This window comes from Phaseolus vulgaris, chromosome 4 (genome assembly GCF_000499845.2).
Source record: "Phaseolus vulgaris cultivar G19833 chromosome 4, P. vulgaris v2.0, whole genome shotgun sequence".
Lineage (NCBI taxonomy): Eukaryota > Viridiplantae > Streptophyta > Magnoliopsida > Fabales > Fabaceae > Phaseolus > Phaseolus vulgaris.
In genome coordinates this window covers 1404009-1530134 of record NC_023756.2, presented here as the reverse complement: position 1 = coordinate 1530134, position 126126 = coordinate 1404009, and the positions used below count along the sequence as shown (strand labels likewise).

Genomic DNA, 126126 nt, shown 5'->3' with positions numbered 1-126126 from the left:
AAATGTAATTTTAGTCCCTAGAACTAAATATTAAATTTAAAAAATTAAAATGATTTTTAAAACACTTTTTATTCCTTTAAATTTAGTGTTGAGAGATTAAAACTTTTTTTTTTCAAATTGGATGGATTAAAATGAACTTTTTGTATTTGGAGAGACAAATTTTGAATTCATGATAAATTTCAGGATTAAAAATATAATTTATTTGTAAAAAATAAAATTCATATTGGGAAAACTTAATGTTAGGTACGATATGCATTCCCTTATCCAAACTTTGTAATCATCATAAATGTTTGACATGAACACTTAAATAGGCCAAACATGGGTTAGTTGAATTCAATTTCGGAGAAAACAATGACCCAATAAAAAACTTGTTAGTTCTATTAATTATCTCACATTTTTTTCAACTGACACAAACTAAATTTTGTGTCATGTTTTAAATTTTTTTAATAATTATATAATTAATATTTTGTGATTAATTTTCGTAAAAAAATGAGGTTATTATTCTTTAACGGAAAATTTATTTTTAATATATTTTTCTATTGATGATTAACCATAAGATCTTACATAGATGATCTAAATAAATTTTTACTCCGATTAACATGTTGCATCAAATTAATAATTTATATATAATTTTAAATTTTAATTTAATAAATATTAAAATAGAAATATTTATAAAGAAAGAGACATTATTTTCACATTTCGTAAACATGTCATCATCATGATGTGTGTAATGTAATCGTTTGTAGTTGGAGACTGTGTCACCGCTGGGTGATTATAGTTCCCTGGTATAGTTTATTTGGGCCTTGTAGCAATATATTAAGCAATTGGCCCAAACACTTTTTACAACATAAATTAGAAACTTTTCTTTTTGCACCCAATGTTTTTCTTGTGCACCCTTAAATATTAAAATCTCTATTTATTTTTCGGTTTAATTGTTTTTATTGTACAATTTGTTAATTTTTTAATTGTGTAATTTGAAACTTAAAAACATATATCAGGTTTTATAACCTGAAACATTATTTGAAGTTAATTTTAACTTTTGGATTGTGTAATCTAAAATTAATATTATATAATATGTTAGAGAATTTGAAAATTATTTTTTCATTAAATTTTTTTAAAATTATGTAATACGAAATTTATTTTTTTTATAAAAAATAAATGTTGAATTTCATAATCCAAGTAGTATAATCTCAACTTTCTTCTAGGAGTTCATAACATAAAACGTAATTAAAGGAGTGATGACAACAACAAGAAAATAACTCACATAAAAAAAAAGTGACAAAAGGACAATAACCAAAATTATTTTTTACACACCATTTTTTCAATTTCTACAAAAATATTTAATTTGATACTATGTTAAATATGAATATTTTTGTATTTTTTTTATCGGTATAATTTTGTTACCATGATGAATATCTTTTATTGTTAAATATTTTTAAATATAATTTTTAAAATAATTATCGTAGAGGTATAAAAACTTTTAATTATGTCATAATTCATGATTAGATAATAATGTAAAAACTTTTTACATTATTAATGTATTCAAAATTGAGTAAATAGTGCATGTACTAATAGTATACTATTTATAGGCTATTATTTAATCACAAATTATTATATAAATTAAAAAAGCTTTTTCACTTTTATATTATGGGGTGAATAATTATTTTTTTTCTTTTTGGAGAAGATATAAAGTGAATCCCTCATAAAGGAATAAAGAAAGATGACCTCCTAAGAAGGTAGCATAGAAGGCTATTTATCACCTATTCATTTATGTTCCTTTATGATCTTAGTCAACATTTTCATCATTGCATTAATTTGGTCTTTTTCTGCTTCATTCAAATTTCCTTTAATTCCTAATTTACATTTCACTCTCAATCTTTTCTCTTTTCTCTTATCTTCATTTCTTATATCTAGTAAAAGAAAATAGAAACTAATTTTAAAGATTAAAATAATTAGTTGTTATAGTGAATAATTTAAAGACTATTTTATATATAAAATAATTTTTGATTTATAAATTAATTTTTATTATTGTTAAATAATTTTTAAATTAGTATCTAATTAGCTACCAAGGTTTTAACTGTCAATTATTTAGATCTAAATTTGGTACCAAAAATTTGATAGTTAATTAGATATTAATTTAAAAACTATTTAACAATAATATAAACTAATTTAGAAACTAAATTTTTTTTTTCTATCTGATATAGTTAATATAATAACTAATTATTTTTTTCTTTAAAATTAGTTTTTATGTAATGATTTTTAAACATATGGTTCTTAGCCACCACAATTTAAGATTTTGTGTTCAGTTAATTTTTTTAATATAGATATGAAGTATCCATCCACTTTATTAATAATTAAAACATTTTATTAATTATATTTTCTGGTACATAGTTTTAACTGATTTCTTATTTAAAGGATATCAGATTTATGTAATAATTGAACTAACTATTCTTTTTATTCTTGGATTATATTTTTGGTTAATGAAACAATAATCAATTAAAATTAAAGTTTTTAAGACGGATTCTAATGCGTTGAAGTGAAATAAATAGTATGTTTATGAAATATAAATATTACTACTAGATAAAGAATTTAATACATTACATTATATTTTAATTAAAATTTAATCTCTTTATAAATTAAGGTATTTTCAATTAAGTTTTATTGAATTATTTTGTTTATTGAATATTTAAAATCTTATCTTTTCTAATAGAGTTTTTTACGGTTTAATTTTTTTATAAAAATAATAAAAGGTCACTTATCATTTTATACTAATCGTAATATTTTATATTAATTAAAAAATATCACATTTATTAAATAGTAACTAAGATCATAAAACAAAATAACATTGTAACAAAACAAAAAAATTTCTATTAAGAACTCAATTAATTTATGAGAAATTTACATTACAATAAAATTATTAAATAAATATTAATTTTAGAGACTAAAATAATTAGTTGCTATATTAACTAAATTAGAGAGTATCTTATAAACTAAAAAAAATATTCATATCTAAAGTAATTTCTATTATTAATAAAAATTTATAAAAAAGTTTTTAACTACTAACTACTTTATATTCTAAATTAGTTTTTATTGGTCTTTTAGAGATTAATTTAGAATCTAAAATATTAGTAGTTAAAATTTTGTTAACTAATTTAAATACCAATTTAGAAATCATCTTAATTTTTTTTATTAATAATAAAAAACACTTTAGATACCAATATATTTTTAGTCTTTAAAATAATATCTAATTTAATAAATACAATGACTAATTATATTTTATTTATAAATTTGATTATTATTTAATGATTTACCTGTAGTTGTAGTGTTAATACTTAATTAAACCCACTTCATATATTTCATAATCAATTGTTTTTTCTTGTTTTTTCAATATTTTTTACCATGATTTCAACAAAATCACTTGTGGATGCATCGAATTAAGAAAATAAGTCTATACCGTCTCAATTCTTGTGATTTTTCATTTTTAGTATAAGAGCAATAAATGTTAGAATCCCCTCCTTAGAAGATACATGGTGGTAAAAATCTAGGAGAAGTCTATTAACTCCTCTTTTACCAAACATTAATGATCTTTAATAAACATAGAGTTCAAGCCATTAGGTCCAGAAGTTTTTGTACCCTTATTCTTTAAAACAACATTTTTTTTTCTTTCTTTTGAAAGGAAAAAAAAATAAAATAAAAATCATTTCTTCCTCCCTAATTTCCTAAAAAACAAGCATAATATTGCAGAAATTTTGTACAAATCAAGGCTATCCTCTACCAAAACATGTAAAATTTTGCCCTACTTTCTGTGATTTTATTCTGGGTCCGTATTGCACTGAAAAAAATCATACAAGTACCCTCAAATGTTGTTTGCACCCAGGTAAGGAAGCATGTCCATAAACAAATCACAAAAGAAGATACGGCGAAGAAAAACCAGGACGTTTTGTTTTCGAAAAACTAGTTTTGTTCACTCTCAGTCTGGGACCTACTACACCTTACTCCTTGGATATTTTGGTCTGAAATTTTTACCAGACATTTGTCATTGTGTCTACTGAGTTTGAGCTGAGATTTGAGCCCCAAATTCATCCCACAAGATTTGCAATAATTTTTTTATTCATCACTGCCAGAGCTGAAAGGAAGGTTCAGTTGTGTGTGAAACTGTTTGATTTTTTTCCTTCGTGAATACTCATCCGTTTGACCTGAAATCTGTCGCGTTTTGTTCCAAATTCAGTCGATATTCTTACGTGAAATTCCAGGAAAAAACTATTTTGGGATAATTTTTCAGAAATTTTGTGCAAACCAAGGTTATCCTCTACCAAAACATGTGAAATTTTGCCCTAGTTTCTGTGATTTTATTCTGGGTCCATATTGTGCTGAAAAAATTCACACAAGTACCCTCATATGTTGTTTGCACTCAAGTAAAGAGGCACGTCCATAAACAAATCACAAAAAGAAGATACGGGGAAGAAAAATTAGGACGTTTTGTTTTTGGAAAACCAGTTTTGTTCGCTCTCAGTCTGTTACCGACTACGCCTTACTTATTGGGTATTTTGGTCTGAAATTTTTACTAGACATTCGTCATTGTATCTACTAAAATTTGGATGAGATTTGAGTCCCAAATTCGTCCTACAAGATTTGCAATAATTTTTTTATTCATCACACTACCAGGGCTGCAAGGAAGTTTCGTTTGTGTGTGAAACTATTTGATTTTTTTTCCTAGGTGAATACTAGTCCATCTGACCTGAAAGCTATCGCATTTTGTCCCAAATTCAGTCGAGATTCTTAAGTGGAATTTCAAGAAAAAAATATTTCAGGAGAATTTTTCAGAAATTTTGTGCAAACCAAGGTTATCCTCTACCAAAACTTGAGAAATTTCGCGCTAATTTTTGAGATTTTATTCTGGGTCCGTATTGCGCTGAAAATATTCACACAAGTACCCTCATATGTTGTTTGCACCCAGGTATGGAGACATGTCCATAAATAAATCACAAAAAGAAGATACGGGGAAGAAAATCCTGAACGTTTTGTTTTCGGAAAACCAGTTTTGTTCACTCTCGGTCTGGGAGCTACTACACCTTACTCCTTGGGTACTTTGGTCTGAAATTTTTACTAGACATTCGTCATTGTGTCTACTAATTTTGGGCTGAGATTTGAGCCTCAAATTTGTCCCACAAGATTTGCAATAAAGTTTTTATTCATCACTGCCAGGGCTGAAAGGAAGGTTCGTTTGTATGTGAAATTGTTTGATTTTTTTACTAGGTGAACACTCATCTGTTTGACTTGAAATCTGTCGCGTTTTTTCCTAAATTTAGTCGAGATTCTTACATGGAAATTCAGGAAAAAACTATTTTGGGAGAATTTTTCAGAAATTTTGTGCAAACTAAGGCTATCCTCTACCAAAACTTGTGAAATTTCGCCCTACTTTCTGCAATTTTATTCTGGGTCCGTATTGCGCTGAAAAAATTCACACAAGTACCCTCATATGTTGTTTCCACCTAGTTAAGGAGGCACGTCCATAAACAAATCACAAAAAGAAGATACAGGGAAGAAAAACCAGGACGTTTTATTTTCGGAAAACCAATTTTGTTCAGTCTGGGACCTACTACGCCTTACTCCTTGGGTATTTTGGTCTGAAATTTTTACCAGACATTCGTCATTGTGTCTACTGAGTTTTGGCTGAGATTTGAGCCCCAAATTCGTCCCACAAGATTTGCAATAAATTTTTTATTCATCATTGCCAGGGCTGAAAGGAAGGTTCGTTTGTGTGTGAAACTGTTTGATTTTTTTCTCAAGTGAATATTCATCTGTTTGACCTAAAATCTATCGTGTGTTGTCCCGAATTCAGTCGAGATTCTTACGTGTAATTTTAGGAAAATTATTTCGAAAGAATTTTTTAGAAATTTTGTGCAAACCAAGGCTCCTGTACCAAAATTTGTGAAATTTCGCCCTACTTTCTGCGATTTTATTCTTGGTCCATATTGCGTTGAAAAAATTCACACAAGTACCCTCATATGTTTTTTGCATCTAGGTAAGGAGACACGTCCATAAAACAATCACAAAAAGAAGATACGGGGAAGAAAAATCAGGACGTTTTGTTTTTGGAATACCAGTTTTGGTCACTCTCGGTCTGGGACCTACTATGCCTTACTCCTTGGGTATTTTGGTATGAAATTTTTACCTGACATTCGTCATTGTGTGTACTGAGTTTTGACTGAGATTTCAGCTCCAAATTCGTTCCACAAGATTTGCAATAAATTTTTTATTCATCACTGCCAGGGCTGAAAGGAAGGTTCGTTTGTGTGTGAAACTGTTTGATTTTTTTCCTAGGTGAATACTCATCCGTTTGACCTGAAATTTATCGCGTTTTATCCCAAATTCAGTCGACAGTCTTACGTGAAATTTCAAGAAAAAATTATTTCGAGAAAATTTTTCAGAAATTTTGTATATGATAAAAACCATCATTTGTGTAAAAACACAACGACTAGGAATTTAGTTAATCTCCTTTTTTTTTTCCCACTGTTTGGCCTATATCAAGTAAATTTCTCCCAATCATAGATCTATTTTCCAATTTCATGTTATAAGAATTTATTAAATTTTCTTCTTCCCCTTTTTTAATAGTCTCTTACTTTTTCATCACTTATTTCACTCCCAAACCTAGTATTATTAAAATCTTTTATAAAATGCTATATTCCAATATTTGTATTACTTTTAGCCCTCTTCAACTCCTCCCATAATATCTTTTTTTTTTCATACTCACAGGTGAGGAGACATTGACAATCACCATTTCGATCAATTTCTCTTTCTAAAATCCTACTAGACTTATATACCTTTGACTTGAGAAAGAACTTTTTAACTCATAAATCTCTATTGTCAATTTAACAACAATGTTTACTCTCCATTATACATACTAATCTTCCCATAATATTTTGCACAATTTTACATCAAGTTCACCCATCTTTGTTTCTTGTATGCACATCACCTAAACCTCCTTCAATATTAATGGTTTGATCCATTTCTTTTCACTTTTTCCCCAATCTCCTAACATTTATATGACATGATTCTCATTTCTCAACTCTTTCTTGTCTATTCTCTTTATTAAACTTAGACGCTCTACCATTTGTTGTTCCTTCCCACTAATACCCTACTTATTTCCAATTTCCCATAATTTCCTCACTTCAATAAATTCTTTATTTGTTCAAATTTTTTTATTACAATTAATCATATTCTCATCCAACAAAATATTGCTAAGAGAAAAGAAAAATCTTAAATATCTCCTTCTAAATAAAATACATTGTTACCTAAAATTATTTAAATCCACTTTTGAAATGAAACGAAGTTTAAAATACTCTCTAATCAATATTATTTATAGTTATATGTTATAACCATAAACTAAATCAATCCTTTAAAAGTAAATTCCTTAAACAAAAGGTTTTACTTAGCAAATTTACTTTGAACCAAGTAGAAAAATCTTGATAATCAAGTGTAAATTCACTACTCGAAATTATGCAAATGTGAATCTTGTTTAAAAAAAAATATATATATAAATAAGTTTCCTTTTGAAATCTAAAAGTAAGTCAATGGGAGATTGAGTGAAAGCATGATAGGATTGAGAGCTTGAAAATGAAGCAATTCTTGGTTGAACGTCTTTTTTCTTCCCTCTTTCCCTAATGTATAATCTTGATTGGTTATAAAATTGAGTAATTAAATTTTTCTTCGTTGAGTTCAAATGTAGTCAAACTACAACTCCTATTCGTTGTGTTCCAAAACCTATAACCGTTTTTAGATTTCAAAGTTTGATTAAAAAATAATCACTAATTATAACGAGCTACGTAACACCGACACTAATACGACGGACACGAATATACGTATATTTTCTAAAATGTAGGACACGGGGGCACAAATCTATATATTATATAATTATGAATTATATAAATTGACAATAAAGATTTATGTCCAGAAATATGTTCCAGATTACTTTTTGGAGCAGAAAGATGGTTTTCATAACTGGTTCAAAAGAATTTGTTTTTTATTTTTATAATCATAATAAAAAATTATACAATAAGTTTGAGTTTTTAAAAAATTAATATATTTTTCCTTTTTAAAAGTGTGTTAGATTTATCAGAAATCCAACAAATACTTTTTGAATTGGATACTTCACGAATACGCGTCCTACAAGTGTCATACGAATGTCGGTATCTAATATGAGTATTCAACACCGACACGTCATTTAAGAGAAATGTCTGAACTTCATAGATAAAGAGTAAACAAACAATCTAATGAATCAAATTGTTAAAAAAAAAAATTGCGTCTTGGTGTCTTTCCCTTATACTCTAATTATAATTAGTGATGAACGAATAGTTATAAAAAGAAAATTAGAATCTACTAATGAAAAGATTAACGATTAGTAATATTAAACAATTACAATGTGTTATTACATAAATCTAAAGTTGAAGAAGAAAGATTTTATGATCTATACTAATTTTACTAATTTAGAAGATACTTATAACTAATTCTATTACTAACTGACAAATTCTCTATTATACCTGAAATCATACCTAAAAACTTCTGCTTAACATCGTCTCTGAGAGGTATCTTACACATCTCAAACATTTTCTTCATAACAGTCTCTGATAAGTGACGTCTTCATAACTATGATTTGAAAGGTGGTGTCTCCACAAATTTCGACTCTGCAACTGTTACACTATCATATCGTATTTTAATTTAATAGTTTTTACCCTAAGATATTTCACTCTATTTAATTTCGCTTAATTTTGTTATGGAAAAAAAAAAATTCAAGAAAACAGAGGAAAGGCCTTGCCCATGGCGTTGAGATTGACACAGAACCCAACCAAATCCTGTCGATACGGCAAATACGACCTTCTCTTATCCTCTCTCCGCATCTCTCTGTTCCTCACGTAAAGCGCTTCGTGCGCCGACGCCGCCGCAATCGCCGGAAACCTCTTACCGCCGCCGGCGATCGCCGGAAACCTCCTAGCGTCTCCGACATTCGCGGCAATTTTCTTTGCGTTCTCCGATTTCACTCCCTTCTTCTTCGCGGAATTCACCGACGGCGTCAGGAACAGCACCGACTCCTTCCCCTCGCTGTTGCTCCGCCGCAGCAAATCCAGAAGCTTCCACCGCTTCGACGACGACGATCCCGTCGATTTGCTCTTCCGGCACGGCGTCGACGGCGGCGATGGTTTCGGCTTCCACACGCAGTACGTCCCCGGCGGAACATTCTCCAGCTCGTCCTCCACCTCCGACGACGAGCACGACGGCGAATCGTCGAGCAGAAGCTTCCCTAGCGTATTCTGAATCGACACCTCAACGGAATCTCGACCTTCAGCAACGAGATCGCGGTCGAAGATCGGAAACGTCGGAATTTCGGCCTCCGCCACTGCTTCGAGGAAAACACCGTCGGCGACGGTGTGAAACGCGACGAACTCAAAGTCGGTGTCGTTCTGGTCGAAGCGGTCATCGTTTCGAGTGACCTGATCGGCGATATCGTCGAGCTTGTTGGAGGAATACGCGCTGAAGCTTGGACACACCAACCACTCCTCCACTCTCTCGTGTTCTTCTTCTCTCTGCATGTTCTTCTCTTCTCTTTTTTTTTCCTTTGTTCAATTTTATTATTTTGTTCTCTTCTAAGAAGCATGAAACTGGTTCGCTGCTATTTATACACCCCAAAAGAAGATACAAAGAGCCACCAACAATTTGGGTTTTGTTTTCTTTTTAAATAATCTCTTTGGATTCTAATTTCCCAAACAAAAAAAGAAATGATTAATAAATGCTATTAGTGATGAACTTTATAATAATAATAATAATAATAATTTATTTTTTTTGATGAATTTTGATTATTTATAAGTTACTTTCTTGGGGTGGTTCACACCTCTATTGACCAATAACCATATGGAACATGTTTACACTTTACACACATCATCACTTCATGCACAAACACAATGACAAAACTAAACCCTTTTTTTTATTTTATTTTGTCTTCAAACAACTGTCTTCTAATTTTGTATCTATTTATATTTTTAGAAAGGAAGAAAGAAAGTGTTTCTCTCCGAATCAAAAAGTTGTCTTATTTAAATTTATATTTAATTTGCAAGTTGATTATAGTTTAAATATTCAGACCAACCAAAGTTAATATAAGTAAAAATATAATAATCTTTATTGTTTTTTATGTGAAATATGCCGAGCAAAAAGGATTAATTTAAAAATATAAATCGATTCAAAACACTGCTCTAATATAATAAATACTGCTATTTTTTTTCAAATTTTATTGGTTAAAGTTTGAAGTTAGATTTAGTAACGTAAGGAGAAAGTAATATATGCACGCACTTGTGTTTGTTTCACATAGCAACAAACCTTGTTTTGTCTTGTAATGTTTTTCATAGTTGTGCCGATTTGTTGATTTGGTGCTAAGTGTTTTCCACTAGAAAGGCATTAACTATGATAATTACGTATGATTTTTGTGTTGGCTTACGTATGACACATGAAAATGGCAAAAAGTGAATGACTTCCTATTTTGTTACTAGATTTGATTTTTAAGGCAAAGAACAAAATTAAGGGGTTGGTTGAGGAGGAAACTTCCAATAAACACCTGCATGAGAAATCATAAAAACCAAACCAATAAAACAAAAATATTATTTTATTAGTGTTGTGGTTGTAATTATATTTTAAGTATATTGTCTTAAAATAAGAGAATTCAAAGTGTTTTTTTTTCAGATGTGTTATGTTTATAGATATTTTTTCTTTTTTAATGTTCGTTTTTTTTTAATGTTCGTTCGATAAGTTTTACTAAAAACTGATTTGAGAGGTAGGAAATGTGGGATGTTATAAAAACGAGTTTTAGAATTTAAGGATGTAGTTCTTCAAGCTCCCAAAATTTTTGTAACAGAATTGTTGTTTTTGTCAATTTCGTTAGGCTTAGTCGAAGTGATACCATATGACTGACATACTAATTTACTAAATGATGACTCATAACCAACAAACATATCGTCAATAGAGTGACATGCTTTTACCTCTTACGCTTAGTACTTAGATTATTCAACATTATCATGAAATATCCATTCTCATCACATGTTTGATCAATTATGTGTGGATGATATTATAATTGCAAAACATATTTATGGATATTTGTAGATATTAAATAAATCACAATTTAATTATTTTGTTGTTAAGTTATACATTAAGAATCATCCTTATTTTGAAAGTGAGATTTATCTAAAATTTAATTATTTTCTTATTAAATTAACATGGAGAATCATTATTTTGAAGGTGAGATTTACCTAAATATGCAAATATATATATTATGCGTGGATGATATTGCAAAGGCTATTTATAGATACTTGTAGGAGAATATTTGTAGGAGAATATTTAAGAGAAATTGTAAGAGTAAGTAATTAAAATAGGACAATATTGATGATCAATTACATTTAAAATTTACAAGGGTAATCACATAAGACTATAAAACGTTTTTACTAACTTATAACTAATAAACTACATGTTATTTTTCCTAGCTTTATAACTGCAACTTTTTTTTTCTTTTATTTGATCTTACTAATTGAACACGTTAACTATTTATTTATTTTAAATAACTTGAAATTAATAAAAATTAAAGCTACAATCACTTAATATATTTGTTCACAAAAACAAAATCAATATATTGTTGGAGATCCCTCGACTAGAGATAAACAAATATTTCATTATATATAAGTGAGTGCAATCTTCACTCCATGAGTCAGTTTTATGGAAGTTGAGTTAAACTTAAAGTTCACTTTGTAATATGTATCAGAGTCATTTAAAGTTTATCGGACCGTTGAGATCACTCATAATATATTGTTTCACGCACGAACCACTTCGAAATATATATATATATATATATATATATATATATTATCCATATAATTTTACACTAAACACTTATAATTCAATCGATTAACTTGATAATTATGAATTTAAAATTAATTTATAAATTATAACATGTAAACTAATTATAAGTTGGTTTTGATAAATATAACCTAAAAAGTTAGCAGCCATTTCATTTCTAGAAAAGTTGCTTCAGTTCTGCGCACACAATTTGACTGATATAATGAATCTGCCTTTATCCTCTTTTTTTTGTAAGAGAAAAAAGTGCTTTTGTTTTTTCTACAAAGTTGATATGTGTTGTAAATATCTTAATATTTAATTTTAAAATTTATTGTTTCTAACTTTTTTGAGTAGAATATTAACATTCTCTCACGTTCTTTAGAAGAAAAGCACGTGATTAATATAAAAATCTATACATATAAAATATTTTTCTGAATAATACAGAGATCTGTACTTTTGATATAAAATAATGAAAGAGAAACTATTTGAGTAGATATTTCATATTTTTTTATCAATAAAATATTGTTTTTATGTGTTGTATGTGATTTTAGAATATTGTTTAAAATTAGAAGTTGTTGAGAGGGGAATATGAAATGTTGAAGAAAGAAAGAACCATTTTTTAAGTTAAGAAACTTATTAATAAAAACTTGTATTAATTAAAATTAATTGAATTGATTAAAGTTAAATGATTTCTAATATGAAAACGATGAACATGGTTCATGTGCTTCACATTCCATGATTCACGAACACACTTAAGTTAGTTTAATAATTTTTTTTCGTGTAAAATGCCATCTCTTTTTCCATTTTATTTGATTAATTAATGTTTTATTTATTATTTATTCGTGTTTAACGATAGAAAAAAGATAATTTATCATACGCGAAGAAATTAGTGGAAAGCACACAAAACGAAACCCAATTTACGAAAAACAAAACAAAATATTGATTTAGACTTTGAATGTTAGAGAAAATTTGAATGAAAAGTATTATATAATTAATTATGAGAAAAAATTATAATATATAAGTTATCATTTTATTCACAATTACTTTTTTAGGTTAATAATTAAAAGAAATATATTAAAATTAAAAAATTAAAATAAAATAATTTAGTTTTTAATATATATTTTTATTTTTGAAATATAATTTTTTATTTAATTTAAAATTTATTTTAATTCTAATTCCTCCTTTTAAAAAAATTATTTTACAAACTCTTTACTAAATATAATATAAATAATTATATTACATTAAATCATTTACAACCTTTCTCTTCACTTTCCACTCTCTTTCCCTCGATCTAAATAATCTCTTTTTTTTTTATTCTCTCAAATTCACAACCAAATCTAAATACACGTGAGATTAATTAATTTGTTAGTGAATATTGCACACAATTAACCTAAAAAAATTCCCAAGAATATTGGGTAAGTGGGAAAGTTAGTCTAAAGAATTGGGTGGATGCAATGATGACAAACAATGGATGAAGATTGCACTTTCCACCATTTTTCCAAAAGCTTAATGGAGTTTGAAAGTGTTTGATTTTAAGTCTTCATTGAGTTATTCTAGAATTTATGAATGTGCCCATAAGCTGGACTTTGTCTAGAAGAAGTTATATATATCTATAGTCCAACAATCTATGTATATCTTTATTTTTACATTAAAAAAAGTATAGTGCCATCACCTTGATGAATGAGAAAGAGTAATGGATTATTTTATTATTAAGCACACACATGTTGCCATTTTGATCCATATATTATATAGATTAAGTTCACACAAATTAAAAAACCTCATTAATTAGGAAGAAAACCTCATTAATAATGCAGCAACTAGCTATCACTTGGCCAATAAACTTCAAGGGGGATATTTTCATATTTTGAATGTGTCTCACCATATGTTTATTTATTTATATGAACTAGAGATTAAATTCACTTAATTAACTTATAAAACATACTTTTTTTTTATTTAACACTATCATTAAATAGAGATAAATTTTAAAGACAAAAAATAATTAGTTGTTATATTAATAAAATTAGATATTATTTTAGAGACTACAAAAATTATTAGTATTAATTTAATTTTTATTATTAATAAATAATTTTTAAATTGATATTTATTTAATGATTTTTTGGTAGTATAAATTATTTATAATTTTGAGTATTTTTTTTTAATTTATTAATTTAGTATCTCAAACATATTTGAATGTGAAACCATGCAAAAACAAATATTCAATGTAACCTATATATATATATATATTTTATTTTATTTTTAAAAAAAAAAATTAAATTTAACCTTGATTAAGTGAAAAAATTAATTGAGAATTACAATAAATCAAATTTAAATAGTTAATTTATAAAAAGCTAAATTGTTTTACATCTTCAATAAAAAAACTATTTTCTAATAATTTAATTTCGTTCTAATTAGAAAATTGACATTTTTTTCTCGGTTTAATCTTAGTACAAGAGATTTCTTCAAACAAATGTTCAGCATAACTTATCACAATCTTATTATTTTATCAAAAAAAATTATTTACAAAATTTGATCCCAGATTTTTTTTCTGAATTGAGTTCTTTTCCAACTAAAATAATGTTAGAAATACCCAAAATATTATAGAATGTGAAAATATAAATAATATATAGGGCGTTTTCAGGTTTTGGTAAAGCTTGATTTCCTTGTACACATATCTTTGAAATACTGTTACAATTAATTATTAAGCACAGGACCTGGTGTTCTTCAAAGTCAGAAACAATTAAAAAAAAACAAATTTTACATTTCCATGCACAAAAGAAAAAAAAAACTAGAGGTAGATGCATGATAAGGACATTACAAGATTTCATAAGAGATGATTTATTAATTAACTTTATGATTTGACATAATGCCATAATATTGTAGATAACATAAGTACCCACCTAACCTATAAGTTTTAAGCAAGAAAATAAAATAAAATTACAGACCAAGAAAATTTAGCTTTCACATTAATGTTTAAGACTTGGAATGAAACTACTACATTATACAGAACTTTTTTTATATGATTAAGAAAAAGTCACTGAAATCAAGTATAAACTATAGATTGAGATTCTACTGAATATATATATTTTTCAATTAAGAGTTTGACCAACTTGTAAACAATTTTTTAATATAGGTTAGAATGCATATCGACTACAAATTAGAACATTTCATAATATATAAATGGATGTAAATATCATTTTATAAGTCGGCTTTATGAGTGAGTGTAAACTTCACCTTATAATGTTCTTAGTTTTTTTTTTCATCTAAAGGAGAATTTGGTGTCTTTTTGGTCAGTAATGGAAGTCACGACGGGACCTCATCGAATGTTAATCGTCAATTTTAAGATCATTTCCAAAATAAACAAAATGAGAGACAATTTTATGAAATTGAGTTAGATTTAAAGTCTACTTTTCAATAATATAATTTTTATTTTGTACTAATATTGGATTTAAGACACAAGAGAAACGAACTTTTTCTATAAAATACATTTTTTATAAACTAAAAGTAAAAATTTGAAGAAGTAATTTTAGTGAAAAGTTACAAATTAGTTTTAACTTAAAAAAGCTACTTTGTTTCTAAAAGTCCTTATAGAAAAAATTATAAATAAACTTTATACAACAAATTTTGGGTTAACCTCCACTTTGTATTACTTTTTGTTTTCCCATTCAAAAGACTCTACACATCCCTATCAAGAATGAATAGTAAAATAGTAATCCACATTGATACATTCTTGTTATTAATTTGGCAACTATAAAGTTACATTTATTTAATAAGAAAAATCTTGAATGGGGTCTAAAGATTTTCTTCTAGAAAGCACTTAATCATACACTAATTTACCAAAAGAAAAAGTGATAAATACATTCAATAATAAGATACATATCCATAGTCTATGATGGAGAATCCCCACGTGCATGCAGCCATTCCCTCCTCACTCACTAATTAGATCACAAAACAATGAACAATGATTATCACTTTGCAAATTCAACTCCCAAATCTTAAACTTAATCTTTCTTTTTTGGTTTCAAAGCATAAGTGCTTATTGAAGTCAAGCCGGTTTGCTTGATTAAAGCATCACCTTTCTAGAACTACTATGACCTCACTTCAAAATCTATTTCAACTTCTACTTTATAGTAGGATCTATTAAATAGTATTACAACCATATTTCTAATTAACAATTCACACTAAACTTTTAGATAAACAAATAAATAGTTTAATCTATTGATTTTTAAAGTTTATAAAGAATCTCAAATTTGTTGAGAAAACATTATTAGGTGAATCATCATATTTAAAATATTATACACTTGTAAATTTTTTTATTTTTAAAAGATATCTCGATAAATTAAAGAAAAAAAAATATAACCTATCCTTAATCTCTATTTCTTACTTAGTTATGTAAGACTATATTTCACTTATCTAAATATTTTCTTAACCATCCTATCTAGAAAATAGATGATAAGTTTGGAATGAGCAGCCTCTAAATTTTGGTGAGGATATGAAATTAGTGGGTTGTGTGGATAGCTATAAATGATATAAAATGATTATTTACATTGGCCACCATAATGCTTTTCTTACCTTTAACATGAATCATGGCTGCATGAGACACCACATTCATAGGAATTAATGATGACACAACTTTCCCATGCAGCCTTCCTCTTCTTCTTTGTCCTACTAACCCACTCTTGGAACTCTCTTTTGTGTACCATTGTAAGAAGAATCATCACTCACATGGCCACTTATATATATATACACTACAAGAAAATCATGAAATAAAAACCAATTTTTAGAGACCAAAATAATTAGTTACAATAGGAACTAAAATAGAGACCATTTTAGAAACTAAAAAAAAAATTGGTTTCTAAATTAGTTTATATTATTTTCTATTATTGTTAAATAGTTTCTAAATTGGTATCTAATTAGCAACTAAGGTTTTAGATACCAATTATTTAGTTTTTAAATTTGGTCTCTAAAACCTTGGTTGCTAATTAGATATCAATTTAAAAACCATACAATAATAGAAAATAATAGAAATTAATTTAGAAACCAAATTTCTTTTTAGTTTTTAAAATAGTCTCTAACTTAGTTACTATTACAACTAATTATTTTGGTTTCTAGAAATTGATTTCTATTTCATGATTTGCTTGTAGTGATATATATATATATATATATATATATATATATATATATATATATATATATATAATCTTCAGCAGATGTTTGCTACTGATATACTCCTACCACCACTCATTTTATAAACAAACTAGTACATCAGTCTTTATATATATTATATATATAGAGAGAAACTAAATTGATATATACCTGTTTCATCCACATGGTTCATGACTGTTAAATTAAAAAGATGAATGAATGACTTCTTTTGTATGGCTTCCATTAGAGAGAAGAAATTGAACACATTAACCGTTGGATCCATACTTTACATAAAACCATCAACGACAAAGGTGAGAAAGAAAATAGTTGGGAAAATTTGTTAATGACAGGGAGCTAGAAGCATGTAGGTAATAGTGAAGTACAGGAAAAATCAAGTCCTACATCAAACAGAGATAATATCAACATAATAATGTGTGAAGGAAATCTTCATCATGTAAACCAGTTTTTGTAGAATTTAGTTATACATTCTGAGATAAAGGATAGTGAAGGCCTCTCAAAAACCAATGATTCAATTTATGTACTTTCAATAAATAGTTCTTCTTTCATCATTTTCTGATTCAATTATTATCCTGAAGTAATATAGTTCACCACTTTCTTTCTGTATTTTGGTATGGACGGCACAGAAGTTTAGAAAGAAAGATGATAGATATGCATGTTCATATCCAAGCATATGAGATAAATGAAAGAAAATTTGGTTCAACCGTTGACATCAGTTCTAACCAGAACTTTTTTTTTCATATACAGAGTGACTAGATGGAAACAAAAGCAATAAAAAATACAAGTTACATGCCATGCTCACAAACAACTTGAATGCTATTTCCTACCTCAGTAAGAAAAGCATGTACAATTTCAAATTCTAAGAATGGATGCTTAGAAGCATTTACATTTCACAACTCCCATTGCTTCAATCGCTCTATCAGATGTAGTAGTTTTCCCTGGACTTGTTTAGGTACTCATCCTCTGATCATCTAATTTCAAACCCTTCTACTTGTTTTCTCTTCATCATATCTTGACACATTGGTAGAAACAACTTTGGAAAGACTTACAATATCACAGTCCACACTACACACTGTGACCATAAGTATTTCAAAAACAACCACCTTAGAAGCATAGTGGTGAAGAGTAAGATCTCTAAAGAGGGTCTCTTCTACTTCCTCCAGATATAGAAAAGGATACTGTAAAAAAAGATAGTATGAATGATTGATTAGTAAAGCTTCTTGTCTTCCAATAAAATCATTAATTTAAAATCAAAACCTTACAAAAGACAAGTCAACACATCATCGATACATTAGCATTGGATTGGAGATTGGGTAAGCATATTATGGACCTTGTTGCTGTTGAGAGTCTTTAAACTTTTATTAAAGAAAAGAAGAAAATAAAAGAGAAATGGTTGATGTTGTGGAGTAGCACAGCCACTTCTAACAGTTAGATTATGTACTGATAACTTTACCAATACCCTACTGTGCAAATGTAGGCGTTTCACATCTTGGTTGATTATCTACAATTCAATTTCTTCATAATTTAACATAATACACCAAATCCTGTTCACATTTTAGGACCACATGTTAAATAACACAAAAAAATACACATGTGAGTGTGGAAAAGGTAGCTTAAGTATGTGTTCATGAAAAGAAAACAACTTAAGTTATTATTGTTGTCTAAATTTGAGCATTGAACATAATGGAATAAGCTAAAAGGAGTTCTTTTGAAAAAGGTTATCTAAGAAGCTTATTGAAATAATAGAGATTATACGAGTCATAAGCTCAAATAAACTTCCAATAAACTCTTCAAAATACTTCCATAGATAGAATTAAAATCCTCAATTTCTTCGTTTGTTATGAATTCACAGAATGTTAATCTTTTAAAGGCAGGTAAAGACCTCTCCAAAATCATGTTCAGAGAATAATTGAAGGACTTCCTTTATTTATAGTAGAACTCTGTTTCGAAAATTTTATTTGCCAAATCCCTTAATGATTTCAAGAGAGGCCTGAGAAATCATTGTGTAAACATATAAATCAGAGAGAGAAAAATTATTTGGAAATAACTTCCAAGTTTACCTATGCTGGACACTCCTTCTCCCTTGTTTTTCCAATGGCAGGATATCTCAAGAATGAAGAGTGATCATTATTTGTTTAATGTCTTATCTAAAAGTAAACCAAAAGCATACCTGTAAAAGGAAAAGGAAAATAAAACTAGTTTATATTTAATACAAGTTCCTTGGAAACAGAATTCAGAACAAGCCATTCTTAATGTACCCAATGTAGCTGTTTCTTTTCATCTTGTCTCCGGTCAATACCCCTAGCTTCATTTTATCATGGACAGCCTTTTCAATATATCATCAACCTGTATTTTCATTCAAAAATAATCAAGAACATGAGAACTGGTGTGAATAACTTCATTCTGTTAAGTTTGTTTTGTTTGTCAGAAACTTTATTAAATTAACGCACCGAGCATGGATTAAGAAGAAAGATGGATGGAACTATACCTTCCAACTACAGAGTAATCTTTGGAGAATAAACACCACATGCTACAACATCTGCACTTCACAAGTTTTAGTGTCCACATCCATTTTCTGAATATTCAAGTCACAACCATCGATCGATATTTGTTGAAGGAAGTCGTAATGGATGATGGGAATTTTCACAACTGGGTAAGTCCAAAAGCTGAAGGCTTTTCTTTACATATATCAGAATCTTTCCCTTTACATATTATTCTGCAAGAGGAAAATATCCCCATAAATACAATTCGTATCATCCAAGAAACTACAACAAAGCCGTAATTTAACTGTTTTCTTTTATGGGTCTTACATAAGATAAAATTAGTTGAATGGATAGATAGAGAGGTGAAAGGAAGGAGAAACCAAAACTTTGAAACTCCTATTGTAATTTTGTTTGAGTGAGAAGCCAGATCAAACTTTGTTGAACATAGAAGCTGAATTACTCTATTAAACAATATCTCATCATCTGTTATTCAAGAGAGAATGAGGGGTCATGAAGAATATCACTAAAGAATTAAGGACTCTGTTCAGAATGCCGAGAAGTCAGCTAAAGAAGTGAGGATCTTGGCTTACAATTATATTATTAATTTAAAAATCAAGTTTAAGTATACCATGTGCTGCTATTGTTTGGAAAATGGCAATCATAGGATTACTGTTTGCAACTAAGAAGATTGTAAGTGAAAAGGTAAAGAGATATTGTGGAGAATTAGCACCTGTTGAAGTGGCAAACAAATGGAAATAGCTGCAAGTCTAATTTTGAACTTGTGCCTCATCTTATTACTCAACATACAGTTCTTGGATGTGAGCAATCTTTTCCCAGTCTTCGCCATCTGGATTCTGACAACGCTCCTTCAGCAATGGACAACCAATGATTGAAAGAGAAGAGATGGATTTGGGCAGACCCTCCTCTGGTAAGCATTGAAGGCTGGGACAGTCACCAAGTCTAAGAGAAGAGAGGTGGCAGAGACCCTTGTAGTGCATGTTTTTAAGATTTGGGCATTCAGAGATTACTAGACAGGAGAGAGATCGTGGCAACAAAACTTCATCGGGAAAACACTCCACGTCCAAATTTTTAATATACAAGCTCTGAAGACATGTGTTGGGATTCAATATCTCTTTGAGGGAGGCGATAAGTTTTAAACTTGAAAGATTCATTTGTTTTACATTTAATGACAAACCTCCATCTGGGAACATCTCCACTTCTGGACAATCAATTATCTCCAGCCAAGTAAGGGAAGGAATCAGTATTTGCACGGGTTTCTCAGATAATCCTTCACTAAGGAATGATTCAAATTGAGGGCAATCACTAATTGCTAGAAACTGGAGATGACTATGAGCGTGCTCCTGTGAAATTCTTCTTAGATTTTGGCATCTTGTCAATCGAAGTGTACGGAGCTTTGGAAATAAATCTAGCATAAAGATTGTAAGAGAGTCCCAGCCACCATTAATCATCATAGCTTCAAGGAAATCGTAATTGGTCATGGGAATATTCACAAGTGGACATGACAAAATGCTCAAGACTTTCTTTAAATGAAGATCATGTTGCTCTGACAGACCTTTCAGTTTGGGACATTTATCCACATAAAGCCCTTCAAGACGTGGAAAAGAAGTATTTTTACACTCCCATTCTTCCCATTCCTTCATGTTGTGGAATTCCAACCTCTCCAAGGATGCAAATGAAGAGTTGCTCCCATAAAATTCAGCACCAATGTTCACTATTCCATCAAGCCCTACAATTTTGAGGGTCTTCAGTGATGACAAAAGTCCAAGGGGAGGCAAATGTAGGCAGTATTTACAGTCCTTCAACTTTAAGAACACCAGATTTGATAAAGAATTATCGAATACCCAACTTGGGAATTTTGTACCATTGTAGTTACATATTGACAAACTCTCCAGGTGTTTGGAGGGTTGTAGATTCTGAAGTACTTCCTTTTCTTTCCTTGGATCATCAGGGATGTGGTCCGACTTCCATTCTAATTCTAGCTTCACAAGGTGTTTATTTTTCAAATTCGCTTCTAATGCATCCAAAGGATTCGAAATATTCTGCACCTCGTTAATTGATAGTCTCCCATGAAGATTGAGTCCTCCCAGCTGCTTAGTACTAAGTTCACTATTTCTATCGATGAAAAACATGTTCAGTACTTGAAGATTCTTCAGTTCTCCAAAATGCATTGGCATCTTCTTCACTTTTGTCTTTTTAAATTCCAGGCAATGCAATTTGCTGAGTTTATGCATATTTAAGGGCAACTCCTCCAACTTTGAACAATGATTCAACTTCAGTATTAGCAAGTTATAGAGCAAACATATTGACTCAGGTAGTTTTTGTATCATAGTATTCGAAAGATCTAACAAATGGAGATGTTTAAGATTACCTACAGAATCTGGGACCTCTCTAAGGTCTGAACAACAACAGAAAGATAAGACACGTAAAAACTTAAATTTTGAGAACATATCATGTATCGAAATCTTGAAATGCCATTGAGAGTGCAAAAATTCTGAGATAGGAAGAAATGAACGAAGTCTTTTAGCATCAGTTAAACTCTCGAAACCATAAAAACTTTTGACATCATGGAATTCAAATGAAAAATTACGGGTTTCTTTCGATATATATTGGGTTTTGTCAAATTTCAACCTGAAACAGAAATCCGCACAGACATATTTGGCCAAATCATTCAAAAGGTCATGCATGATGAAACACCTCCCGACAACTGATTGTTGAAAAAAAGACATTGACAATAGATTATTGAAGTACTCTTCGCCAATTTCAATGGGATCTCTAACTTGCTGTGGGCACTGTAGAAAATTTTGGGCCATCCACAATAAAATTAACTTCTCCTTAACAAACTCATAATCTTTGGGGAATAAGGCACAATAAGCAAAACACTTTTTAAGATGAGAAGGAAGGTAGTGATAACTCATAACTAGTGCAGGAATAATTTTACTATCTTGTGGTAAGTGCCATATCTCACTCATCAATATGCTTTTCCATTCTGAGGATGACTTTGTGCGTAAAAGACATCCAATTGTTTTCAAAGCTAGAGGCAATCCATCACACTTCTCAACTATCCTTCTACCAATCTCCTTTAGCTCATCATTCAATTCAAGATCACCATCTTTTAATGCGTTATTTTCAAAAACATTCCAGCATTCATCCTCTCGTAATCGCTTTAGAAGATGCACTTTAGATCCCATCTTAGAAGCAACATTGTCATCACGAGTTGTGACAAGAATTTTACTTCCTGGAGCCCCATAACTAAGAGGAGCTCGCACAACTTCCCATTCTACAGGTCTTTTGTTCCAAACATCATCCAAAACAAGAAAAAATTTCCTTCCTGACAATTTTTCTTTCAGCTTTTTGTGAACCATTTCTAAGTTCCCACTATCATCTTTTTCTTTTGTGATTGCCTCAAGAATTGTTCTTATTACGGTAAAAACATGAAAATGATTAGAAACACAAACCCAAGCTTTGATATCAAATTTTGCATCCACGGTCTTTGGATCATTGTACACATGCTGGGCGAGTGTGGTCTTACCAAACCCACCTATGCCCACAATGGAAAGTATTGATGGCTGGTTAGGATTGTCGGTTTCAGATGTGAGCCAATTAATGATTCTATCTTTGTCAGCATTTCTGCCGTAAATAACACTTTTAACCACCAAAGAAGTTGATGACAATTTATGTGACACTTTAAAACCTGATCCATCACCAGAATAAGTACACTGCCTCAAACCAAGAGCATCCTTTTGGTTTGCAAAATATTCTAGTTTCTCCAGGACTTCTTTCATCCCTGATTCAATTTTCTTGTTAAATGGAGTGAAAGTAGAGTTTTTGAAGAAATTTGATACCTTGTAAGTAAAGGTTTGAGGTTGGGATTGAGCTTGGACTTGGCATCTGGTGAGTTCATAGTCTATTTCACCCAACAAATCCTCTGCATCAAAGACAACGTCTTTGACATCAAAAAGCCATGCTTTGACGTCTGGATCTGCGAACTGCTTTAGTTCAGCATCAACAGCGAGAGCATTGATGGAGTGCAGCATGATTTTCAAATTTCTGAGGAGCTTCTCATCAAGTTTTCTTCCACGAAAGAAGTCCAGAAGTTGAGGAGAAGCGAGCTTGTCGAATGCAACCTGAAGAAAGGCCGAAAGAAGAGCACCACCAACAAGTTCTGCTGCCATGGTAGGAAGGAGTTGGAAATGAAGTGAAATGGATTGAGTGGAGGAATGAATGGTATAGTGATGAATGAAAAGAATAGTTAGAAAAGATGACTTGACTTTAAGAACATGTTTTTCTTTAATGGCAACTCAACCAATATAAAATGTGAGCTGTTGGATATTCCTTGAACGGTTGTGATGAATGAACGAATGGGAAGAGGGTTGTGGGCCCAGTGAAGCAGTAATAAAGTAGTAAAATATAATGAACTGTTATTTTTGAAGGATGTGAAATAAAACAGGAGAAGAGAGCACACTCAGAAACCCCCCACACAGATTAGATTAACGTTGCACTTTCTCAAACAATCTTGGCACAAGTTTGCTCTTGATCCTCTATAACTCATATCTATATCTAAGCTTGAGTAGGGGAATGGATGGTGTTCTTGAATTCTTTGATTGTTAGTTTTCCTGATTTGAAAGTGACATAACTAATTGAAACAGTAGCATGCAAATAAGAAAAGTGAGTTCTATTTTATTCCTTCAAAGACAAATTTAGAATCAAATAGACACACGAAGAGGTTCAACAAAACAGTTTGGTTCAGAAATCCACTTTCCAATCTACAATAGTAGCAGGTATAGAATCTTACACCATGTCAGATTTCAGCTTAAAAGCATTTGACATTAAGTGAAGTTGCCCCACAGATATATAAGTCAGAATCCAAGACTTGAGACAAGTGATATGCAACTTTTCTCAACATCCCATCAAAGCCTGATTAGCACGAGAACCAAACTCACTCTATATCTATAAAAGAAAAGGCTGAATTTCAAAAAACAGATATTTAATCACACTCATAGATGTGTAGTGAATTTGGTTAAATTTATACGAACCTGATTTGGTGTAAGTGTTGCACAGGTTTCATTACTTTAACAATGGGCTTATATTTATTTAGTTAGTCATTCCAACCTAATTATAGTAGCATGCATTTTGGTGTGAGAGAAGAAAATATTCATTTGTTCATCAAATATGTTGATTGGTTATAACATCATATTCAATGTTGGAATATTTGTTAATTATCTGAGAAAGACTACAATCATATTGCCAAAGTATCGTATAAAAGATGCTTTAAATTAGTAATTAAAATTAAGATATTTCTAATCCCAGGTATTTATATTATTTAGTTGAACTCATGCATTAAATGAACTAACTTGCAGTGTATGAATCAAATAATTAAAAAAATATCAAGTAGTGTTTTATCTTATTGAGGGCTAAATATGATTTTTTTTTTCTAATGGTGGGAATTGAGCACAAGTAGCAGAAGGTTTTCAATAACTCACAGTACTGAACCAATTGAGTATAAAGTTGTTTTTCTAATGGGCAGTAGTGTTACATTTATTTGCTTCTCTTTTTTCAAGATATTGAATCTTAGTAATCTTAGAATACAAACAGAAAATTATGAGATCAGTCTCAACATGAAAAGGTTGAAAATATGAATTTGAGTCTCAAGATCAGAATATTAAGGAAACTAAAATTGGACCATGACAACGTTGTGTGGGTGAACACTAAAATGGATGGATGCATGGTCTAATCCTTACACATTAGACCCTGTTTTAAAAATATTACTGAAATTAGACCACCTTCACTTCACGATTGTCGTAGTATTCTATGCCATCAAGCTGCTATATGGATGCTGATGTGGCAGGAAAAGGGGTAGATCAAACCAAATATAGAGGATTATTTGGTTCCTTACTCTATCTCACAACAAGTAGACCGAATATCATGTTTGTCGTGTGTCTTTGTGCAAGATTCCAAGCAAATCCAAAAGAATCTCATCTCAAGATTGCAAAAAGAATTCTCAAATATCTCTAAGGAACAATCAATGTTGGTCTATGGTATCCTTCTCACTCTCATATACACTTAATTGGATATTCTGATTATGATTTTGCAGGGTGTAAGCTGGATCAAAAAAGCACAAGTGGCACTTGTCATCTTCTTGGATGAAGTCTCATCTCTTGGCATAGCAAGAAACAAGCTTGTATGACTCTTTCCACTGTAGAAGCTGAATACACTGCTGCTGGAAGTTGTTGTGCACAAATTCTTTGGCTCAAACAACAACTAGAAGATTTTGGCTTAAAGATTAGCAAGGTTCCTCTGCTTTGTGACAATACAAGTGCTATAAATCTCACCAAAAATTAGATTTAGCACTCAAGAACAAAGCACATTGAGATTTGTCATCACTTCATAAGTGATCATGTGAACAATGGAGATTGTGAGATGAAATTCATTGAAACAAGACTGCAACTTGCTGACATATTCACAAAACCTTTGCCAAAAGACAAATTTTTCTTTTTAAGAAATGAGTTAGGCATTCTTGATTCTCAAACTCTTTCTTAAATATGTTTTTATCTCTTCCTAATTCTATTTCTGAAGACAAATAGGGGGAGAATATGGTTTATGTGTTGTCTTAAAACTGCTATAACTTGCTATAACTCTGATTTAAGTTTCTGCTGCATATGATGTTTGATTTGGTGTTGCAGTTTGGTGTGTTTTGGCATAGTTTGTGGGTGGTTTTTCTACTCTTGTGGTTATGTAGAAAACAAGTTGATGTGTAACCATAACTTGCTATAATAGATGTTTTGGATTGCATAGTTTCTGTTTTGCAGGTGCTGTTTCAGATTTAAACAACACCAACACAAGCAACCAGGATTTGTCTTCATCAAATAGAGGGAGATTGTTGATCAAAAGTGATCAAGAGCTTTGAAGAATCCAAATCCAAGGTGTTTGATGAAAGGCTGGTGTTGCTGCTGTGTGTGGGTGAGATTTGGGTAGATGAAAGTGTTGAATCTAAAACTGATGTGAATTAAAACCTTTTTGAAATTAAATGTTTTTCCAACTAAGTGAAAAATAACCTGTTGTTTTGTCGAATCAACCGGTTGTTTTGTTCTTAGATGTTTTGAAAAAGGTTGAAAGCTGTTTGACTTGGTTGACTTAACTGTAAAACCAAAATCAATCGGTTGTTTCGTGGTTTCAACCGATTGTTTCTTTGAAAATCCTAACAAAATTCAGTTTTGAATGGTGAATCTGTTTTAAATGATTTCTAACTGAATACGCTCCTTCATTAAATGTTTTGACCAATCTTTGGAAAATATAAATAGTTTGTTATATGTTTCAAAAGAGTAAGAAACAGTTTTGAGAAATTCAGTTTGACATATTTGATCTCAAGTTTTCAAAGATTCACATCAAGCTTTGGATTTTCAAGAGAGAGTGGAATAGGATTGCAATTGTATTCTTTTAGATTGTACTTTGATAAGGTGTAATCCTTTCTTAATCTTCTGTATTTCTATTGTTGTATTGCCAAGGAGTATTGTGTGTTCTTGAGGTGTTCAAGATCAATACTCTTGGTGTGGTTTGCCAAAGGTAGTGTGTTTCTTGAAGGGTTCAAGGTCACTACTTTGGTGTGTGGTGTTTTGTAATCTGGTTTGATTGCTTAGTGGTTTACCTAGTGGTTCAGGGAACTGCATGTAGCTCTTGTTATAGTAGTGAACCAGTATAAACTGTTTGTGTGCATCTCTCTTTCTCTGAACTCCTTTAAATTCTGTTTTTAAGCTATTTAAGTTTTAACTGGTATAAACAACCGATTGATTTGAAGAAAATACCGATTGTTTTTCTGTGTTTTACTTTAAAACAGTTTGTGTTCTTGGCTAACTTGATTCCTTTTCTAGATTTCATCACAGAGTTTCATTAAACCTTCAAAAGTTTTCAAAAATCTCTTATAAAAAATTCACCCCCCTCTTGTTCAAGGCCATATATTCTAACAGTTTGCACCCAGGTAAGCAGGCACGTCCATAAACAAATCACAAAAAGAACATACGGGAAAAAAAGCCAAGACGTTTTGTTTTCGGAAAACTAGTTTTGTTCACTCTCGGTCTGGGACTTACTACGCCTTACTCCTTGGGTATTATGGTCTGAAACTTTCACCAAACATTCGTCATTGTGTCTATTGAGTTTTAAGCCCCATATTCGTCCCACAAGATTGGCAATAAATTTTTTATTCATCACTGCCAGGGCTGAAAGGAAGGTTTGTTTGTGTGTTAAACTGTTTAATTTTTTTCGTGGGTGAACAATCATCCGTTTGACCTGAAATTTGTCACATTTTGTCCCGAATTCAGTAGATATTCTTACGTGGAATTTCAGGAAAAAACTATTTTTTTCTGATTTTTTTCAGAAATTTTGTGCAAACCACCAATGCTATCCTCTACCGAAACTTGCAAAATTCCGCCCTAATTTCTGCAATTTCATTTAGGTTCCGTATTGCGCTGAAAAAATTCACGCTAGTACTTTCATATTTTGTTTGCACCCAGGTAAGGAGTCACGTCCATAAACAAATCACAAAAAATAGATACGGGAAAGAAAAGTCAGGACGTTTCGTTTTCGAAAAACCAGTTTTGTTCACTCTCGGTCTGGGACTTACTACGCCTTACTACTTGGGTATTTTTGTCTGAAATTTTTACCAGACATTCGTCATTGTGTTTATTGAGTTTTGGCTGAGATTTGAGCCCCATATTCGTGCCACAAGATTGGAAATAAATTTTTTATTCATCACTGCCAGGGCTGAAAGGAAGGTTCGTTTGTGTGTGAAACTGTTTGATTTTTTTCGTGGGTGAATACTCATCCGTTTGACCTGAAATTGGTGGTGTTTTGTCCCAAATTCAGTGGAGATTCTTATGTGGAATTTCAGAAAAAAACTATTTTGGGAGAATTTTTCAGAAATTTTGTGCAAACCACCAAGACTATCCTCTACCGAAATTTGCAAAATTCTGCCTTACTTTTTGCAATTTTATTTTAGGTCCGTATTGTGCTGAAAAAATTCACACTAGTACACTTATATGTTGTTTGCACCTAGGTAAGAAGGCACGTCCATAAAAAATCACAAAAAAAGATATGGGGAAGAAAAGTCAGGACGTAGGAAAACCAATTTTGCTCAATCTCGGTTTGAGACTTACTACGCCTTACTCCTTTTGTATTTTGGTCTAAAGATTTTACCACACATTCGTCATTGTGTCTAATGAATTTTGGATGATATTTGAGTCCCAAATTCTTCTCACAAGATTTGCAATAAATTTTTTAGTCATCACTGCCAGGGCTGAAAGGAAGGTTCGTTTGTGTGTGAAACTGTTTGATTTTTTTCGTGGCTAAATACTCATCCATTTGACCTGAAATTTGTCGCGTTTTGTCCCAAATTCAGTGGAGATTCTTACGTGGAATTTCAGAAAAAAACTATTTCGGGAGAATTTTTCAGAAATTTTGTGCAAACCAAGACTATCCTCTACCGAAACTTGCAAAATTATGACCTAATTTCTACAATTTCATTCCGGGTTCGAATTGCGCTGAAAAATTCTCGCGAGTACTTTCATATGTTGTTTGCACCTAGGTAAGATGACACGTCCATAAACAAATCACAAAAAGAAGATACAGGGAAGGATTAAATGTAGGGATTGTTTAGTGATGAAATAAGAGTTTGGTATTTTACCAAGAAGGATGACTTACTTTAAGGACAGTGGAACATCGTTGTCTTTGATGGCTACTCAACGAATGACTTTTAAGTCTTTCGGACATTGGATGAGTTTGATTCAACAATTGTGGTGAAAGTATGAGATCCTGATAAGGAGAGAGGGCTATGGGCCAAGTGAAGCAATAATTATTGAGTCTTTCTGACAAGAAAAGTGTTCACAGTTGTAATCCATGAATGGATGTGTGGCAATAAATAATATTCTCTGACTTGAAAATATAAAAGGCAATATCTTTTCTACAACCTTTCTTTATTCACTTAATTTGGTTTAATAGTGATTTTTATTTCTTTATTCACATGAAGGAATGGAATGTAAAAGTGCTGCTTTTCTTCACTATCTTTCTATAGAGATATGTCCCATGTTAAAAGGTTTTCCAAAGCAACTTCTTCATTTAAAGGAACTATATATTTGTTGAAGGAATTCAAGTCTAAAGATTTTACCTATGTGGTCTATGATTTTACCTGCCTTTAAAATGCTTAACATTATTCATAACAAATGAAGAAATTGAGGATTTTAATTCTAACTAAGGAAGTATTTTGAAGAGCTTATTGGAAGTTTATTTTAAGCTATGACTCGTATAATCTCTCTATTATTTCAATATGCTTAGATAACCTTTTTTAAAAAAAAAAACTCCTTTTAGCTTATTTCCCTTAAGTTTAATGATCGAATTTAGAGAAGAAGCTATAATGTTTCTCTTATTTTCTTCTTTTCTTTGATAGAACCTTGGTCTGGAATAAAAGTTTCTCAAAAGAAACAAGGTCCATAATATGCTTATCCAATGAATTTCTTCTTTCTCTCGCATCATGCAGCTCTGAAATTTCTGATGCTAATGTATAGATGATGTGTTGACTTATCTTTTGTTAGGTTTCGATTTTAAATGAATTATTTAATTGGAAGGAAGAACCAAAGCTAGGTAAATAATAACCAAACTCAAGTAATATGGTTAACACCGATTTTGTGTAGATGAAAGCTAAATGTAGTAGGATTAGGCTATTTGCAATGTTATTTCCAATGATATCTCTAATATTATTTTTAAACTTTTCTTCCAAAAAAATTCTTCAAATAACTGCATGGTCCGATGAATCTTTCTCACTCATGAATAGTAAAATTTATTATTAGAAGCTTACTCTATCAATAGTATAGGTGGAAATAAGTAGTAAGGACATAAAGTTGTAATATGTATACTTTTATGTAGAACTAGTTTGATATATGCATGGATCTGTAAATATGTGTGAACTTAAATGGATATATATATCACTACAAGAAAAATTGGAATTACATACAGTCAAAATCCGTATGTAAGATCCAAAATCCGTATATAAAACAGGTTTACATACGGATTTGAATCCGTATGTAATTACATACGGATTTGAATCCGTATGTAAGATATCCGTATGTAATGTAAAAAAAAAAAATTAATTTTTTCATTATTACAAATTATTATTTATCACTATCTATATTTTTTATTAATCCTAGAGGCATTTTGCACTGGCTGGGACTCGAACCCAAGCCCATAGACTCAAAACCAAGCCCCAAATAATGATACAAGCAAACTACAGCAACCAGGATTCGAACCCAAATCTTTCCAGTGACCCGGGCAAGCATTGACCACTAGACCAGACAAGTTCTTTGGTCATATTATCATTTTTACTATACTTATACATATTAATATAATTTATACATATTAATATAATTTATACATATTAATATAATTTATACATATTAATATAATTTATACATATTAATATAATTTATACATATTAATATAATTTATACATATAATATAATTTATACATATTAATATAATTTATACATATTAATATAATTTATACATATAATATAATTTATACATATAATATAATTTATACATATTAATATAATTTATACATATTAATATAATTTATACATATAATATAATTTATACATATAATATAATTTATACATATAATATAATTTATACATATTAATATAATTTATACATATTAATATAATTATTATTAATAATAATAATAAAATAAATTATATTTATATTATTATTATTATTAATATTATTATTAATATTATTCATATTATTAATATTTATTAATGTTATAATTAATATTATTATTAACATTATATTCATATTATTAATATTTATTAATATTATTATTAATATTACTATTAATATTATTAATATTTATTAATGTTATAATTAATATTATTATTAACATTATATTCATATTATTAATATTTATTAATATTATTATTAATATTATTATTAACATTATTATTACTATTAATATTATTATTATTAGTATTAATATTCATATTATTATTAATATTTATTAATATTATTATTAATATTATTATTATTAGTATTAATATTCATATTATTATTAATATTTATTAATATTATTATTAATATTATTAGTATTAATATTATTAGTATTAATATTCATATTATTAATATTATATTCATATTATCAATATTATATTCATATTATTAATATTAATTTTGATATAAATATACATTTAGATATTTATTGTGTGTATATAGTAGTTTTATTTGACTTGAGTAATATTACTTTTATCCGGATATAGATAGATAGAGAGAAAAAGGAAGAAATTATATAATATTAATATAACTTTAATACTATAAATACATATATATATATTGATTAATATATTTTTTTATTTAATAATTAATTTTTTAAAACTCGTGGTTAAATTTAAATTTACTTTCATATTATATATATATATATATTAATATAAAATTATTTGATATCTTATTTTCAAATATAGGTTATTATAGGTAGTTGTGAAGTTTTTGTTAGATGACTATATAGGTGCTTGTATCTTACACTTCTTTTCTGATTTGAGATTCTTGTATAAGGATTGAAATATCCTTAAAATGTTTTGTTTAATTTTTTTTATTCTTTGTCGATAAAAAAAATCTTATTTTCAAATATTTACTTACATAGATTAAAATTGATATAATGTATAATTTTTAAAATATTTTAAATTATAAATTATTTAATCACTTTGTCATTATGATTTATATATTAGTAGAAAGGGTTATTTAGTAACAACTTTTTATATAGATTTATGGAATAATTAATATAGTTTAAACTATAATGATATGCTAACTAGTAATCTGTATTAGAGATTTAATTAATAGTTAATGTAAAAGTCATCATTTTATGTTAAAAGATAATATTGTTTGTTGACAATATTCTTTACTATATATAACACACAAGTAAAACCAACTACCTATAATGAACTTAAGTCAATATGATCGTAAAATAATAATTAATATGATAGTTGATTTTAATGTAATAGGTAATATGATGACTATGAGTATGACATATATTAAATTTGATTCATACTAATAGATAATATAATAAATTATGTTTAGATTCAAGTAGATTATAGATAAATTAAATGTGATTCATATGTTAATATTGTTAGTATCATTAATATTGTTAGTATTATTATTATTGTTAGTATTATTAATATTTTTAGTATTATTAATATTATTAGTATTATTAATATTGTTAATATTGTTAGTATTATTAATATTGTTAGTATTGTTAGTATTATTAATATTGTTAGTATTATTAATATTGTTAGTATTGTTAGTATTATTAATATTGTTAGTATTATTAATATTGTTAGTATTGTTAGTATTATTAATATTATTAATATTGTTAGTATTATTAATATTGTTAGTATTATTAATATTGTTAGTATTATTAATATTATTAATATTGTTAGTATTATTAATATTGTTAGTATTGTTAGTATTGTTAGTATTGTTAGTATTGTTAGTATTATTAATAATAATAAGTATAATAAAAATCATAATAAAACTAAAGAATTTGCTTAGTGTAGTGGTTAAATTTTACGTGATTGCTGAAAGATTGCTGAAGGAACCTGGCTTCGAATCCCATTCACTGCTAATTTTATTTTAGGTGCTAATATTTACATACGGATATAATCCGTATGTAATGTTGATTTTGATCCGTATGTAATAATCTGTATGTAATTCGCGTTTTTCTTGTAATATATATATATATAAGATGAACTATTGAATCTGAGAATTCTTTTGTATGATGGAATATTTCTTCAACTGCTCCGTGTAATCTTGGCACCAGTTTCCTCTTTATCCTGTGTGAGGAAGGAACTGATATCTGAGCTTAAGAAGTGGAATGGATGGTGATCTTCAATTTCTTTCATTCACATTTTATATATGCCTTCAAATCTTTAATCTTTAATTTCATCTACCTTTTCTTTCGGTTAGAGGCTTAATGGCATATAAAGTGCTCGGGAAAAAGTTTATTTATCTTACTTTGATGGTTAGTTTCCAAAACTGAAAGTAGCATAATTAATTGAAACAGTGGCGTGCATTGCAGAAAAGTGCGTTTCACGTGACATTTGTCGCTTTTCCTCCCAAATTTAGTGGAGATTCTTACGTGTAATTTCAGGAAAAATGAATTTCGGGAAAAATTTTCAGAAATTTTGTACAAACCAAGGCTATGTTCTACCAAAACTTGTGAAATTTCGCCTTACTCTCTGTAATTTTAATCTTGGCCCGTATAGCGCTGGAAAAAATTCACACAAGTAATTTCATATGTTGTTTGCAGCCAGGTAAGGAGGCACGTCCATAAAAAAATCACAAAAAGAGGATACAGGGAAGAGAAGCCAAGACAATTCATTTTCGGAAACCAGTTTTGTTCACTCTCTGTCTGCGACTTACTACGCCCTACTCCTTGTGTATTTCTGTCTGAAATTTTTACTAGACATTCGTCACTGTGTCTATTGGGTTTTGGCTGAGATTTGAGCCCTAGATTCGTGCCACAAGATTGGCTATAAATTTTTTATTCATCACTGCCAAGGCTTAAAGGAAGGTTCGTTTGTGTGTGAAATTGTTTGATTTTTTTTGTGGGTGAGTACTCATTTGTTTGACCTGAAATTTGTCGCGTTTTCTCCCAAATTCAGTGGAGATTTGAATTTGGAATTTCAGGAAAAAACAATTTCGGAGGAATTTTTCAGAAATTTTGTGCAAACCAAGGCTATCCTCTACGAAAACTTGTGAAATATCGCCCTACTCTCTGCAATTTTATTCTGGGCCCGTATAGCGCTGAAAAAATTCACACAACTACTTTCATGTGTTGTTTCAACCCAGGAAAGGAGGTACGTCCATAAACAAATCACAAAAAGTATATACGGGGAAGAGAAGCCAGGACGTTTCGTTTTCGGAAAACCAGTTTTGTTGACTCTCAGTCTAGGACTTACTACGCCTTACTCCTAGGTTATTTTTGCCTAAAATTTTTACTAGATATTGGTCACTGTGTCTATTGAGTTTTGGCTTATATTTGAGCCCCAGATTCTTGCTACAAGATTGGAAATAACTTTTTTACTCATCACTGTCAGGGCTGAAAGGAAGGTTCGTTTGTGTGTGAAACCGTTTGATTTTTTCGTGGTGTAGTACTCATCCTTTTGACCTGAAATTTGTCGCGTTTTGTCCTAAATTCAGTGGAGATTCTTACGTGGAATTTCAAGAAAAAACTATTTTGGGAGAATTTTTCAGAAATTTTGTGCAAACCAAGGCTATCCTCTACCAAAATTCTTGAAATTTCGCTCTACTCTTTGCAATTTTATTCTGGGCCCGTATAGCGCTGAAAAAAATTCACACAAGTACTTTCATATGTTGTTTGCACCTAGGTAAGGAGGCACGTCTATAAACAAACCACAAAAAGAAGATACGGGGAAGAGAAGCAGGACGTTTCGTTTTCGGAAAACCAATTTTGTTCACTCTCGGTCTAGGGCTTACTACGCCTTACTCCTTTGGAATTTTTTTCTGAAATTTTTACCAGACATTCGTCACTATGTTTATTGAGTTTTGACTGAGATTTGAGCCCCAGATTCGTGCTACAAGAGTGACAATAAATTTTTTATTCATCACTGCCAGGGCTGAAAGGAAGGTACGTTTATGTGTGAAACTGTTTTATTTTTTTGTGTGGGTGAGTACTCATTCGTTTGACCTGAAATTTGTCGCGTTTTTTCCCAAATTCAGTGGAGATTCTTACATGGAATTTAAGGAAAAAAACTATTTTGGGAGAATTTATCAGAAATTTTGTGCAAACAAAGGCTATCATCTACCAAAACTTGTTAAATTTCACATTACTCTCTGCAATTTTATTCTGGGTTCGTATAGAGCTGAAAAAATTCACACAAGTACTTTCATATGTTTTTTGCACCCAGGTAAGGAGGAACGTCCATAAACAATTCACAAAACGAAGATACGGGAAAGAAAAGCCAGGACGTTTCGTTTTCAGAAAACCAATTTTGTTCACTCTCGGTCTGTGACTTACTACGCCTTACTCCTTGGGTATTTTTGTCTAAAAATTTTACCAGACATTCGTCACTGTGTCTATTGAGTTTTGGCTGAGATTTGAGCCCCAGATTCGTGCCACAAGATTGGCAATAATTTTTTTATTCATCACTGCCAGGGCTGAAAGGAAGGTTCGTTTGTGTGTGAAACTGTTTGATTTTTTTCGTGGGTGAGTACTCATCCGTTTGACCTGAAATTTGTCTCGTTTTGTCCCAAATTCAGTGAAGATTATTGGAAGAAATAAGGTAGAAACAAAAGCATAAGCACAATGTTCCATTCAAATCATTAACTTAAAAATCAAGAAAGAATGAGTGTATCCATCATAAATACTAGCAGGTGATTAGCAAATGAGGTATAGAATCTTACACCATGTTAGATTTCAGCTTAAAAGCATTTGACATTAAGTGAAGTTTCCCAACAGATATATAAGTTAGAATCCAAGACTTGAGAGAAGCGATTTGCAACTTTTCCCAACATCCCATGAAAGCCTGATTAGCACGAGAACCAAACTCACTATACGTATATCTATAAAAGAAAAAGCTGAATTTCAAAACACAGATATTTAATCACACTCATAGATGTTTGTGCACAGTTAAGAGTAAGCAAGTAGTGAATTTGGTTAAATTTATACGAACTTGATTTGGTATAAGTGTTGCAAAGGTTTCATTACTTTAACAGTGGGCTTATATTTATTTAGTTAGTCATTCCAACCTAATTATAGTAGCGTGCATTTTGGTGTGATAGAAGAAAATATTCAATATGTTGATTGGTTATAACATGATATTCAATGTTGGAGTATTTGTTAATTGTCTGAGAAAGACTACAATCATATTGCCAAAATATCGTTTAAAAGATGCTTTAAAATAGTAATTAAAATTAAGATATTTCTAACCCCAGGTATTTATATTATTTAGTTGAACTCATGCTAACTAGCAGTGTATGAATCAAATAAGTTATGAAATATCAAGTTGTGTTTTATCTTATGGAGGGCTAAATATGATTTATTTTCCTTATGGTAGGAATTGAACACAAATATAGCAGAAGGTTTTCAATAACTCACAGTACTAAACCAATTGAGTATAAAGTTGTTTTCTAATAGGCAGTAGTGTTACATTTATTTGCTTCTCTTTTTTCAAGATATTGAATCTTAGTACTCTTATAATACAAACAGAAAACTATGACATCAGTCTCAAGATCAGAATTTTAAGGAAACTAAATTTGGACCATGACAATGTTCTGTGGGTGAACACTAAAATGGATGGATGCATTTTAGTGTTCATTATGCATAGCAGTTTGGTTGTCACCAAAGAACTTCATGAGGGTTTGGCAGCTTAACACTCATATTCTGAACATTGCTGATAGATAATGTTGTCTTCGCTCAGCCTGTTGCACACCTGCATATGTACTTCTTTTAATGTTTAAGAATGTCCCTTAACATTCGCTGCTCTTGTTTGGAAAATGGAAATTATAGAGTGCAGACAAATTGAAATAGGTGCACGTCTAATTTTGAACTTGTGACTCATCTTATGAACCAACAATCAATGTTTGGATGTGAGCAATCTTTCTCCAGTCTTCGCCATCTGGATTCTGACAGCGCTCCTTCAGCAATGGACAACCCCAGATTGAAAGAAAAGAGATGGATTTGGGGAGACCCTCCGCTGGTAAGCATTGAAGGATGGGACAATCATGAAGTGTGAGAGAGGAGAGGTGGCAGATACCCTTCAAGTGCATCTTTTTAAGATTTGGGCAATAAGAGATTCGTAGAGAGGTGATAGAGGGTGGTAGCAAAACTTCATCGGGAAAACACTCCACATCCAAGTTTCCAATACTCAAGGTTTCAAGACATGTGTTGGGATCCAAAGTCTCTCTCAAGGAGGCGATAAGTTTTAAACATGAAAGAGACATTTCTTTCATATTTAATGGCAAACTTCCATCTGGGAACTCAACTTGTGGACACTTAGTTATACGCAGTGTGATAAGGGACGGAAACAGGATTTGCATGGGTTTGGGAAACAAGAATGATTTAAATTGAGGGCAATCATAAATATTTAGATTCATGAGATGATTATGAGCGTACTCCTGTGAAATTCTTCTTATGTTTTTGCAACTTTTCAGTGTAAGAGAACAAAGCTTTGGAAAGAAATCTAGTCGAAAGATTGTAAGAGTTTCTGAGTCCATACTGTTTCCCCTAATTCTGAGCTCTTCACTAACAACTACTTTCTTTAAATGAGTTCTTTTCAGTTTGGGACATTCAACCACATCAAGCTCTTGAAGACGTGGAAAAGAAGTAGTTTTACACTCCCATTCTTCCCATTCCTTCATATTGTAGAATAACAGCCTCTCCAAGCATGCAAATGAAGAGTTGCTCCCATAAAATTCAGCACCAATGCTCACTATTCCATCAAGCCCTACAATTACGAGGGTTTTCAGTGATGACAAAAGTCCAAGGGGAGGCAAACATAGGCAGTATTTACAGTCCTGCAACCTTAAGCACACCAGATTTGATAAAGAATTATCGAATACCCAACTTGGGAATTCTATACCACTGTAGTTCCAGATGAACAAATGCTCCAAGTGTTTGTGAGGTTGTAGATTCTCAAGTACTTTCTTTTCTTTCCTTGGATCATAAGGGATGTGGTCCGACTTCCATTTTAGTTCTAGCTTCACAAGGTGTTTACCTTTCACATTTGCTTCTAATGCATCCAAAGGATTCAAAATATTCTGCACATCATAGATTGATAGCCTTCCACGAAGATTGAGTCCTCCCAATCCTCCCAATTGCTTAATACTTAGCTCACTATTTCTATCCACGAAAAATGTACTCAGTACTTGAAGATTCTTCAATTCTCCAAAATGCATTGGCATCTTTGACACTCTTGTACCTTCAAATTCCAGGCAACGCATTTTGGTAAGTTTATGCAAATTTATGGGCAATTCCTCCAACTTGAAACAATGGTTCAACTTCAGTATTAGTAAGTTATAAAGCAAACATATTGAGTCAGGTAGCTTTTTTATCGCAGTACACGATGAAAGATCTAACGAACGGAGATGTTTAAGATCACCTACAGAATCTGGGACCTCTCTGAGGAATGAACAATAACGGAAAGATAACATGCGTATAAACTTAATCTTGGAAAACAAATCATGTATGGAAATCTTGAAATTCCAATCATGAGTCAAATATTGTGAGATAGGAAGAAATGAATGAAGTCTTTTTGCATCAGTTAAACTCCCAAAACCCTCAAAACTTTTGACATCATCGAATTCAAATGAAAAATGACAAGTTGTTTTTGGCATACATTTGCCTTTATCAAATTTCAACCTGAAACAGAAATCCCCAGAGACATATTTCGCCAAATCATTCAGAAGGTCATGCATGATGAAACGTCCTACAACACTTGATTGTTGAAAAAAAGTCCGTGACAGTAGATCATTAAAGTACTGTTCACCAACTTCTTCTGGATGTCTAATCTGTTTTGGAATCTGTAGAAAATTTTGGGCCATCCACATCAAAATTAACTCCTCCTTCACAAACTCATAATCTTTGGGGAATAAGGCACAATAAGCAAAGCACCTTTTAAGATGAGAAGGAAGATAGTGATAGCTCAGAAATAGTGCAGGGATAATTTCACTGTCTTCTTTTGGTAACTCCCATATCTCACTTTCCAATATGCTTTTCCAATAAGAAATGGATGACTTTGTGCTTAAAAGACATCCAATTGTTTTCAAAGCTAAAGGTAATCCTTTGCACCTCTCAACTATCCTTCTACCAATCTCCTTTAGCTCATCATTCAATTCAAGATCACCATCTTTTAATGCGTGATTTTCAAAAACATTCCAGCATTCATCCTTTCCTAATTGCTTTAGGCGATGCACTTTAGACCTTATGATAGAAGCAACTTTCTTAACACGAGTTGTGACAAGAATTCTACTTCCTCGAACCCCATAGCTAAGAGGAGTTCGCACAGCTTCCCATTCTTCTCGTCTTTCGTTCCAAACATCATCCAAAACAAGAAAAAATTTCCTTCCTAACAATTTTTCTTTCAGCTTTTTGTGAACCATTTCTAGGTTCCCACTATCATCTTTTTTATTTGTGATTGCCTCAAGAATTGTTCTTGCCACGGTCAAAACATGAAAATGATCAGAAACATAGACCCAGGCTTTGATATCAAATTTTACATCTTCGATCTTTGGGTCATTGTACACATGCTGGGCGAGTGTGGTCTTACCCAACCCACCCATGCCCACAATGGAAAGTATTGATGGGTGGTTAGGATTGTCGGTTTCAGATGTGAGCCAATTAATGATTATATCTTTATCAACATCTCTACCATAAATAACACTTTCAACCATCAAAGAAGATGATGGCAATTTCTGTGGAACTTTACTACTTGATCCATCTCCAGAATAAATACCCTCCTTCAAACCAAGAGCACCCTTTTGCTTTGCAAGATATTCTAGTTTCTCCAAGACTTCTTTCATCTCTAATTCAATTTTCTTGTTAAATGAAGTGAAAGTAGAGTTGAAGAAATTTGATACCTTGTAAGTAAAGGTTTGAGGTTGGGATTGAGCTTGGACTTGGCATCTGGTGAGTTCATAGTCTATTTCACCCAAAAGATCCTCTGCATCAAAGACAGCCTCTTTGACAGCAAGAAGCCATACTTTGACGTGTGGATTTGTGAACTGCTTTAGTTCAGCATCATCAGCGAGAGCATTGATGGAGTGCAGCATGATGTTCAAATTGCCAAGGAGCTTCTCATCAAGTTTTCTTCCACGAAAGAAGTCCAGAAGTTGAGGAGAGGCGAGCTTGTTGAATGCAACCTGAAGAAAGGCGGAAAGAAGAGCACCACCAACAAGTTCTGCTGCCATGGTAAGAAGGAGTTGGAAATGAAATGAAATGAAATGGATTGAGTGGAGGAATGAATGGTATAGTGATGAATGAATAGAGAAGTTAGAAAGGATGACTTGACTTTAAGAACAATATTTTTCTTTAATGGCAACTCAACCAATATAAAATGTGAGCTGTTGGATATTCATTCAACGGTTGTGATGAATGAACGAATGGGAAGAGGGTTGTGGGCCCAGTGAAGCAATAATTGTTGACTGTTACGTATAAGAAAAGTCCATGAATGATTGTAATCCATGAATAAGATGAAACAAATCATCAGTGAAATCTGACAGTAGTTCAAATAATATCTTTTATGTAACAATTATATTATATTCATGCAAATTTAGTTGATGTACTTAATTTGGTTTATCGTCTTTCTTTGTCTCTTTATTTATCATTTTTTTAATTTGGTTCAATAGTAATTTTTATGCTATTTTAATGTACTTGTTCAGTCAAGATTAAGCTGGCTAATTGAATGTCATCTTAGTTCCTGAGATTGTTAAGCAATCCATTTAAATAAGTGGTATTGATGATTTTCATGATATTTTGATTTAAAATATGACAAGTTATATTAGAGTGAAGACAGAAAACAATTATTTCTTTAAGCATCATCAACTTTAAGTCCTTTTGAATAACATGCTTTCTTGTAGTTGCAACCATGTCCTTTCTTTGTAGAAATTTTTATTCTCTGTTTTAAGAGTGTCAGTTATCTACTTTTAGTTCAATCTTTGCAGATGGTCAAAATGGAGAAAATTAGTAACTGGATTCAATTTGGATTAATGCATGTTTATGTACCTTAGCTTTTTGTTTATGACACTCTTATTTAAGTGTTCATTATATTGTTGAGTTTTTTATTCATACTTCTTAGATTTCCTTTCATCTTAATTATAAAATCAACACAAGCATGGTGCTATCTCATCTAACCAAAATACTAAACTTTCTTTCTTCCAATATGTATTTACTACACACCAGTTTGAAAATCAAATCCTCTTAATCTTAGAACATGAAAGAAAAAAGGCCATAATACTAATATTGAACTATTATTATAGTCTTGTAGTTGACATTAATATAATGTTTGTAGTTGTTTTTGGAACTTCCATCAGATAATAAAGTATATTTTCCATTAACAAATATTCAAGCTTTACACAGCTAATCTACATCAGGTGACTGCTACACATATTCTCCTCTCCTAATTTTATAAACAAATGGAAAGACAAGGAGGAAAAGAAATAAAAAAACTAAAAGCTATTTGCAATGCTCACTACTTGAATGCCACTTCCCAACTCAGCAAGAAATCAAATACAATTCCAAGGTCTAAGAATGTATGTTTAGAAGCATTTACATTTCACAACTCCCTTTGCTTCAATCTTTCTCTGAGGTGTATTAGTTTTCCCTGGACCTGTTTAGGTAACTCATCATCTGATAACCCAATTTCAATCCCTTCTACTTGTTCTCTCTGTATAATATCATGCTACATTGGTAAAAACCGACTTTGGAAAGACCTATAGGAGAAATAGGGTACATCGATCACGTAAATAAATTTTAGGAGTTTTTTTAGTACTTTTAATTTTAATATATTATTTAAATAAAAATAATAATTTTCTTATCATTTAGATATAAAATATTTCTTTTAAAATGAAAATAATGTTAACATTTGAAACTCATGATAGAAATTTTGTACTTGGTTTATATATTTAGAAAGTTATGCTACATATAAAGTGTATGAATAAAAACTTAATAAAACTCTTTCCAATATAAAACTCCTCTTCTTATATTTTGTACTGTACATGCACAATCACTTGCATTTAGCAAAATGAGAGGGAGTGGAAGAAATCATAGGGAAAAGACTCTAAATCCACTCTTTGAATATAGAAGATTTGTAGAGAGGTGTTAGCTCCTAATAATGACTTTTTATCTCCAACTATACAAGACAATACTTGGTAAACAAGAAACTTTACACTTTTGTAAGTTTATTGTTGCTGTTCAGAGTCCTTACACTTTTAGTGCAGAGCAAGAGTTTTTCTGTTGCAGCAGGATTTCGAGATTGTAGAGGAGAGGTAATAAAATAGTAAAATATAATTAAGTTTTATTTTTGAATGGGAAGAGATATTAGAAGGATGTGAAATAAAACAGGAGAGAAACGATATTTTATTGGAAAAATCAGAATTGTTTGAGAATTTAATGAGGTTTTAAAACAGTTAAATGTGTTTGAATGTGTGTGTTGTGAAATCTGGATCCAATCAATGCTGAGTCTTTCGGAGAACACAATCATTCAGTCTTAAACCACTCACAGCACACTGAGAATCCACATAGATTCACAGTGTGTGTTCTTGAATTTTTTTGATTCACAGCTTATACACATGGCTTGCAATCTTTTATCTTTAATTTCCAACAAGCTTTTTTCACTGAGTTTTTTTTAAAAAGGTTATCTAAGAAGCTTATTGAAATAATAAAGAGGTTATATGAGTCATGAGCTCAAATAAACTTCCAACAAGCTCTTCAAAATACTTCCTTAGTTAGAATTAAAGTCCTCAATTTCTTCATTTTCTTAAGAATTCAGATAATGTTAGTCTTTTTAAAGGAAGATAAAAGCACAGACCACATAGGTATAGTGATCACTATTTGTTTAATGTCTTGTCTAAAAGTAAACCAAAAGCATAGCAGTAAAAGGAAAAGGAAAATAAAACTAGTTTATATTTAATACAAGTTCCTTGGAAACAGAATTCAGAAGAAGCCATTCTTAATGTACCCAATTTTCTCAGCTGTTTCCTTTCATCTTGTCTCCAGTCAATACCCCTAGCTACATTTTATCATGGACAGCCTTTTCAATATATCATGAATCTGTATTTTCGTTCAAAAATAATCAAGAACATGAGAACAGAACTGCATTCTATTAAGTTTATTTTCTTTCTCAGAAACTTTATTAATTTAACGCTCCACACATACATTAAGAAGAAAGATGGATAAGTGTGGACAAGAAAATAAATTTTCTGGAATACCAAGCTAAAGGGTGGTGATGGATGGAACTATACCTTCCAACTACAGAGTAATCTTTGGAGAATAAACGCCACATGCTAGAACTTCTGCACTTCACAATTTTTAGTGTCTACATCCACTTTCTGAATATTCAAGTCACAACCATCGATCACTATTTCTTGAAGGAAGTGGTAATGGATCATGGGAATTTTCACAACTGGGTATGTCCAAAAGCTGAAGGCATGTCACCAGAACCAAACTCACTCTATATCTATAAAAGAAAAGGCTGAATTTCAATGTTGGAATATTTGTTAATTATCTGAGAAAGACTACAATCATATTGCCAAAGTATCGTATAAAAGATGCTTTAAAATAGTAATTAAAATTAAGATATTTCTAATCCCAGGTATTTTATATTATTTAGTTGAAGTCATGCATTAAATGAACTAACTAGCAGGGTATGAATCAAATAATTTATAAAACATCAAGTTGAGTTTTATCTTACTGAGGGCATGAGGGTTTGACATCTTAACACTCATATTCTGAACAATATTCAAGCTATTTCTATTACTACTTTTTCTCTAAACCTCAGTCTTGATTGAACACCATAAGACTTCTTTTAATGTTTAAATATCTTGATGGAATATCACAAGAACTTTTTAATAAAGTAAAAAGTAGTTTAAAAATACTTTTTAAATTACAATTACAAGTTCCTTAGATACAAAATGTCCCTTATGTCCACAACAGTTTCCATTCATCTTTCCTCCACTCAAAACCCATAACTTAACTTTTGGGATCATTTAATTTCAGTGATCTATTATTAAGTTTTAAGTTCATTTTTTAAGGCTATGAAAACAAATATACTTAGATAAATGAAGATGATGCCGCCATAACTTCCAATCCAACTACAGAATACTCTGTTCGGAATGGATGCCAAATGCCAGACCACCTTCACGATTTTCGTAGTATTCTAAAACTAGGAAACACATTTGGTTGGAATTTAATTTCAACAGAACAATTGAAATAATTTTGAACGAAAATAAGAATAAAATAAAAGTAATTGAATAATGAAAAACGTAGCTGAGCCATCCTCCTTTAATAAATATCATGAGTTTAAGTATAAGATGTGCTGCTCTTGTTTGGAAAATGGCAATTATAGGGTTAGCGTTTGCAACTAAGAAAATTGTAATCCAAAAGGTACAAAGATATTGTGGAGAGTTTGAACCTCTTGTAGTGGTAGACAAATTGAAAATAGGGAAACGTCTAACTTTGATTTTGTGACATGATCGAACATCCAGTTTTTGGATGTGAGCAATCTTTGTCCAGTCTCTGCCATCTGGATTCCGGCAACGCTCCTTCAGCAATGGACAATTCACGATTGTAAGAGAAGAGATGGATTTGGGGAGACCCTCCGATGGTAAGCATTCAAGGCTGAGACAACCATCAAGTGTGAGAGAGGAGAGGTGGCAGAGACCTTTGTAGTGCATCTTTTTAAGATTTGGACACCAACGGATTTCTAGAGAGGTGAGAGAGCGTGGCAGCAAAACTTCATCGGGAAAACACTCCACCTCCAAATGTTCAATAAACAAGTGTTGAAGACATGTGTTGGGATCCAAGTTCTCTCTCAAGGAGGCGATAAGTTTTAAACATGAAAGAGACATTTTTTTTTATATTTAATGGCAAACCTCCATCTAGGAACAACTCAACTTGTGGACAATTAGTTATATGCAGCATGGTAAGGGAGGGAAACATGATTTGCATGGGTTTGGGAAACAGGAATGATTTAAATTCAGGGAAATCATGAATACGTAGATACATGAGATGATTATGAGCGTACTCCTGTGAAATTCTTCTTATGCTTTTGCAACCATTCAGTAAAAGAGAACAGAGCATTGGAAAGAAATCTAGTCGAAAGATTGTAAGAGTTTCTGAGTCCATACTGTTTCCACTAATTCTGAGCTCTTCACTAACAACTACTTTCTTTAAATGAGTATCTTTCAGTTTGGGACATCTATTCACACTAAGCTCTTGAAGACGTGGAAAAGAAGTAGTTTTACACTCCCATTCTTCCCATTCCTTCATATCGTAGAATGACAGACGCTCCAAGCATGCAAATGAAGAGTTGCTCCCATAAAATTCAGCACCAATTCTCACTATTCCATCAAGCCCTCTAATAATGAGGGTTTTCAGTGATGACAAAAGTCCAATGGGAGGCAAACATAGGCAATGTTTACAGTTCTCCAACTTTAAGAACACCAGATTTGATAACGAATTATCGAATACCCAACTTGGGAATTCTATACCACTGTAGTTCCAAATGAACAAACGCTCCAAGTGTTTGTGAGGTTGTAGATTCTCAAGTACTTTCTTTTCTTTCCTTGGATCATAAGGGATGTGGTTCGACTTCCATTTTAATTCTAGCTTCACAAGGTGTTTATCTTTCACATTTGCTTCTAATGCATCCAAAGGATTCAAAATATTTTGCACGTCATTGATTGATAGCCTTCCATGAAGATTTAGTCCTCCCAACTGCTTAGTACTGACCTCACTATTTCTATCCACGAAAAACGGATTTAGTACTTGAAGATTCTTCAATTCTCCAAAATGCACTGGCATCTTTGTAACTTTTGTATATCCAAATTCCAGGCAACGCAATTTGGTAAGTTTATGCAAATTTAAGGGCAACTCCTCCAAATTTAGACAAAAGTTCAACTTCAGTATTAGTAAGTTATAGAGTAAACATATTGAGTCAGGTAGCTTTTGTATGCCAGTACCCGAAAGATCTAACGAATGAAGATGTTTAAGATCACATATAGAATCTGAGACCTCTATAAGGTCTAAACAACCATAGAAAGATAACATGCGTATAAACTTAATCTTAGAAAACAAATCATGTATCGAATTCTTGATATGCCATTCAGATACCCGATTTTCTAAGATAGGAAGAAATGAACGAAGTCTCTTAGCATCACTTAAAATCCCAAAACCATCAAAACCTTCAACATCACGAACTTCAAATGAAAAATGACGGGTTTTATTCGGTATACATCCGCCTTTATGTAATTTCAACATGAAACAAAAATCCACAGAGACAAGTTTTGCCAAATCATTCAGAAGGTCATGCATGACGAAACATCTCCCAAAACTTGAATGTTGAAAAAAAGACATTGACAGTAGATCATTGAAGTACTCTTCACCAACTTCTTCTGGATGTCTAATCTGTTGTGGACTCTGGAGAAAATTTTGGGCCATCCACATCAAAATTAACTCCTCCTTCACAAACTCATAATCTTTAGGGAATAAGGCACAATAAGCAAAGCACCTTTTAAGATGAGAAGGAAGATAACGATAGCTCAAAAATAGTGCTGGGATAATTTCACTATCTTCTTTTGTTAACTCCCATATCTCACTTTCCATTATGTTTTTCCAATCTGAAATGGATGACTTTGTACGTAAAAGGCATCCAATTGATTTCAAAGCTAGAGGCAATCCGTCGCACTTCTCAACTATCCTTCTACCAATCACCTTTAGCTCATCATTGAATTCATGATCACCATCTTTAAATGCATGATTTGCAAAAACTTTCCAGCATTCATCTTCTTCTAATTGCTTTAGAAGATGCACTTTAGACCTCATGTTAGAAGCAACTTTCTCACCACGAGTTGTGACAAGAATTCTACTTCCTGGAGCCCCATAGCTAAGAGGAGTTCGCACAGCTTCCCATTCTTCTCTTCTTTCGTTCCAAACATCATCCAAAACAAGAAGAAATTTCTTTCCAGACAATTTTCCTTTTAGTTTTTTGTGAACCATTTCTAGGTTCCCACTATCATCTGTTTTATCAGTGACTGCCTCAAGAATTGTTCTTGTCACGGTCAAAACATGAAAATGATCAGAAACACAGACCCAAGCTTTGATATCAAATTTTGCATCTTCGATCTTTGGGTCATTATACACATGTTGAGCGAGTGTGGTCTTACCCAACCCACCCATGCCCACAATGGAAAGTATTGATGGGTGGTTAGGATTGTCGGTTTCAGATGTGAGCCAATTAATGATTATATCTTTGTCAGAATCTCTGCCATAAATAACACTTTCAACCACCAAGGAAGATGATGGCACTTTACTACCTGATCCATCACCAGAATAAGTACGCTTTTTCAAACCAAGAGCACCCTTTTGGTTTGCAAGATATTCTAGTCTCTCCAGGACTTCTTTCATCTCAGATTCAATTTTCCTTTTAAATGAAGTGAAAGTAGAGTTGAAGAAATTTGATACCTTGGAAGTAAAGGTTTGAGGTTCGAATTGAGCTTCCACTTGACATCTGGTGAGTTCATAGTCTATTTCACCCAAAAGATCCTCTGCATCAAAGACAGCCTCTTTGACATCACAAAGCCATGCTTTGACTTGTGGATCTGTCAACTGCTTTAGTTCAGCATCATCGGCGAGAGCGTTGATGGAGTGGAGCATGCTGTTCAAATTGCTGAGAAGCTTCTCATCAAGTTTTCTTCCACGAAAGAAGTGTAGAAATTGAGGAGAAGCGAGTCTGTCGAATGAAACCTGAAGAAAGGCCGAAAGAAGAGCACCACCAACAAGTTCTGCTGCCATGGAAGGAATTGGAAAATGATTGGAAGAATGGAAATGAGTAAGTTGAAATGCAGTTTGTGAGAACTATTCAGCCGATGGATACAATATGTATTGATAGGGATAGTAGGAAAGTATTTTAGAAAGGATGAGTTGACTTTAAGGATGGTGGAACATCCTTTTCTCACAACATGTATGACTTTATATTATATTATTAATATTAATATAGTTTACAACATGCTCAGAAAGGACCTCTCCAAAATCATGTTCAGAGAATAATAATGTTTCGAGAATAATTTTGCTTTTATATTTATATGTATATTTAGGAAACAATGTATGAAGAAGGAAAGGGTCTTATTTCTTTAATATCTAATATGCTGAATTTCAAACAATCACATCTGAACTGATACTCTCTGTTTTCTTAATTGCTAGATTTTTTAAATATTTATAATTTCACTTATATATTGTTTTCAAAATTCAAAGAAATGTTTAATTACTTTTTATAGCTTGTATCTTTACTTTTCATCTAATCATAATTAATTTATATAAATGTATTTATCATATTGACTTAAATTTTTTAGTTACAGTAAGCCAGATCATTTGTCTATTAGGTATAATAGCAATACAATTTTTTTAACAATGTATACAGACTCTTAACATAAATCAATGTTTAGTTGTACATCAATCATAATAAAATACTCATTCCATCTACCAGAGTTATTGGAAATTTGAGGATCCATGGTGGAAGAGAATAACGCCACAAAGTATCATCTGACAGTTCAACAAATGAGTTGAAATTGTGAATTGCATGAGTTGATTTCTCTAATGTAAGAGTCCAAGAGGTGACAGTTTCAATATACAAGATTTCTAGAAAGGTGTTGGCTCCCAAGAATACCTTTTAATCTCCTTCTATACAGAGCCAAACATGGTTAACAAGAAACTTCACACTTTTGTTAGTTGCTGTTCAGAGTCTTTACACTTGTATGCACAATTTTTCTGCTGCAGGAGAATCTTCAGATTGTGGACTAAGGAGAGGTAATAAAACAGCAAAACATACTTAATTATCACTTTAGATTTGAAATAAAACAGGAGAGACATGATTTTTTCCAAAGAATCAGAATTGATTGAGAATGGATACTTAATGAGACACAATCTATTCAAATTTTGTTGAAGATTGAAGAGTGATTTCTTAAATACCTGTCATGCAGATTTTCAAAAAAACATGAGAGAAGGCAGCCTATCAAGTGCAATGAAATCTTGAACAGTTAAATGTGTAAATGTGTGAATGCTGACAACACAACCATTCAGTCTCAAACCAGACGTAGCACTCAAAACCACCCATAGATTCATTTAACAGTTGCACTTTGTCCCACCATCTTGGCACCACTTTCCTCTTTATCCATCAAAACTTTTGACATCATCGAATTCAAATGAAAAATGACGGGTTGTTTTCGGTATACATTGGCCTTTATCAAATTTCAACCTAAAACAGAAATCCGCACAAACATATTTTGCCAAATCATTCAGAAAGTCATGCATGACGAAACCCCTCCCAACACCTGATTGTTCAAGGAAAGACCTTGACAATAGATCATTGAAGTACTGTTCACCAACTTCTTCTGGATGTCTAATTTGTTGTGAACTTAAAAGTCAGGACGTTTTGTTTTCGGAAAACAAGTTTTGTTCACTCTCGGTCTGGGACCTACTACGGCTTGCTCTTTGGGTTTTTTGGTCTAAAATTTTTACCAGACATTCGTCACTAGGTCTATATTGTATTGGCTGAGATTTGAGCCCCAGATTCGTCCCACAAGACTAACAATAAATTTTTTATTCATCACTGCCAGGGCTGAAAGGAAGGTTCGTTTGTGTGCGAAACTGTTTGATGTTTTTCATGGGTGAATACTCATCCGTTTGACCTGAAATTTGTCGTGTTTTGTCCCAAATTCAGTGGAGATTCTTACGTGGAATTTCAGGAAAAAACTATTTGGGGAGAATTTCTGTGCCTAATTTCTGCAATTTCATTCCAGGTCCGTATTTTGGTCTGAATGTTTTACCAGACATTCGTCACTGTGTCTATTGAGTTTTGGCTGAGATTTGAGCCCTAGATTCGTCCCACAAGACTGGCAATAAAGTTTTTATTCATCATTGCCAGGGCTGAAAAGAAGGTTCCTTTGTGTAAGAGGCTGTTTGATTTTTTCATTGGTGAGTACTCATCCGTTTCACCTGTAATTTGTCGCGTTTTGTCCCAAAATCAGTGGAGATTCTTACGTAGAATTTTAGGAAAAAACTATTTCGGGAGAATTTTTCAGAAATTTCAAGGCTATCCTCTACTGAATCTTGTGAAATTCCGCCCTAATTTCTGCAATTTCATTCCGGGTCCGTATTGCGCTAAAAAAATTGACACAAGTACTTTCATATGCTGTTTGCACCCAGGTAAGGAGGCACGTCCATAAACAGATCACAAAAAGAAGATACGGGGAAGAAAAGTCAGGACGTTTTGTTTTCGGAAAACCAGTTTTATTTACTCTTGGTCTGGGACTTACTAAGGCTTGCTCCGTGGGTATTTTGGTCTGAAATTTTTATCAGACATTCGTCACTGTGTCTATTAGGTTTTGGCTGAGATTTGATCCCCAGATTCGTCCCACAACATTGGCAATAAATTTTTTATTCACCACTGCCAGGGCTGAAAGGAATGTTCGTTTCGGTGCGAAACTGTTTGATTTTTTTCGTGGGTGAATACTCATCCGTTTGGCCTGAAATTTATCGCGTTTTGTCCCAAATTCAGTGGAGATTCATACGTGGAATTTTAGGAAAAAAATATTTTGGGAGAATTTTTCAGAAATTTCAAGTCTATCCTCTACCGAAACATGTGAAATTCCACCCTAATTTCTGCAATTTCAATCCGGGTCCGTATTGCGCTGAAAAAATTCACACAAGTACTTTCATATGTTGTTTGCACCCAAGTAAGGAGGCACGTCCATAAACAGATCACAAAAAGAAGATACGGGAAAGAAAAGCCAGGACGTTTTGTTTTCGGAAAACTAGTTTTCTTCACTCTCGGCCTGCGACCTACTACGGCTTGCTCTTAGGGTATTTTGGTCTGAAATTTTTACCAGACATTCGTCAGTGTGTCTATTGAGTTTTGGCTAAGATTTGAGCCCCAGATTCGTCTCACAGGACTGGGAATAAATTTTTTATTCATCACTGCAAGGGCTGAAAAGAAGGTTCGTTTGTGTGCAAAACTGTGTGATTTTTTTCGTGGGTGAATACTCATCTGTTTTACCTGATATTTGTCGCGTTTTTTCCCAAAATCAGTGGAGATTCTTACGTGGAATTTTAGGAAAAAAACTATTTGGGGAGAATTTTTCAGAAATTTCAAGGCTATCCTCTACCGAAACTTGTGAAATTCCGCCTTTATTTCTGCAATTTCATTCTGGGTCGGTATTGCGCTGAAAAAATTCACACAAGTACTTTCATATGATTTTTGCACCCAGGTACGGAGGCACGTCCATAAACAGATCACAAAAAGAAGATACGAGGAAGAAAAGCCAGGACGTTTTGGTTTCGGAAAACCAGTTTTGTGCACTCTCAGTCTCGGACCTAAGACAGCTTCCTCCTTGGGTATTTTGGTCTGAAAGTTTTACCAGACCTTCGTCACTGTGTCTATTGAGTTTTGGCTGAGATTTGAGCCCTAGATTCGTCCCACAAGACTGGCAATAAAGTTTTTATTCATCACTGCCAGGACCGAAAGGAAGGTTCGTTTGTGTGCGAAACTGTTTGAGTTTTTTGGTGGGTGAAAACTCATACGTTTCACCTGTAATTTGTCGCGTTTTGTCCCAAATTTAGTGGAGATTCTCACGTAGAATTTCAGGAAAAAACTATTTCAGGAGAATTTTTCTGAAATTTCAAGGCTATCCTCTACCAAATCTTGTGAAATTCTGCCCTAATTTCTACAATTTCATTCGGGGTCCGTATTGCGCTGAAAAAATTCACACAAGTACTTTCATATGTTGCTTTCACCCAGGTAAGGAGGGACGTCCATAAACAGATCACAAAAAGAAGATACGGGGAAGAAAAGCCAGAACGTTTTGTTTTCGGAAAACCAGTTTTGTGCACTCTCAGTCTCGGATCTACTACGGCTTGTTCCTTGGGTATTTTGATATAAAATTTTTACCAGACATTCGTCACTGTGTCTATTGAGTTTTGGCTGAGATTCGAGCCCTAGATTCGTCCCACAAGACTGGCAATAAAGTTTTTATTCATCACTGCCATGGCCGAAAGGAAGGTTTGTTTGTGTGCGAAACTGTGTGATTTTTTTCGTGGGTGAATATTCATTCGTTTGACCTGTAATTTGTCGTGTTTTGTCCCAAATTTAGTGGAGATTCTTACGTAAAATTGCAGGAAAAACCTATTTGGGGAGAATTTTTCAGAAATTTCAAGACTATATCCTCTACCGAATCTTGTGAAATTCCGCCCTAATTTCTGCAATTTCATTCCGGGTGTGTATTGTGCTGAAAAAATTCACACAAATACTTTCATATGTTGTTTGCACCCAGGTAAGGAGGCACGCCCATAAACACATCGCAAAAAGAAGATACGGGGAAGAAAACCGACGACGTTTTGTTTTCGGAAGACCAGTTTTGTTCACTCTCGGTCTGGGACCTACTTCGCCTTGCTCCTTGGGTATTTTGGTCTGAAATTTTTACCAGACATTCATCACTGTGTCTATTGAGTTTTGGCTGAGATTTGAGCCTCAGATTCGTCCCACAAGTCTGGCAATAAATTTTTTATTCATCACTGTCAGGGCTGAAAGGAAGGTTCATTTGTGTGCGAAACTGTTTGATTTTTTTCGTGGGTGAATACTCATCTGTTTGACCTGAAATTTGTCGCGTTTTGTGCCAAATTTAGTGGAGATTCTTACGTGGAATTTCGGGAGAATTTTTCCAAAATTTCAAGGCTATCCTTTACCGAAACTTGTGAAATTCCGCCCTAATTTTAGTAATTTCATTCCGGGTCCGTATTGCGCTGAAAAAATTCACACAAGTACTTTCATATGTTGTTTGCACCCAGGTAAGGAGGCACGTCCATAAAAAGATCACAAAAAGATGATACGGGGAAGAAAAGCCAGGAAGTTTTGTTTTCGGAAAACAAGTTTTGTGCACTCTCAGTCTCGGACCTACTACGGCTTGCTCCTTGGGTATTTTGATCTAAAATTTTTACCACACATTTGTCATTGTTTCTATTTAGTTTTGGCTGAGATTTGAGCCCCAGATTCGTCCCACAAGTCTGGCAATAAATTTTTTATTCATCACTGCCAAGGCTGAAAGGAAAGTTCGTTTGTGTGCGAAACTGTTTGATTTTTTTCGTGGGTGAATACTCATCTGTTTGACCTGAAATTTGTCGCAATTTGTCCCAAATTTCAAAGCTATCCTCTACCGAAACTTGTGAAATTTCGCCCTTATTTCTGCAATTTCATTCCGGGTCCGTATTGCACTGAAAAAATTTACACAAGTACTTTCATATGTTGTTTGCACATAGGTAAGGAGGCACATCCATAAAAAGATCACAAAAAGAAGATACGGGGAAGAAAAGCCAGGACATTTTGTTTTCGGAAAAGAAGATACGGGAAAGAAAACGCAGGACGTTTTGTTTTCGGAAAACCTGTTTTGTTCACTCTCGGTCTGGGACCTACTACGGCTTGCTCCTAGGGTATTTTGGTCTGAAATTTTTACCAGAAATTCGTCACTGTGTCTAATGAGTTTTGGCTGAGATTTGAGCCCCATATTCCTTCCACAACACTGGCAATAAATTTTTTATTCATCACTGCCAGGGCTGAAAGGAAGGTTCGTTTGTGTGCGAAACTGTCTGATTTTTTTCGTGGGTGAATACTCATCTGTTTGACCTGATTTTTGTCGCGTTTTGTCGCAAATTCAGTGGAGATTCTTACGTGGAATTTCAGGAAATAACTATTTTGGGAGAATTTTTCAGAAATTTCAAGACTATCCTCTACCGAAACTTGTGAAATTCCGCCCAAATTGCTGCAATTTCATATGTTGTTTGCACTAAGGTAAGGAGGCACGTCCATAAAGAAATCACAAAAAGAAGATACGGGGAAGAAAAGCCATGACGTATTGTTTTCGGAACACCAGTTTTGTTCACTCTCGGTCTGGGACCTACTACGGCTTGGTGCTTGGGTATTTTGCTTTGACATTTTTACCAGACATTCGTCACTGTGTCTATTGAGTTTTGGCTGAGATTTGAGCCCCAGATTCGTCCCACAAGACTGGCAATAAATTTTTTATTCATCACTGCCAGGGAAAAAAGGAAGGTTCGTTTGTGTGCAAAACTGTGTGATTTTTGTCGTGGGTGAATACTCATCAGTTTGACCTGATATTTGTCTCGTTTTGTCCAAAATTCAGTGGAGATTCTTTCGTGGAATTTCAGGAAAAATCTATTTCGGGAGAATTTTTCAGAAATTTCAAGGCTATCATCCTATACCGAAACATGTGAAATTCCGCCCTAATTTCTGCAATATCATTCCGGGTCCGTACTGCGCTGAAAAAATTCACACATGTACTTTCATATGTTGTCTGCACCCAGGTAAGGAGGCACGTCTATAAACAAATCACAAAAAGAAGATACGGGGAAGAAAAGCCAGGACGTTTTGTTTTCAGAAAACCAGTTTTGTTCACTCTCGGTCTGGGACCTACTACGGCTTACTCCTTGGGTAGTTTGGTCTGAAATTTTCACCAGACATTCGTCACTGTGTCTATTGAGTTTTGGCTGAGATTTGAGCCCCAGATTCGTTCCACAAGACTGGCAATAAATTTTTTATTCATCACTGCCAGGGCTGAAAGGAAGGTTCGTTTGTGTGCGAAATTGTTTGATTTTTTTCGTGGGTGAATACTCATCCGGTTGAGTAGAAATTTGTCGCGTTTTGTCCCAAATTCAGTGGAGATTCTTATGTGGAATTTCACGAAAAAACTTTTTTGGGAGAATTTTTTAGAAGTTTCAAGGCTATCCTCTACCGAAACTTGTGAAATTCCGCCCTGATTTCTGCTATTTCATTCCGGGTTCGTATTGCGCTGAAAAAATTCACACAAGTACTTTCATATGTTGTCTGCACCCAGGTAAGGAGGCACGTCCATAAACAAATCACAAAAAGAAGATATGGGAAAGAAAAGCCAAGACGTTTTGTTTTCGGAAAACCAGTTTTGTTCAGTCTTGGTCTGGGACCTATTACGGCTTGTTCCTTAGGTATTTTGGTCTGAAAGTTTTACCAGATATTCGTCACTGTGTCTAATGAGTGCTGGCAGATATTTGAGCCCCAGATTCGTCCCACAAGATTGGCACTAAATTTTTTATTCATCACTGCCAATGCTGAAAGGAAGGTTCCACTAGTACAATGGCATACTATGGGTTTATAGAAGAGATATGGGAGATTGACTACACTAAGTTTTCCGTTCCAGTTTTCAAGTGTAAATGGGTTGATAATAAAAGTGGGGTTAAAATTGATGAATCAGGATTCACACTAGTGGACTTTCGAAAGATAGGGTATCGAGATGAGCCATTTATAATGGTTCAACAAGCATCTCAGGTTTTCTATGTGAAAGATCCTACGTCAGAACATTGGTATGTCGTTTTACACGGGAAAAAACAAGGGGAAGCCATAGATGATATTGAATATGGCGAAACTCGTTCATTCACACCAATGATAACTAATAAAGATGACGATGTACTTGATGATGTACATGCAACCCGTAAAGACCACAGTGAAGGAATTTACATATAAACATTCAACCCACATGCAACATGTAAATAAACATTTATAATTTTATGTATTATTTTTATATGATTTTAATTCGATGCACATTAACTAATGTTTGTTACCTAATTTTTTTAACAGAGACATGGATGACGACCAGACTCCAGTCAGACCTCGATCTGGGCGAGGTAGTAGAGGACCTACTAGATTGAAGCGTCTTGCATTGAGACGTGCTGCTGGTGAGAAGACACATGTTGACATTGACGTCAACACTGGAGTGGCTTTTGGTCCTAAGGCAGATGAGTTTATGAGCTATCTTGGAGTTGTTTCTCGTGAGAGGCTCTCCATTTTGATTAATTCATGGGATGAGGTTTCAGAGGTTGATCGGAACATGCTATGGGAGGATGTTCTGGTAAGCTTTACATTATTATTGTTATCATATAATGCTTTTTAATATTGATTAATTAATTTTAATTTCATGATGTTATTTTGCAGGCAAACTTTGACATTCCTGATGTGGAACCGCTTCGATCAAAGATATTATCCAATATCGCACTTAAATTTCGTACCTTTAAGTCAAGACTGACATCGAGATACATTTTTGGCGACCTTAAAGACGAAAATCCATGTTTAAAGTACCAACATATTGATGAAGAGACATGGCGTCTTTTTAGAGAAAGCCGTGAAAATGAGGCTTGGATGGTAAGTGAAGTAACTTTTTTGTTTATATAACATTAATAAGTTTATCTTATTTACTTCAGTTTGTTTATTTCAATTATGACAGGATCGTCGGAAGAAAGCTCAAGAGATAGCTTTGAAGAATCTTACCCCGCACGTTATGTCTCGTTCGGGGTATAGAAAACTTGAGCAAACACTGATGGTGGAAAAGGAGAAATCTCAACAGGGGACGTATTCTGAGAATGTGGAAACAGGGGTCACTTCTCCTCCACCACCTTTTCGCCATCAAAAATGGAAGAGGGCCCGAATTAAAAAGTCCGGTGCACCAAGTTCCGAGCAATCCGGGGTTATAATCGAAAAAATTGTAAGTTATTTTTGTTATTTTCAATTTTTTTAAAGCATTAATTATATTAATGATTGAAAATATGATTTTTGTGTACTCTTGCAGGATTCCTTGGAATCCGACGGTACATTTGTTGCTGAAGGTCGTCACGATATCCTGGTTGAAGCAATTGGACGACCTGAACACTCTGGTCGTGTTCGTGCCGCTGGACAAGGGGTCGGAATTAAACTTTTTTTTGGAGTTTCAGAACGACAGCCATCCTCCTCCTCCAAGAAGGAAACTCAAATGAAGACTAAGTTACGTGAAGAAATAATGGAGGAGATGAGAAAGGAGACTGATTTGATGTGGCTGGAGATGAAAAAGGAGAATGATCGAATGCGACAAGAGTTTCTATCGCAACAAGTTTGTGCTGAGCCGATTGAACCCCTTGTTAGTCCCACTCCCAAGAGCACAAAGGGGAGTTGTGTGGCTCCTCCAACATCAGGGGATGATATCAATGGGCAGACAGAGGATTGTGAGCTACTGGTAGTGGGCGGCAAACTTCCTCGGGTGGTGGCACTTGGAAAAGTCTATAAAAACGCCACCACCTTACATAGCGTTCCTCTCTCCCCTGATGTGGCGAAGGTAACTGTTGAAAAAGTACGATTTCCTGATGCTCGTGTTCCACTACCTTCAGATGAGGTAACCACTGTGGCCGATGCATTTCAGACATTCGTTGCCTGGCCCAGAGAGCTCATTCGATCTATGCCCGAACCTCATGTAATAATTTCGTTTCATTATATTATTTTTATTTATATTTATATATTACATATAATTTAATACAAATGTTGTTTATCTTGTAGGAACCTTTTCAGCCACCAACTCCGAAAAAGAAGCGTGAGGTTCCAGTTGACGATCCTATGGCTTCCCTACGTCTCATTGCTAGTCAGATTGGCAATGATCCTTTTCCAGTTCCGTGGGATAATACATTTTTTCAAATCAACACTGAACTGCCACTGATGATTTACAACACAGATTTATCAGAATTTATATCTGGGAACCAGGAGCTCAATATAAGTATAATTCAATTTTTTATGATGTAAGTATCTTTACCTATTATTCAATTTACTTTATGTTAAATTATTATTGATTATGCTTTAACTAAAAACTTGTAGGTTTTTGCATAGAGTCTGTATCACTGAGGGGAAGGAAAATATGTATGGATTCGTAGATCCTGCATATACTAATCCCGTTGGACCAAACTCAACTGAGACTCAAGCATACATCACTAACATCCTGGAAAAAGAGGGAAAACAAATTTATTTATGCCCTTACATTAATGAGTAAGTTTAATTATATGTCATCAATTATTATTATTTCATGTTTTAAATATTTACTAACTCTTTTCAATGATCATATAGGCATCATTGGCAGTTACTTGTCTTATCAATGGTTGATAAGACTGCTGTGTGGTTCTGTTCCCTACACAAGAAGATGCCCACAAAATTTAAGGATATCATTGATACGTAAGTATAGTATAAACTTAACTTTGTATATGTTACTAATTAACCATCTACTAACGAGGTTTTTTGTATTAACCAGTTCATGGCGTGGATATAACATCCTAAAAGGTCGATCCAGTTCAAATAATTTGAACTACATAAGAGTAAAGGTTTGTAATTTTTTTCTTTCTCTATTATCATTGTTTATCAATATACTAACATATTACTTTTTATTGAATTATATAGTGTAATAAACAACCAGGAAGCTATGAGTGTGGCTATTACATTATGCAATGGATGATTACCATTATAAGACTAGGTGTTAAAACTGGTTGGAAGGAGGTATATGTTAAATCATTTTTATAATTCTTGAACATATATATATCTAGAAACTAATTTATGTCAACTTTGCAATGCAGTTATTCACAGAAGAAACACCAATGAGTGAGGAAGGCATTTCATATGTTAGAGATTCTTGGTCCACATACTTCATTAATTTTTATAACTCTAGCATACGTAAACAACATTAGTGGTTTTATTATATGTAATTTGATCACTTGTAAATGTACATTTTGATGATTTCAATTGGTTACTACATTTTTGTATTTGTCTGGCTGGGTTTAATCATTATGCAGGTTATTTAAATATATGGTTTCTGCACAAAACAGGATGTACAAAAAAAAAAAAAACACTATTTACAAATGCGGTCATTTACCAAGACCGCATTTGTAAATAGTGAATTCGCATTTACAAATGCGGTCTTAGTAAATGACCGCATTTGTAAATAGTGATTTATGAATGCGGTTTTTACCAAGACCGCATTCATAAATCCTAAACCCCAAACCCACTCCCTAATTCAGAATAATATACAAATGCGGTTACCTAAAATGACCGCATTTGTAAATGTGATTTATGAATGCGGTCATAGGACCGCATTTGTAAATTCCAGATTTACAAATGCGTGTTGATCAAATGCGGTTCTATGACCGCATTTGTAAATTTAAAATAGCCGCATTTGTTTAACTTATCTGCACTAGTGTTCGTTTGTGTGCGAAACTGTTTGATTTTTTTCGTGGGTGAATACTCATCCGTTTGACCTGAAATTTGTCGCGTTTTGTTCCAAATTCAGAAGAGATTCTTAGGTGGAATTTCAGGAAATAACTATTTCGGGAGAATTTTTTTGAAATTTCAAGGCTATCCTCTACCGAAACTTGTGAAATTTCGCCCTTATTTCTGCAATTTCATTCCGGGTGCATATTGCGCTGAAAAAATTCACACAAGTACTTTCATATGTTGTTTTCACCCGGGTAAGGAGGCGCGTCCAAAATCAGATCACAAAAAGAAGATACGGGAAAGAAAAGCCAGGACGTTTTGTTTTCGAAAAAGAAGTTTTGTTAACTCTCGGTCTGGGACCTACTACCGCTTGCTCCTTGGGTATTTTCGTATGAAATTTTGACCAGACATTCGTCACTGTGTCTATTTAATTTTAGCTGAGATTTGAGCCCCAGATTCGTCCCACAAGACTGGCAATAAATTTTTTATTTATCACTGCCAGGGCTGAAAGGAAGGTTCGTTAGTGTGCGAAATTGTTTGATTTTTTTCGTGGGTAAATACTCATTTGTTTGTCCTGAAATTTGCCGAGTTTTGTCCCAAATTTAGTAGAGATTCTTATGTGGAATTTCGGGAAACAACTATTTCGGGATAAAATTTCAGAAATTTCAAGGCTATCCTCTACCGCAAGTTGTGAAATTCCCCTATAATTTCTGCAATTTCATCCCGGGTCCGTATTGCGCTGAAAAAATTCACACAAGTACTTTCATATGTTGGTTGCACCCAGGTAAGCAAGCACGTCCAAAAACAGATCACAAAAAGATGATACGATGAAGAAAAGTCAGGACGTTTTGTTTTCGGAAAACCAGTTTTGTTCACTCTCGGTCTAAGACCTACTACAGCTTGCTCATTGTGTATTTTGGTCTGAAATTTTCACCAGACATTCGTCACTGTGTCTATTGAGTTACGGCTGAGATTTGAGCGCCAGATTCGTTCCACAAGACTGGCAATAAATTTTTTATTCATCACTGCCAGGGCTGAAAGGAAGGTTCGTTTGTGTGCGAAACTGTTTGATTTTTTTCGTGGGTGAATACTCATCCGTTTGAGCATAAATTTCTCGTGTTTTGTCCCAAATTCAGTGGAGATTCTTACGTGGAATTTCAAGAAATAACTATTTCCGGAGAATTTTTCATAAATTTCAACGCTATCCTCTACCGAAACTTGTGAAATTCCGCCCTAATTTCTGCAATTTCATATGTTGTTTGCACTAAGGTAAGGAGGCACGTCCATAAAGAAATCACAAAAAGAAGATACGGGGAAGAAAAGCCATGACGTATTGTTTTCGGAACACCAGTTTTGTTCACTCTCGGTCTGGGACCTACTACGGCTTGGTGCTTGGGTATTTTGCTTTGACATTTTTACCAGACATTCGTCACTGTGTCTATTGAGTTTTGGCTGAGATTTGAGCCCCAGATTCGTTCCACAAGACTGGCAATAAATTTTTTATTCATCACTGCCAGGGCAGAAAGGAAGGTTCGTTTGTGAGCGAAACTGTGTGAATTTTGTCGTGGGTGAATACTCATCAGTTTGACCTGATATTTGTCGCGTTTTGTCCCAAATTCAGTGGAGATTCTTATGTGGAATTTCAGGAAAAAACTATTTCGGAAAAAATTTTCAGAAATTTCAAGGCTATCATCCTATACCGAAACATCTGAAATTCCGCCCTAATTTATGCAATTTCATTCCGGGTCCGTATTGCACTGAAAAAATTCACAGATGTACTTTCGTATGTTGTCTGCACACAGGTAAGGAGACACGTCTATAAACAAATCACAAAAAGAAGATACGGGGAAGAAAAGCCAGGACGTTTTGTTTTCAGAAAACAAGTTTTGTTCACGCTCGGTCTGGGACCTACTACGGCTTGCTCCTTGGGTATTTTGGTCTGAAATTTTTACCAGACATTCGTCACTGTGTCTATTGAGTTATGGCTGAGATTTGAGCCCCAGATTCGTTCCATAAGACTGGCAATAAATTTTTATTCATCATTGCCAAGGCTGAAAGGAAGGTTCGTTTGTGTGCGAAACTGTTTGATTTTTTTCGTGGGTGAATACTCATCCGTTTGACCTGAAATTTGTTGCGTTTTGTCCCAAATTCAGCGGAGATTCTTACGTGAAATTTCACGAAAAACTATTTTGGGAAAATTTTTTAGAAATTTCAAGGCTATGCTCTACCGAAACTTGTGAAATTCCGCCCTAATTTCTCTAATTTCATTCCGGGTTCGTATTGCGCTGAAAAAATTCACACAAGTACTTTCATATGTTGGCTGCACCCAGGTAAGGAGGCACGTCCATAAACAAATCACAAAAAGAAGATACGGGGCAGAAAATCCAGGACGTTTTGTTTTCGAAAAACCAGTTTTGTTCACTCTCGGTCTGGGACCTACTACGGCTTGCTCCTTGGGTATTTTGGTCTGAAATTTTTACCAGACATTTGTCACTGTGTCTAATGACTTTTGGCTAAGATTTGATCCCCAGATTCGTCCCACAAGACTGGCAATAAATTTTTTATTTATCACTGCCAATATTGAAAGGAAGGTGCGTTTGTGTGCGAAACTCTTTGATTATTTTCGTGGGTAAATACTCATCCTTTTGACCTGAAATTTTTCGTGTTTTGTCCCAAATTCAATGGAGATTCTTACGTTGAATTTTAGGAAAAAACTATTTTGGGAGAATTTTTCAGAAATTTCAAGGCTATCCTCTACTGAAACTTGTGAAATTCCGCCCTAATTTCTGCAATTTCATTCCAGGTCCGTATTACGCTGACGAAATTCACACGTACTTTCATATGTTGTTTGCACCCAGGTAAGGAAGCACGTCCATAAACAGATCACAAAATGAAGATACGGTGAAGAAAAGCCAGGACGTTTTGTTTTCGGAAAACCAGTTTTGTTCACTCTCGGTCTGGGACCTACTACGGCTTGCTCCTCGTGTATTTTGGTCTGAAATTTTGACCAAACATTCGTCACTGTGTCTATTAAGTTTTGTGTCTATTAAGTTTTGGCTGAGATTTGAGCCCTAGATTCGTACCACAAAGTTGGCAATAAATTTTTTATTCAAAACTGCCAGGGCTGAAAGGAAGGTTCGTTTGTGTGCGAAACTGTTTGATTTTTTCGTGGGTGAATACTCATCCGTTTGACCTGAAATTTGCCGCGTTTTGTCCGAAATTCAGTGGAGATTCTTACGTAGAATTTCAGGAAAAAACTATTTCGGGAGAATTTTTCAGAAATTTCAAGTCTATCATCTACCGAAACTTGTGAAATTCCACCTTAATTTCTGCAATTTCATTCCGGGTCCGTATTGCACTAAAATATTCGCACAAATACTTTCATATGTTGTTTGCATGCAGGTAAGGAGGCACGTCCATAAAAAGATTACTGAAATTTTCTCAGTTTAGGTTGTTACCAAAGAACTTCATCAGGGTTTGGCACTTAACACTCATATACTGAACAATATTCAAGCTATTTATTCTGAAAAATATTCAAGCTATTTCTATCACTATTTTTTCTGTAAAGCTCAGTCTTGATTGAACACCATAAGACTTCTTTTAATGTTTAAATATCTTGATGGAATATCACAAGAGCTTTTTAATAAAGTAAAAAGTAGTTTAAAAATACTTTTTAAATTCCAATTACAAGTTCCTTAGATACAAAATGTCCCTTATGTCCACTACAGTTTCCATTCATCTTTCCTCCACTCAAAACCCATAACTTAATTTTTGGGATAATTTAGTTTCAGTGATCTATTATTAAGTTTAAGTTCATTTTTTTTTTGTCAGAAACTGTATTAGCATGAAATAAGAAGATAAAAGGAAAAAATGTGGCTATGAAAACAAATATACTTAGATAAATGAAGATGATGCCGCCATAACTTCCAACTACATAATACTCTGTTCGGAATGGATGCCAAATGCCAGACCACCTTAATGTAAGAAATAAATTTTGAACAGTTAAATGTTTGAATGTGTGTGTTGTGAAATCTGGATCCAATCAATGCTGAGTATTTCTGAGAACACAACCATTCAGTCTTTTATCTTTACTTTCATCCAGTTTTGTTAATGGCGTTATGAGTGCTCAGGGAAAAGTCCATTTTTCTTAGTTTATATAAGTATAGAACGATTGTTAGTTTTCCTGATTTGAAAGTGACATATTTAATTGAAACACTAGCATGCAAATAAGAAAAGTGAGTTCTATTTTATTCTTTCAAAGACAAGTTTAGAATCAAATAAACCCACCAAGAGGTTCGACAACTCAACACAACTACAATGTTCTATTCTAAGAATTAAAGTATTTTCATTTAAAACTCCATTGTTTCAATTTGCCTCTCAGATGTTGGAGTTTGCTCGGGAATTGTATAGGAACTCCTCATCAGAACCCAATTTCAAGCCCTTCTATTTATTTCCTCTGTATAATATCATGGTACAGTGCTACAAACCAACTTTTGGAAGACCTGTGGAAGAAATAAGGTAGAAACAAAAGCATAAGCACTTTGTTCCATTGAAATCATTAACTTAAAAATCAAGCTTCACAATGTTAAAGAGCTATCCATCATAAATACATTAGCATACAAATTTTATAGAGCTGAATGTTTAGATTTTTCCAATTAAAGTGCAGTGCTAAAGCTTCACAATGTTAATTGCATTGACAGCTAGCTGCATATTTAGATAAAAAATGTGTTAAATTAAACAAATTTAAGATAAATTATTGTGCAGCCTTATTGATTAAAGAACATTCTGCAATGGAGTTGGAGTAGCTACAGCTTGAATTGAGTATGGTGAGTGAGTGATGTATACAGTTGATGAATGATAAAGCACATGTCTCTGCCATTAATGTATATTCTAATTGCTACTTTCAGAAGCTCTGCCATCACATGGAAAATGTTGGACACAGGCTAAACAAAAATTCAAGGCTCGTCAGTTTATTGTAATTAAACACATGCCTGCTCAGCTATACAATATTTTCGTAGTATTCTAAAAATAGGAAACACATTTGGTTGGAATTTAATTTCAACAGAACAACTGAAATAATTTTGCACGAATATAAGAGTAAAATAAAAGTAATTGATTCATGAAAAACGTAGCTGAGTCATCCTACTTTCATAAATATCATCACATCAGTTTAAGTATAACATGTGCTGTTCTTGTTTGGAAAATGGCAATTATAGGGTTACGGTTTGCAACTAAGAAAATTGTAATAAAAAAGGTAGAAAGATAGAACCTGTTGAAGTGGGAGACAAATTGAAATAGGTGGACGTCTAATTTTGAACTTGTGACTCATCTTATGATCAGACATCCAGTTCCAGATTTTGGATGTGAGCAATCTTTTCCCAGTCTTCTCCATCTGGATTCCGACAACGCTCCTTCAGCAATGGACAATCCCATATTGTAAGAGAAGAGATGGATTTGGGGAGACCCTCCGCAGGTAAGCATTGAAGGTTGGGACATTCAACGAGTGTGAGTGAGGAGAGGTGACAGAGACCCTTGTAGTGCATCTTTTTAAGATTTGGGCAATTCCAGATTATTAGAGAGGTGAGAGAGCGAGGTAGCAAAACTTCATCGGGAAAACACTCCACCTCCAAATCTTTAATAGACAAGTGTTCAAGACGTGGGTTGGGATCCAAGGTCTCTCTCAAGGAGGCGATAAGTTTAAAACATGAAAGAGACATATGTTTTATATTTAATGGCAAACCTCCATCTGGGAACAACTCAACTTCTGGACAATTAACTATATGCAGCCTGGTAAGGGACGGAAACAAAATTTGCATGGATTTGGGAAATAGGAATGATTTAAATTTAGGGCAATCATCAATAGATAGATACATGAGATGATTATGAGCGTACTCCTGCTCCTGCGAAATTCTTCTTATGTTTTGACACCTTGTAAGTTGAAGAGAAAAGAGCTTTGGAAAGAAATCTAGTCGAAAGATTGTAAGAGAGTCGCAAACTCCATAAGTATGCCGGGTTTCAAACGGCAATGTGTTCATACTGTTTCCGCTAATTGTGAGCTCATCACTAACAACTACTTTCTTTAAATGAGTACCTTTCAATTTGGGACATTCATCCACACGAAGCCATTCAAGACGTGGAAAAGAAATAGTTTTACACTCCCATTCTTCCCATTCCTTCATATTGGAGAATGTCAGACTCTCCAAGGATGCAAATGAAGAGTTGCTCCCATAAAATTCAGCATCAATGCTCACTATTCCATCAAGCCCTTTAATTTTGAGGGTTTTCAGTGATGACAAAAGTCCAAGGGGAGGCAAACATAGGCAGTATTTACAGCCCTCCAACTTTAAGAACACCAGATTTGATAACGAATTATCGAATACCCAACTTGGGAATTCTGTACCATTGTAATTCGTAATTAACAAATCCTCCAAGTGTTTAGAAGGTTCTAGATTCTGAAGTACTTCTTTTTCTTTCCTTGGATCATCCGGGATGTGGTCTGACTTCCATTGTAATTCTAGCTCCACAAGGTGTTTATCTTTCACATTTGCTTTTAATGCATCCAAAGGATTGAAAATATTCTGCAAGTCATTGATTGATAGCCTTTCATGAAGATTGAGTCCTCCCAATCTGCCCAGTTGCTTAGGAATTAGCTCACTATTTCTATCCACGAAAAATGGATTTAGTACTTGAAGATTCTTCAATTCTCCAAAATGCATGGGCATCTTTGACACTCTTGTACCTTCAAATTGCAGGCAACTCAATTTAGTAAGTTTATGCAAATTTAAGGGCAATTCCTGCAACTTTGAACAATAGATCAACTCCAGGCAACGCAATTTCGTAAGTTTGTGCAAATTTAAGGGCAACTCCTCCAACTCTGAACAACCGTTCAACTTCAGTATTAGTAAGTTATAGAGCAAACATATTGACTCAGGTAGTTTTTGTATCATAGTATTCGAAAGATCTAACGAATGAAGATGTTTAAGATCACCTACAGTATCTGGGACCTCTCTAAGGTCAGAACAACCACGGAAAGATAACATGCGTATAAACTTAATCTTCGAAAACAAATCACGTATTAAAATCATGAAATTCCATTGACAATTGAAATCTCGTGAGAAAGGAAGAAATGAACGAAGTCTTTTAGCATCAGTTAAACTCCCAAAACCATCAAAACTTTTAACGTCACGGAATTTAAATGAAAAATGACGGGTTGTTTTCGGTATACATTCGCCTTTATCAAATTTCAACCTGAAACAAAAATCCACACAGACATATTTTGCCAAATCATTCAGAAGGTCATGCATGACGAAATATCTCCTGCGACCTGATTGTTGAAAAAAAGACCTTGACACTAGATCATTGAATCTCCCGTCACCTGATTGTTGAAAGAAAGACCTTGACAACAGATCATTGAAGTACTCTTCACCAACTTCTTCTGGATGTCTAATTTGTTGCGGACACTGTAGAAAATTTTGAGCCATCCACAACAAAATTAACTCCTCCTTCACAAACCCACAATCTTTGGGTAATAAGGCACAATAAGCAAAGCATCTTTTAAGATGAGACGGAAGATACCGATAGCTCAAAAATAATGCAGGGATAATTTCACTGTGTTCTTTTGGTAACTCCCATATGTCACTTTCCAATATGTTCTTCCAATCTGAAATGGATGACTTTGTATGTAAAAGGCATCCAATTGTTTTCAGAGCTAGAGGCAATCCCTTGCACTTCTCAACTATCCTTCTACCAACCTTCATGAACTCATCATTCAATTCAAGATCATCTTTTAATGCATGATTTTCAAAAACTTTCCAGCATTCATCCTCTCGTAATGTCTTTAGAAAATGCACTTCAGACCTCATGCTAGAAGCAACTTTCTCACCACGAGTTGTGACAAGAATTCTACTTCCTGGAGCCCCATAGCTAAGAGGAGTTCGCACAACTTCCCATTCTGCTGGTCTTTCGTTCCAAACATCATCCAACACAAGAAGAAATTTCCTTCCTGACAATTTTTCTTTCAGCTTTTTGTGAACCATCTCTAGGTTCCCACTATCATGTGTGTTATCAGTGACTGCCTCAAGAATTGTTCTTGTCACAGTCAAAACATTAAAATGATCTGAAACACATACCCAAGCTTTGATATCAAATTTTGCATCGTGGATCTTTGGGTCATTGTACACATGCTGGGTGAGTGTGGTCTTACCCAACCCACCCATGCCCACAATGGAAAGTATTGATGGGTGGTTAGGATTGTGGGTTTCAGATGTGAGCCAATTAATGATTATATCTTTGTCAGCATCTCTGCCATAAATAATAACACTTTCAGCCATCAAAGAAGATGATGGCAATTTCTGTGGAACTTTACTGCCTGATCCATCGCCAGAATAAGTACCCTCCTTCAAACCAAGAGCACCCTTTTGGTTTGCAAGATATTGTAGTTTCTCCAAGACTTCTTTCATCTCTGATTCAATTTTCTTGTTAAATGAAGTGAAAGTAGGGTTGAAGAAATTTGATACCTTGTAAGTAAAGGTTTGAGGTTGGGATTGAGCTTCGACTTGGCATCTGGTGAGTTCATAGTCTATTTCACCCAACAGATCCTCTGCATCAAAGACAGCCTCTTTGACATCAAAAAGCCATGCTTTGATGTGTGGATCTGTGAACTGCCTTAGTTCAGCATCATCAGCGAGGGCATCGATGGAGCGCAGCATGATTTTCAAATTGCTGAGGAGCTTCTCATCAAGTTTTCTTCCACGAAAGAAGTCTAGAACTTGAGGAGAAGCGAGCCTATCGAATGCAACCTGAAGAAATGCTGAAAGAAGAGCACCACCAACAAGTTCTGCAGCCATGATAGGAAGGAGTTGGAAATGAAGTGAAATGGATTGAGTGCAGGAATGATTGGTATAGAGATGAAAGGATGACTTGACTTTAAGAACATCTTATCTATAAAATGTAAGCTGTTGGATATTCATTCAAGGGTTGTGATGAATGAAAGTACATATGAATGCAATAATTGTTGACAACTGCAATCCATGAATGCATGTCTGATCATTAGGTGAAATAATAAAGGATCAGTGAAATCTGACAAAATTTAGTTGATGTAATTGCTTGGATAATATCTGACTTATCTTTTATGCAACAATTATATTATATTCATGCAAATTTAGTTGATGTAGTAATTCGTATCCTTTCGTTATTCACTTAATTTGGTTTATCTGTCTTTCTTTGTCTCTTTATTTATCATTTTTTTTTTAATTTGGTTCTAGAGTAATTTTTATCTCTTTATTTATAATTTTATTATTTTTGAAAGGTCTCAAATTAGTTTTACTTTTATTTAAATTTATTCAGAAAAGAAATTTTAATATTGTTTCATTGACTAACTTTAGAGTGGGACTTAACATTGATTTGGTATTATTGTAGTTAGGTATTAAATTTGGACGATATTTTGATATGTGATTTTAGAAGAATACAGTGACGTTGTTATATTTATGAGTCATCGTGAATTGATGTACTTTGTTATAAAAATGTTCAAATTCTTATATTAGATGTTGAATTATAACTAGTTTAAATTAAAATTTATAAGTGTTATCTTTTTATATAAAATATTATGATATTTATTAACAACTTCCCTTAAATCTAAATATTATGATATTTATTAACAACTTCCCTTAAATCTAAATATTATGATATTTATTAATAACTTCCCTTAAATCTAATCCCATAAATTTGCATTCTTACAATTCATAGATAATAACTTAGTGAAATAACAACTTGTGAGAAACTTCCTTTTCTTTCTATTCTACAGATCCCATTAGAACGATGGTTCCTCATACCACTTTTGGGATTTTGGTTTTCGAAATATAGTTTGAAAATATAAAAGATATATGATATGGAGGAGTTTGATTTATTTATTCGTATACTCTATATATAGAGTATAATATTACAAAATATCAAATATTTAACAATCTCTCATTCTGAATTTCCTAAATCTAAATAATAAATGAATATATTTTTATCTTTATTAAGCAAATATTTTCAATGTTGTTTTTCTGAAATGGTGCCTGATGTAAAGACATTATAAGTGTATAAAATTTGGAGAGTTGAAGTCACATTACAAAAGCATTTCCTAATAATTGTTTTAATTGTTCAGTATATCAAGATTAAGCTGGCTAATTGAATGTCATCTTAATTCATGATTTTCTTGACAAGTTATAGAATTTTATAGCCTCATAGCCTGCAGTTATATTACAGTGAAGACAGAAAACAATTATCTCTTTAAGCATCATGAACTTTAAGTCCTTTTGAATAACAAGCTTTCTTGTAGTTGCAACAATGTCCTTTCTTTGTAGAAATTCATATTCTCTTTTTTAAGAGTGTCAGTTATCTACTCAGTTCAATCTTTGCAGATGGCCAAAAGTGGAGAAAATTAATAACTGGATTCGATTTGGATTAATGCATGTTTATGTACCTTAGCTTTTTGTTTATGTCACTCTTATTTAAGTTTTCATTATATTGTTGAGTTTTTCATTTATACTTCTTAGATTTCCTTTCATCTTAATTATAAAATCAACACAGGTATGGTCCTATCTCATCTAACCAAAATACTAAACTTTCTTTCTTCCAATATGTAAAACATACAATATATAATTTTTAGTTTAATAGTTTTTTTCTATTTTCTTTCTTTCTATTTGTAAAAGTAGTATATTAAGTGTTCTCGTGGTAACTATGAGACTTTGTTGTTACATAATTATATTGATCTAAAATTATAAACAGAAGTATGGGAAATTATATTCAAAATGAGGTTTTGATTAAAATCATTTCATTATATTACATTGTTAGGAATATATTTTACCATATTGATAGTAGAGATATTCTGCAGAATTAGCAGGTGTTGAAGTGGCAGACACTGTCTAAATTTTAACTTGTGCCTCATCTCTTATTACCAAACACTCAGATATTGGATGTCAGCAATCTTTCCCCAGTCTTCAAACCTTTGTAGTGCATCTTTTTAAGATTTGGACAATCATAAATTCGTAGATAGGTGAGAGACTCAGATATTGCAGATAATCATTCACTCATGAATGATTCAAATTGCTGGCAATCATCAATTGTTTAAGTAATTGTTTGAGTTAATTAAGGTCACAAGACAGAAGTCATTTCTTTCTACTAAGCTTCTGCACTACATCTTCTCACCATGTTCTGCTTTTTTTTTTCCTTTTATAAGCATAGACTATTATCTTATCTTATTAATATTAATATAGTTTACATCATACACATTGTCATGTTTTTCATTATCATTGTTTATTCTTTGGTGTTCTTTCATGTATTATGTCATATGACAATTTTCTTCTTCTTCTAATACAAGAATCAGTATATCTTAAGGTCTTCAATGTGAGCACCTTTCACCATATTTCAGGAGTTGAAATGGATCTAGTTATACCCTATGGTAAGCATTGGAGGCATCTATTTCTGGAGAATTATTCCTGGATCTTGGGACTTCGAAAGAATATGATACAGAGGCACGATGCTTCCATGTTATCACAAGTACATATTTCCTTTAAATGAAGAAGTTTCTTTGAAAAACCTTTTAACTTGGGACATATCTATGTAGAAAGCTATTGAAGACTCGGAAAAGTAGCGGTTTTACATTCTATTCATTCATTCATTCATGTTGTAGAATTCCAATCTTTCCAAAGACAGAAATGAAGAAGAGCTGCTTCCATAAAATTCAGCACCAATGCTCACTATTACTACTGTACTCGCAATTTTTATCCACAAAAAATGTACTTAGTACTTTAAGATTCTTCAACTTTCCAAATACATTGGCATCTTTGTCACTTTTGTAAGTGTAAATTCAAGTTGGCATATTTGGTACATGGCTTAGTACTTTGCATTATATTTTAGTCTATTTATTTGTCTTGGTTTTATATTCATGACTTTGCATATAGTATTTGATTATTAGTTTCCAAAATTGAAAGGGGAAAAATTAATTGAAAGGGGAAAAGTGCACTTTATTTTGTTCTTTTTTTTTTATCAGCAAAGAATAAATATAATTAAAATTGGACATTTCAGGGATGTCCCAACCCGTATAAATCAAATAGGTGCTCCTAATTTAGATAAAGTTTTGGTACCAACCTTCACATTCCGGGCACCCAAAAATCTACTGAAAAAAGCATAAATATAATCTAAAGAGCTACTATGAGCAAAAGTGCACTTTCCACCACAGTGCTATTTAACTAAATAAGTGACCACAAATGGATGGAGGTACCGCAGGTCACCAAAAGCAGTTCCAAGATTCCAAAAGCAGAATGTGTTGATATTATGGCAGTAACATACCAACCCATAATTTAAACATCCAATCTTTACATTTAGGCATATGAAATATATTCTCATTTAGGCATGATAGGCACTTCATCTATGTTTCAATTTTGCATCAGGTCCTTCCAAAGAACCATAGGAGTTTAAATCAGCCCAAAGAATTTTCAATCTAAGTGAAATCATAGCACCTAAACTTGCACCTGCATAATCATAGCCCCTGCACCTGCATAAAATACATAAAACCAGCACCTACTGTCAGCCTATCACCACGAGCACACTGCTGAGAGAAATGTGACCTTTAGTTCAGCCCATGCTATATTGCAAATCTTTGGATCTGCTATGATCACCACACAGGAAACATGACAGACAACCAAGTATTGGACCCTCCAGCAACAGTTCACACCACGTTTGACATAAGCCTCAAACATTGCAGATATCATCCAAATAGTTGAGTTCACGATGACCTTTCAGGATTCCCTCTTCTTATAGCTTGCTACCCCATCTCCATCTAAACCAGCGGCACACATTCAGACCTGCAGTTCTTTAATCAGCAGCCACCACTCATGCATGTTTGTTTACTTATTTCCTGTTCCAGCACCTCCCCTGAAGCACACCTTTGAGAGGTTCCAAATGCGATTGTTTGTATTTGAAATGTTGGTCCAGAAAAATAAACTCAGTACCACAACCCTCAACTAACTACATTTTGGGTGATCCTGACTAAGGATATCCTATATAAGTGTTGCCACTGCTGACTAACCACACTTCAACATTTACCAGCAAAAGCACCTATCAGCGCCAAACAGAGAAATTCTCCACCCATCCCTCTGCCCTGCTTTGCCAGCCTTATTACTGCACCTCAGAATTTCCTCTGTCATTCGTTCCAGCTTATTTCAAGCTCTCTATACAGATGCCTGGATTCAAAGTCCAGTCTACAAAAGAGTAATTAAAAGATTTAGTCCTATGTTTAAGCCAAGACCACGATTTAAGTTGAGTCATCTGCAGTATCTCTTCTACATCCACAACTCCCTGTTTGAACAGAATTGTGTTCCTTTGGTCCCATATACACCTCACAACAGCTGCCCAAATACCTTTCCAAACTTGATTCTGCTTAACACTTTCCTGACTACAGTGAAAACTTTCAAAATGGATCTTAATCTCATTATGTTGCACTAACGTAATTCCCAACCACCTTTGGCATATGGACCATACACGTTGTGCATAAACGCATTCTATGAATAAATGCTTAGAAGATTCCTCCTTACTCCGACACAGTCCGCATTCAGTAGAAGTGACCTGCACTCTTCTTCTATATAGGCCTTCCCTTGTTGGAATTCTATCCAAAAGAGCTCTCCACGTTGTTGTCAACACGCTTGGAAAAACTGTAGCTTTCCAAAGAATTTCAAAAACCTCCTGTTGTGTCCCATTCGCTTTCCTTTCTAGACATTTGTATGCTGAGTTCACTGTATATTTCTCTAGTTCCTCCTCCCCCCACACTTGGACGTCAGATATGTATCTCTTCACAGATGCCCTTGTAATACATTGGTGGAGATTTATTACCAATTCTGATTCCCACTCAAATCTATTCCTCCGCCACTGTAACCTCCACTGCCACTCGGAACCCTTCCACCTTTTGCTCCTGGTTAGCCGATAGAGAAAACAGCCTTTGGAAGGATGTTTTTAGACGTGCTTTATTTTGTTCCTTGAAAAGAAAATTTAGAAGCAATAGACCCATGAAGAGGTTCAGAAGTCTCCAACAGTTCAATTCATTTTTTTAGTACATAACTAGTTTGCTGAAGTAATCAATAATAGTTCAGTTCACTGTTGACGAGGATAAATTGGTTTTGTTTTGTGCTGTCACAGGTAAAATATATTTTAAAATATCTAAAGCTTCTTCCATTAACAAATACATGTGCCTTTTTTTAGGAGAATTTCAAGTTAAAGTTGTTAGGTGTGCTTTCGTAGCTAATGTCTCCAAACATTTGTTCAACATTGTAAAATATCTAATGTTGCTTCCAATAACAAACACGTATACCTTTTACAGTTCAATAATTACACAAGCTTTACATACCTAATCTACAATTTCAGGTGACAGGCTACACAATCCTGCTTCTGCAAATTTTATAAATAAATGGAAATCTGAGGAGGAAAATGTAATGTCAGAAGTAAAAGCTATTTGCAATGCTCACTGCTTCAATGCCACTCCCAACACAGCATGAGCACAAATACAACTTCAACTTTTATGAAAGGAAGTTTAAAAGTATTTACATTTCACAACTCCCTCTGCTTCAATTTCCCTCTCTCATGTAGGAATCACAATTGCAAACCCTTTTACTTGTTTTCTCCGAATTTCATCGTACAATGATACAAATAGACTTTGAAAGACCTGTGGAAGAAATAGGGTTGAAACACATTCATAACAGGTTACCATCAAGGTAGAATGAGGGGTCAAGAAGAATGAAAGACCTTGTAGTTCATCTTTTCAAGATTTGTGCAATCAACTATTGTAGAGAATTAACATGGTGTGTGTGGCAGCAAAACTTCATCGGGAAAAGACTGCACATCAACCTTTTCAATACACAAGCTTTCAAGAGTGTGTTTACATCCAAGGTCTCTCTCATGTAGGCTATATGTTTGAAACTTGAAATAGACATGTGAAAATTCCACGTCAACTTTCCCTGTATAAACGAGAGAAACCTCACCTTTATAAACCAGTTTTGAGAGGACGAGTTAAACTTAACCTCATTTCCTAATAACATTATAACCAAAATATCAACGTTTTGCTGTGCTCGAATGTATTTGATGACGTTGGAAATAGGATAGCATGGTAACTGAGTCTAAGATTTTATGAAGATGAAATATTCTTCAATACATACAGAAGCAATTGAATAATTAATGTCAGTTAGTACCTTAAAGCAAAGTTTGACAAAATGAGTCTGATCGAAAAATAACATGCAAAAATCATTGGAAGAGATTTAAGCAGAGAAAGAAGCACATCCCAAACTTTAGTACTCATAGAATACAAACAGAAAACTATGCGATCAGTTTCAGCAGGAAAAAAAAATTGAAAATATGAATTTCAGTCTCAAGATCAGAATGCTAAGGAAACTAAAATTGGACCATGACAACATTGTGTAGATGAACACTAAAATGGATGGATGCATGACCTTACACATTAGACCCTGTTTTAAAAAGATTACTGAAATTTTCTGAGTGTAGGTTCGTTATGCATAGCAGTTTGGTTCTCACCTAAGAACTTCATGAGGGTTTTGCAGCTTAACACTCATATTGTGAACATTGCTTCTGAAACGTATATTTTTATCCAACAAATATCAGCCCGATAATATCTGAAAACATATTAAGGTTTTATCCGTGAAAAGAAGAAGAAAAAAGAGTATGAAAAAGATGGAGTAGCATAGTCATTTCTATCATTACTAATAAACAACATTGGTTTCATAAGTTGGTTGATAAAGGCTCAGACAGGTAATTTCTTCATTTATTACGAATTCTGAGAATATAATTTTGTTGAAAGACAGGTAAAAACGCAGACCAGATATATGTGTAATCATATCTATTATTAAGTTTAAGTTCATTTATTTTTTTGGTCAGAAACTGTAGTAGCATGAAATAAGAAGATAGAAGGAAAAATGTGGCTATGAAAACAAATATACTTACATAGCTACCATCTACAACAGAATACTCTAAAAATGCCAAATGCCAGACCACCTTCACGATTTTCGTAATATTCTAAAAATAGGAAACACATTTGGTTGGAATTTAATTTCAACAGAACAATTGAAATAATTTTGCACGAAAATAAGAATAAAATAAATTTAATTGATTCATGAAAAACATAGCTGAGCCATCCTCCTCTAATAAACATCATCGGTTTAAGTATAACATGTTCTTATTTGAAAAATGGCAATTATAGAATTACCGTTTGCAACTAAGAAAATTGTAATTGAAAAGGTAGAAAAATATTGTGGAGAATTAGAACCTGTTGAAGTGGCAGACAAATTGAAACAGGTGCACGTCTAATTTTGAACTTGTGACTCATCTTATGATAAAATATGCCGGTCTTGGATGTGGGCAATCTTTTCCCAGTCTTCGCCATCTGGATTCTGACAACGCTCCTTCAGCAATGGACAACTACTGATTGACAGAAAAGAGATGGATTTGGGGAGACCCTCCACTGGTAAGCATTCAAGGCTGGGACAATCACGAAGTGTGAGCAAGGAGAGGTGGCAGAGACCCTTGTAGTGCATCTTTTTAAGATTTGGGCAATCCCAGATTTGTAGAGAGGTGAGAGAGCATGGCAGCAAAACTTCATCGGGAAAACACTCCACGTCCAAATTGTTAATAGACAAGCTTTTCAGACATGTGTTGGGATCCAAGGTCTCTCTCAAGGAGGCGATAAGTTCTAAGCATGAAAGAGACATTTGTTTTATATTTAATGGCAAACCTCCATCTGGGAACAACTCAACTTCTGAACACTTAGCTATGTGCAGACTGGTAAGGGACGGAAACAAGATTTGCATGGGTTTGGGAAGCAGGAATGATTTAAATTGAGGGCAATCATAAATATTTAGTTGCTTGAGATGATTATGAGCGTACTCCTGTGAAATTCTTCTTAGGTTTTGGCACTTTCTCAGATGAAGAAACCGGAGCTTTGGAAAGAAATCTAACCGAAAGATTGTACCAGAGTCGCAGCCTCCATCAATATGCCCGGTTTCAAGCGGCGATGTGTTCATACTGTTAATTCTGAGCTCATCACTAACAACTACTTTCTTTAAATGAACACCTTTCAGTTTGGGACATTCATTCACATAAAGCTCTTGAAGACGTGGAAAAGAAGTAGTTTTACACTCCCATTCTTCCCATTCCTTCATATCGTCGAATTTCAGACTCTCCAAGGATGCAAACGAAGAGTTGCTCCCATAAAATTCAGCACCAATGCTCACTATTCCATCAAGCCCTACAATTCTGAGGGTCTTCAGTGATGATAAAAGTCCGAGGGGAGGAAAACATAGACAGTATTTACAGTTCTTCAACTCTAAGAACACCAGATTTGATAATGAATTATCAAATACCCAACTTGGGAATTCTGTACCACTGTAGTTCCGGATTGACAAACTCTCCAAGTGTTTGGAGGGTTGTAGATTCTGAAGTACTTCCTTTTCTTTCCTTGGATCATCAGTGACATGGTTCGATGTCCATTCTAGTTCCAGCTCCACAAGATGTTTATTTTTCAAATTTACTTCTAATGCATCCAAGGGATTCGAAATATTCTGCATATTGTTAATTGATAGTCTCCCATGAAGATTGAGTCCTCCTAGCTGCTTAGTACTGAGTTCACTATTTCTATCGATGAAAAACATATTCAGTACTTGAAGATTCTTCAGTTCTCCAAAATGCATTGGCATCTTTCTCACTCTCGTAGATTTAAATTCCAGACAACGCAATTTGGTAAGTTTATGCAAATTTAATGGCAACTCCTTCAACATGAAACAACCGTTCAACTTCAATATTAGCAAGTTATAGAGCAAACATATGGAGTCAGGTAGTTTTTGAATATCAGTAGATGAAAGATCTAATGAATTGAGATGTTTAAGATCACATATTGAATCTGGGACCTCTTTCATTTCTGAACAACCATACAAAGATAACACGCGTATAAACTTAATCTTGGAAAACAAATCATGTATGGAAATCTTGAAATACCAATAAGATCTCCAACCTTGTGAAATAGGAAGAAATGAACGAAGTCTTTTAGCATCAGTTAAACTCCCAAATCCATTAAAACTTTTCACATCATAGAATTCAAATGAAAAATGACGGGTTGTTTTCTGTATACATCCGCCTTTATCAAATTTCAACCTGAAACAGAAATCCGCACAAACATATTTTGCCAAGTCATTCAAAAGGTCATGCATGACAAAACGTCTCTTGACACCTGATTGTTGAAAAAAAGACCTTGAGAGTAGATCATTGAAGTACTGTTCACCAACTTCTTCTGGATGTCTAATTTGTTGTGGACTCTGTAGAAAATTTTGGGCCATCCACAACAAAATTAACTCCTCCTTCACAAACTTATAATCTTTGGGGAATAAGGCACAATAAGCAAAGCACCTTTTAAGATGAGAAGGAAGATAGCGATAGCTCAAAAATAACGCAGGGATAATTTCACTGTGTTCTTTTGGTAACTCCCATATCTCACTTTCCAATATGTTCTTCCAATCTGAAATGGACGACTTTGTGCGTAAAAGACATCCAATTGTTTTCAAAGCTAGAGGCAATCCGTTGCACTTCTCAACTATCCTTCTACCAATGTCCTTTAGCTCATCATTCAATTCAAGATCATCATCTTTTAATGCGTGATTTTCAAAAACATTCCAGCATTCATCCTCTCCTAATTGCTTTAGGCGATGAACTTTAGACTTCATGTTAGAAGCAACGTTCTCACCACGAGTTGTGACAAGAATTCTACTTCCTGGAGTCCCATAGCTAAGAGGAGTTCGCACAACTTCCCATTCTGCTGGTCTTTCGTTCCAAACATCATCCAAAACAAGAAGAAATTTCCTTCCTGACAATTTTTCTTTCAGTTTTTTGTGAACCATTTCTAGGTTCCCACTATCATCTTTTTGATTTGTGATTGCCTCAAGAATTGTTCTTGTCACAGTCAAAACATGAAAATGATCAGAAACACAGACCCAAGCTTTGATATCAAATTTTGCACCGTCGATCTTTGGGTCATTGTACACATGCTGGGCGAGTGTGGTCTTACCCAAGCCACCCATGCCCACAATGGAAAGTATTGATGGCTGGTTAGGATTATTGGTTTCAGATGTGAGCCAATTAATGATTATATCTTTGTCAACATCTCTGCCATAAATAACACTTTCAACCACCAAAGAAGATGATGGCAATTTCTGTGGCAGTTTACCACCTGATATATCATCAAAATAAGTACCCTCTTTCAAACCAAGAGCACCCTTTTGCTTTGCAAGATATTCTAGTCTCTCCAGGACTTCTTTCATCGCTGATTCAATTTTCTTGTTAAATGAAGTGAAAGCAGAGTTGAAGAAATTTGATACCTTGTAAGTAAAGGTTTGAGGTTCAGATTGAGCTTCGACTTGGCATCTGGTGAGTTCATAGTCTATTTCACCCAAAAGATCCTCTGCATCAAAGACAGCCTCTTTGACAGCAAAAAGCCATGCTTTGACGTGTGGATCTGTGAACTGCCTTAGTTCAGCATCATCAGCGAGAGCATTTATGGAATGCAGCATGATGTTCAAATTGGCGAGCAGTTTCTCATCAAGTTTTCTTCCACGAAAGAAGTCTAGAACTTGAGGAGAAGCGAGCCTGTCGAATGAAACCTGAAGAAAGGCGGAAAGAAGAGCACCACCAACAAGTTCTGCTGCCATGGTAGGAATTGGAAAATGATTGAGTGCAGGAATGCAGTTTGTGAGAACTATTCAGCCGATGGATGCAATATGTATTGATAGGATGAGTAGTAAAGTATTTTAGAAAGGATGACTTGACTTAAAGGATTGATAGGTGGAACCTACTTTTCTTTGAGTCTTTCTTAAAAGCTTAATTCCACAATTATTCGTTGCATTCACAGATTCAGCCAATCATAAAGAGTTATTGATGGTTGGGTTTAAACATTGGATACATATTTTATGTTTGATTAGTTTTATATTCAATGGTTTTGGTGAGTTGAATAAGGTCGATAGAACCAAAGTCAAGAAATAATTGTTTATTTTGTGATATGATATCACAAACGTATTTAATGAATAAAAGTCTGACAATAATGGTTTGTTATATGTCGTTATTTTATTATTCTATCTGTAGCTTCAATTAGTGGAAAAAAGATACCCTTAAATAGCGATCACTTAAATAATTTTTTTACTGTTTTTTTATGTATTTCAAGTTAAAAGGAAAAACATTCTTATGATTTGGATATAAAATCTTCATTTTAAAATTAAAATAATGCAGATGTATGACTTTATATTATATTATTATGCTATGTTTAGAGTGTATGAATAAAAAACTAATGAAATTCTTCCGTGATAGGTCTCAGCTTCTCTGTGATATACTGAGGAAATATAAATTAAGAGCAATTTGGTTATCACAAGCAAGAGTGATCTCTGTAACTTTCCCAAATCTCAATTCTTTAAGTAATTGTTTGTGTTAATTAAGGTCACAAGACAGAAGTCATTTCTTTCTGCTAAGCTTCTGCACTACATCTTCTCACCATGTTCTGCTTCTTCTTTTTTATTCCTTTTATAAGCATAGACTATTATCCTATATTATTAATATTAATATAGTTTACAACATGCTCAGAAAGAACCTCTCCAAAATCATGTTCAGACAATAATCATGTTTCGAGAATAATTTTGCTTTTATATTCATATATACATATATTGGAAACAATGTATGAAGAAGGAAGGAAAGTGTCTTATTTCTTTAATATCTACTGTGCTGGATTTCAAACAATCACCTCTGAACTGATACTCTCTGTTTTGTTAATTGCTAGATATTTTAAATATTTATAATTTCACTTATATATTGTTTTCAAAATTCAAAAAAAATGTTTAATTACTTTTTATAGCCTGTATCTTTACTTTTCATCTAATCTTTACTTAAGTTATATAAATGTATTTATAATATTGACTTAATTTTTTAATTCCATTAAGCCAGGTCATTTGTCTAATAATTAGGTATAGTAGCAATACAATTCTTTTAAGAATGTATACAGACTTTTAACAGAAATCAATGTTTAGTTGTAGATCAATCATAATAAAAGACTCATTGGTGAAAGAGTCATTGGAAATTTGAGGATCCATGGTGGAAGAGAATAGCGCCACAAAGTATCATCTGACAGTTCAACAATGAGTTGAAATTGTGAATTGAATGAGTTGATTTTTCTAAGGTAAAAGTCCAAGAGGTGACAGTTTGAATATACAAGATTTCTGTTGAATTGCATGAGTTGAAATTGTGAATTGCATGAGTGAGCAAAACAGTTTAGTTAGAAAAATGAAGTTTAGAAGTCTCTAATAGTTCAATTCAATTTTTTAGTACATAACTAGTTGGCTGAACTAATCAATAATAGTTCACTGTTGACGAGGATAAATTGGTTCTGTTTTATGCTGCCACATGTAAAATATATTGTAAAATAACTAAAGCTTCTTCCATTAAATTGGTTCTGGATTCTGACAACTCTGTTTGAGCAATGAACATTCCCAAGTTAATCCTTCACCGGGAAATAATTCAAATTGAGGGCAATCATCAATTGCTAGCGAAACTATTCAAATGGGATTTAGTTTTATTTTTTTATATTAAATTTGGATGACATTTTGATATGCGATCTTGGAAGAATAGTGGTGGTTGTTAGCTACAATTTAAGATTATCTTTATTGAATAATGTGATCTTTTAACATTATTTGAATAATGTTGTGGTGTTTTCAATGTGTAATAGTGTGATTAAAATACTATATATAGTGTAATAGTTTCTTCATTTGTTATGAATTCAGAGAACGCTAATCTTTTTAAAGGCAGGTAAAAGCATAGACCACATAAGTATAATCAAATGATGCCAACATAATTTGCCCCATCACTGATAGAGAATGTTGTCTCCCCTGATCCTGTACCTACATATTTTGTTTTTGGCTGATGTGATTATAATTTTTTGATACCTCAAGCATTGACTACGTTTCCTTTCTGGAATATCAAGCTAAAGGACGGTGATGGATGGAACTATACCTTCCAACTACAGAGTAATCTTTGGAGAATAAACACCACATGCTAGAACATCTGCACTTCACAAGTTTTAGTGTACACATCCATTTTCTGAATATTCAACTCACAACCATCGATCGATATTTGTTGAAGGAAGTCGTAATGGATGATGGGAATTTTCACAACGTGCCACAATCGTGCCACAAGATTGGCAATAAAAGGAAGGTTCGTTTGTGTGTGAAACTGTTTGATTTTTTTTGTGGGTGAATACTCATCCGTTTGACCTGAAATTTGTGGTGTTTTGTTCCAAATTATGTGGAGATTCATACGTGAAATTTCAGGAAAAAACTATTTCAAGAGAATTTTTCATAAATTTTATGCAAACCAAGGCTATGCTCTACCAAAACTTGTGAAATTTCGTCCTACTCTCTCCAATTTTATTCTGGGTCCGTATAGCGCTGAAAAATTCACACAAGTACTTTCATATGTTATTAACACCCAGGTACGGAGGCACGTCCATAAATAAATCACAAAAAGAACATACGGGGAAGAAAAGTCAAGACGTTTCGTTTTCGGAAAACTAGTTTTGTTCACTCTCAGTGTGGAACTTACTAAGCCTTACTCCTTCGATATTTTTGATTAAAATTTTTACCAGACATTCGTCACTGTGTCTATTGAGTTTTGGCTGAGATTTGAGCCCCAGATTCGCGGCACAAGATTGGAAATAAATTTTTTATTCATCACTGCCAGGGCTGAAAAGAAGGTTCGTTTGTGTGTGAAATTGTTTGATTTTTCTCATCGGTGAAAACTCATCCGTTTAACCTGAAATTTGTTGCGTTTTAACCAAATTCAATGGAGATTCCTGTGTGGAATTTTAGGAAAAAACTATTTCAGGAGAATTTTTCAGAAATTTTGTGCAAACTAAGGCTATCCTCTACCAAAACTTGTGAAATTTCGTAGTACTCTCTGCAAATTTATTTTGGATCCGTATAGCGCTGAAAAATTTCACACAAGTGCTTTCATTTGTTGTTTGCACCCAGGTAAGGAGGCTCGTCCATAAACAAATCACAAAAAGAACATACAGGGAAGAAAAACAAGGACGTTTCGTTTTCGGAAAATCAGTTTTGTTCATTCTCGGTCTGGGACTAACTACGCCTTACTCCTTAGGTATTTTTTTCTGAAATTTTTACCAGACATTGGTCACCGTGTCTATTGAGTTTAGACGGAGATTTGAGCCCCAGATTCGTGCCACAAGATTTGGTAATAAATTTTTTATTCATCACTGCCAGGGCTTAAAGGAAGCTTCGTTTGTGTGTGAAACTGTTTTATTTTTTTCGTGGATGAGTACTCATCCGTATGACCTAAAATTTGTCGTGTTTTGTCCCAAATTTAGTGGAGATTCTTATGTGGAATTTCAGGAAAAAACTATTTCGGAAGATTTTTTCAGAAATTTTGTGGAAACCAAGGCTATCATCTACCAAAACTTGTGAAATTTCGCCGTACTCTCTGCAATTTTATTCTGGGCCCATATAGCACTGAAAAAATTCACACAAGGACTTTCATATGTTGTTTGCACCCAGGTAAGGAGGCACGTCCATAACCAAATCACAAATAGAAGATACGGGGAAGATAGGCCAGGACGTTTCGTGTTCGGAAAACTAGTTTTGTTCACTCTCGGTCAGGGACTTACTACGACTTACTCCTTGGGTATTTTTGTCTGAAATTTTTACCTGACATTCGTCACCGTGTCTATTGAGTTTTGGAAGAGATTTGAGCCCCAGATTCGTGTCACAAGATTGGCAATAAATTTTTTATTCATCACTGTCACTGCCATGGCTGAAAGGAAGGTTCGTTTTTGTGTGAAACTGTTTGATTTTTGTCGTGGGTGAGTAGTCATCCGTTTAACCTGAAATTTATCGCGTTTTGTCCCAAATTCAGTATAGATTCTTACGTGGAATTCTAGGAAAAACTATTTCGGGAGAATTTTTCTGAAATTTTTTGCAAACCAAAGCTATCATCTACCAAAACTTGTGAAATTTCGCTCTACTCTCTACAACTTTATTTTGGGCCCGTATAATGCTGAAAAAAATTCACACAAGTACTTTCATTTGTTTTTTGCACCCAGGTAAGGAGGCACGTCCATAAACAAATCACAAAAAGAAGATACGAGAAAGAGAAGACAGGACGTTTTGTTTTTGCGAAACGAGTTTTGTTCACTCTCGGTCTGGGACTTACTACGCCTTATTCCTTGGGTATTTTTGTCTGAAATTTTTTCCAGACATTCGTCACCGTGTCTATTCAGTTTTGGATGAGATTTGAGCCCCAGATTCCTGCCACAAGATTGGCAATAAATTTTATATTCATCATTGCCATGGCTGAAAGGAAGGGTCGTTTGTCTGTGAAACTGTTTGATTTTTGTCGTGGGTGAGTACTCACCCGTTTGACCTGAAATTTATCGCGTTTTGTCCCAAATTCAGTGGATAATCTTACGTGCAATTCCAGGAAAAAAACTATTTCGGGAGAATTTTTCAGAAATTTTGTGGAAACCCAGGCTATCCTCTACCAAACTTGTGAAATTTCGCCGTACTCTCTGCAATTTTATTATGGGCCCGTATAGCACTGAAAAAATTCACACAAGTACTTTCATATGTTGTTTGCACCCAGGTAAGGAGGCACGTCCATAACCAAATTGCAAATAGAAGTTACGGGGAAGATAGGCCAGGACGTTTCGTGTTCGGAAAACCAGTTTTGTTCACTCTCGGTCTGGGACTTACTACGCCTTACTCCTTAGGTATTTTTGTCTGAAATTTTTACCAGACATTCATCACCGTGTCTATTGAGTTTTGGATGAGATTTGAGCCCCAGATTCGTGTCACAAGATTGGCAATAAATTTTTTATTTATCACTGCCATGGCTGAAACGGAAGGTTCGTTTTTGTGTGAAACTGTTTGATTTTTGTCGTGGGTGAGTAGTCATCCGTTTAAACTGAAATTTATCGCGTTTTGTCCCAAATTCAATATAGATTCTTTCGTGGAATTCTAGGAAAAAACTATTTCGGGAGAATTTTTCTGAAATTTTGTGCAAACCAAAGCTATCCTCTACCAAAACTTGTGAAATTTCGGTCTACTCTCTACAACTTTATTTTGGGCTCGTATAGTGTTGAAAAAAATTCACACAAGTACTTTCATTTGTTGTTTGCACCCAGGTAAGGTGGCACGTCCATAAACAAATCACAAAAAGAAGATACGAGAAAGAGAAGACAAGACGTTTTGTTTTCGGAAAACGAGTTTTGTTCACTGTCGGTCTGGGACTTACTACGCCTTACGCCTTGGGTATTTTTGTCTGAAATTTTTTCCAGACATTCGTCACTGTGTCTATTCAGTTTTGGATGAGATTTGAGCCCCAGATTCATGCCACAAGATTGGCAATAAATTTTATATTCATCACTGCCAGGGCCTAAAGGACGGGTCGTTTGTCTGTGAAACGGTTTGATTTTTGTCGTGGGTGAGTACTCACCCGTTTGACCTGAAATTTATCGCGTTTTGTCCAAAATTCAGTAGATAATCTTACATGCAATTCCAGGAGAAAAACTATTTCGGTAGAATTTTTCAGAAATTTTGTGCAAACCATGGCTATCCCCTACCAAGACTTGTGAAATTTGGCACTATTCTCTGTAATTTATTTTGGGCCCGTATAGCGCTGAAAAAATTCACACAAGTATTTTCATATGTTGTTTGCACCCAGGTAAGGAGGCACGTCCATAACAAAATCACAAAAAGAAGATACGGGAAAGAGAGATCAGGACGTTTTGTTTTCGGAAAACGAGTTTTGTTCACTCTCGGTCTGCGACTTACTACGCCTTACTCCTTGGGTATTTTCGTCTAAAATTTTATCCAGACATTCCTCACCGTGTCTATTCAGTTTTGGATGAGATTTGAGCCCCAGATTCATGCCACAAGATTGACAATAAATTTTATATTCATCACTGCCATGGCTGAAAGGAAGGGTCGTTTGTCTGTGAAACCGTTTGATTTTTGTCGTGGGTGAGTACTCATCCGTTTGACCTGAAATTTATCGCGTTTTGTCCCAAATTCAGTGGATAATCTTACATGGAATTCTAAGAAAAAACTATTTCGGGAGAATTTTTCAGAAATTTTGTGCAAACCAAGGCTATCCTCTACCAAAACTTGTGAAATTTTGCGCTACTCTCTGCAATTTTATTTTGGGCCCGTATAGCGCTGAAAAAATTCACACAAGTATTTTCATATGTTGTTTGCACCCAGGTAAGGAGGCACGTCCTTAACAAAATCACAAAAAGAAGATACGGGAAGAGAGATCAGGACGTTTCGTTTTTGGAAAACCAGTTTTCTCACTCTCGGTCTGGGACTTACTAGCCCTTTCTCCTTGGGTATTTTTGTCTGAAATTTTTACCAGACATTCGTCACCGTGTCTATTGAGTTTTTGAATAGATTTGAGCCCCAGATTCGTTTCACAAGATTGGCAATAAATTTTTTATTCATCACTGCCATGCTGAAAGGAAGGTTCGTTTTTGTGTGAAATTGTTTGATTTTAGTCGTGGGTGAGTACTCATCCGTTTGACCTGAAATTTATCGCGTTTTGTCCCAAATTCAGTGCATATTCTTCTGTGGAATTCTATGAAAAAAATATTTCGGGAGAATTTTTTTGAAATTTTGTGCAAACCAAAGCTATCCTCTACCAAAACTTGTGAAATTTCGCTCTACTCTCTACAACTTTATTTTGGGCCCGTATAGTGCTGAAAAAAATTCACACAAGTACTTTCATATGTTCTTTGCACCCAAGTAAGGAGGCACGTACATAAACAAATCACAAAAAGAAGATACGAGAAAGAGAAGACAGGACGTTTTATTTTCGGAAAACGAGTTTTGTTCACTCTCGGTCTGGGTCTTACTACGCCTTACTCCTTGGGTATCTTTGTCTGAAATTTTTTCCTGACATTCTTCCCCGTGTCTATTCAGTTTTGGATGAGATTTGAGCCCCGGATTCGTGTCACGAGATTGGCAATAATTTTTATATTCATCACTTCCATGGCTGAAAGGAAGGGTCGTTTATCTGTGAAACTGTTTGATTTTTTACGTTGGTGAGTACTCATCCTTTTGACCTGAAATTTGTTGCGTTTTGTCCCAAGTTCAGTAGAGATTCTTATATGGAATTTCAGGAAAAAAAATTTTGAGAGAATTTTTCAGATATTTTATGCAAACCAAGGCTATCCCCTACCAAAACTTGTGAAATTTCGCACTACTCTCTGCAATTTTATTCTGGGCCCGTATAGCGCTGAAAAAATTCACACAAGTACTTTCATATGTTGTTTGCGCCAAGGCAAGGATGCACGACCATAAACAAATCACAAATAGAAGATACGGGGAAGAGAAGCCATGACGTTTCCTTTTTGGAAAACTAGTTTTGTTCACTCTCGGTCTGGGACTTACTTCGTCTTACTCCTTCCGTATTATTATCTGAAATTTTTACTAGACATTTGCCATTGTGTCTATTGAGTTTTGCACGAGATTTGAACCCCAGATTCGTGCCAGAAGATTGGCAATAAATTTTTTATTCATCAATGCCAAGGCTGAAAGGAAGGTTCGTTTGTATGTGAAACTGTTTGATTTTTTTCGTGGGTGAATACTCATCCGTTTGACCTGAAATTTGTCGCATTTTTGTCCCAAATTCAGTGGAGATTCTTATGTGAAATTTCAGGAAAAGACAATTTCGAGAGAATTTTTCAGAAATTTTATGCAAACCAAGGCTATCTCTACCAAAACTTGTGAAATTTCGCCCCACTCTCTGCAATTTTATTTTGGGCCCGTATAGCGTTGAAAAAATTCACACAAGTACTTTCATACGTTGTTTGCACCCAGGTAAGGAGGCACATCCATAAACAAATCACAAAAAGAAGATACGGGGATGAGAAGCCATGACGTTTCGTTTTCGGAAAACCAGTTTTGTTCACTCTCGGTCTAGGACATACTACACCTTACTACTTGGGTATTTTTGTCTTATATTTTAACCAGACATTCGTCACTGTGTCTATTGAGTTTTGTCTGAGATTTGAACCCCAGATTCATGCAACAAGATTTGCAATAAATTTTTTATTCATCACTGTCAGGATGAAAGGAAGGTTCGTTTGTGTGTGAAACTGTTTGATTTTTTTTCGTGGGTGAGTACTCATCCGATTGACTTGAAATTTGTCGCGTTTCGTCCCAAATTCAGTGGAGATTCTTATGTGGAATTTTAGGAAAAAACAATTTCGAGAGAATTTTTCATAAATTTTATGCAAACAAAGGCTATCTCTACCAAAACTTGTGAAATTTTGCCCTACTCTCTGCAAGTTTATTCTGGGCCTGTATAGCGCTGAAAAAATTCACACAAGTACTTTCGTATGTTGTTTGCACCCAGGCAAGGAGGCACGACCATAAACAAATCATAAAAAGAAGATACGGGGAAGAAAAGCCATGACGTTTCCTTTTTGGAAAATCAATTTTGTTCACTCTCGGTATGGGACTTACTTCGCCTTACTCATTCGGTATTTTTGTCTGAAATTTTTACTAGACATTTGTCACTGTGTCTATTGAGTTTTGGCTGAGATTTGAGCCCCAGATTCGTGCCAGAAGATTGGCAATAAACTTTTTATTCATCACTGCCAGAGCTAAAAGGAAGGTTTGCTTGTGTGTGAAACCGTTTGATTTTTTTCGTGGGGGAGTACACATCCGTTTGACCTGAAATTTGTCACGTTTTTTTCCAAATTCAGTGGATATTCTCTCATGAAATTTCAGGAAAAAACTATTTCGGAAGAATTCTTCAGAAATTTTGTGCAAACCAAGGTTATCCTCTACCAAAGCTTGTGAAATTTCGCCCTACTCTCATAATTTTATTCTGGGCCTGTATAGCGCTGAAAAAATTCGCACAAGTACTTTAATATGTTGTTGGCACCCAGGCAAGGAGGCACGTCCATAAACAAATCACAAATAGATGATACGGGGAAAACAAGTCAAGACGTTTCGTTTTTGGAAAACCAGTTTTGTTCACTCTCGGTCTAGGATTTACTCCGCCTTACTCCTTGGGTATTTTTGGATGAAATTTTTACCAGACATTCGTCACTGTGTCTTTTGAGTTTTGACTGAGATTTGAGCCCCAGATTAGTGTCACAAGATTGACAATAAATTTTTTATTCATCACTGCCAGGACTGAAAGGAAGGGTCGTTTGTGTGTGAAACTGTTTGATTTTTTTCGTGGGTGAGTACTCATCCGTTTGACCTGAAATTTGTCGCGTTTTGTCCCAAACTCAATGGATATTCTTTCATGGAATTTCAGGAAAAAAAACTATTTTGGGAGAATTTTTCAGAAATTTTGTGCAAACCAAGGCTATCCCTCTACCAAAACTTCTAAAATTTCGCCCTACTCTCTTCAATTTTATTCTGGGCCCGTATAGTGCCGAAAAAATTCACACAAGTACTTTCATTTGTTGTTGGCACCCAGGCAAGGAGGCACGTCCATAAACAAATCACAAAAAGAAGATATGGGGAAGAGAAGCCAGGACGTTTCGTTTTTGGAAATCCAGTTTTGTTCACTCTCGGTCTGGGACTTACTGCGCCTTACTCCTTCGGTATTTTTGCCTAAAATTTTTATCAGACATTCGTCACTGTGTCTATTGAGTTTTGGCTCAGATTTGAGCCCCAAATTTCTGCCATAAGATTGGAAGTAAATTTTTAAGTCATCACTGCCAGGGTTGAAAGGAAGGTTTGTTTGTGTGTGAAACTGTTTGATTTTTTTCGTGGGTGAATACTCATCCGTTTGACCTAAAATTTGTCACGTTTTGTCCCAAATTCAGTAGAGATTCTTATGTGGATTTTCAGGAAAAAAAAAACTATTTTGGGACAATTTTTCAGAAATTTTGTGCAATCGAAGGAATATCTCATACCAAAACTTATGAACTTTCGCCCTACTTTCTGCAATTTTATTATGAGTCCGTATTATGCTGAAAAATAAAATAAATGAATGGGTAGTTTTCAGATGTGTTTAATTTCATAAGTTAATTCATTTTTTTGACAAATTTGGGTACTTTAAAATATCAATCAAATTTCATAAGAAGATATAAGTTCGGTAAAATTCCAATTGTAAAAATTTAAACTTAATTTTATTTGGACATTGTTCAGTCTTCTGCTGAGAAACGGATACTGTAAACAAGATAGTGTGATTAGCACGGGATCTCTTTCTTCCATTTAAATCATTAACTTAAAAATAAGAGTCGACGAAAGAATGAGTGTATCCATCATAATAACATTAGCATACGAATTTTATAGAGCTGCATGTTTAGATTTTTCCAAATTCACTCATAGAAAAGAAAAAGCTGAATTCCAAAAAACAGAGATTTAATAACACTCATAGATGAGTGTTAAGAAAAAGGTACTACAAACAAAGATGCAGAGGAGAAACATCAATGCCAATGAGGTTAGGTAATACAGTTATGTCTTAAAACAACTAATAAGCTGCACTGCTGCAAATCCGAATAACAAAGTGAATGAATGCTCAGTATGTTAAACTTAAAAAGGCCAACTCCTGAACTGAAATCTTGCATTGCCAAGGATCGTTTACAAAGGACATTCTTCCAAATTTAGGAAGTGGAACCTTTTCGCATCATGTAAACTGTCAAAATTCTCAAACATTGTTGATTGCAAATGATAAATGACAAGTCATTTTTAGTAAACATCGTGTTTTATCAACTTCTAAGTTGAAGAATATTTCTCCACAAGCATATTTTGCCAAATCTTTGAGAAGTTCATGCATGACAAAACATGATTCAAATCCGCTTGGTTGTTGAAAAAACGACCTTGATACTAGATCATCAAATGTTAAGGGCATTGTAGAAAATTTTCAGTTACCCACAACAAAGTTATACTCTCCCTGTCAAAGCTTTTAATCCTCTCTTTGAATATACAAGATTTGTAGAGAGGAGGTGTTGGCTCCCAATAATCACTTTTTATCTCCAACTATACAATACAATACTTGGTCAACAAGAAACTTTACACTTCTCTAACTTTGTTGTTGCTGTTCAGAGTCCTTAAACTTTTAGTCCTTGAAAGTGGCAAAATTATAATTGAAACAGTAGCCTGCATTTTGGTGAGATAGAAGAAAAATATTCATTTGTTCATCAAATATGTTGATTGGTCATAACATGATATTCAATGTTGGAATATTTGTTAATTATCTGAGAAAGACTAGAATCATATTGCCAAAGTATCGTATAAAAGATGCTTTAAATTAGTAATTAAAATTAAGATATTTCTAACCCCAGGTATTTATATTATTTAGTTGAACTCATGCATTAAATGAACTAATTAGCAGTGTATGAATCAAATAATTTATAAAATATCAAGTTGAGTTTTATCTTACTGAGGGCTAAATATGATTTTTTTTCTAATAGTAGGAATTGAACACAAGTAGCAGAAGGTTTTCAATAACTCACACTACTGAACCAATTGAGTATAAAGTTGTTTTTTCTAATAGGCAGTAGTGTTACATTTATTTGCTTCTCATTTTTCAAGATATTGAATCTTAGTACTCTTAGAATACAAACAGAAAACTATGACATCAGTCTCAGCAGGAAAAGGTTGAAAATATGAATTTGAGTCTCAAGATCAGAATATTAAGGAAACTAAAATTGGAGCATGACAAGGTTGTGTGGGTGAACACTAAAATGGATGGATGCATGACCTTACACATTAGACCCTGTTTTAAAAAGATTACTGAAATTTTCTCAGTTTAGGTTGTCACCAAAGAACTTCATCAGGGTTGATTCAAGCTATTTCTATTACTATTTTTTCTGTAAAACTCAGTCTTGATTGAACATCATAAAACTTCTTTTAATGTTTAAAAATCTTGATAGAATATTCCAAGAGCTTTTTAATAAAGAAAAAAGTGGTTTAAAAATACTTTTAAATTTAAATTACAAGTTCCTTAGATACAGAATGTCCCTTATGTCCACTGCAGTTTCCATTCATCTTTCCTCCACTCAAAACCCATAACTTCATTTTTGGGATCATTTAGTTCCAGTGATCTATTATTAAGTTTAAGTTCATTTTTTTGTCAGAAACTGTAGTAGCATGAAATAAGAAGATAGAAGAAAAAATGTGACTATGAAAACAAATATACTGAGATAGCTAGATAAGATGAAGATGATGCCGCCATAACTTTCAACTACAGAATACTCTGTTCGGAATGGATGCCAAATGCCATACCACAATCACTATCTAAAAATAGGAAACACATTTGGTTGGAATTTAATTTAAACAGAAAAATTGAAATAATTTTGCACGAAAATAAGAATAAAATAAAAGTAATTGATTGATGAAAAACGTAGCTGAGCCCTCCTCCTTTAATAAATATAATCAGGTTAAGTATAATATGTGCTGCTCTTGTTTGGAAAATGGCAATTATAGGGTTACTGTTTGCAACTAAGAAAATTGAATCGAAAAGTACAAAGATATTGTGGAGAATTAGAACCTGTTGAAGTGGCAGACAAATTGAAATAGGTGCACGTCTAATTTTGAACTTGTGACTCGTCTTATGATCGAACATCCAGTTTTTGGATGTGAGCAATCTTTCCCCAGTCTTCTCCATCTGGTTTCCGACAACGCTCCTTCAGCAATGGACAATACGAGATTGTAAGAGAAGAGATGGATTTGGGGAGACCCTCCGCTGGTAAGCATTCAAGGCTGGGACAATGATAAAGTGCGAGAGAGGAGAGGTGGCAGATACCCTTCAAGTGCATCTTCTTAAGATTTGGGCAATCATAGATTTGCAGAGAGGTGAGAGAGCGTGGCAGCAAAACTTCATCGGGAAAACACTCCACCTCCAAATGTTCAATACACAAGTGTTGAAGACATGTGTTGGGATCCAAGTTGTCTCTCAAGGAGGCGATAAGGTTTAAACATGAAAGAGTCATTTCTTTTATATTTAATGGCAAACCTCCATCTGGGAACAACTCAACTTCTGGACAATTAGTTATCTCCAGCCTGGTAAGGGACGGAAACATGATTTGCATGGGTTTGGGAAACAGGAATGATTTAAATTCAGGGCAATCGTCCATATATAGTTCTACGAGATGATTATTAGCGGACTCCTGTGAAATTCTTCTTAGGTTTTGGCACTTTTCCAGCCAAAGTAAACTGAGTTTTGGAAAGAAATCTAGCCGAAAGATTGTAAGCGAGTCGCAGCCTCCATCAATATGCAGGATTTCAAGCAGCGATGTACTGTTTCCGTTAATTGTGAGCTCATCACTAACAACTACTTTATGAGTACCTTTCAGTTTGGGACATTTATCCACAAAAAGCTCTTGAAGACGTGGAAAAGAAGTAGTTTTACACTCCCACTCTTCCCATTCCTTCATATTTTTGAATGTCAGACTCTCCAAGGATGGAAACGAAGAGTTGGTCCCATAAAATTCAGCACCAATGGTCACTATTCCATCAAGCCCTGTAATACTAAGGTTCTTCAGACATGACAAAAGTCCAAGGGGAGGCAAACATAGGCAGTATTTACAGTCCTCCAACTTTAAGTACATCAGATTTGATAACGAATTATCGAATATCCAACTTGGGAATTCTGTACCATTGTAGTTCCAGATTTTTAAATCCTCCAAGTGTTTGGAGGGTTGTAGATTTTGAAGTACTTCCTTTTCTTTCCTTGGATCATCAGGGATGTGGTCTGACTTCCATTCTAATTCTAACTCCACAAGGTGTTTATCTTTCAAATTTGCTTCTGATGCATCCAAAGGATTCACAATATTCTGCACCTCTTTAATTGACAGCATTCCATGAAGATCGAGTCCTCCCAACTCTTTAGTACTGACTTCACTATTCCTATCGACGATAAACGTATCCAATACTTGAAGATTCTTCAATTCTCCAAAATGCATTGACATCTTTGTCACTTTTGTATATCTAAATTCCAGGCAACGCAATTTGGTAAGTTTATGCAAATTTAAGGGCAACTCCTCCAACTCTGAACAATCATTCAACTTCAGTATTAGTAAGTTATAGAGCAAACATACCGAGTCAGGTAGCTTTTGTATCGCAGTACTCGAAAGATCTAACGAATGGAGATGTTTAAGATCACTTACAGAATCCGGGACTTCTCTAAGGTCTGAACAACCATGGAAAGATAACATGCGTATAAACTTAATCTTGGAGAACAAATCATGTATCGAAATCTTGAAACGCCATTGAGATGTCACATATTTTGAGATAGGAAGAAATGAACGAAGTCTTTTAGCGTCAGTTAAACTCTGAAAACCATCAAAACTTTTGATGTCACGGAATTCAAATGAAAAATGACGGGTTGTTTTCGGTATACATTGGCCTTTATCAAATTTCAACCTGAAACAGAAATCTGCACAAACATATTTTGCCAAGTCATTCAGAAGGTCATGCATGACGAAACTTCTCCCGACACTTGATTGCTGAAAAAAAGACCGTGACAGTAGATCATTGAAGTACTCTTCACCAACTTGTTCTGGATGTCTAATCTGTTGAGGACTTTCTAGAAAATTTTGGGCCATCCACAATAAAATTAACTTCTCCTTCACAAACGTATAATCTTTGGGGAATAAGGCACAATAAGCAAAGCAACTTTTAAGATGAGAAGGAAGATAGCGATAGCTCAAAAATAGTGCAGGGATAATTTCATTGTCTTCTTTTGGTAACTCCCATATCTCACTTTTCAATATGTTTTTCCAATCTAAAATGGATGACTTTTTGCGTAAAAGACTTCCAATTGTTTTCAAAGCTAGAGGCAATCCATTGCACTTCTCAACTATCCTTCTACCAGTCTCCTTGAACTCATCATTCAATTCAAGATCATAATCTTTTAATGCATGATTTTCAAAAACATTCCAGCCTTCATCCTTTTCTAATTGCTTTAGGCGATGCACTTTGGACTTCATGTTAGAAGCAACGTTCTCACTACGAGTTGTGACAAGAATTCTACTTCCTGGAGCCCCATAGCTAAGAGGAGTTCGCACAGCTTCCCATTCTTCTCGTCTTTCGTTCCAAACATCATCCAAAACAAGAAGAAATTTCCTTCCTGACAATTTTTCTTTCAATTTTTTGTGAACCATTTCTAGGTTCCCACTATCATCTGTTTTATCAGTGACAGTCTCAAGAATTGTTCTTGTCACTGTCAAAACATGAAAATGATCAGAAACACAGACCCAAGCTTTGATATCAAATTTTGCATCTTCGATATTTCGATCATTGTACACATGTTGGGCAAGTGTGGTCTTACCCAACCCACCCATGCCCACAATGGAAAGTATTGATGGCTGGTTAGAATTGTCAGTTTCAGATGTGAGCCAATTAATGATTATATCTTTGTCAGCATCTCTGCCATAAACAACACTTTCAACCACCAAAGAAGATGATGGCACTTTACTACCTGATCCATCACCAGAATAAGTACCCTCCTTCAAACCAAGAGCACCCTTTTGATTTGCAAGATATTCTAGTTTTTCCAAGACTTCTTTCATCCCTGATTCAATTTTCCTATTAAATGAAGTGAAAGTAGAGTTGAAAAAATTTGATACCTTGTAAGTAAAGGTTTGAGGTTCATATTGAGCTTCGACTTGGCATCTGGTGAGTTCATAGTCTATTTCACCCAAAAGATCCTCTGCATCAAAGACAGCCTCTTTGACAGCAAAAAGCCATGCTTTGATGTGTGGATCTGTGAACTGCTTTAGTTCAGCATCATCAGCTAGAGCGTTGATGGAGTGCAGCATGATGTTCAAATTTCCAAGGAGCTTCTCATCAAGTTTTCTTCCACGAAAGAAGTCCAGAAGTTGAGGAGAAGCGAGCTTGTCGAATGCAACCTGAAGAAAGGCCGAAAGAAGAGAACCACCAACAAGTTCTGCTGCCATGGTAGGAATGAGTTGGAAATGAAGAGAATGGAAGTGTGTGATTTGAAATGTTCAGTGATTAAGTGCAAGGAATCTTTGTCTTTGATGGCTACTCAACCAATATTCACAGCTGTAAGGAACCAATATTCCCATCAACGGTTTCTGATAAAAAAAATGTTCACAGCTGTAATCCATGAATGGATGTCTCACAATAAGATGCAATAAACAAATATGCGTAGTAATTTTATATATGCCTCTTAAACTTTAATTGCTTTGATATTCTCTAACTTCAGAATATAAAAAAAATATATATATATTTTCCGCATCAGATATATTATACTTAAGCATAATTTGAATAATGTTGTGGTGTTTTCAATGTGTAATAGTGTGATTAAAATACTATATATGCAAACAAGGTTTTGTTTGTTTTAGTAATTAATTATATAGTTTCGTGATTTTAGGGTATTTTATAATATTGATAACTTTGTTTGAGTTTATTAAAAAAAAAATACCCATCTTATGTCTATGTTTTTTTTTTTAATGATCCAATTTGTTTCTTAATATGTTGTTCGATTCTATTTTATAATATTTACACTTTGTTTATGAATTTCCAGGGTAGTTTGATTAGTTATGTTTGTGTAAATACGGAGAGAATGAAATAAGATGTGAGATACTTAAAGGGTCTTATAAAGCTGGATAGAGTTATTTTAAGATATTATCTATTCTTAAATAAATACGATATGTTTTGGCAGTGGAAATATAGTGTGTTCTATTGACGGCGATATTAAAGATATTAAAAAGATTTTACCAGCAACTCAAAAGACTTTGCATTTGTTTTAGGAAGAAGTTACTAGGAAAATGTTGAAGAATATTTTCAGAAGTTGTAGCTATAGCATATTCGCCTTGGTCATGCTATCTATAACACTGTGACTAGAATAATGAAACAATTCCATGTACTTGATCTTCTGTTTTTTTGAAAATTGTTGTGTTTCTAAACATCGTCAACCTCCTTTTCATGATGCTGAAATTGTTTACTTTTGTCTGTTTGAGGTTGTTTTTTTTATATATTAGGCCCTTCTCCATACAATTCGTCTAATGATCTCGGTATTACTTAGCTTTTGTTGATGCATATTTGCGTTTTAAGTGGCTTTATCTCATATCGTCTAAGTTTCAGGTTCTCTTGGTTTTTCTTCGTTTTAAACTTTTTGCTGAAACAAATTGGTTGCAGTTTTAAAACGCTTACAAACGGTTTCTTGTTGTTGTTACTTGGATGGATGTATGGCCTTGTTCATTGGACCCTCTTTTAAGAAAATTGTCTGACTTTATTGTAGTTAAACACAAATGAGCTATAGAATCTTGTACCATGTTAGATTTCAGCTTAAAAGCATTTCACATTAAGACTTGAGACAAGCAATATGGAACTTTTCCCAACATCCCATCAAAGCCTCATAGCAGAAATTAAAGGTTCTAATCTTATATCTAATAAACATTCAAGATAACCAAATTCAAAAAACAGAGATTTACTCACACTCAGATGTGTTTAGAGTAAGCAAGTAGTGAATTTGGTTAAATTTATACGAACCTCATTTGGTATAAGTGTTGCAAAGGTTATCTTTATATAGTTAGTCATTACAATCTAATTAGTTATTAGTTTATGATACACACATCCACTGGATTGTAAGGGCATGAAGAAAAAGGTACTACAAAGATGCAGAGGAGAAACATCAATGCCAATGAGGTTAAGAGTAAGATCTCTGAAGAGGGTCTCTTCTACTTCCTCCAGATATAGAATAGATACTGTAAAAAAAGATAGTATGAATGTTTGATTAGTAAAGCTTCTTGTCTTCCAATTAAATCATTAATTTAAAATCAAAACCTAACAAAAGATAAGTCAACACATCATCGATACATTAGCATAATAAATTTTCAGTCCTGCATGCTGGGAAATGCCGAAGCCCTGAATATTCTGAACAATATTCAAGCTATTTCTATTACTATTTTTTTCTGTAAAACTCAGTCTTGATTGAACACCATAAGACTTCTTTTAATGTTTAAAAATCTTGATGGAATATCACAAGAGCTTTTTAATACAGTAAAAAGTGGTTTAAAAATACTTTTAAATTCCAATTACAAGTTCCTTAGATCCCTTATGTCCACTGCAGTTTCCATTCATCTTTCCTCCACTCAAAACACATAACTTAATTTTTTGGATCATTTAGTTCCAGTGATCTATTATTAAAGTTTAACTTCATTTTTTTGTTAGAAACTGTAGTAGCATGAAGTAAGAAGAAAGAAGGCAAAAAATGGGCTATGAAAACAAATATACTTAGATAAATGAAGATGACGCTACCATAACTTCCAACTACAGAATACTCTCTTCGGAATGGATGCCAAATGCCAGACCACCTTCACGATTTTCGTAGGATTCTAAAATTAGGAAACACATTTGGTTGGAATTTAATTTCAACAGAACAATTGAAATAATTTTGCACAAAAATAAGAATAAAATAAAAGTAATTGATTCATGAAAAACGTAGTTGAACCTCCTTTAATAAATATCAAGAGTTTAAGTATAACATGTGCTGCTTTTGTTTGGAAAATGGCAATTATAGGGTTACCGTTTGCAACTAAGAAAATTGTAATGGAAAAGGTAGAAAGATATTGTGGAGAATTAGAACCTGTTGAGGTGGCAGACAAATTGAAATAGGTGCACGCCTTGTGACTCATCGTATCACCACATGATCCAGTTTCAGTTTTTGGATGTGAGCAATCTTTTCCCAGTCTTCGCCATCTGGATTATGACAACGCTCCTCCAGCAATGGACAATTCCATATTGTAAGAGAAGAGATGGATTTGGGGAGACCCTCCGCTGGTAAGCATTCAAGGCTGGGACAACAAAAAAGTGTGAGAAATGAGAGGTGACAGAGACCCTTGTAATGCATCTTTTTAAGATTTGGGCACTTGCTGATTTCTAGAGAGGTGAGAGAGCGTGGCAGCAAAACTTCATCGGGAAAACACTCCACCTCCAAATTGTAAATAGACAAGGTTTGAAGACATGTGTTGGGATCTAAGTTGTCTCTCAAGGAGGCGATAAGTTTTAAACATGAAAGAGACATAATTATTATATTTAATGGCAAACCTCCATCTGGGAACAACTCAACTTCTGGACAATTAATTATATGCAGCCCGGTAAGATGATTATTAGCGTACTCCTGCGAAATTCTTCTTATGTTTTGGCACCTTATCATATCAAGATATATGAGCTTTGGAAAGAAATCTAGTCGAAAGATTGTAAGAGAGTCGCAGCCTCCATCAGTATGCAGGGTTTCAAGCGGCAATGTGTTCATACTGTTTCCGCTAATTGTGAGCTCATCACTAACAACTACTTTCTTTAAATGAGTACCTTTCAATTTGGGACATTCAACCACATGAAGCTCTTGAAGACGTGGAAAAGAAGTAGTTTTACACTCCCATTCTTCCCATTCCTTCATATTGTAGAATGACAGACTCTCCAAGCTTACAAACGAAGAGTTGCTCCCATAAAATTCAGCACCTATGCTCACTATTCCATCAAGCCCTGCAATCTCAAGGGTCTTCAGTGATGACAAAAGTCCAAGGGGAGGCAAACATAGACAGTATTTACAGTCCTCCAACTGTAAGAACACCAGATTTGATAACGAATTATCGAATACCCAACTTGGGAATTCTGTACCATTGTAATTCTTAATTAACAAATCCTCCAAGTGTTTGGAAGGTTCTAGATTCTGAAGTACTTCTTTTTCTTTCCTTGGATCATCCGGGATGTGGTCCCACTTCCACTTTAATTCTAGCTCCACAAGGTCTTTATCTTTCACATTTGCTTTTAATGCATCCAAAGGATTCAAAATATTCTGCAAGTCATTGATTGATAGCCTTCCTTGAAAATTGAGTCCTCCCAATCTGCCCAGTTGCTTAGTAATCACCTCACTATTTCTATCCACGAAAAAAGGAGTTAGTACTTGCAGATTCTTCAATTCTCCAAAATGCATTGGCATCTTTGACACTCTTGTACCTTCAAATTCCAGGCAACGCAATTTGGTAAGTTTATGCAAATTTATGGGCAATTCCTTCAACTTGAAACAATTGTTCAACTTCAGTATTAGTAAGTTATAGAGCAAACATATTGAGTCAGGTAGCTCTTTTATCGCACTACACGATGAAAGATCTAATGAATGGAGATGTTTAAGATCACCTACAGAATCCGGGACCTCTTTAAGGAATGAACAACCACAGAAAGATAACATGCGTATAAACTTAATCTTGGAAAACAAATCATGTATGGAAATCTTGAAATTCCATTGTAAAGTCGTAGCTTGTGAGAACGGAAGAAATGAACGAAGTCTTTTAGCATCACTTAAACTCCCAAAACCATCAAAACTTTTGATGTCATGGAATTCAAATGAAAAATGACGGGTTGTTTCCGGTATACATTGGCCTTTATCAAATTTCAACCTGAAACAGAAATCCGCACAAACATATTTTGCCAAATCATTCAGAAGGTCATGCATGATGAAACTTCTCCCGGCACCTGATTGTTGAAAGAAAGACCTTGACAGTAGATCATTGAAGTACTCTTCACCAACTTCTTCTCGATGTCTAACCTGTTGTGGACATTGTAGAAAATTTTGGGCCATCCACATCAAAATTAACTCCTTCTTCTCAAACTCATAATCTTTAGGGAATAAGGCACAATAAGCAAAGCACTTTTTAAGATGAGAAGGAAGATAGCGATAGCTCATAAATAGCGCTGGAATAATTTCATTGTTTTCTTTTGGTAACTCCCATATCTCACTTTCCAATATGTTCTTCCAATCTGAAATGGATGACTTTGTGCGTAAAAGACATCCAATTGTTTTCAAAGCTAAAGGTAATCCCTTGCACCTGTCAACTATCCTTCTACCAATCTCCTTTAGCTCATCATTCAATTCAAGATCACCATCTTTTAATGCGTGATTTTCAAAAACATTCCAGCATTCTTCCTTTCTTAATTGCTTTAGGCGATGCACTTTGGAGCTCATGTTAGAAGCAACTTTCTCCTCACGAGTTGTGACAAGAATTTTACTTCCTGGAGCCCCATAGCTAAGAGGAGTTCGCACAGCTTCCCATTCTTCTCGTTTTTCGTTCCAAACATCATCCAAAACAAGAAGAAATTTCTTTTTTGACAAATTTTCTTTCAGCTTTTTGTGAACCATTTGTAGGTTCCCACTATCATCTTTTTGATTTGTGATTTCCTCAAGAATTGTTCTTGTGACGGTCAAAACATGAAAATGATCAGAAACACAGACCCAAGCTTTGATATCAAATTTTGCATCTTTAATCTTTGGGTCATTGTACACATGCTGGGCGAGTGTGGTTTTACCCAACCCACCCATGCCCACAATGGAAAGTATTGATGGCTGGTTAGGATTGTCGGTTTCAGATGTGAGCCAATTAATGATTATATCTTTGTCAGCATCTCTTCCATAAATAACACTTTCAACCACCAAAGAAGATGATGGCAATTTCTGTGGCATTTTACTACCTGATCCATCACCAGAATGAGTACCCTCTTTCAAACCAAGAGCACCCTTTTGGTTTGCAAGATATTCTAGTTTCTCCAGGACTTCTTTCATCTCTGATTCAATTTTCTTGTTAAATGAAGTGAAAGTAGAGTTGAAGAGATTTGATACCTTGTAAGTAAAGGTTTGAGGTGTGTATTGAGCTTCCACTTGGCATCTGGTGAGTTCATAGTCTATTTCACCCAAAAGATCCTCTGCATCAAAGACAGCCTCTTTGACATCAAAAAGCCATGCTTTGATGTGTGGATTTGTGAACTGCCTTAGTTCAGCATCATCAGCGAGGGCATCGATGGAGCGCAGCATGATTTTCAAATTGCGGGGGAGCTTCTCATCAAGTTTTCTTCCACGAAAGAAGTCTACAATCTGAGGAGAAGCGAGCCTGTCGAATGCAACCTGAAGAAAGGCGGAAAGAAGAGCACCACCAACAAGTTCAGCTGCCATGGTAGGAAGGAGTTGGAAATGAAGTGAAATGGATTGAGTGCAGGAATGAATGGTATAGTGATGAATGAAAAGAGTAGTTAGAAAAGACGACTTGACTTTAAGAACATGTTTTTCTTTAATGGCAACTCAACCAATATAAAATGTGAGCTCTTGGATATTCATTCAACGGTTGTGATGAATGAACGAATGGGAAGAGGGTTGTGGGCCCCAGTGAAGCAATAATTGTTGACTGCTTCTGATAAGAAAAGTGTTGATAACTGTAATCCATGAATGGATGTCTGATAATAAGATGAAACAAATGAAATTTAAGAGTATTTCGAAACCAAAATTTTAATTGCTTGGATAATCTCTGACTTCAAATAATATCTTTTATGCAACAATTATATTATATTCATGCAAATTTAAAAGATGTATGATATGGAGGAGTTTGATTTATTTATTCATATACTCTATATATAGAGTAAAATATAACAAAATGTCAAATATTAACCATATCTCAATCTGAATTTCCTAAATCTAATAATAAATTAATATATTTTTATCTTTATGTAAGAGTTATTTTTTAAAAACTTAAAAGAGTTCCTAAAAAAATATTAAACAAATATTTTCAATGTTGTTTTTTCTGAAATGATGCCTGATGTAAAGACATTATGAGTGTAAAAAATTTGGAGAGTTGATGTCACAATCTTACAAAAACATTTCCAAAGAATTATTTTAATCTACTTGTTCAGTGGATCAAGATTAAGCTGGCTAATTGAATGTCATCTTACTTTCTGAGATTGTTAAGCAATCCATTTAAATAAGTGGTATTGATGATTTTCATGATATTTTATTTATCTATAACAAGTTATATTACAGTGAAGACAGAAAACAATTATCTCTTAAAGCATCATCATCTTTAAGTCTTTCTGAATAACATGTTGCAACATTGTCTTTCTTTGTAGAAATTCTGATTCTCTTTTTTAAGAGTGTTAGTTATCTACTTAGTTCAATCTTTGCAGATGGCCAAATGGAGAAAATTAGTAACTGGATTCAATTTGGATTAATGCATGTTTATGCACATTAGCCTTTTATTTATGTCACTGTTATTTAAGTGTTCATTATGTTGTTGAGTTTTTTATTCATACTTCTTAGATTTCCTTTCATCTTAATTATGAAATCAACACAAGCATGGTCCCATCTCATCTAACCAAAATACTAAACTTTCTTTCTTCCAATATGTATTTACTTTACACCAGTTTGAAAATCAAACCACTTTGATCTTAGAACATGTGAAAAAAAGACCATAATACTAATATTGAACTATTATTATAGTCTTGTAGTTGACATTAATATCATGAACTTTACTGACATACACAGGTAAGTCATGTTTCTAGTTGTTTTTGGAACTTCCATCAGATAATAAAGTATATTGTAAAATATCTATTGCTTCTTCCATTAACAAATACAAGGACCATTTTAGGTACAACAAATACTCAAGCTTTACACAGCTAATCTACATCAGGTGACTGCTACACAAATTCTCCTCTCCTAATTTTATAAACAAATGGAAGCCCAAAGAGGAAAAGATAAAAAAATTAAAAGCTATTTGCAATGCTCACTACTTGAATGCCACTTCCCAACTCAGCAAGAAATCAAATACAATTCCAAGGTCTAAGAATGTATGTTTAGAAGCATTTACATTTCACATCTCCCTTTGCTTCAATCTTTCTCTGAGGTGTATTAGTTTTCCCTGGACCTTTTTAGGTAACTCATCATCTGATAACCCAATTTCAATCCCTTCTACTTGTTCTCTCTGTATAATATCATGGTACATTGGTAGAAACCGACTTTGGAAAGACCTATAGGAGAAATAGGGTAGCAGCACACACACAACAACCAAAAGGGTTACTAGCCAATATAGACCACTGGGAGCACATGCTTCCACAAAAACCCTGTAAGCTGTTGTGGATATTGCTGGGGAGAGGTAACCATAGACCAACACAAACACATACCAGAAGGCAATGCTGCCCCATATAAAAAAATGTTGTATCCAAGTAAAGTAATTGATGGATAGTGCCATTTGGCAATTCACAGTCCAGACCACACATGTATACATTGTGACTCCAAGTATTTCAAAATCAACCACCTTACCATCTCTTCTGAAGGCTTGATTCAACACAGAATTAGTGGTTAAGAAGAAGATCACTAAAGAACTAAGTACTCCATTCAACATCCACCCAAGAATCCGGGGCCAGCTGAAGAGGGTGTCTTCTACTCCCTCTAGATATAGAACAGGATACTGTAAAACAGACAATATGGTTATTGATTAGCACAGGATCTTAACAAATAGTACATAAAGTACTCATCTTCTGAGAAGAAGAATCGTATATGTCTGTCTGCTGATTCTTAAATATTCTTTAATATATAGAGAAGCAATTTTAAAAATTATGACAACATAGTACCTTTAGACAAAGTTTGGCAGAAACATCCTGATCAAAAACACCTAGAGCGATTACTGGAAGTGAAGTGAAGAAGACATTGTAAAATGACATGTACCAATCATTGTAAGCAGCTTGACCAGAGAAAGAAGCATATGCCTCAAACCAAAAAAGGGTAAATCCAAACGCAATGTTTTTATAGAAAAAATAGCATATCTGCATAAAAACAATTCAACAAGTTATCAGCAGCAATTTTTTGGGTGGACAAAGTTGCCTATTTTTTATCTAAACAAGTATGATATGGTTTAATTCATTCCCAAACACATGTAATACTCTTACACAGCAAACAGAAAATTATAAGATCTTTTTCATCTGGATTAAACCAATCAACTCATGGAGAGGGTAAAAAAATTGAGAAAAAATGAAAAAAAAATAATAATAATATACAGCTGTCACTTTCTTATTTTAAAAGACTTCTATGTAAGAAGCAACTAAAACTTCTTGTAAGAATCAGTTTTCAGATAACCAAATGAAGTTTTGTTTTCTCTCTTTTGCTTTACTTCTTGAATTCTGTTATTCTCTCTTTTCTGTTACTTCAGAACATTGAGGAAACTAAAGTTGTACTGTGAAAGCATTCAGTAGATGAACATTAAATCTTAAAGACTGAGAGAAATAGATGAATGCATGGTATTACCATCATTGATATACGCCGATAACACCAATGGCCATGTACCAACAACAAACGCTCCAGAAACCGGAATTGAGCTATTGCAAAATCACTTGCCATTATAGCCTGTAGACAACATTTATTTACAAATATCAGAAACTGGCACCCAGTCATTCAAACATTAGCTTATCATACAAAAATTGGCATGTACATTCAGAAATGTTAATGATGTGTTTAGGACTGCTAGTGTGGAGTAGTTGTTTTGTTACTAAATCAAATGTTTTTATATACCTATTACTAATTATTTAATGATGGTTACTTTTTATTTGTTCTCCTTGCAATTGTGGTATAGTTTTAAACTTTTTTTTTATCGGCAATACAGTTACTTTTATATAAAGCTTAGAAGTGAAGTTTTTAATCCCTTTGCCTCTGCAGAAATTAAAGTTCTGGATTTCTTTCCTTATTGATTGGCATAGTCACTTTCTAACAACTCTATTAAGTACACAATAACATTACTGATAACTTATGTTGCATGCATGTTGGTTTGACAACTTGGTTCATTATGCTTAAGTGAATTTCTCCATAATTTAAAATAATCCAAATACAAAACATATTAAGACCACATGTTAAACAGCACAAAAGAGGTAAGAACATGTAGACCTGGTTAGACTAATGGCACATTCGGCTAAAAATATCTTTATTAAGCACATCTTCAATAAGTTATTATCTCATATTAGATCATTTGTCATAAATATGAACATAGAAGTAATTGGAATAGGCTAATAACAACTTATTTTTATAAGCTTGACTATGAAGCTCATTGAAATAAGCTAAAGAGGTTATAATTATAAGAACCATCAATTATTATCATAAGCTCAAATACAGTCCCTATAAGCTCTTTAACACTCCCTAAGTTATATTAGAATCTCTTCATTTATTATGGTTTTGGAGAATATAATCTTTCTTAAGGACAGGTAGAAGAGCAGCCCAGATAAGAATAATCAAATGTATTTTTAGACCTGCATCCCTTCAGCACCACTAATGCCAACTCCAATATCAGCCTCCTGAAGCATGCCAACATCATTTGCCCCATCACCAATAGATAATGTTGTCTTCCCAGTTCCCAATTTTACCAACCTTGTAACCTGCATATTTTTTTGGCTGACATGATTATAATATTTTAACAACCCAAGCTATGATTATACACAACTACTCAAGGAAATAATATTATTTATATGACAGAAATTCAAATTGCACACCCATAGTACTCACACGAGCTTTTTGTTTGGGTGAAGATCGGCAACATATGACAGAAGCACAATTAATGGCAAGCTCAAAGAAGGACTTCTCCAAATTCTTGTTAAGAGAATAATCCAAGGACTTTCCATCGATTATCAAGCCAAACCCAGAAGACGTTCCTTTATTTGCATTAGAACTCTCTTTGGCAGAGTTAATTTGTGAGATTCCTTCTCCAATTTGCTTCTTAATGCTTTCAAGAGAAGCCTAAGAAATTTTTGTATCAAAGATGTATAATAGTGAGAGAAAATTAAATTCCGAAAAAAATATAAGTGTACCTTTGCTAGAGCCTGCTTGTCCCCTTGCTTTTCCAAGTATAAGATATCTGAGGAATCAAGAGTGATCACTATCTGTTTCATGTCTTGTCTAAGTAAACTGCAAGCATACCTGTACAAAGAAAAGGGGGAAAATAACTTCAAATTTATACAACTTTCTCATAAAAAGAATCTAGAACAAGCCTTGCTAATGTACCCTATGTTGACTGCAGTTTCCATCTTGTCTCCAGTCAATACCCATAACTTGATTTTTGCCCGTGCAAGCTTTTCAATACACTCAGGAACCTGTATTTCCATGTCAAATAAGCTTTATTAACTAATCAAGAACAAAGGTATTAATATCTGATTTTTTTTTACTGTCATTTTTCCCTGTTTCAGTGGTCTATGTCTGAAGCCAAGTTCATTTTTTGTCAGAAACTTTTATTTTTTCTCACTCGATACATAATTGTTGTAAAGTTGTCTTCATTCAAGAAACCCCTAGTCCACTCTGATTTCACATCAACTAGAAATACGGCATAAGTAAAACTTAGACAAATATCACTTTACAATTTGATTTTCTGAGATTGAGTTTGACCCTTAACCCAAATTCTAAAAATAATAAATGCAAAGACTTACATAAATAAAAGTAGGAAGATTAAAAAGTTTATACTTACCCCTTTTTGCAGTCTATCCTCAACTGCAGTAGCACCAAGAAGTATCAAATCTCTTTCCATCTTGTCAGCAGCTGCATCCACCAGTGCATCTCGGTCTTCTGTTACAGAAGATTTGACCTTTGAAAACTCCTTGTCCCATAACTTATATTCTTCTTCATCAAGTTCACGGTATGTGACTACAAGGGTTCTTAAACCAGCCTCGGCGTACCTTTTGATATGATCTCTGGTTTCAACCTCAAACTGTCTTCCATGCTGTGAGAGCCTTTCAAACATTACACTGAATATATGCAAGGAAATACACAATTTGACGTTACTACATGCTATTAACAACTCCATTATTCAAAAAGCATGGGATATTAATTGAAACCTGTCTGCACCCTTGCATAGGAGCAATAATTGATTTTCCTCATTCCTCACTATCACTGACATTCTTTTGCGGGAACTGCTGAACTCTAACACATGTAGAAGCTGGTACACTCTGCTAGTCAAAAATTAACCCAATGATCAGTAAATTAAACACAAACTTAACAAAGCTTCTTAAATCACTCTCTCTGCATGGACCAAATATATCAAACAGGTTCAAACCTATTGACAGAGTTTATCAGAAATAAAGACAAAGAATACAAACTAGAAATATATACAACTCATTGGCAGTACATGAATCAAATCATTTATAAAATTTCAAGTAGAATTTTCTCTTCTTAAGAGTTAAAGATGATTCTTTTATTCATAGGAACTGAATATAGGTACTAGGAGGTTTTCAACAACTCACACACTACTCAACTAATTGAGTTAGATGGCCCCGGTAGTAAAGATGATTTTCTTGTAGTTAGTAAATTTTGTTTACATTTATTTTGCTTCTCTTTTTCAAGATATTGAATCTTACTACCTTTACTATTCTCCTTTTTCTGCCAATATTCTTCCAAACATGAAAGGCTTTAATTCTTCCCCTCAATCTTTCATCCTAAAACCAGATTTAAGAGCACGGACACTTTCTGAGAGTCTTTCCCTCTACATATGATTTTGCAGAAAGGAAAATCTCCCCATAACTATAATTTATATCATCCAAGAAATTAAAAAAATCCATAATTGAACTTTTTCTTTTATGGGTCTTATATACAATGAAACTAGTTGAATAGATATATGAAGATGTAAAAGGAAGGGCAAACCAAACCTTTGAAAATCCTATTATAATTTGTTTTAGTGAGAAGCCAGATAAAACTTTGTTGAACACAGAAGCTGAACTACTCTATTAAATAAAAATTATATAATCTCATCTGAGATGACAACTTTGGCCACCAACATTGTGGGGAACATATTAGAAAATGGGGCAGATATGTATAACTATAAACATGGTAAAAGGAGTTAGCCAACCTGTCAACCTTTTTTCCACTTTCATAATTCAATTCGTGCAATGATATGCTTGTTTGTTTCCTTTCAAAAAACTCGAAACCAAGCTCCCTTGCAGCTATGACAAAAGCTGCTTCATCTGGTGACTCGGCTTCATAGGAAATTTCTCCAGATTCTTTATCTTCATCTGGAATAGCTGTGTGACAAATAGCTAAAACTAGAAAGAATTTCTGTATGAAGTCTGAACATGGTTCATTAACCCATTGCCCATTCACTATGCGCTCATCTCTAAAATTAAAGCCCTTAATTGGATGCAGAGAGTCACTTGCCTCATTATTCTGGCCCAAGAAATCAGAGGATCCACCATCAACATCAGATTCCCCACCTTTTCCTCTCCTAGCAAGTGCTTTCTCTACTTCTGTCATACCACGACCATACGGAATGCCCCCTATTGAACATTTGACAAACTCCATTGAGTTACATGTCAAAGTACCAGTTTTGTCACTCAATATGGTATCAACCTGACCAAGTTCCTCATTCAAATTAGACGTGCGTGCATGAGCTGGCCTATCTGATTCTTCATAATACATTTCCTGGTCTTGGTTAATGAAAATGCTCTGCAGAACTTTCACAATTTCTATGGACACATAAAGTGATATCGGAATTAGATATCCATACAACATAATGGCAGTCAAAAAATGAAGAATAGCAGCAAGTGTTGCCCTTCTCGGATCATAGAACACCGTTGCATCGTCTGGATGAAGATACCATCTTTTATACCTTCCACCACTAATATCCTTTTTGGTCTCAATACCAAAAAAGACAGAACCAATAAAGGATATCAAAACCAAGGTACTGAAGAGGATGTATATTATCTTATCCATTTTCCTCTCAATTTTGCTTCTTTTGGACGGAGGATCGGTGGAATTCTGCATAACTTTCGTATCATGGCCAGTAAAGACAACAATGCCATAGATAAAATCAGTGTTTTTCAACTTAGAATCTCTTAACAGGATCTGCTGCAAGGAAAGAGGATATTCTTTACCATCATGTTGTAAAGTTCCAATAAATGAGTACAGATTTTCATTAGGATCCTCACATTTAACCACAGCCCTAAACTTTTGGAGAGACTTTTCATCATGAAGATGAGTTGTCACCTCCAAAGCATGCTTTAATTTCAGATTAGTTTCTCCATCAAGATTCATAGTCTCGACATAACAAACCCCATCACCGGGGCTTGATGAAAGCAAAAGAAGATCAGCAGGAAAGTATTCATCCTTGTACACTTTAATGATATCACCAACACGGAGTTTCTTCCATCTAGTCTCGGTAAATGTATAATTTCTACCATATACCTGAACCTTTCTGTTATTTGCCTCTATATCCTGAAGAAATACATGAACTTTAGCCAGGAAAACTTCTAGTCCGTGAATGATATGTAGGATATATCAATGGGGGGGAAAAACTTTCCAAAACACACAAAGATTTAAAAGAAATCAATCCAAAAGTGTGACTCAACAGAACACAAGAGTCAAGTACATCCTAAGCAAGTGACTAACAGAGAAAAAAAATATCCAAAAAAGGCCAAACAAGTTAAATAGGCATATAGCAGCAATTAATTACATGACATAATAATAGTATGCAACAGAATCATCTCGTAGATATGTCTTTTTTAAGAATTAAGAAAGATGAAAATTTTCAAAAACAAATTGATATGTACTAGATATGTTCAAAGAGAAAGGAGAGTTTTGCAATACCCCTTCCTTCCACTTTCCAGAAACAAAAGAGCATTCAAATGTACTTATATGTCAATAAAACCATAATAATTTTCTAATTTTAGAGCATTGTAAGATAATGAAGCTTGTGAATCCACTCCTTGATCATCAGTAGTAACTACTAAGGGCAAAATTACTCTCTTTTTTCTATTCATTCCTAACTTTTATTAAAATCACAAAACAAATGCAAGCTTACTCATAGCAGAAAAATGCCAACTGAGTATATATATAAACAAGGACCTTTATAGAAAGTACCATCAGTGGGGGAAGGGCCATTTGGGGTTTTGATAGGCCATGATAAAAAGGTATTGCATTATAAAAAAATTGAAAGAAAAAAAAAACAGAAAACAGTACCTGTTTTCTCCTCCTCCAATCTTCCACAGCTTCCTTGGCCATTGTAGCTCCAATCACAACCAGCAATGGAGCAACAATACTTAGAGCAGTGAAAGGTGCCAATGGACTAAATGAAACACACGCAACAATGAGAAAGTAGATATTTGCAACCCTTCTGAACTGCTCAAACAGAGACTTGGGGATGAAATTAAAAGCTGTATACTTGGTTGTTGAAACATAATTGCCTCCATAACTCAACTGAACTGCTTCAGGGTTATCCGGATCATTGCAGTACACAACCCTGGAGTACCCCTTCTGCCCAATTTGGGAATGACCATCTCTGAAACGAGATTTCAAACAAGAAAAACTGTACAGTTTGCTAAAATGTATCCTCCTTTTGCTGCTCCCACCAGGCATTTTCCAAATGGGGTGTATAAGAGTCTTCTCTTCACACACAAAACCCAACTATTCCTCAACTTCTCCAAGGGATCAAAGAAGCCCCCATCACTAATAACCCCCTCAAGCACCCATTTTGATCCTCAATATGAACACCCTCACCTTCTATAAGCAGAATGAAAGCACCAAAGTACAAGAAATTTAAAAAAAATAATAATAATAATGAAAATTAGGCCAACCCCTTCACCTAAAAATGGCTACACTCAATTAATATGAAAAGAACCACCCAACATGGCAAGTCAAAGATAAAAAAAAAACAAAAATAAAAAGAAACAAGCTTTGATCCCTTCAAACAAGAACACAAAGCCTCAACTGCACCACAGTCACAGCCAAAATGAGCTGCAAAAAATGTGCTTTTTGAAATTTGAAACCCCCTTAAGGTAAAGCTTTGGAATTCCTTCCTCTCAATGGAAGCTGCAGATGTCTCTTCCTTGCAAGTCCGACCAAATTGTTTGTGGAGAGAGAAACAAAGAGATAGAGAGAGAGAGAAAGGATCAAAAAGTAAGAGCTTGGTATGAGTAGCAGTTAACTTTGCCGCTTCTAAAAGCAAACAAATGAGAGAGACAGAGAAACATTGACAGAACCGACTACCGAGCTGGTCATTTCTTTTAGTTTAGTACTCTGCTAATATTACTGTCTTCTCTTCACTTCACTTCACTTCTTCACCTTTCAATTCTAGGAATAATGAAAACATAATAAAAATAAAAATAAGAAGCAGACCAAAAACAGAGAGAAAAAAGGGGTGAATACTGAATAAACAAAAATAATGACAATAATAGCAACAGTACAATAGTATAGTATACCCTTTGTTTGCATGAAGAAGAGTAGAACTTAGATGGGAAAGTTGGTGCAATCCACAGACACTTTTTGACGTTTTTGTTTGTTGCTTTGTAACACGTGTTGTTACATTGACAACAACAAACCCTGATACAGATAGATACTGCTTCCCTTGTCCTCTGTCTCTACACTCACTTCCTCTAGTGAACATATTTTATTGCCTTCGTTTTACTTTTTCTCATTTTTTTATTATTACTATTTCAACAATTTTATCTATCATCTTTTCCAAATCTACTCAAAAAACTTGTGCAATTTAATTTATTTGGTATTTAAGAAAAACTTGGATGGCACTTTATTATCATCCTCTCAGGTCAACAAATTCATTATTCTAATACAATATCTATATAACACGAATATTGATACGACACAATACAGATATAAACACAAAGATATATACATATAATTTTTAAAATATAAGACATGAACATATGTATAATTTTTAAAATGTAAGATATAAATATACAAATCTATATATTATATAACTATGAAATATATAAATTAATAATAAATATTTATATGTATAATAATAAAAATTTATGTACACAAGTATATTTTAGATTTTTTTATTATAAAAATGTTTTTCATTACAAATTTAAAAGATTTGTTCCGTATTTTTATAATTATAATAAAAATTTATACAATAAAATTAAATTTTTAGAAAATTAATATATTTTTTTAAAATCGTATTAAAATTGATAGAAATTCAATAAATATTTTTTAAATTAAACATCTCGTCGATGCCTAACTTACAAATATTGTATCTAATACTTATGTCAATTTAAGAGGAATATTTAAACATCAGTGTAATAACCTTCTACATTTTTATATAAGTATTAAGGGTAAGATTATACATTAACCAAATCTTATAATCATAATAATTTGATTAGTCTCAATAAAAACATAATTTGTTGAAATCATAAGAATGCTCTATTTTTGTTTAGAGTAGAAGCATGTTGTTGATTCCAACAGTAAGAAAGAAGAAAAGGAGTCACATCATCCCAGGCATGAAGAAAGAAAACTGAAAATGGACATGCAAGGTGATAAGGTTTGGATATGAATAGAAAGTTCCAAAAGTTACCATGCAAGTTAAGAGCATGTGACCCTGCACAACCTCACAATTGTAGGGCATGTGCCCTTTCATCTTCTTCCATTAATGTGTTGGGAAATGGAGCTAAACCCATGTCAACCCATGTCATTTGCTGCTTCCTACTCCAATATATATAAAGAAAATATTATAAAACAAAGCAGAACTTTCAGAATTTATATTTTTTTTCTACGTAAATATTATACATGCAAAACTAACACAATGAATTTGAAGAGAAAACACTACGATCTGTTTACATGAAAAATGAACTGTGAATTTCTTGCTCTCCTCAAGTAAGATATGAAATATGCTGATACAAAGAAAAAATAATAGACAATTTCCTTAAATCTGCTTATAAAATTTAGTTACTATATTAACTAAAATTGAATATTATTTTAAAAATATATATTTAAATTAATTTTTATTATTCATAGATAGGTTTCAAAATTGATATCTAATTAGATATCAATATTATTTTAGCTTATTATTTTTTCTTAATTCAAACAATTTCACCATTTGTTTTTTTTTCTTTCTATTTTTCACTCTTTAATCCAGAGAAAAGCTTACTCGGAAAATTAAAATTCTATTATGTTTTTTATTTCTTATATTAACTGTAAAAATCTTGTAATGGTCTTGCAAATTTAAAATATTTATATATATTTAGTTCATTAAATTTGAAAATTGTGATAATTTTTTAAAATTTACTCTTTAGCAACTAAAATTAATTAGTTCAATTCTTCAAATGTAGTATTTAAAAGTTAAAAATGTATTTTTTTTCAAATTTAAAGGACTAAAAAGCTTTAACAAAATGGAGAAAAAAAAATAGATTCATAAAAAGTATAGTTAACGATTTTTTAATTAGGGTAACACTTTTGGAATAAAATATTTTAAAAAAAGCATGACGTTAATAACACCTAGCTAGCAAATATTTTTGCTTTAACTTTTCTGTGGATTTTGTGGCAGAGCTTTTCCATATCATTATACTTTTCAAAAGTTTTTTTTTTCATTTTTCACGATTAATATTTATTTATTTTCATTTCTCTTTACTTTTTCAGAGGAAGTTTCTTTTTTAATTTATTATTAGTAGTTCGATTATGACATAATTATAATATAAGCTTTTTATACGATAAAGAGATAAGGAATTTCTCTCGTGGGACCCTACCCTATAACTATAGGACAACAACACAACCCTCATAAAGTTAAGTAAGCATTGCATTCATGATCATAAAGAAAAATAGTATATGGTATGAATGGGTTGTTTTATTAATGTCGTTATTGATACACAATAATTATTTGTTTTAGTGATAATTAATTTTTGTTGAAGAATTTCATTCATCATCTTTAGTAAGATGTTTTCTTTTCTGTTTTTTTATACAAGATTATAAGTTGGATTTATCAAAAATAAATAAATAATATAAATAGCTAAAAATATTAATTTTATGACGTATTGTTTTTTTTATAAAAACTTATATTATGTATTATTATACAATTTGACATTTCACATAATTAATATATATATATATATATATAAAATATAAAATATTAGAGACTAAAAATTTTATGACATGTTTGATTTACGAAAAAATAATAAAATAAAATAAATGGAAAAAAAAGGTAGAGGTTATTATGTAAAAATGATAAAAAAAAAATGTATACAAAATAATGTAAATATTCCAAGTAAAAAATAAAATAGAGGTATTTTGTTATTTAATTATAAAACTAAATTTCGTATTCTATTTAGAGTATTTATGCGTGAAAGTTATACAATATTGTTTAACAAATTTTTTTATTAAATGACTTGGTGTGGCACATGATTAAGAGGAATTTTTTAATAAATAACATTATTTAACTAGTTCATACTAATAAAAAAACATTTTTAGGTACAAATATAGTTAAAATTTAATTTTAATGATTTTATTTTTTATAAATGTTTAACTTTACCTCAAACAACAACATTTCTACAATCAGATGAAAAAATATTTATTAAAAAAATAAAAAATATAGAAGAATTAGACCTAAATACATACTAACAAATACTAATGAAGTAATTTTTTGTTACAATTATTATACCTATATATAGAATATAGTAAGACCACAAATTTAACATAAAAATCCATTAATTAATCAATCATGTCTAGAATATTTTTACCAAACATGATTTGGATGGCTCGGATTAGTTTTATAAGAGGATGAGAGTAATGGTGTTCATTAAATTATTTTTTATAATATTGGAACATTTCTAAAATATTTTCCTTTAATTTAATTATTTTTTATCGATCAAAAAACTTATTCAAACCTTTTCTAAAAAAATATTTTTCGCTTATATATCTTGTTTTTTAAACATAATTTAAATAATTAATATAGAAGTGAACAATAATTTTTAACATTTGTGATTAAACCATGATATAAAAATCTTTTAGCACTGTGCATATATCATTTTATCACTAATTACATTATTAAAAAATTATTGAATAAAAACTAATTTTAAAAAAATTAATTATTATATTAACTAAATTAAATACTAATTTTAATTTATAAACTTAAAAAAGTTATTAATATCTAAATTAATTTCTATTATTGATAATTAATTTATAAATTAACATTTAATTAGCTACTAAAAGTTTCGTTATTAATTATTTATATTTTAAAATTAGTAGTTAAAATTTTAGTAATTAAACAGATATGTGTATAACTATTTATCAATTATAAAAACTAATATAGATACCAATAGTTTTTTTTAGTCTCTAAAATAGTATATAATTTAATTAATAATTTTTTATTTTTAAAATTAGTTTTTATTTAATAATTTTTTTAATTTATAATTGAGAAGGATATAGTAAGTAATGGTGACATGTGGTCCTCTCCTAAAATTGAGGGCAACTTGGTAGTTGGGACCTTTGAATGGAGTTAGAAAAATCCCAAACATGGCTATCCTTTTATTCTACAAAAGTAAATGTGCTTAAGGAATTTAGATACAAATGTTATTATCATTAAGTTGATTGATGTATTTTCTAATAATATTTTTTAATGTGCTTAAGGAATTTAGATACAAATGTTAGAAAAGACATTTTTTAATTTGTCATTTTTTTATTTGTATGGTTGTTTTGCTTTGTAGGACTTACGTTATTCCCACGAAATAAAAAATTAAAAGTTGTGAGCAAATGCAAGTTAAAATTGTGATTACAAACATTGTTTTTGAAACACACAAACAAGTTTTTGTTTTGTGAAATAATAATAATAAATTTTTATTTTTTATATACTTTTCAATATTAAATTATCTTTTGTAAAACTCACAAAATTATAAGTTAAAACATTATATATATATATATATATATATATATATATAACTCTTTGTAAAGTAAAAAATGTTTTATTTTAGTATTTATGAATTATTTATTTTCTCTCTAGCATTTAAAATTTATATTTCTAGCTCTTTTATGATGAATTTTTTTTTACATTCTTAATATTTATTTTAAAATACATAAGTGATTTTTAAAACTAAAAATATTTAAAATGATGACATATACCCATATGCATGCATTAGTGGTGTCATATAGAATAATCGTGTCAAGTAGAATAACCATTTGTCCTTTTGTTTATTTAACATACAAACTTTGAACAAGTATCACAATACTTAAAACAAAATCATAAATTTTAAATTATAAATTATAAATTTAGAAAGATAAAATATAGAAAAATAATAATTGGAAAATAACTTGTTTTAACAAATACGGTTAGAAAATCATTAGAAATCAATTTTAAAAATAAAAAATAATTAATTTTTATATATATTTTTTTATAAAATTTTCGTGTTATGCATCATTATGCAACTTGACATTTTAGCTAAGCTGACACCTCAAGTAATAACAATCATCTACCATCACATGAAAAAAAAATTATTAAAAAAAAGAAAAAAGAAAGAAAATACAAAAATATTATTATCTAAATTATCTATTTTAATTAATTTTTATATTGATTAGATTATATATTATTTTAAAGACTACAAAAATATTGATATCTAAATTAGTTTATATTATTGAAAAATAATTTCTAAATTCATATCTAATTAGCTTTCAAAGTTTTAACTACTAACTATTTAAATTCTAGAGTTAGTAGCTAAAACATTTAATTAGATACCAATTTAAAAATTATTTTATAAATAATAGGAACTAATATCAATATTTTTTGTCTCAAATAATACTTAATTTAGTTAATATAACGACTAATTATTTTTAGTCTCTCTAAAATTGATTTTTATTTAATATTTTCTTTTAATAAAAAATTAAAAAAAAAACTTTAAGAAAAAAAAGTATATATGAGAATAATCATTCAATTTATAACAAGCAAACAAATATAGTAGTGACATAACATTTATGAGGAAAAAAAAAGTAATACAAAACATTTAGATAAGATTTGTGATTATAAGGGTTAAAAATATAGAATAATTGAATGTAGTTACTCTATATGTATTAAATTGGTATTTCATTTCCATAGTTTATACAAACCTTTAACACATTTTTTTTTATTACATAAATTACTAACTTTAATTTTGATAAGAAAACAACATTATTTAAACAACCAAAACAAAACTATATCTCAGCCATAAGTTCCTAAAATGATTTCGTATTTATTTACTATTTATCAAACAATTTCAAGAAAATATTTCTATTTTTCTTAAATTTGTTCTTTTCATTTTCTCTTTTCTGAATTTCTTCTTCAAACTATAAAATGGATTGGTTGAAAGCTTGGAATTTAATAAACAATAAATATGATGAAGGTACTAATGCAGTATACAATGTGGTGATAAGAGAGCCACGTGTACATATGGCCCACTTAACATGTAGGGCCACGTCAGCATAAATTGGGGTTGTAGTAAAACATGTCAAACCCTACATCGTACAAATGACCTGTCACAGACCCTCTTTATTAATTTAATTTATTTTTCATTATTTTGTGTCAACATTTTTATTTAACGGAAAAATCTCATTCATTATGTTAGACATCGTACGGTTACATTCAAGAATCTGTATTTAATTTTAAAAAATACGGAAAAACTTGTCAGATAAACAACAAATTATTAAAATAATATTTTTTTATAGTCTCAACTTTAAATTTTTTTTTGTGTGTTTTAATAAAAAAAATATTAAAATAGAATCATCGTAAAAAAAATTATGTAATAAACATAATTTTAATATTGTTTAAAATATTAAAATATTTCATATTAATTTGTTGAGATAAATGTTATAATATTATATTGTAATTTACTTTAAAAATTAATTTGTTACATATAAATAATATCGAGAAAAATTAATTCTAGTAATTTTTTCATGTATTTAGAAGATTTAAAGTTTTTATTAAAAAAAATAATAATTTAACTTTATACTAGACGAAAAACATATTTAATATTTAATGTTCATTATATCAATTTAGAAGATTAGTAAAGAAATGAAAATAATATATAGTTAAAAAAAATACATTTTTTGGTACACTTTAATGGCTGGCCATTTATTTTCTTTTTGCATAAAAATTTATGAGCATATTTATATGGTTGCTTGTTTATATTATAAAAGAGAAAGAAACAATAGAGAGGAAAATGACATTTTTTTATTACAATATGGATAGATAGAGACGTAGTATTTATCCATAATTTAATGAATAATATATATGTGGTAATAATATTGAAGAATTGTTCATTTTTAGAAGCATGAAAAGTATATATTAAATGAATATGAATGAAATTATATACAATAGAGGCTACAAAGGAACACACATTTTGATGTTTTCTATGAATCACGTTATGTAATATTCGTTTATGTGATGAAGAAGAATTTGTGTGTAGCGTGTACTCTTTGGTGTCTAAAATGTTTTGTATTCTTTGGTTGTGTAGTTAGTACAAGTTATCCCTCTCTTTGTACTTATGCTAAGGGAAAGTATATATTTCCCTCTCTATCTTTTCATTTCCATGTATATAAAGGAGAAAATGTTTTTTTATGGGATATTTCTTGTTGTAATTATATATGTATAAATTATACCATTATAAAAAAATCATTAAATAATAACTAAATTGAGAGGAAAAAAAATAATTGGTCACTATATTAACTAAATTAGATATTATTTTAGAGACAACAAAATTATTGGTATTTATCGTGATTTCTATTATTAATACAAATTTATAAATTGATATCTAAATGAGTTACCAAAATTTTAATTACTAGCATTTTAGATTCTAGATTACTCTGTAAAAAAATAGTAGAAACTAATTTAGAATTTAAAATAATTAATAGTTTTGATAGTTAATAGTTAAATATCAGTTTAAAAATTATTTTATATTATTTTATAATAACAACTAATTTAGATATTGATAATTTTTTAATTTATAAAATAGTATTTAATTTAATTAGTATAATAACTAATTATTTTATCTTTAAAATTAATTTTTATTTAATAATTTTTTTTATAGTGTACATTAAACATTCAAACATATCCCAAGGTTGGTTGCTCAAACCATTTTATCAAATCCAATGGTTTGTCATTTTTTTCAAAACAATTTCTTGGTTATTAATGAGAATTCCACTTATTTTGATTGCTTCCTAGCTTAATTAGTATTTATTAATATTCAATTTGACCTAAGAAAATATAGAAAGAATTAAAATTATTAGAAAATTAATCATATTACTATGTTTTTGAAATAAAATATTATAATTATTCTTATTACATTTGTTAATTTGTAGGAAATATGCTGTAAAATTATAGATCTGTACTCTTACCGTACAAGAAAAAGAAAAATATGAAATAAAAACCAATTTTAGAGAAAAAAATTAGTTGTTATAGTAACTAAATTAGATACCGTTTTAGAAACTAAAAGAAATGGTTTATAAATTAGTTTATATTATTGTTAAATGGTTTCTAAATTGATATTTGATTAGCAACCAAGGTTTTAACTACCAATTATTTAGTTTCTAAATTTGGAGCAAAAATCTCGGTTGCTAATTAGATACCAATTTATAAATCATTTAACAATAATAGAAACTAATTTAGAAATAAATAAAAAAATAGTCTATAAACTGATTTCTAATTTAGTCACTATTTATTTTTTGTCACTAAAAATTAGTTTCTATTTCATGATTTTCTTGTAGTGTTAATTTTACGGTATAAAATATAAAACTTTATAACAAAATTGACATAATAGTATATATTTATTTCTTTCACCCTTACAATGTATTTTTAATAAGAGACATAAGTATAATATTTTAAAAACTTAGGTACATGTATTAAAGTTGGACCTATGGAAAAGCATTTGGCTATGGTTTGGAAGTGAATGATGGTGGACTCAATGGATCAAATGTTATGAATGAGTCTAAAGTTAGGTGGTTGGAATTTTTTGTGGAGGAGAAGCATGCACATTCTATCCTTCTTTTTCAAAATCTCATTCTACTAATTATTGCATAATATCACACACTATTAACCTTTCATACTATTATGTCCACCAAATTCTTTACTCTTCAACACACTTTTTATATTATTTTCTTAATACTATAAAAGTGTCTAAATTTGCTAATTGATAAAACTTATACTTATGTCATAGGTGGTGAGAAAAAAAAAATACTTATCTTTTTCTATATTGATTCTTTATGTTTAATAATACTACATGAAAATCATTAAATAACAAATAAACTTAAAAATAAAAATAGTTAGTACTATATTAACTAAGAGAATAAAAAATTATTCTACTAACTACTAAAGTTTTAGAATATAAAGTAGTTAGTAGCTAAAATTTTGATAGTTAATAGTTAAATATCAATTTAAAAATTAGTTTATAAATTTTTATTAATAATAGAAATTATTTTAGATAAATAACTGTTTAGTTTATAAATTAATCTTTCATTTAGTTAATATAGTAATTAATTATTTCAATCTCTAAAATTAATTTTTATTTAATAGTTTTATTGTAATATTAAAATTACTTTTATTTTTAATATATATATATATATATTAAAAAAAGCTATTATTTTTTTATAATATTGTTTAAAAGTTACCTTTTTATACATCTTTAAAATTATCGTTGACAAATTAAACACATCCTTAACAAAATTACATGTATTGTATTTGATAATAATAATAATAAAGAAAATGTTTAAAAATTGTTTTAGATTGAGTTACATGATTTTCTTAACTAAAATGATTGTATAGTTTTTATTTGAAACTCTTATATTAAAAATGAGCTTATTTTAGAATAAAGATAATTTCCATCATGACTAATTATTTTTTATCTTTAAATTTAATTATTATTTAATGATTTTTTTTTTATAATTTACTATGTAAAAGACTTGTGAAATCAAAAGAAGTTGTTAAGTATGTTACATCTATCCAATTATTTCTTGTCAAACAAACAGTTCCTTATCAAAGCAAAGTTGACCCTAACAATTTTTTTTGAAAATAATGCAATTCATGGTCTAACTATCTACTTAATGAATTGAACACAAACACTATACAATAAAATTTGGATAAAGATCTTGAAGATTGAAAGCAACAGCCATAGTAATTACTTGAGAAAAAAAGAGAAAATTCTCTTGTTGAAAGCTACTATTGATCACTCCATTGATTGTGACAAAAATGCAACTAGTTTTGGACTCATTGGTTAAAATTTTCTAAACTTATAATGCACTCCACTTGTAAATGTGGAATCTTAACTCATTTTGATGCAAAAGTCTTGAGAAGTGGCTTTCAAATAGTTCCAAGCATGGAAGCTTTGTTTGGATGATGTGGAAATTGTGACAAGATTTTCGACCAAGAACAAGATTATTGGTGTGCCTTTTCATCTAAAACGTGGATCTCACGGCTTGGTTTGTAGGGAAAGAAAAAGGGAAAAAAGAAAAGGTTTTTTCATTATATTTATGTACTTTTGCTTTTTGAGAAAATAAAGGATTTGGAATTGTGCTTTTGGGGTTGGAGTTGCTAAAATCTTGCTTTCAACAATTGTGATTTCATGCTTTTTCATGCTTTTTAGTTTCTAATCATGACTTCAAGAATTTTAGTGATTTTTTTGGAGATAATTTTAGTGCATTTTTGGAATTCTTATATAATATTAGCACTAATATTTTTTTCATTAAAAAAAATTATTACATAAAAAATAATTTTAAAAATAAAAAATAATTAGTTGCGATTAAACTAGATACTATTTTATATATTAAAAAATTATTAATATCTAAATTAGCTTATACTATCCATAAATAGTTAATAATTTGAAATATAAATAATGGGTAATTAAAACTTTGGTAACTGTTTAGATATAATTTAAAAATTATTTATTGATAATATAAATTATTTTAGATATTAATAATTTTTTAAATCTTTAATATGATTTAGTGTAAAACATTTAACTATTGTTTATTTTTAAAATTAGTTTTTATTTCATAATTTTGTAATAATGTTTATATAAAGATTTATTTAATGGATTAACATTTTTAATGTATATCTTTATCAATAAATCATGTCATACTATATTGTTTGATGTGACTAAGAATTGAAAAAAATGTTTATATTATTGAAACTTGATAATATCCTTATTCAACAATTCATTACAAACCATTAACTAAAATGAATGTTGTTCTTTTTTTTTTTTGGAGTTTTTATTAATCTAAATTTTTGTCTCCATATAACACTTTTATAATACTTCATAATTAATTAGAAACTATATTTTGAATTATATAATTTATAAAATAGTTCTGAATTATAAAATCTGAATTAGAATATATGATTTGGAATATCAAATAATAAAATCTGAAATATAATTTCAAATTTATTTTATATTTTTTTTAAATAAAAGCTTTCATGTTAGACATCACTATGCGACTTAATATCTCAGCTAGACTGACACTTCAAGAAAATTTATTTTATATTACAAAATCTAATCTACATTACTTCAAGTCATATCATAAATATATTGTATAACCTAGAATCTGAAATATATTTTTGAATTATATAATTTAAAAACATTTGTTCCGAAATACTAATTTCTAAACTATATTAAAATATTATACAAACTTATAAAATAATAAATCTATAATATATTTTTGAATAGATTGTTTCATATTCTATCTGAAACACCACATTATGAAAGGTCTTCAACGTATTTCAAGGAGTAAATTTTTTTTATTTAAATAATAGACAAAAGTATTTTAGTAATTACATTATAATAATTGGGATGAAAGAAAAAAAAAACATATAGAAAAAATGAAGGAAGAAAAGGCAAATGCTCCCTGCACCCAACACTTTTGAACCTGCACCCAACATAATTTCAAAAATTCCAAAAATACCCTTTATTCCAGAAATAAAAATATGAAATTGAAAATAATGCATTCCGAAAAAAAAAATCAGAAGAGGTTTTTGTGTTTCAGATATAAAAATCCGGAAAAAAAATCAAAATTCCATTCCGGATAAAAAAATTCGGAACTGAAAATAATACAAAGAGATTATTGTGTTCCGGAAAAGGGGGTCTGGAATGTAATTTTATATGTATCCCATTTTCTTAAGGGTATTTTCGGTATTTCCCCTGTGATTGGGTGCAATGATATGGTGCAGGAAGCAATTGCCGGAAGAAAAATGTTCTCACATTTTCTTGTTAAAGACGGGCTTTTTTGGACCGATCCATTTAAGTCCAACACTTATTTGGTAGGTGCTGATTGCTTTATGCACCACCTTAATTTAAACCTGCACCCCATAGTTTTCAAAAATATTATTTTAATCTTCTTTAAAGTGATTTCTGGATCATCTATTTTGGAATCCTTTTGAAAATATTTTATGAAAAAAAATTCAGAATAAAATTTTCACCCAATTATGGGGTACAAATGAAAAATTGGGGTGCAGGAAGTATTTCCCAGTAGGTCTTAGCAACACTTTTTAAAACAAATCTGAATATAAAATATTTTTTAATGTAAAAGAAAATTAAATTGAATACTATTTTCTTCTTTTGTGCGATACACAATAATTAAATCATTTTATAATTTTATTCCTAAATTCTCCCTTCACCATACCATTTTTAACTTACACCAAACAATACTATGTGAAATGTTGTGTGTCCTTAATGAATAATGTAAAATATCTATTTTATTCTTAATGAAATAAAACGTAGGTTTTCACTGTGTCAATGCATTCTCCTAAAGCAACCCTTACACGTATCTAAGGCACGACAACACCCAACACACACCACTGAGTACCTAAGACACGATGGCGAAGAGAAGGAGAAGGTTTGTCATCACAGAGGAGTTGGAGAAAAGCTCTGATTACGAGAGTTGTGTTTTTCTATTCTGGACTTGTATATCCAGAGTTGTACCGGATGCTTATGTACGAAAGGTTATAGTACATTTTTGGCATCCGGATATGGATATCCGTAGGTGTTCTGGATGTGAAAATCCATAAGTTCAAAAATTATGGATGATTCTGAATGTTGAAATTTAGAAGTCAGTGACGTGTTTTTTTCTTTTGTTTTTTGATTGATGGAAAATATAGTGACACTTTTGGATGCCAATATTCATAGGCAAATATGTGACTTCTGAATATTGGCATCCGTAAGCAAATATGTGACAAGGGAAAATTGGGTTTAAAAATTTATGTTGGGTGCATATAGAAAATGATATGGTGCAGGAAAAAATTGCCTTTTTGGAAAAACTTGTCTTTGACTTGATTACTGGGCCTTTAGCCTTTTTGTGGGCAGAAAAGTTTGGCTAAGAATAAAAAACTAGAAAATCAATTTTTGATAGACTTTTTTTCTTTTTCAACTTCATAAATTCTTCTTAGACCGATAATAATAAAAACAACTTTCTAAAATTCTTATGTTTTCTAAAATTTATTCGAGAAAAAAAAAATTGTTTCAGAAAACTAAACAATAACTAGAAACAGAAAAAGATTTGTTTATAGAATAAGTAATCAATGATGATTTTCATTGATTGAAATAAAAACTTTTACATTGATATTTACTTTATTTTTAAATTACTACTATTGAATTTCTTACTCAGATTTTGATTTCGGTTTTGTTGAATAATATTTAATTTTTCGGGTTTTTTAAAAATTTCATTATCGTGTTTGACTTATTATTCAAATTTAAATACATTTTTCATGCTCAATTGTCATGTTTATAGATTTCAACATTTGATGAATAACTTGAACCAATTATTCATCTCAATATAAATATTTTTTTTAATATAAAATATTTTTATTTGATCAGATTTTTAAACAAAATAAATTTTCATTTATTTTTAAATCAAAAACACAAATATTTGTTTTTCATTGTGATTTTTATCATTAATATTGGTGAAGTCGGTTTAGAAAAATATTTATCTTGACTTAATTAAGTTCATAACTAATGTTTGAATAACTTGCTTATAGGTTCCTGGATTTTTCTTGGAATAGAAGAATACAATAAGGAAAACTAACTTTAACTTTCAATATTACTAGACTAAAAAATCTAGATGTGGAGTAAACATGATCTCAAGTCTCAATTTCTCTTGGAGGAATTATCAAAATTTCTCTTGCAGAAATATTATTTCATCAAATTGTTTGATTATATGTTGTGTGTACATGTAGAAATATCATATTTGATATAGTTTGGTAGTTAATTGTTGTTTTTTTATGTTCAAAAGGTTTTTGAATGTTATGTGATTAAATGGTATGATGTGTGAATGGTATCGTATGAAATTGATGTCATACATTTGGAGACAGTGCATGAGCTGTTGTTTGATGGTATATTAAATTATGTTTAACCGATATCCTATGACTTTAGCGATTATTTAAGTTATGTTGACTAAGATATCATGTGGTGAGAAGATAATGAGAGAGTTCATACACTCGCTATAAACACACGATATTGTATGTTTGAATTACCCCAATCCTTTACATGTGGATTAAATGTTAATACTTGGTAGAGACATACTTAACGAGTCTTTCATAAGACTATAAATCCATATGCAATCAATATTATTAAAATTAAATTATAGTACCGAGGATGGAAAGGAAATCAAGGTTCTATAATTGTTTGCAAATGGATGTATACGTAGTCAGTATGATTTAAATGAGATCAAAGTACCAAGGATTGAAATGAAATTAGGTTACTATGATTGCAAATAGATTAATGTGTAGTAAATATGATTGAAAAATCAAAGTAATGTGAATTGAACGAAATTCAATGATTGTGATTGAAAATATATTCATCTATAGTCTATATAAATAATGTAATTGATATTGAAATTTTATATGACAATATTTGATATTGATTCTTTTTGTATGTTATGAAATTTCTTTTCATTAACTTATCCTTATTTCTCTTATTGTCGTGTTGCGAAATTGTGAATTGCAATAATTGTATTACATATACAACTAAATACTAATACACGTGCATAAAGACCTTAGATATTTTAGTTTTATAAATATATATTTTATATAAAGCATGTTAGACATCACTATGCAACTTGACTAAGTTGACACCCTAAATAACAACAATCATCGTCATCACATGAAAAAAGTTGTAGAAATCGACACTTTTGAACACCAACAAAGATAAACACCCATAAATAATTAAAAG

The 126126-nt window shown here is 32.4% G+C and overlaps 9 protein-coding genes across 19 annotated transcripts; 1 reads left to right on the top strand and 8 right to left on the bottom strand.

Annotated features, from left to right (window-relative positions):
* Nucleotides 1-8789: 8789 nt before the first annotated feature.
* On the bottom strand, nt 8790-9587 carry LOC137836576 (uncharacterized). Its single transcript, XM_068645239.1, has one exon. The coding sequence runs from the start codon at nt 9585-9587 to the stop codon at nt 8790-8792; it is 798 nt and encodes a 265-aa protein (XP_068501340.1).
* An 8127-nt stretch (nt 9588-17714) lies between these two features.
* Nucleotides 17715-23780, bottom strand: LOC137836737 (putative disease resistance RPP13-like protein 1). 3 transcript variants are annotated; one of them, XM_068645447.1, is made up of 5 exons: nt 20245-23780; nt 19520-19747; nt 19290-19377; nt 19092-19201; nt 17715-18209 (listed from the first exon to the last, which is right to left on the bottom strand). In XM_068645447.1, the coding sequence occupies exon 1, from the start codon at nt 23705-23707 to the stop codon at nt 20309-20311; it is 3399 nt and encodes a 1132-aa protein (XP_068501548.1). In that variant the 5' UTR covers nt 23708-23780; the 3' UTR covers nt 17715-18209; nt 19092-19201; nt 19290-19377; nt 19520-19747; nt 20245-20308. The 3 variants fall into 3 exon arrangements, with proteins under 3 accessions (XP_068501548.1, XP_068501546.1, XP_068501549.1); XM_068645445.1 differs by having other exon boundaries at nt 19092-19377; XM_068645448.1 differs by lacking the exon at nt 19092-19201.
* Nucleotides 23781-36683: 12903 nt separating this feature from the next.
* LOC137836740 (putative disease resistance RPP13-like protein 1) lies at nt 36684-40814 on the bottom strand. The gene is made up of 2 exons (XM_068645456.1): nt 40161-40814; nt 36684-37015 (listed from the first exon to the last, which is right to left on the bottom strand). Exons 1-2 carry the CDS (start codon nt 40488-40490, stop codon nt 36953-36955), a joined length of 393 nt encoding a protein of 130 aa, XP_068501557.1. The 5' UTR covers nt 40491-40814; the 3' UTR covers nt 36684-36952.
* A 2316-nt stretch (nt 40815-43130) lies between these two features.
* Nucleotides 43131-68293, bottom strand: LOC137836736 (putative disease resistance RPP13-like protein 1). 3 transcript variants are annotated; one of them, XM_068645442.1, is made up of 3 exons: nt 64656-68293; nt 43542-43756; nt 43131-43350 (listed from the first exon to the last, which is right to left on the bottom strand). In XM_068645442.1, the coding sequence occupies exon 1, from the start codon at nt 68230-68232 to the stop codon at nt 64723-64725; it is 3510 nt and encodes a 1169-aa protein (XP_068501543.1). In that variant the 5' UTR covers nt 68233-68293; the 3' UTR covers nt 43131-43350; nt 43542-43756; nt 64656-64722. The 3 variants fall into 3 exon arrangements, with proteins under 3 accessions (XP_068501543.1, XP_068501545.1, XP_068501544.1); XM_068645444.1 differs by lacking the exons at nt 43131-43350; nt 43542-43756 and adding an exon at nt 43775-44455; XM_068645443.1 differs by lacking the exons at nt 43131-43350; nt 43542-43756 and adding an exon at nt 63608-63888.
* On the bottom strand, nt 44921-48155 carry LOC137836739 (putative disease resistance RPP13-like protein 1). Its single transcript, XM_068645455.1, has one exon. The coding sequence runs from the start codon at nt 48088-48090 to the stop codon at nt 45064-45066; it is 3027 nt and encodes a 1008-aa protein (XP_068501556.1). The 5' UTR covers nt 48091-48155; the 3' UTR covers nt 44921-45063.
* LOC137836364 (uncharacterized) lies at nt 55491-58966 on the top strand. The gene is made up of 7 exons (XM_068645093.1): nt 55491-56243; nt 56327-56533; nt 56616-56873; nt 56958-57611; nt 57695-57930; nt 58007-58174; nt 58253-58966. The coding sequence occupies exons 1-7, from the start codon at nt 55977-55979 to the stop codon at nt 58359-58361; spliced, it is 1899 nt and encodes a 632-aa protein (XP_068501194.1). The 5' UTR covers nt 55491-55976; the 3' UTR covers nt 58362-58966.
* LOC137836738 (putative disease resistance RPP13-like protein 1) lies at nt 63160-79325 on the bottom strand. Of its 6 annotated transcripts, XM_068645453.1 has the most exons (4): nt 75696-79325; nt 75374-75445; nt 74165-74376; nt 73680-74084 (listed from the first exon to the last, which is right to left on the bottom strand). In XM_068645453.1, exon 1 carries the CDS (start codon nt 79120-79122, stop codon nt 75757-75759), a length of 3366 nt encoding a protein of 1121 aa, XP_068501554.1. In that variant the 5' UTR covers nt 79123-79325; the 3' UTR covers nt 73680-74084; nt 74165-74376; nt 75374-75445; nt 75696-75756. The 6 variants fall into 6 exon arrangements, with proteins under 6 accessions (XP_068501555.1, XP_068501554.1, XP_068501553.1 ...); XM_068645454.1 differs by lacking the exons at nt 73680-74084; nt 74165-74376 and adding an exon at nt 63160-63360 and having other exon boundaries at nt 75425-75445; XM_068645452.1 differs by having other exon boundaries at nt 73680-74376.
* A 12497-nt stretch (nt 79326-91822) lies between these two features.
* LOC137836575 (uncharacterized) lies at nt 91823-101605 on the bottom strand. The gene is made up of 3 exons (XM_068645238.1): nt 98092-101605; nt 97032-97163; nt 91823-95437 (listed from the first exon to the last, which is right to left on the bottom strand). The coding sequence occupies exons 1-3, from the start codon at nt 101402-101404 to the stop codon at nt 92040-92042; spliced, it is 6843 nt and encodes a 2280-aa protein (XP_068501339.1). The 5' UTR covers nt 101405-101605; the 3' UTR covers nt 91823-92039.
* Nucleotides 101606-102813: 1208 nt separating this feature from the next.
* Nucleotides 102814-111230, bottom strand: LOC137836734 (probable phospholipid-transporting ATPase 8). Of its 2 annotated transcripts, none has more exons than XR_011085341.1 (11): nt 110195-111230; nt 108090-109450; nt 107083-107193; nt 106716-106992; nt 106259-106347; nt 106066-106174; nt 105764-105994; nt 105511-105636; nt 104519-104617; nt 103849-103901; nt 102814-103685 (listed from the first exon to the last, which is right to left on the bottom strand). XR_011085341.1 is itself a non-coding variant. In XM_068645440.1 (11 exons), exons 1-11 carry the CDS (start codon nt 110588-110590, stop codon nt 103089-103091), a joined length of 3588 nt encoding a protein of 1195 aa, XP_068501541.1. In that variant the 5' UTR covers nt 110591-111230; the 3' UTR covers nt 102814-103088. The 2 variants fall into 2 exon arrangements, 1 of the variants encoding a protein (XP_068501541.1); XM_068645440.1 differs by having other exon boundaries at nt 103849-104040.
* Nucleotides 111231-126126: the final 14896 nt, after the last annotated feature.

Coding starts and splice junctions, on each gene's coding strand:
- LOC137836576 (XM_068645239.1), bottom strand. CDS start 9,587: ATGCAGAGAGAAGAAGAACACGAGAGAGTGGAGGAGTGGTTGGTGTGT.
- LOC137836737 (XM_068645445.1), bottom strand. CDS start 23,707: ATGGCAGCAGAACTTGTTGGTGGTGCTCTTCTTTCGGCCTTTCTTCAG.
- LOC137836740 (XM_068645456.1), bottom strand. CDS start 40,490: ATGGCAGCAGAACTTGTTGGTGGTGCTCTTCTTTCCGCCTTTCTTCAG. Junction 37,016..40,160: donor CTCAAACCTTTACTTACAAG/GTATCAAATTTC, acceptor GTACATATGCAG/GTGTGCAACAGGCTGAGCGA.
- LOC137836739 (XM_068645455.1), bottom strand. CDS start 48,090: ATGGCAGCAGAACTTGTTGGTGGTGCTCTTCTTTCGGCCTTTCTTCAG.
- LOC137836364 (XM_068645093.1), top strand. CDS start 55,977: ATGGATGACGACCAGACTCCAGTCAGACCTCGATCTGGGCGAGGTAGT. Junction 56,534..56,615: donor GTGAAAATGAGGCTTGGATG/GTAAGTGAAGTA, acceptor CAATTATGACAG/GATCGTCGGAAGAAAGCTCA. Junction 57,931..58,006: donor ATAATTCAATTTTTTATGAT/GTAAGTATCTTT, acceptor AAAAACTTGTAG/GTTTTTGCATAGAGTCTGTA.
- LOC137836736 (XM_068645442.1), bottom strand. CDS start 68,232: ATGGCTGCAGAACTTGTTGGTGGTGCTCTTCTTTCAGCATTTCTTCAG.
- LOC137836738 (XM_068645454.1), bottom strand. CDS start 79,122: ATGGCAGCAGAACTTGTTGGTGGTGCTCTTCTTTCCGCCTTTCTTCAG.
- LOC137836575 (XM_068645238.1), bottom strand. CDS start 101,404: ATGGCAGCTGAACTTGTTGGTGGTGCTCTTCTTTCCGCCTTTCTTCAG. Junction 97,164..98,091: donor GGATCATGTGGTGATACGAT/GAGTCACAAGGC, acceptor CTTTTTTTACAG/TATCTATTCTATATCTGGAG. Junction 95,438..97,031: donor GCCCTTACAATCCAGTGGAT/GTGTGTATCATA, acceptor TTAATCACTGAA/CATTTCAAATCACACACTTC.
- LOC137836734 (XM_068645440.1), bottom strand. CDS start 110,590: ATGCCTGGTGGGAGCAGCAAAAGGAGGATACATTTTAGCAAACTGTAC. Junction 105,995..106,065: donor ACAAGCAGGCTCTAGCAAAG/GTACACTTATAT, acceptor AAAATTTCTTAG/GCTTCTCTTGAAAGCATTAA. Junction 105,637..105,763: donor CACCCAAACAAAAAGCTCGT/GTGAGTACTATG, acceptor AAAAATATGCAG/GTTACAAGGTTGGTAAAATT.